Source organism: Ictalurus punctatus, chromosome 19, assembly GCF_001660625.3.
Source record: "Ictalurus punctatus breed USDA103 chromosome 19, Coco_2.0, whole genome shotgun sequence".
Classification (NCBI taxonomy): domain Eukaryota; kingdom Metazoa; phylum Chordata; class Actinopteri; order Siluriformes; family Ictaluridae; genus Ictalurus; species Ictalurus punctatus.
In genome coordinates this window covers 16790016-16933937 of record NC_030434.2, presented here as the reverse complement: position 1 = coordinate 16933937, position 143922 = coordinate 16790016, and the positions used below count along the sequence as shown (strand labels likewise).

Below are 143922 nucleotides of genomic sequence, written 5' to 3'. Positions count from 1 at the left end.
GCGACGGATTGTTACACGTCCTCGTTCGCCTTGTTCGTGTGTTTTTGGAGCAAGGCAGTGACACAGCCAGCTCAAAGAGACTCTCAGCGTTACATCTGAGACCGAGCCTGCTGCAGCACTGTGTAATATTGGACATGCCGGATTATTTCGGGAAATAGCGTGTCTGTATACAGGCTCTTGTGTAACGGCTCGCTGTGAATCGCACTTCACCTTAGTTGAACTTGGGGGGATCTGGTTCACCAGCGACATGAACGCTGTCAGGCCGGTCTGGCGGGTGCGCGAGGAGGAGAAGAAGAAAAACAAGATCTATCTTTATTACGCCAGAGTCCTTAATAGAAAAGAGACCATCTCTATGTCGTAGACGTATTTTTTGTTTGTTTTGTTTTTGCTTTGTTTTGCTCCTAACGCCGAGGGAAGACCCGGATCGCTGTGCTTTTCGCTCGCGCTTCGTCTCCGTCGTTGCCGAGGAGCTCGAGCTCAACAAAAGTAACCGGGACGACGGGAATTCGCCATGGAGAAGAATGACAGCTCTCCACCGCCTGGAGACTGCCAGCTATATACCGTCTCTCCTCTTCAACTTGAACTCCACAACCGACACGTCGTCTCCGTGTAAGGTATGTATGTTTGTATGTATGTATTTATTTATTTATTTATTTATTTTTCGGTTATTTATTTATTTATTTTTACGTAATAACATACGTGACTAAGTTACCTAATCAAGCTTAGAGAGAGAGAGAGAGAGAGAGAGAGAGAGAGACAGACAGACATGGCTGTAGCGATATAACCGATAGTGAGTCCCACACATAGCACTTCGTGATGTTTATTTTTACAGAATTGTATTTTATTTTGCAAAGATTCACTGATTAAAGTTAATTTCCATCCAGCCACAGAGGTGCATAGAGGACTACAGCTTCCAACAGCAACAACTTCTAGTTATTTAGGCAAAGAAACTGTTTACCTCTTATTGCCACAAAGTCTAACTATGAAGACCATTCAGTTAGATGAAATAAAACCTTATAGAAGATTTACATAAGTTTTACTATTTGTATGATTTAAAAATAAGTATGATGGCACGTGTAGGCCCTATGTATGGATATGCATTAAGGGAAAGGTCATAGTCTGGTGGCCTGGTTTTGTGTTTGGTCATAATGACTCATAGCTTGGTTTCCTTAGACTAATCAAACGCTACTAAAGAGGTTAAAGGGTTTATATCTGCTTACCCAAATGATGACTAAATCTGGTATACATCAATGTGCAATTGATTAGTGTACTTCTAACCTTTAAACGAGCTGTTCTCTTTCAAAATAAGCTATTCCATCTGAGACATTCAGTAGTCTAGGCTACAAGCTGCTACAATATTTTATTACTAGCCCAACAAGCCTGTGTATTTATTTGACTAAGAGTACATCCATGGTGGCTTGGTTAGTATTTTTCGTTGACTAATTATCCCACAGTTTTGTGGGAGAAGAGGTTGCTGGAGGAATTGTTTTGTTGTTAAAGTAGACTAGTTTACAGATTATGTTTAGTAGTAGTCATTAACTTAAAAGAAAGTTGCTTGTTCCTCAGCACTCCTAAGGGTTTGCCTTTTACTTACAGGGTGAAATTTGTAGACAATAATTATAATCTTGAAAGCAGACTAGCATTATTGGGATCTTGTGAAGTGGCTGTAGTAGATAAGTTCACTTCTAGTTAGTGAGAACCGATCTGGTATTATTTTTTTTTGGTGTGTGTGTGTGTGTGTGTGTGTGTGTGCGCTTGTCTGACAGTGGTGCTTAAAATGGCGTAACCTTGTACATGCAGCCCTTTCGTTGTTCGCCAGCTTCTTGATCAGGTAAGATTTTCCTCATCGTTTCTCATATTTAACCTTTGTTTGGAGTACATCAACATATAATATTGTGTAGATAATCTATAACGTATGAGGATGAGTATTATCGTAATCACTTTTCGGTGATAACGTTAGTAAGGTGCATTTGGCCACACAGAGATACATACTTAGTTTAGGAATTTATTAAGGTATTAGTGCATTTTCATTATATTGGTGAAAATTTTATGGAGTATTTCTCCGGCTATTTCTTGTGTTCCATGTGACCGAGGATCAAAACAGCTCATTTATGTGTATTATTAAAAATCAATATATTTTTGTTTATGGTTAACATTTGGTAAGTCTTGTTTGATGCATGGGTGTGTTCTTAGATTATTGCTTGAGTCTGGACTAACTAATCATTTTCAGAGAGGTCCTTCGATAATCCAAACACATACGCAGACACGTGCGCGTATGCATGCAGTACAGTTAATGTTCATTATCATTCTCTAGGACATTGTTGGGTGTTGCTTGCAGACTGTCTGCACTATTCCGAGGATGTTACACATTTACTCTTTTCCTCTTTTGCTTTGGCTGACTAAGTAAGCCAACTTATTTATAAGTTCCTTATGAATGTCTGACACCCTGCATGAACAATCTTCATCTGAGCTTTATTGAGCATCAGTAAAATGTAATGTGCATTGTGCATTTGAGATCATCTGATTGTTTGGCTGGTGTTCTAAGTTGTTTGGCCATGGGGGGATTGTTGTGGAGTGGCGCACTAGTGAGGACCTTGACGACTAGTGTGTGTGTGTGTGTGTGTGTTGTGAAACTGTTCAGGAAAATAACACAAAACTGATAAGAAAGAGGGCTATGAAATCGGTTTCCCAGTGTATAATATAAGAAACAGGCATCCTATCTCAATTGTCAACTTTACTGATTGACTGATTTATTTTTAATTTTTAATTTATTTCTTTTAATGGCTTTAGTATTATAAGGTGCTCTCCTGGGGAGGACCTGCTTTGACATATAGGCTATCAAGAATTTTACATTCCAGCCCGCAGAACTCTAAAGTCCTGAACTCTAAATTTATGGCTCAACAAGGGCTACATTTTAAGGTTACTTAACATTTACATTATCAAAATGCAAAGCTATTTAGAAAGTGGATTTTTGAACATCGGCCAATTACAGATAAAACCATATTAGCTCATGTACTGTTTTGTTTTATAATGTTATATCTGGCTGTTTTACATTAAACAAATCGTGACTCTCAGTAAATATCTAATAAAGGGGATGACTCAGCAGAGAAAGACATTTTTAAGACCACATTATTAAGACCATATTAAGATCATACACACTTTAAAATATATATTTTTAAAAAATATATTCCCTAACAGCTGAACTGCACGCTGTTTCAGGGTTAAATTGCTTAGAAACGTTGTGCCTAAACAATATGTTACCTTTAAAATTTAGTTTTAGAAATATTAAAATACAGTAGAACATACAGTGCATGTTTCTGTGCAACAACACACCTCTTATAACAAACTCTTAGAAAGTCTGCTAGCCGACCTTCGGTCTGTTACACTGGAAGGTTCAGTGAATTAAGCATTTTGCATATAATCAACTAATGTTAGAAGCACTTATTTTATTATTTAACTACAGCTAAAGACTTTTTGTTGTTTTTTAAATGTGTTTATTAAACTCAGCAAGCAATGTTAGAACTCCTAGAGCTAAAAGTGTCTTTGTCCTCATGTTCCTAATACTGGGACCTTGAGTCTGCTCTCTTCTGTCGGAGCATTAAAAGAACACAGATATTGATTGGCCACAGCCGCTTGTGTTGCATGTTTATCCTGGGTGATGATTGGTCAACAGATGAAAATGAAGTTTATTTGCGAGTTTGAAGATAGCTCTTTTTATTTTGTCAAACATTACAACAAAAACATTACAAAAAAAAAAAAAACACAGGAAAAATAATATCTCCACATGATTACTTATGCCCTATGTGGTTAACTCATTTTTGACCAGAGTGGAAGAGAAAAGAGAACCTTTTAATACAGAGTCACTATTTGGATCATCATCTGTTCTTTGACTTGTAACTATGTGCATTAATTGTATAAGGAGGAAGAGTACCTTCCAAAAGCACACAGAATAAAATGCTGTGAATACGCATACATATTACAACCTGAATGCTTCTAATGCACCATGTGGAGGCTTACTCTGCCGCGCTGAGGTTACTAATGTAATAATCATGCTTTTAACTCTGCGGTTACCAATGTAGTAGTAATGCTTTTAATTCTGTGGTTACCAATGTAATAATCATGCTTTTAACTCTCTGGTTTATCACTGGAATTCTAGACGTACACTATATAGGCTTTTCCATTAATGAAATATTAAGCAATATGCTTACTGCATAATGGAAGTAATATGGAATGCTACATGGGGAATAGATGTACGAAATTCACAACAGTCCACAAGCAGCCAAAAGGCCTTTCTTTTATGTTGATGTTACACTCAGCACTACTTCCTACTCCTGGCTATGTAAATTTCTTACAGTAACTGTAAGAAGACTTTTACTGAAAGACTATTGGTTAACGTACTTAAGGTAAAGTATACTTCATACAAAGTAACTAAGAACATGTTTAAGAGAATAGCTTTTCTGTCCATTTATCTTTCAAGCCAGTGGTTTGACCACTAAACTGCTGATGATTTCAGCAGTGCAATTTCTGCTCAGCAAGATGTCATGGTCTTTGACATCTCTGCAGTCGTTTTTCACTCGCTGTTTTCACATGTTGCCAGTCAGTGCTCAGCACTATTTGCCAAATAATCGCTTTTGGTTTACATCTTTTGTCAGTGACAATCTCTTTGAAACATTAAATAATCTAGGCTAGAAGCCAACACACATATTTTATTACAGTTTAAACAGTGTGCAGATTTATTTTTTAGTCAGATTGCCTTCATGGGTTCGTTGATACAGGTTTCAGTTATATTGTTGTTAATAAGACTAGCATACAGTTTGAGTTTATTAGTTTTTTACTTGGATATTGTTTAGTATGTTTCGTAAGTTAATATATGCTGTCAGTTCAGAGCTGAGGAACCTGTGTGAGGACTCTGGACAGGCCGATACGCAGTGATCGAGGCCAACGAGCACGCAGTACAGCTGGCTGAATTTGTGCTGTGTGTGCACTGGAAGTGTCTTTCCACGACTAGCTGCTGGAGCTCTGGCCATACCAAACTGTCAATCCCACAGGAATGTCTCCCCAAACTCTCCGCTGTAGCAACGGATGACAGAAAATTGGCGTGCTGTTGCTGTGCTCTTTCTCCGTTTCTCTCTGACCTTCTCTCTATTGCTCCCCTGCTTTTGCTCTTGGTCACACTGCTTCCTGTTCCCTTTAAAAAAAACAACAACATTTGCTCACCAAAGAATAGAGGCCAAGTATGTAATGTGTCAACATGACCTGGCCACAGTGCTGTAATCTGATGATTTCTTTGATATGGCGCAAGGTTGCTGCTTACAGTGTTATCACGAACATGTAGAATAGGGTCCACCAGGATAATAGTGTGACACAGAATTCTACATCTAAAAAAGCCTGCAGAACCTCAGTCGGCCCCTTTATAATCGGGTTTACCTTGGCTGCCCATGTCTAAAATCCAGCTGTGAATAAAAATAAAGCGATGATGACAGCTCACCTGTCACACGTGTGCCCAGTTATGTGTGTGTGTGTGTGTGTGTGTGTGTGTGAGTAGTAGTGTGATATGTGCATGGGGTTACAATAGGCTCAGACTGGCATTGAGGGAGTTGTAGAGATATGAGTGTGAACAGGCCTGCGACTGCAGGAGGAATGTGTCTGCATCGAGCAGGACGGCAGCCGTGAACATTACAGTGCATTACAGGGTAAGGACTCGTAAATAATCTACTCAGATGCAGAGTGTGACACCTATTCCCCTTGTTTCGAATATGCGGTTTACCCATGAGACGTAAAGACAGTGCATTACATACTGTGTTTGTGTACAGGGGATTCGTGTGTGTTTGTTATGTGTACATGTGTATATGCATCTGTTAGAGAGAAAGTGAGAGTGAGGTCGAACTTGTTTCTGAGAAAGGAGTTCTTAAGTGCTTGACCTAATTTTGCAGGCAGTAAAGAATTCGGCAGTGAAGGCCTTCCTCTGTGAGTGTGAGTTTGCTGCGCTGGGTGTTTCCTCCCAGGGTCTAACAGGAAGCTCATGTTCAAGTTCATCTGAGGACAGGGAGAAGGCTTTTCTTTCCACTGTGGATCTTTTTTTGGGGGGGGGGCTGGGACTCTTCTCTGAATCGCCACTCTGCAATCTGGCGTGTGTTTTAGCTCCCTATACTGCTTTATTGTCTATTTTGGCTGAACTTGCAGTTTTTTCATGCTGCCAAGAAAACATCTATTTTTTAGGCTACAGTGAGTAGCCGAAGTCCAGAGTTAAAAGAAAGTTCATGAATCCTGTTAGAAGGTTCTCTCCTTGTCCTTCCATTCTGCATTCCTCACCGCACTGGTCCTGTTTTACGACTTGGAGAGATAAAATGAAGAAAATCACTTATGAATATAAGTGTATTATTTGTGGATTAAATAGTTTGGATCTTTGCCAAAATTATACATAATGTTCATGTCTCAGTTTGTCGTCCACAGACTGAGGAACATTATCAATGGCATCATGACACAGGTAACACAGGTAAGAGCCAATGGTATAAACGCAGAAAATATCCGAAGACTGTACTATTAAACGTGAGAATAGTCTCAGACATTGAAAGATTAGGCGAATTTGTGAGAATTAGGCCAAACTTTACGTCATAATATCCCATTTGTTTGAAGATAAACAGATTGACTGAATAAGATGCAGTTTATTGCAAACAATTAGTTTTTATCATAAACATGTCATCTGTTATGCAGTGGCGATTTCTAAGTAGTCTTACTCTAATCAGTTCATCACTGGTATCTAATTACACAGATTCACTCCCCATAAACATTTTAGAGCTACCATGCTTTTATTGCCCTCATTTCTTTTCTTCTTTTCTTCACGTTCTTTTAAAACTTATTATTATTATTATTTAATTTTTTTAATACAGTATTATTTTGCTTAATGTAACTTAAACAAACACCTCATAATATTGCTTTTAAACTCTGCAGACTATAAATAACTTCCTCTAAACACTCCTGTCTTTTTGGCAAACAAGATTATTGCTTTATCAGACACAGTTCTATAATGTGCTTGTAGCTGAAACCCAAAATGAATTTCAAACTGGAGCACAGCACTTTTCATCTACATTTCTCCTGAGTGCAAGAGGGTGGAAAGAGGAGGAGGGCAAGAATGCCAGACAGGTGGAGCCTCCGTAGTACCCTTCCAGACCACTCTATTATCTCCCCGTCTCTTTCACACCTTCCCACCATCTTTACTCATCTTGCTATCTCAGCTTGTATGCTTCGGATGACTCTCAGGTCCGGTGCCATTTGCAGGTATCTCAGAGTTGTTGTTATACACCGTGTAATTCCTCTCTTGGGGTTCAATCTCGTGTTAGGAAAGAGAGAGAGAGACAGGTAGGAGCTCTGATGATGACAAAACCAGTAGTAATGTAAGGGAAAGGGTGGTGTTTTTTGCATAGGGAGTTTGGGCTGTACAATGTTGTATTTAATTAAAAATGTGCTCTTATTTTTATTGTTGTAGAAATAATTCCAAATTTGCTTACTTCACCATTATGTGGCAAAATATTTATTGCTACAAAATATGGTACTTGATAGAAGGTACTTGCTTTTTGCATTAAAGTAAACCTTCTAATGAACTAATTTTTGCAGATGCCCAATCTGTTACATATAAGCAATATGAAAAACTCAGTAAGAAACAGCTTTTTTTTTTTTTTTACAAAAAAAAATAAGAAAGAAAGAAAAAAAAAAGGTGGGGGATCATAGCTACAAATTTATCACAGGCTGGTCTAATTGTGACTTATATTACTTCTGCGGTGTGCACTCCATCAGCTTAACATTAGCTTGTGGCTGACAGTTCATTCTGTTTGAATGACATCATTTGACCCTTATCGTCCTAGCTGTAAATTCCACTGACCCGAAGCACTGACTCAGTGCCTTGATAAGTTCCAAAGGTTTTCAAGGCCCAATATAAAGAGAGCAGTTTTTCAGCACACTAGTCAGATATAATGCATGTGGTTATTCCTATTGTTATCCAGAGTGGAATGTCTGCCCAACATGACATATAAAGAAAAGTGAATTACTAAGAAATTTAAATAGAAAATGTAGCTTGTTCATTTCGGGCAATCAGGTATGACACTAAGTTACATTGTTCAGATCTTTCATTTGTTGATGTCATGTGTTTAGACCAAAATGTATATAAAATGTACTTAAGTGCATACTAAACAGATACAAAAAAGTATGTATAAACATATATATATATATATATATATATATATATATATATATATATATATATATATATATATATATATATATATATAAGATGTGTTCATTTAAAATGAAATCGAATGAAATTCTTGAATTAGGTACACTGTGTATACTGTGTGTATTTCTCGAGAATGCACAGATATATGAGCTTTTAGAACTAATTTCATGTTCAGGGGTTTCTGAACTTGGGTGCAATATACAGAAAGCCTCCTTTTCTCTTTAATAGGCACACAAGGAAGTGCAAAATATAATTGTATAGAGCTCTCAAAGTTTATATGGTCATTATATTGCATGCACTTGTGTAAACTACTGTGATTGCGTTTGTGCTTGAGGAAATGCATACTTTGTTTAGTTATTTATTTATTATAATTCACCGGTGAAAGAAGTTATCATTAGCTGTTTGTCACTCAACAGTCTTTTGCATAAAGGAAGCACTGGTTCTTATAGAGAGTGTTTGTTTGAGGCTTTAGATATTGGATTAACAGTAATGTGAGTGTGCTGCTCTGGGCCTGGCTGTGTGATGGATCAGGCTGTTCCAGACTGGGCCTCCGAGCCTGCAGACTGCCACTGCTCCCTGGGTCGGCCGCTGCCGCATTGTTGGCAGGGGCTCATTTGAATAGCTCTTTAGTAGTTTGTGTGAGCAAGTCAGCGCCATTTGCATTTGTTCCAGTCACAAAGGTTTACAGGTCAATAGAGATGGGCTCAAGAAGGAGTAACGTGCAAAAGGAACCCACTCCTCTTTCTTTTGAGCACTTCGTCTCCCACCTCATGAAAAAAAAAAAAAAAAACGCTCCACATTGGTGCATGTGTGTGAGCATGTGCGAGTGTTTATGTGTGTTTGTGCTGAAACACCTCAGATGTATAGAGAGTGATTTACTCCCCGTCGGGGATAAGTTGCTGGAAAGGGGCCCCGGGTAACCCACAACGAATGCTGAGAATAATTTGATTATCACACCTCAGCATGCCTATTAGGGGCTGTTCATGTGTGTGCATGTATGCGTGTTTGTATGTCTGCACTGAGAGAACGTGAAAGCGAGAAGGAGGGAGGGAGGGAGGGAGGGAGAGAAAGGAGGGAGCATACCTGATTAAGTGGACCCTATTCAGAAGTGTTTGTGAGCAGTTTGAATGGTTGCAGTGCTGACACACAGCGTTTCAGACACGCAGACGTAGACACAACCTGAAGATTCAGGTCCCCATAATTAATCCCACTGTGAACACTGTGTCCCTTTCCCTAGAGCATTCACTGTGTGCCCTCCATATGTCCTTTATCACAGCTTTGCCTCATTTAACCTACCCATACTTGCTAGTAATCATTTACCTAAAGCAGTACTGTCTATTTAATAATTATTCGATATGCAATTAGATGACCACTGCATTATCAAGTAATGTGGTTTCTCACATCAGTATATGTATATGTATACACAATCAATTTTATACACAAATTTGTTTATAATTTAACTATTTTGATTACGATTGTATCCTGCCTTTACTAAATAGAAAATTAAGGACATTTCCCCTTACAATATGCATGGCATGCAAGCCTGAGTGTGTGTTTAGCATGGCCACATGAAGGCAGTGTGTGTCTCTGTGTTGCTGCAGTACCCCGTGGCTGTCACTGTCCAGCTCGCTCATGGCCAGACGTGTGAAACCTAGGACAAAAGGGGGGGCTCCTTTATCTGCATGCATGCTACATAAAGGCCGCTTTTGTTATGGCCTGCATGCTCATGACTATTGGCATCTATAGCACCCCTCGTCATGGCCACCCCTCCCCAAAGCACACCACAGCATATAGTGTTTTATAGTGCAAGGCTTATATAGTGCTGGGGACAGCAGAACCTGAAGTTCATATTGTGCTCATTGTCACAATATTAGCTTGATTTATTAGCAAAATATTCCTGAGTTAGTATAAGGAACAGTAGGTGTAATCTGACAAACGCGGTTCATAATATAGTGATTAAGTTATTTAATCCTTAGGGTTTATAATCCAGTTCATATTAAAGTTTTTAAAAAATCCCTTAAATTGAATATGCAGTATAATACTGTGCCATGGTACTTTACATATTTCAGAATACTTATTATATGAACCATACATCAACTATACACAATTTGAGGACACTAGAATCTGAAACGTACAGGTCACACTATCATGTTGTAACCCACTAGTCTCAGATTCAGTAAATGCACATTAAAGACAGACACAGGAAACAGATTAGTATTACACCATCCTTACCTCATCCTAATAAAGGTTATAATTCCCATCGGGAGAGTGCTTCCACAAAGACAATTAAAAATAAAAAAAAAAATAATAAAAAAAGACGATACAAGGATAATGTGTTTGCAATTACAAGTCTCCTCTGCTGACCTATATTGTCCCTTTAAAATTATATTTAATGGGGTTAATGCCCTTGAGAAAGAATGACAAGTGCAGCATACTTGCAAAAATGATACTCAGATATACGATTTGCCTAGCATGGTGCAGAGAGTAGACATTTATTAATTGCCCTAACTTCTGATGTATGAACGAACGTTTATTTTAAGAGGATTGTGTGGATGCTCCTCTGCTCTCTCCTCTGAGATTTGCATCAAAATATGGCCATTAGATGTATGTCTCTACAACGCCTTTGCTACACCTGTGTCCGTTTACTCTCCGATACCGAAAAGTTGCCGTATTGGACTTTTCGAATTATCAGATGTGTGGAATGCACTGGATAGCTGTGTGGGTACAAGCCTCTGATCTTCCGGTAAAAGTGGCAGAGTCTGTTTCCTGCATGCTACTCCACGGGGGCAATTATTATATCACGGGCAGTTGGGGATAGGGTGTGGAGGGCTTGACTGGGGCAAATCCTGGACGCTCTGTGCATATTGCTGGATTGTGACGTGGCACACGTGAGGACAAGCTACAAAGGCCTGCCTGGAGCCTTTTAAGGGCCAGTTCTGTTACTGTTCTCCCACACACACCTCTCCAGTCCTGGCCTGTAAGCACAGAGATGAAAAAGGCTCCGTGTAAAATAGTTGCTGCCAGCGGACCAGGATGGACAGGCACATTGTCAGAACAGGTAGATATGAGAATAAACAGTTTTCATCATCACCCTGTTGAATCTTTAATAATTATTGTGCATGTGTTCGTAAGGGTATTATGTCTTTGGGTCGATTACATATTGAAAAAAACAAGTTCCTGATCTATGTTTAAAATTGTTTAGAGTGTTGTTGTTTTTTTGTTTAAAATTTTTTATTTATTTTAGAAATTCATCATAATATGTATGGGACTGATAAATGTTTGTCAGGTTATCAAATTCAACTAATAAGACATTTATTTAACAGGCATCATTAAACAGAAGAATCACACCTTTTCATTTGCTTTAAATATGACCAAATTAATATTAAGTAATGGTTAAGGTAATATAAATTTTAGTAAGCTTGCAAGGTTCATAAACAGTTTTATATATAACAGTGGGGTGGAGTTTTAAGTTCTAAACCAAATATTTGCACAACCTTTTCTTAGAATAATGACTTGTGTGTTTGAAGCTTTAGAGGTTAGTTAGCACTTTCCCTCTCGATGTTGTTTCTATAACATTCTTTGAACATAAAATCAGTAATATATAGACTTTTTTTAATAAGAAGAAGATAACAGTGAGCTGTCGGCATTTTCCATAATTTAAGTGACCTTTCCTCTATTTCTTGTTAAACTGCTCCTGTGCCAGGGCTTTTGGAAGAGCCAGAGTTAATGACTGTGTGGGATAATGGCCCAGAATCAGCTCCACTCCTGAAGCATAGTGCGCCACAGAAGGTTCTAGACACTGAGCCGTGCTGCAGTTAGCCACAGTGCGAGTTAGCTGTAGCATGCACTTTCTTTAACCGTTAGTCCGGGTCTGAGTTTTGCAACCTTTGCCCCATTGTCACCATTTTAAGTTGAGACACATTCTGAAGAAAAAATAAAACAGTAATACATTTTTAAAAGGCAAATAAATCAATAAATAAACAAATAAATTATGGTTCTGAATAATTATAATAATAATAATAATAATAATAATAATAATAATAATAGTTTCTGTGATTTGAACCACATGCAATGTCATGTATGTGCAATTGCCTTTTGTTTAGTTTCATATTATACAGTGTCTAAAAATTGTGTTGTGTATAGTTATTATTTACCTAAAATTATTTAATAATTACACCCAAAAAATTTATAAATGAAAAGTATTGGAAGTATGATTGGAAACTGTGATTGGAATTCAAATAGTTGGCACAAATGTAAATCACTTATTATATAGCAGTTTTATTTAAAACAAATAGCTAAGTATTTACTGTATTAATAAATATAAATCTAACAAATAAGGACACACACAAACTAATGAAGGCTGTTGCTTGAGAGTAAAACTTGGCATCTTATAAATTTATCATTTCAAAAATAATGAGCTTTTCAGAGATTTGCTTTTTGTGCATATTGTGCTATATAAAACTCAAAAACATGTTGAAAGTGTGTTTAATAAATTTGGAATTACACTTATAACACAGGAATTCAGAGAATTGTAGTTACTGTGTACAAATCTGCACAAAGTGGATGTACTGAAGGTGCTGTGTATCATCTGAACATGTTTTGGAAGCAAACACGTACAGTGATTTCATTTCGTCCATTTTAAAGAAATGTACTTGTTTGCCACACGTCCTGTTGTTAAAGGCAAACCGAGTTAAATGTATTAATGTAATATTAAATCAGAACAGCTTGTATATCATGTATGCATGATGAGAAGAGTTTTTCTAAAAATGTAATTGAATCGGTTTTGCATGAAAACTCATTTTGCTAATCATGCTGGAGATATTTGCGGGGAAAAAGAACACACACTCTTTTCCAAAATATATCATAGGAATAAAAGATATTTCATGGAGCATAAAACATTTTTTTGCTCCGTGGGAAAAAAAGTGGAAGATAAATTTGATGGATTTGTTTGGATTTAATAAATAACACATTCAGTCTCTTTTAACCGGGGTTAATCATCAGGAGACGTTATTGCTTTGAAGAGAGACCTTGTACAGGGACAATCATCTCTGAAAACCATTTCAGTTTGTTTATATATTTTTAAATATATGTCTTATATCCTCAATTTGCCCTCTTATTCAGTTGAAATGAGACATTTACCCAAAATAGAAATCAAAAACATGTGACAAATGTCCAACTCCATGACATTATAACTTGTCTTTCCACTTGCTATATTAAGAAGAATTTCTTTAGTTATTTCCATCTGATTATTTTAACATATTAAAGTAGTGTATTTAGTGTATTTAATGGGTTTAATGGGTTTCCTTTATTAGGTGATCACACCTTAAAAATTTATTTTTCCTATGAATAATGAAGCAACATGGATTTATATTTGTAATATCTAAATGTTTTGTGCATGTACAAAATTAACAAGTTAATATTTTTACCTGAAAAATAAAATAGTTTAAGCCCTTAAATAATTAACATAGATGCAACGTCTGTATTTAGAAATATCAGATTTTTATGGCACTTTTACACCTTTTATTTTACATATTCTTTATCAAGTAATTGAATACGTTTTGAATATAGTGAAAAAAGAAATGACAGTGCTGAAGATTCTGTCACAATAAGACCTATTAATAGTTAACAGAAACATTTTCCGTCCCTCTGGAAGCACCAGAGTCAGCTCGTGCATACTCTAGCGATGAGTGCTGAAAATCATGTTGCTTCTTTTGCACAGGACGTTTTATTTTTTTGTTTTACCTTCACCATAGTTGTTTCTTTTTATATTGTAATAATGCATACCATTGTTCATAATTTCTTATCCTGCCTGTTTATACATTGAGATGCACTTTTATAAAAAAAAATAAATAAATAAAAAATAAAAAAGGATCCGCCATGTTGTCTCACTCTGCTCCATTTTGTTTCAGGGTTTCACTGCAGCCCTGCCCCACCCTCTCAAATTTATGTCTCTGAATGCCAATTGATCCTTAATGAACAAAGTAAAACTAATCTATTTTCCTATTAAATACGTTTCTGTAATAAACACATTCAACACTTTTCTTTAATAAGATATCCTAAAGTTGTGTTAGTCCATCACTTTCTTTATTTTAGTTCATTTGACTGTTGTTTCACTTCAGTTTCATGCTGTTTCTTATTTCATTTAATTATTCAATTATTGTTATTAGTATCATTATTATTATTAAAGAAAACTGTATGTATTTTGTAAGAAACAAAAAAGTGTCCTTAGATTTTTTTCTTTGTCTGACTGAAAGTGACAAAATGGAAAGTGGTATGTAAATATTAATGTTACATATTTAAGTTCATTTTAGGACAGGTTAATGAAATCAGCTGAGCATTTGCGATAACAGCTGTTCAGCAGTGTAAAATAAAAACAGCTGTTTTTCAAGATGTACGTTTGAAGTGTGTGTGTGGTTGTTGTTTTTTTTTGAGTGATTGATACAGCAAAAGTAATTGTTTCAGTGATATGAGGTTTTTAATTTATATGTAGGATCTTATAAACGTATATATTATTTAAATGTAATTGCATATATATATATATATATATATATATATATATATATATATATATATATATATGTATGTCTGTGTGTGTGTATTTATTTTAGATATGCATGTGTATTAATTAAAGTAAATTAGTAGAGGTTTTTGGAATTTGGTCTGTATTGAGTGTGGCTCTTGTATAGAGCAAAATAACCTTTCTGCTTTATATGCTGATAATACACAAAAATTTCCCTTGGTGTAATTATTTAAAATGTTTTTAATGTTTAATGTTTTTTTATTTTTTTGTTATAAAAATGACGTTTTTCTAATAAATATGCAAGTGGAATTATTTATTATTATTATTTTTATTATTATATCCTTTTATATTAATTAATTACTTGTGTGAGTGACATGCGTAAACTGCATAGACTTGATCTCGTCAGCTTTGTGAGACAGACGGGTGAGAGCACTTGGCTTTTCGGCTCCTAATGGAAGCCGTCAGGTCATGCGTAGGCTCTGAGTGACAGCCCTAAGGGGATCACTTCCTAATCCCTATTACTCAGTGTTTTAGTGGTCCTTACCTACACAAAGCAAACAGTACACTCCGTTTGAATGGGGGCCGACCTGCTCCTAGTGTAACACTTCTGACCCCAGGGTCATGCCCTTTGTTTCTCTCTCTACAGAAGCTGACCCTAGAGTTCACAGCTGTAATTGAGAAGTCTTGCAGACACGTGCGCGTGAGGCCCCAGGAGAGACCACCACTGCAGCAGAGCCGCGGAGAGAAAGGTGTGTGAATAAGGTGTATTTTTTCCACTTTTAATTTTAATCTAATGACACAAAATATTCTATAGCACAAAGTATTGATAAAACTTTCACATTGATGCTGAACATTGAGTGCTAAATCAAAAGGGAGTTCAGGTTTTATGCATGCCATATTGAATTTTATTGCCCTTAATGGTCCTCGCTATATCCATATTTATTTCCATTGTTTTTATTTTCTGTGATGTGCAATATTTAATCACCGCATTATTTAAACACAGCAAAGCAAGCACTGTTAAGGGCTTAATAATACCATGCTTGAACTCGCCATTGATTGTAAGTCCATGCTTTGCTCTCTCCTCCTTTATACTAGACTTCTGCTCTAGAAATCTAGATGTTTAAGATCCCTTTGAGCCAACAATAAAGGTTCAGGCTCTTTTATCTGTGTGCCAAATTTGTTTAATCGTGTGTTCATTTGTCTGGCAGATCTGGAAGTAAAGGTGCCTTGTACTTAATTTACTGCACTTTTGGTTTCTGCTAATCCTCACAGTTGAAACAGACAATAATGAAACTTGCTCACTCAAATCTTGGTTGTGGATGATATATATATATATATATATATATATAAATATATATAAAATTGGTTGTAATTAACTGAGTACTTGCAGACTTGTAAGTCAAATCAGCTTATTTTTGCATATTGCTGCCTGATAAAAAATAAAAAATAAAAATATGTAAGCAAAAGCAAATCTAGCCATGACCATTAAGGGTTGAGGAGATTAGGTGGAACCTTCAGGGGGAAAAAAAGCTTTTAAATTGAAAGAACATTTCACAAATGAAACAGCCCTGAGGTTGTGCCGTGAAAAGTATCATAAAGAGTTTGTTATGATTGGCACTCCGGGTCCATCGGTCTTATGAACGATAGGCCTTATAGAGCAACATACTGTTTGGGAGTTGGCAGCCAAGCCAAAACCAAAATTGTGTCCTCGTGTGAACTCTGCAGTGTACAACACTACACACATGCCAAGCCCAAGCTCCTTAGACACAGGTTAAATAGTAAACAAGCATCAAATTAGACCACGTCACACAAAATCACCACTGCGAAGACAAAACATTTCGAATGTGTCTCCATTTTCCTTTAGCCACTGTAGTGCTGTTGCATGTGTAAAACATGTCTGGTCCATTTTTTGCTATTTCTCGATTGGTCAAAAGACGTGGCGCGAGGTGACGTCAGAGCATTCGAGGCCTTGCCAAAGTAAGTGCGCTATCTGCTTTTGTTACATGAAAACTAGAAGTGCTTACTTTCCATTTTACCCGTCACAGTCTCACGTGGTACCCTGCGGCCCAGATTTGCTATTGGTTTGAAGGTGTGGTGTGTGTCTGGCACTGACTGATTGTGTGTTTGTCTGTCTCGAATGACCAGTTAGCACCAGCAGCAGACATGAGGCTAGACATGAGGCTAGAAAGCTCCCAGAGAAGCAGGGAGACAGCGAGAGGGAGCCGTGGTGGACCGGACACTTTCTTTCCTACCTCCTTGTCAGAGAGTGTGTTTGTCTGAGATTCTGTGTGTGAGAGGGATTAGGAGCGCTCAAGGAGTAACAGCGGCACCCTTCGTGTATCTGTGCTAGGTGGACACAGCACAGGCTTTTGTCACACTGATAACTGCTCTATGAATAGAGCCACATCGGCTAAACACGGTAAAGCATTAAAAGCAGCAGAATCCCGAGTGTGTACTGTAACACAGACAGCTCCATCTATCCTGTGGCCGCCCTGTTCAGCACTATACATGTGCACTGCTCCTGTTTCTCCAGGGACATGAGCACAGTAAGAAGTTCTTCATCTTACAGTGTAGTAGTAACAGTGTAGTGTGTCTGTAGTGTGTATGTGTGTATGTAATATATATATATATATATATATATATACATGCACACACTCCATATATGTGTGTGGGTGTGTGTGCATGCCATATTTGTGCTTACGTGTGCGATTCATAGTGAATTGATCATGGATTATTAGCACATGGCGCACGGTACACCATTAAGAGCTTCAGAGGTCTGAATTTGTCTCGATTTTTGTGACCAAAATAAGAACAGGAGGAACAATGTCAGTGCGGAGCATGATTTGGTTAATACTGCAACCACATAAACCCCTCCTGTCTTCTTCTGTGAAACACTTCTCAACCTTGGGCAAAGAGTCAGGTAGGCTGTGCTCTAGCTGTGGTGTGGCTTCAGTGTGTGCTCGTGTGTGTGTGTGTGTGTGTGTGTGTGTGTGTGTGTGTATGTGTGTGGGGCGTCACTGCATAAGAAGTTTTCCCTGCAAATGACAGCAGCTGTTTCACCTCTAGCAAAGCAGGCTTTCTTTTAGCTTCTGATTGGTGGAAGTACAGTGTGAGGGGGTGGGGGTTGGGGGGGGGGGGGGGGGGGGGGTCTCTGAGGTACTACAGTCACACACACTGATGAGTAGCTTACCCACAAACTCAGACAGGAGAAGCTGTCAGGAACCATCCTGGATCCATCTCTTATGCTTTGGACTTGTTACATCCAGCATCTTGATATTTACAGCTTTGCATGGTGAAATTTTCCCCCTTTTGCAATGGCAATGGACTCGACCGTCTCTTGACGAAAAAAAACGAGTCAACAGCTCCTTTATATATGTGACCAGTCCTATTCTTTATATATGTATAATTGCATGTAGACAGGAAAAAACATATTTAAAAAAAAAAAAAAATTAAAAGTTTAATTTCATATGTAGAAGTTAAAACTGCGTTTGAATAGTCAACTTCACGTGTGAGTGTGTGATGAGTCCATATGAGAACTACAGGCTGTGTCACCCTTTTCTCCACTCTTTCTCGACCCTCCCTCTCAGCACTGTCACTCTGTCTCTGTGGCTTTTCTCACTGGCTGTGGTGGAGAATAAAAAAGCTGCTTTGCCCGTGTTCTTTGCAACTCCCTCATTTCATCATCCCCTTCTCCTTCACTTCTCTCTCTCTCTCTCTCGCTTCCTCTCTTCCCTCTACCATAGTTGCCCCCCTTCCTTTTCCAGACTTGACCGCATGTGAGTAGTAGAACGGAGAGAGAGTGAGAGAGCATGCAGCTAAAAAAGAGAAAAAAGCATCTGCTGCTATTTCTACAGTAAGATCCTCCCCTTCAGGCAGCCTGTGCCAAGAGAAGGAGGTTTTTTTTTTACAACTCTCTGGATTTTAACCCTATGTCTCCATCCAGTTGTGGAGACTAGTTTCCATTTTTCTGTCAATTATTTTCTGCAATATTTAACCATTTTGTTGCATATCGATAGCTTTTTGTGGCTTTTATAAACTGTAGTGTGGGCTTTCCCTGTTTTTTTTTCCCTATCCAGAGTGACTATTTTCTTCTACTGCTTTGCAAAAGATTCATTTTCTCCTCCCGGCTGGTTTTGTTTGGATCTGGTGTGCAGGTGTTTGTGGTTGTTGCTCAGGTTTCTCGGATGGTCGTTCGTAATGCTGAGGTTTGAAAATGGCTGTGGTCTTCCAGCTTGTTGCATGTCTCAGGGAAGGGAAGTGCCAATAGCTCTATTGCTGAAGCACCGCCCCCCCCCTCTCTCTCTCTCTCTCTCTCTCTCTCTCTCTCTCTCTCTCTCTCTTTCTCTCTCACTCACTCTCTTGCATTCTCTCTCACCCTCCCTTTGCTCACTCTCTCTCTCATGCGCACACATACAGTGCTTCTTTCACACTCCTCTCGGTCTCTCTCTGAAAGGAGAGCAGGAGGGTGGTGCAGTGGTGGAGCTTTTTCTGGGACAGGTGCCAATTCCAAACAAAAGACATAAAAAGGCAATGAGTGAGAGATGCCTCCATCGAAAGCAATAAGTTGCATGTTGAAACGAAAGAGCAGATTTGGAGCTGGGTGTGTACGTACATGTGCTCGTGACATTGCGTGTTTATTCAGCTGGACCTAAAAGTGGACCTTCAGCATGCCATGGCAGAGGAAGTGAGCTAGCGAGCGAGCTGAGATTTGGAATACTTTTCCTCCGTCTCGCCTGCTCTCTTCGTCTCTCTCCCCTCATGCGCTCTCTCCGTCCACTGAAGGCATTTCAGATGCGTGGGGTGTGGAGGGGAGGGGGTTAAAGGGGGAGGGAGCTCGGTTTTCAGCCTGCTGAATTATTCATAGGCCCGGGCCAATGCTGCAAGCGGACTGGCTGGATCATTAGCATGCAGCGGACATTCTATTTGCCTGTTTGCTAACATTCCTCATTCAAAGACTTGTTAACTGGCAGACGGGGCGACCCACGCGCCTCACCGATGAGCCTCATGGCCTCCTATTGTGGCTAGGGCCTGGTTGTCCCAGGCCAGCGGTGGTGGACAGGCATGTGGCCCAATGCTGGGGGCTGCAGCTGGGCTAGAAAGACTGGCTTGGCCCCCTCGGGCCTGCCTCCTCTACGAGCGCTCACTGTTTGCTCTCTCTCTCTCGCTCTCTCTCTCTCTCTGTCTGTCTCTTCCTGAACACAGGCCTTCAGGACCAGTCTGTATCGCCTCATTCTGCCCACATTTTCCTCATTCGTGAGGTAAGTTTTTTTTTTATATAGTTTTGTGTGAGGTTTTGCATATAATTTAATTCTTAACTTGCACAGTTCAGGTCTGTTATTGTTATCGGATGTAGGCTCTTATATTTAATTCAAATATGCGTCTATGTTTGCATGTCTTGGGATGCATTTTTTAATCACGTAAAAACATTGTATTTTTTAGACTTGGTTTTACTAATGGGTTTTGAAAAAAATTTTCCATGAACAAGATTCAAAATCTGCATAGTAGCCGATCGAATAAAATTTGAATTTATTGCTACAAAATATGGTGTAAATCTGCAGGCGGTTTTTAATAATAATAATAGTACGTCAACCTCATAGATATTTGGGTGCTTAGAATAAGAAAACTTGCCTACGTTACTGTAGAACTTTGGACCTGTTGTCTTTCCTGAGCTTATTTGGTTTCCGATCACTAAAAAAATAAGGCTGAGAAAGGAGTCCTTCTCAAGCGACTCCTTATAAAGGCTCATTACGACATTAAGGCCAGGCCAAACCCTACTACCATCTCAACATTTTCTACAGGCATCCATTTCGTTTAAGGAAGCCATGAGTACAGGACACTTCATATGAACACTTCATATGCTGCCTGACTCTGGGTTTGTTTTATATGTGCTCAGCCTAATGATTTTTTTTTCTTTCATTTTTTTGCATAATTTTGAACTGTATTGTGTTGCGCTTCGTTAATATTTTATAAATGTCAAATTTACAAGAAATAAACAAAATAATTCTTATGCTCACAAGTACGTATCAATAACATATGCCTTTTTTATTTCTAATGTTTACAATGTCATTTTAGTATTAATGTTTGCGATATATGTACTGGTTGTATTATTACATAATAACATATATGTTTCAAAATATTTCATTTTTCTGAATTGTGAATATTGCAAAACATAAAGCTATGAAAGCTTTGCTATTGCAATCAATATTTTATAATAAAAAATTTAATTTACGTAACATTACTATCGACATTTTGTAATGTTTAAAAAAAATGGAACGTAACATTACAATCGATATTTATCACTAAAGTCTGCACAGAAATTCAGATGTGTCACTTTATATTTGCAATAAGTATTTGAATATTTTTCTGGAATTTTCCATCATTCGTTTTATGCATATCTATCTATGTCTGCATTTATTTTATTTTGTTTTATTTTTAATAGTCTAATGTTGCTGGTATATTATTTTTTGTAGATTAATATTGGTAGCAGTGATAAGACAAAAATAATCTCAGTAGCACAAAAAGAGATCTCTGAGCACACACACACACACACACACACACACACACACACACACACACACACACACACACAGAAAGTGCCTTTTGTAGATCTAATCATTTGTTCTTTCACATGTGTACTCAACAAAACAATCAGAAATTGTGTTCAAAATGTATAGGTGGTGGTGCAGTTGTGAGGGCAACATTTCTCCCTGTAAATGCAATTAAATTAAAATATATAGGCAAGTAGTTCAGCAGGTCTGCTTCACCTGAGTTGCTTTATTATAGGTAGTTTACTGCTGGACAAATGACAGATTAAACTCTGAGTGGGGGGTTTTGAAGTGTTTTGGCTCATAAGTGCCATATTGAGTTGGCAGTGAACTCCCCCCACCCACCCCACCCATCCATTCCCGATCTACCGATCTACTCTGTTTTTTCTGTAGTGAATGGAGTGTTCCAGAAATGTTGTATGGTAAAGACACATTGCAGGTGGCATCATGTAAACGGAAAGGGCAGTTGGTACATGATTAAAGCTTGAGGTTAAACCCTTAACCCATTGAAATTATGAAATATAATGTGTTTCTTGTATTTTGGCATTATGATTTATGTTGTGTCTTGTGAACCATTAAATTTTTACATTTATCTGGGGTATTTCTGTAGAATATTATGACATGTCACCTGTGTGTGTGTCTGGTTAAAATGTGTGCATATTCCCAAAATTGCAAAACACACTCCATGACTGTCACATAAAGACACACACACACTCACATACACCTAAACACACTTGCCATGTGCCCCACAAGAGGACTCTAGTTCAGCCCTGAATGAAATTCCCACGCCTTTAATGTGTGCATATGAGACTAAAGGGTTTACCCCCCCCCCCCCAACTGCCTGTAAAGACACTCATCCATACCAAGTCTAGACAGAAGACGTGTCTTGTGTTCAGTCCAGAATTAATTTTTTTTTTAAAGGAACAGTGAGACATGAAATTAAAGTAACGATTTAACAGCACAAACTGTATACAAACAATATTTATCTAGTTATTTCTGGAAGTTAAGGATATTTATTAACATAAACATCTAAAACATAATTATTGCTGTAGCACACAAAGTGTACACACACTGGAAAAATTAACTCACGATTTCAAATTAGCTAAATATTTCAAGCATGTGTAGGTTTATAGAGTTGGAGGTTCTGGTGTTTGAAAATTTGATTCATTCATTAATAAATGGTGTTTGAAAATTTCATTAATTAATTAATAAATAAAAAAATAGTTTTGTGTGAGCTGCAGGAGTTTAACGCATGGACATTTTTTCTTGTGCCTGTGTACATGTGTGTGTGTGTGTGTGTGTGTGTGTGTGTGTGTGTGTGTTTTAATGTTTAACTGTATGTTCAGATGAAAGGTAGATTGTAGTGGAACTGAATGTCTTGTTTGTTTTCAAAGCAGTTCGACTGTGTGTGTGTGTGTGTGTGTGTGTGTGTGTGTGGTAAGTTTTTGATTGAGCTCTAAAGCAAATTGCTTCACAGATCTTTCAAACAATTGAATACAGAAACTCTGTGGCAATTTTTCTTCTAAATGAAAAATAGTTTGTGTATATGTGTCAGTAATGATTAAGCAAGCTGTGTGTTAATGTTGTCAACAGTTATTTTGCATTGCAAAAGGTTATGTACATAAATCTTTTTTTTTCTTTATTTTCTTTGTGTGTGTGTGTGTGTGTGTGTGTGTGTGTGTGTGTGTGTGCGTGCGTGTGCATGTGTGTGCGTGTGTGTGTGTGTGCGCGTGTGTGTGCGTGGTGTACCTGCAGCAAAATACTGACTTTTATGACAATACCTGCATTACTTGTGTCTCGTTTCAATTCTCGAACAGATTTAAATGGAAATCTTAAATCGTTTTGAATCAGATTAGCTCCTCTATTTCTGTGACTGCACTGTAGAAAATAGTGAAAGTGTGGTTTTCGAATTATACAGTGCCATTTAGAAGTATTTAATGAAAATGTACGATAATAATGCCCATTTATTTTGCAGGCCGACATCTGTAAAATGATTTTATATTACTGTATGGATAATTGATTTAATCTATGAAAAAAAGACTTACATAAAATAATAACATATAAGATATTGCAAGTACTACAGCAACAGATGGATTTTACAGTTAATTAGTAAAACATTAAGAAGAAAAAAAAGGTACTGCTCATTTTCTCTTGATTTAAAACGTGTCACTGAAATTAATGCAGATTTCTTTCAATTATCTGATTTCTTTTCTGCTATTTGAAAATATATGATTCAATTCATTTAATTGCTTTAGTGACAATATAATGTTTGGTCTCAAACCGCATTCAAACTGACAGTAGTGTTTTATCCTAGTGACTCACAAGGATGAAGAGTACAGTAGTTGCACTGTCACTTAGATGTGGCTGAACCAAACCTATTTGCTTAATGTTTGCCATTTCTGTTTTGGCATTACATCAGTCTATAGTCAAAATCATGTAAACATGTAGACGACGGAATATAGACGTGTGACGTTTTGTAGAACGAAAATTTATCTTTTAATATCGTGTCATGATTTCGGTCAAGTCTATACATTTGTTAAAGTGAGGACAAAGATCAAGCCAAACGTGTCTGGAATGAACAAATCAAACTGATTTTTTTTTTTTGCTGTAAGAACGGTGAAAAGAAAAAGAAAAAAAAACTTTGCGCAAAAAATCTTTTTCTAAACCATCCTGATTAGGACTTTGGCTCTGCTGCTTGGTTCTGTTTAATGTATTTGAATGTCTTAGCGTTTATTACGTCTATACCGTGTTCAGTTTTTTTGCTTAAAAGCCAGGAAACTTGTTGATGCCTCATTTTTATGGTCTGTAAACTCAAGAGTTTTGCTATCAATTATTAAGTCACTGTATTGTGATCATTTAACCACATGGTATTATTTGTTCATTTGGCTAGTGTGCGATTGGCCATCTTAAATGTTCAACAGTTCAAGCGGTGTTTAAAGATTTTTTTGTTCTCAGGCAGCAACTTCATTTTTCATTTTGTTGACTTATGACTTTAGTGCGAAAAGACGTATTCAAATACCTGCAGCAGTGATTGATCACTGGAATATTACACCAGACAGGGTGCATTGCTCTCTGTCAGTGGAGCTCACACACCACAGCAAATCAAATCGTTCTCTGTAAAAAAAAAAGTTGTCACAGTGTCCAGGTTCCTCGCTGCAGCTTTTGGTAACAGAAATCAGGTACATGAAAAACGTGAAAGTGACTCCAGTGCCCAAAGGTCAAATGGGGATTAAAAGAAACAGGACTCTGGAGCAGTGTAGAGAGTGGCCTGTTCTGCATAAAAGCCCTATTGTCACAGAACACAGCTCTCTCAGGGCAAGGAGCAGGCAGGACTCAAGCCTTAGGAGTACAGCGCCACCTACTGGCTGCTAATCGCTCCAACCTGACACCATCTCCACCAGGCTCCATAGGGTCATATGAGCAAAGTGTTCTAACAACAGACAATGATAACCTACATCTAGCACAAATGAATACACAAGGGGTGCATTGTGAATGTATAGGATGTGCGTGTTTTAGACTGAGAAATGCATTAAAGGATATTATAGCTCACTCTTATAGATGTGCCACGTGTATGACATGGCCTCTCTCTTTAACTTATATGCTTAAATGATCGAACCTGGCCCTATGAGGTGTGCCAGTCTTGCATCTAGGTCACAGGTCACGTAATGGCATGGTCACGCCATGCAATGTTACAGTGATGTGATGGAACTGGGAGGAGAGCAGAATGTGTGGGATAAAAGAAGCCTTCACATTTATCTATTAAAAGTCCAGTACAAACAGCTCCTGTTATGCCAAACATTGTTAGACACATGGACAGGGAGTGGAGCTCAGCTCCACATTTAACTCTACTCACTCCAACAGGTCTTTCAAGGACACCAAAGAGGCCTTATAATTACTCCCACCACAGTTTGATGTGGATGGATGATTTGGCTTGAGGGATGTTGTTAATTCACCCGCTTCATTGTAGAGGTGGTTGATTTTTTAAATGCCCTTCACCCAGGAGGTGTACATTTATAGACCATGATTCAGAGCAGGTTACTCCTACTCTATACTGTCCAATAAAAAGCCTCAGAAAGAGAAAGTGTTTGACAAGAAATGTAAATGACACTGTGAATTGTTCATTTTTCAAAACTGGTCAAAGTCAAAAAAGAAAATAAAACAGTGTGCCTATTTTCTGAAAATATATAAATTGAAAAAAGGAAAAGAAATATGTTTAAATACAATTTGTCCCTATATAACTTCTTATGGAGGCCAGAGCAAGCTAAAGAGATTTCATTGTTTTTTCTTTTCCATGGTGTTTGATTTTAATGGTGTGATTTTTGAGTTGATTGATTTAATCCTATTTTACATGATACACTCAGTGTGCTGAATTTCTGTTCATCCTATTTGAAATGTATTTTATAACATTATTCCTGAATAAACATTGCATAAGAATAATCCCCGGACCTAATATTAAGCCATGAAATATATATATATATATATATATATATATATATATATATATATATATATATATATATATATATATATATATATATATATGTGTGGCTCTTAAAAATAGGCCTTTGATGTGTTTTAGTGTTATTCTGTTTTGAAAGTGACTTGAATCAGTGTTTTAGTTAGTGGTAGTAGTGTGTTTGTGCATTGTGTGTGTATGGTGAGTGTGTGTGAGTCAGTGCTGTGCTAACAGCAGGGTCTGTGGTAGTATGAGTAAGCTGCGTGTGTGTGCCTGAGGTAAACCACAATGTAGCCCACACTCTCACTCCCACACATGACTAGATCCTTACTCTCACCACAGACCTCCCGATTACTGGAGATCTGGACACTTACGAACGCATGCCGAATGCAATCGTACCTGCACGCTGGCAGTCCACACATGCAGATGCGCGCCGATGCGCCAGAGCTCACTCAAGCCAGACAGAGGTGCGATCTGATCCTCCTCAGGCTCAGCATGCACAACTGTAAACAAAGATTCCATTAATAATGAAGGGAGCTTGAGAAACATCACACCATGCAGATGCAGCTAAAGACACAGTGAGAGAAAGCAAGTGTCACTGTTGTGTTGACTGTCGTACATGTAAATAAATATGTTGACAATCCAATATCTTTTTGTCTCTTTCTCTCTTTTTCTCTCTTCCACAGATGGCCAAATGATGTCTTTTTACATAGAACTGTGTCCCATGGAACGCCTCATGAAGCAGAGCTGGGTATTAAGGTGGTATTATTAATGCACCCTTCTTGCCTACATGTTTGTTCTTGAGATGTGGTGCCTAATAATCATGTATCATTCCTTACTTTGTACAGAATTGCGGGAATTAATTGTTGGTTAGTTGAGATACAGGAACCATCAGTTCTGCTGAGAGAGACACTGTCCTTTGGGGTGAGGTAGTAGGTTGTATAGTTTTAGGGTTGAGCCCTTGCTGTCAGATAACTATACAACTTACTGTCTTTCCTGAAGTGACCGTAATGTCATCATTCAAGAGCTGCACGACCAGTGAAGGACATCCACATAGATGTTTTTGAGGATTTACTAGACTCCCTGTGATAGTAGCTACAGAAGGATGTAAAAGTTTGCACCCCCAAAGATTCTGGGTGAAAATTAAACAAAGAAATAGATGTTTACAATTTTTAAACACAAAGTGTTGTGTGTATTATGAAACAAGACAAGAATCTACAACATAAATGCAAAGCAAAATGAAACAAAAAAAAAATATTGTGAAAAGACCTTTTGCCCTGACCTTGACGATCTAAAAAGGGAGGAGCTGAAAAATTACATCTGAGCACAAAGAAGTTCTAAAGGAAAAGCATGGACATACAAGATGTTAGAAATAATTTACATGACATTCAGAAAGGGGGATGTAAACATTTGAACTTATATACAGTTTGACCATTTTTATTACATGTGATAACGATGTAATCTTTGTGAAACCTAACAGAAAAAGTCTTCATTAATGTCTTCATTTTGTCTTCTTTTTTTTTCTTCAAGCAAAGGTAAACCTTTGCACTAAACTGCTAAAAAAAACAAAACAAACAGACAAAAAAACATTTTTGGCTTCAATGAAATTGAATAACGAGAAACTGAGTTTATCCAGCAGTGTCTTCATATATAGTCTGATTTCTGGTGCCAGTCTGAGACAGACAAAAGCCGAGCAGCGCTTCTTTGAGTTCCACTGATGTTTGTTCATCTCTGAACTCAAACGAGATGTCTGTGTCCTGGAGAACCCTTTCAGTGATGTTCGTACAGGGTGAGGTAGTAGGTTGTGTGGTTTCAGGGTCGTGATTTTGCCCCATCAGGAGATAACTATACAACCTACTGCCTTCCCTGAAGGGCAGCAATACATCACTGGATACCAACGACAAAATGGCGCCAAGCTAGTGGAGATTTTTTTTCTAATAGGACTGTCAAATTTTGCAATGTGACCTGAAAAACAAAATAAAGATAAATATATAACTACATGTGTTGTGTCTGTTGAATATTTAATACAAAATACTTGTTTAAGTTATGTATTACTGTTGTTCTTTGAGGAAATTGTTATTCTTGCTATAACCTATGGGACCGGGAAATCAGCAAAGCATCCAACACTGTTCCCCAAAAACATCCATTTTGTAGCCCTGGAGCAGCTGGTTCTGTAACCAAAGCCATTATCCAGTGTTAAGAGAGCAGTTACATGGCTGCAGGCTGGCCAGCCTTTGACTCGGTACAGAATTTATAGATGCTGGCGGGCACCTAGACACACAGAGACTGGCACACACAAGAGAACAGACGGAGGGGCAGACAGGAAGTGATGGCGCTGACATGGGACCATGGTAACCTTGTTGCCATGGTATTGCATGATGGGGATGATAGGCTGATATCAGCATTCTTCCCATCTACTACTGTTTTAATGAAATTGAACATTTCATGTTATTCTACTTGTATGGGAATAATCCATGGGAATTTGATTCGTTTGTTCCAGATAAACACAGACACACACACACACACACACACACACACACACACACACACATATATATATATATATATATATATATATATATATATATATATATATATATATATATATATATATATATAATAAATCTGTACTAGTTGGTTGCTGGTATTTTTTTAATTTTGCAATGGAATGTTTATTTATGCCGGTGAGGGTTTAACTAATGTAACATGGATACATTTGCATACTTAATAAAACCCAAAATCAAGTCTTTTGATATTATTAAATATTAATCTTTATTTAACAATGAAGATGCTCTCAAGATAAATAATTTTACAAGTTTGTTGGAAAATATTTTTTTTTAATCATACACATTAATAAGTTAAAATATATTTTTAAGCTGTTTTAAAATCTTTTACAAAGTTATTTTGTGCTATTATCAAATTTAATTAAATAATTTCAATAATCAACATTTTGGGAAATTCCTCTGTAATATTCTTATCAAGCATTATAGAAGAAAAAAACATTTTGAGAAAATGTGAAAAGCACAATGCGATTTAATATTTAACAAGTTAATGATTGATGTGACCAAACTTACTGTTTTAACCTGTAGTGTCTTGCCTTCAGGAAAAATACCTTAGCTTAATTGAAATGCTTAGTTTAACCAATTAGAACTAAGTGACCTTAGATGAAGTAATTAAAAGCATTTAACAATTTTATATTAAATTTAATACATTTAATCTTCCTGACATCTAATGAATGAAGGGTTAGTGAAAGTTGAACAGGGTTTTGAGACTGTTTAGTCCATTATGAATATATCAGCAGGTGGCAGCACTGGCCAGATTTTTCCTTAACACCATTAACAGGTGGCTGTATTATTAGCAGTGTTGGATAAATTACTCAAAAAAAAAAAAAAAGAAAAAGAAAAAGTAATCCACTATAGATTACTAATTACTACTTTAAAATTGTTTTACTGCATGTAATTGTAATGAATGTAATTTATTACTGCATGTAAAAAGTGATCAGGTTACTAATTACTTTCAAGTTACTTTCCAAACATCTCAAACCTACAAAAATACACTACAAAGTGAAACTCATAGTTCTTTCAGTAATGTTAGTGCGCCTCAGTGTATGACAGGATCAGAAAAAGTTGGCTTTATCATCAAACTTGCCTCAGGTGTTGTTACTGTTTGTAGGACTACCAGACTGATAAAATATAAAACTTTTCTAACTAGGTTAGTTTGGTGTCCCTAGCCAAGGTGAAGCACAGCTAAGCTATCATTGTATGGGTTTAGCTGCTACAGTGCCATGCAAAGTACATTATCTTTCCTTATGCGCTGCTCATATCATGTTCACGTAAACTGGAACTCATATAGACATTTACACATCTTGTTTTCCTGCCCAACATCGCAGGATGTTAGTGTTTCACTTTCAACCCCTTTACTGGTTTTAAAATAATAATAATAATAATAATAATAATAATAATAATAATAATAATAAATCTGGGTATATCCATTTTTCCTCACACTGACTGTATGAGCTAGTGTTTGTCAGAATTGAGATCTGTCAGCCAATAAGACACGAGTATTTCCGCGTATTTTCCTACTAGGCTACAGCCCCTAATGCCCAGGCCAGGTTACACCCCTGGCAGCCGTGCTAAATTTGATTTATTTTAAAAATACATTTGACTTAATAATGTTTTCTTAACAATACATTTGTAACACAAGTAACATAATGTTATCGATATCAGTAACTGTAATCAACTGACATCAATTTAAAATGTAACGTGTTACATTGCTGCGTTATAGAAAAAGTAACTGTTGTGATCAGAGTTAGAGTTATACCCAACTCTTGATTATTATTATTCACACTGAGAAGATAGTCAAAGCAACTGTCTTTAGAGTAACTCACACTTTACAGCTTATCTTACATTTTACAAATAATACATTTTACTTAGTGTAGCTTCTTTTATATATATATATATATATATATATATATATATATATATATATATATATATATATATATATATATATATATATATATATATATATAGTTTCTCAGTGATTTGACTTCTTGTGCCATCCTGACCGCCGAAACACTGAATGCCTCCTCAGTAATAACATACTCTAAGGTACGTTGCCGTCGCATAGCAACCACTCCGTTGTCCTTCGCTTATTGGCTGCGCCGATGGGTTTGACCGGAAGTGGAGCGGCGGCGAAGAGGCTGGAAATAGGAGCTCTGGTGGGGCAGTTTGGAGGGAATGGTGGATGGCGACTTTGGACTGAGCGAAATGAACTTCACTGAGGTAGTGGGGCATTTTGGTCAGCAATGAGCTTGTGTGTCACTGTAATAGATTATATGAATCATTGATATCAGTACAGTTCGATTCTAAATGCTCACTGCAACTCAAAAGAGAGCTAGTATCTACAGTTTGTTTTGTTTTTAGTTTTTTAGAAAAGAGTCTGTTCTCTTTTTAATCTAATATAAATGTATACATTTCTTTGCATTTTAAGACAAGTTTGCATATGAATGTCCATTAAGTGCCATAACAGTTCAACTTTGGCCTCAGCTTTCTATACGGTAGCATTGCCTTGTATGGTATTGGTTTGAATCTGCACTGGACGGATAGATGGATGGATAGACAGACAGACAGATAGACAGATAGATGAGTAGTAGTAATGGCATAAAATTATATGACTGAAATTATATAATTATATTGCCTGCTATTATTATTGTTGTTAGTAATAGTAGTAGTAGTAGTAGTATTGTAGGTCAGTTGTATATCTTTATTGATCAATTTTATTCGCAGCATTACAAATACTCCTTTTATCTCCCTGCTATGATTAAAGCCACTTTTAGCCATCACATGATATCTTCTAACTTTATACCCACTCACTGGCCCGAGTATGTCTTTTGAATTTTCTGACAAACTAATGCATTGGACCATATTTTTAATCATCTGTATTTTTAGTGTATTGTCCATTGAGGGCCCTGGGAATCAATCCCCCTAGCTCAGCTCATCCATCCTGTTTACAACGAATCTTTTCTTTTATGTATTTTCACTTGTACTGTTTTTGAATCACTGCAGTTGATTGTACTATTTTTTTAAAATCCTTTTTCTATGTCATACCTTAGTTGATTCTTGCACAATGAATGTTCCAGTGACCTTGAATGTATCTCCAGGTTAATGTGAGACAAAAGCGTAACACTGCCCCTGCTGCACTTCTGTTTGTACACATGTTTTACAGACTGAAGCTGCATGGTCTGTTTTAAGCAGCCCCCAAAGAGTTGTCTGCTCTTTCTCATTTCTCAGATCACTGAAACTGACTTTTCTGAGAACTGTGTGTCAGGTAGAGTCGGGATATTATAATAGATGTCTATGAGGGGCTGTTTAAGGACAAGCCTCTCGTTGTTGACATGAATGCACTTACATGTTTATCGCTTCCTACATATTGAGAAAAAAGTCCATTTTATCAGATGTGAGTGCTTCTGGCTTGCCCTCTTGGATTGGTGAGGTTCCAGGAAATCTGCTCCACAGTGAGAGGCAGGAGAGTTGTGTGTGGGGTTTGGACTTTGGCCCCCGCTGGGGCCAGACGTATTTATTGGCTGTTGCTGCTCGAACAAAGTCGTGTGGAGTGATCTGGTAAGCATTGATTTCCTTCTACTCTCTCTTGGTGCTGAGGGATACCTGTGGGTCTTACATATATCTTTATAACGTAGGGATCTTCAGTAAAAAGTGAGATTCCTGTTTTTTTAGGGCTATAGTTTTATAGTCTAAAAAATAGTCAAAAAATATATAGGAATATATTCCTGCCTTTTTTTTTTTTACCTTTCATACCAATTTCTCTGTTGGTTCCACTTGTCTGTCTCATGTTGCATCCAGCTGTGAGACATTGACCATGAGACAGATTTGACTGGAAAATGTCTTTTTTTGTTCCCTGCAGAAAGCAGCACTGTGTGTTTAGGTGTACTAATGGATGTCTGGTGTGTTTTTGAGTCTGTTAATCTGTTGTCTACATGTACAAGATACTTTTGGTTGTAGTCTCAGTGTTGTATTAATCTGTTTTGCACAAGTTCATTTATTATGCTTTTGAGATAATGTCCAGCGGCTATTCCAACATCAAAGAGCGCCCTGTATCAGGGAGGAGTGTCATCTCAAAGAAGGAGCATGAATGTTTTTATTGTTGTTGTTTTTTACTGCAGAGACATTGATTGTCTTCCTGTTCCTGCGGTCCCAAAAATATTTCTCAGCTATTGTTCAGGAAGAGTAACGTAGACCTGCCGTGAGAGGACAATGAGAAGAGAGGGGCTTAATGGAGCTTTATTACTTTCCCAGTCCTCTCAGCTCTAACCCTCCACAGCCTGCTTCCTCTTCAGCACGTAGCCTGTGCTGGCTGCACATTGGGAATAACACGTGTGTGTGTGTGTGTGTGTGTGTGTGTGTGTTGGTTGTGGGTCAGTTCTCCTCCCTCTTGCTTAAGCGTGAAACAGGAACCCTAAGCAGCTGTCTTATGCACACAGCTGATACTCTGATTGCTAGCTGTGATATGATTACAGTATGTGTTGCAGTTGCAGTAATGTAATTAATCGATGTGCAGAGCCGAAGATTAGGTGCTGGAGGGTGTGAATGTGTGTTTGGGTTATGGAGGATGTAGATATGTGTTACTGGCAGGTTATTTACAGTATGCCGTTGAGTAATGGAGTGTTTGTACTGGCTTCATGGGGCATGCTTCTCCACTGTTGATGACCTTCCTGTACTTGGCTACAATGTCGTGTCATAAGGCTGGTGCCACGTGTGATTTGCTTTGGACACAGAGTATGATCACCTGGCATGTTAGACTCCACTGCAAAGTCAGTCGATTAACTTACAAAATTGGGAGATATGACCAAAGGGAGAAATCCATAGCTTAACCACAAGGCCACCCTAAAGTCTTCTGACCACCAGTGCATGCAAGGGGAGCTTATCTCTATAGCATGAAGTTCTCCCACTCTTTTTTCTGAAGTGATTGTTAGCAAAAAGGCAGAGAAACCTATTTCAGCTTGGCGTCATATATAGACTCGTAAGGAAGGGCCTTAAGAGGCTCCAGCACAAGTGGGAGATACCACAGCAGGGTTTTCTGTGGAGGATGGAGACGCATCACCACTTTCAGAATGTTCTTAATAAATTTGAGTCCCTAGAGAGATGCCATTCATAATACCATGGTGTGCTGCAATTACCACCAGATTTTGTGTGGGATTTTGTCACCTTTAGTCTAGGACTTGCAGTCCCTCTCTAGCAGTCCCTGAAGAAAAGTTTGTATATTGGAAATCATGCAATGTACTGGATCCAGCCAATGAGGTGCATGTCATTCACAGAGCAGTTTCCACCGAAGGGCATATATGGTCCATGTATTCATTCAACTCATTCACAGACACAGGTGATCTGGTTGTGGGACAACAGATCTTCTTTGGGAGGAAGCCATCAAGGTATTCTGACCACTAGCTATCAGGGCCACAAGTAGACCTTGTTGACTTGCATGCAGAATGACACTTTCCTGGGCCTGTGCTGTCTTGACAGTGTGTCTGCTGCACTCAGAACTGGTAAAAACAAGCTAATTCTAGTGTCCCGTGGCCACCACACTGCTCCTCTACCAGTAAACTAAGTACACACAGGGCAGAGTTTGCAGAGTTGATTTGCACACTTCTAGTAGAATGTATTGTGCTAATTGCACTTGGCACTTTCCGTAAACTAGTAGTATACCGCATATCCTGGCCTAGGTGTTCCACTGCTAGGAAAAAGGAGGGACGAGATGAACTTCTGAAGATTACTTTGATTGTTCCAATTCTAAAATAATATGGCAAACATATTGCCAGGGCATGCCACAAGCAGTGCAATATCATAAGCTCTCAGTAGAACATCATCAACTAGCAAGTTGTCTAGCTAAGAAGGCCAGCCATACTATCAAGGGAAAAACAACTTGAAGCTAGTAGATGTCTAGTTTCATTAGAAGAAGCACTTGCCATGTAAAAAAATATTCTCACCAAGGTAGAATAGATGAAGTTCCTACCCCTTACACCAGCTGCTAAGCAGATAGCTCCATATGGTGTACATGTGGTCCAACATGTGTATGAGGCGGGAAGAAGAAAGGGAAGGATGGTTGTATGACAGTGCCAATTATTGAAATACTGTGTCATTGTGACTTTGTTGGAAGGTCTCTACCTAGCAGGGGTTAAATATAATAAAGCTAATGCTTACTTTCGTTCTTACTTTTGTTCTTTCTTTCTTTCTTTCTTTCTTTCTTTCTTTCTTTCTTTCTTTCTTTCCAAAACCATGGCTTTTTGAGAGGCTGCACAAAAACTAGGCACCCAATACTTGCTAGTCACTGACCTACATTCCCAAAACTAATGTCTGCCTGTGTGGCTCCTCAGTGAGAGTGCATGTGGCAACACTTGTCTGTGCATGTTTGACACAGCCGGGCTCAGGGAATATCTGCTAGTATTCCTGTGGAAGCTTCAGAATCGTCTGTTCATAGAACAGACGCTTTAGGTCTCCTTTAGGATTGTTCTAACAGCTGCATTAGGAAAGATGTTAGCAGCTGGGTAAGATTTCTAGCTTGACATGATATGAATCGTACAGAGCAATGAGCAGACAGGAGTTTGGAACCCCTTGCAGTTGGTTTTTCCCAGGCTGGACAGAGCTCTGGAAACACAGGAGCAGTGCCCAAGCCTTTCAGTCAGACCATGCAGCAGAAGAACGCTTTTCCTGTTTGATATTTATTGTCGGTGTTATCATGACACCTTTTCCATCAAGATGTGACCCAGTTACATTGAGCAGTAGTCATGTGATGCTTGCTCTTCTTTTATTGGCTATAAAATATACATGTCACAATAAAATAAACTTCAGCATGATATAACATTATGGTAATATTTTTGCATGGATATTATAGTAGTAATGCCTATAAGAACATTTTACACATTGTCCAGTGTGTTATATAATTAGGAACACCTTGTACTCTTGTGCATGTGTGTAAGAGAAGAGGCATAGTGATAATCAATAGTACAATCAATAAGAGGATCTGTTCACATGCAACTAATGTCACAATTTCTCTAAAATGGAAATTTTCTGCCTTACCCTGGGATAATAAATCTATTTTATTATATCACAATTATTTTACTATGTTGGCGTATCCCCATTACCTTTGGTCAGTGTGTGAGATAAGATGTTGCCACTCCTTTGTTTTTTACACTGAGGACAGTACGCTGTTCGACACAGTGAATATCTCAAAGCAAACATGCCAAAGTCTCCCTACCAACTATCTCACCCATGGATAAGGCCATGTCTTATTGTGAATGCACTGTCTTGGTTGGTTGAATGTGCGGTTGTTGAACCTTTGTGGTATCTGTGCCATTTGGCATGACAAATCAAAATGTGATGTTTATACTGTTTGGTGGACTCTTTATTTATTAACTTTGTAATCTGAACTTGTTCTTCTTCTCTCTCCAGTCTAATGAGTGATCCAGTGCTTGCAGTCCCGTGGCCCAACACCATGGTAGACAAGCCAAATCCATTCAGCCCGTTGCCCTCAGCAGGGGAAATAGTGTTGGACAGCCCTCTATGTGGGGAGCTAATCAAGGAAATGGAGGAGCTAGAGGACATCTCTCGAACCTTCAGCGATGACACCTTCAACTTGCTGTGCCTGCCTGACTTCCAGGAATCCAGCACTAGTTCCAACAGCTCTGCTACTCTCGGTAAATATGTGTATAACACACATCCGAACACAGCACATATAAACATACACACTGTAACTGCATTTTAAGTGTTACTATTGTAGGTTTAAAGTGCTTTTAAGAGTCAGTTCATGGTATACAACTATTTGTAATTTCTTTCTAAATTAAGATCACTACAGTACACTGTTTGACATGCCCATAAACACTGAAACTATTGGGACCCATTGGTAGGTCTTACATAGATGCAAACTCCTCACCTTTCAGAGAAAATTCACCTTTTTCAGATCAAAATATGTCACCTACGAGATTCGCGTGAGATTCGATGAGAAAGTGTTTGGGGTTGGGGGGGAGCGCGGTTCGGCTGATCGTGTTTTTTTTTTTCTATACAGCAGAGCTGAACGTAAATGGTGATCTTACAAGGGTAAATAAAGAAATGGTTGTTTCAATCAGTACAGCGTTTTCTTTACCCTTTACTTTAAAAACTATGTCTATAAAAGGGATTTATGTATTTGAGGTCTGAGATGAGGAAATGGCGAAGAGAGAGAGGGCAAACAGTTTGCAGTTTAGCTTAGCATTGCCGTCTGATCAGCCAATATTGTCATAAATAGCCTGTACATAGCATTTCATCTTTTATAACATGAGATTTTGGCCAAATGTATTCAATCTAGATTTTGGTAAAAGTTGCGACAAAATGTTAAAACAATCTGTTTTTTTTCCGTTTCATAAAAAGTGACAGTTTTGGACATACAAGGTCATAAAAAACAAATAAAATAAAAGAAAACGTGTCTCATGCGTGAACCTTACAACAGCACATGTTCTCCATGGACTTCTCACTGCATCTCAAAGCAAATATCTAAAGCAAATATCTTTTAAAAAGATTTCCGTGCTGAGCATGCCCTGGACCCCCCTACTTGTGGCAGGTGTTCTCACCTTTTTTTTTACCCTTTACCTGCTTGCATCCCTGGTCTTACGCTCTTCACTTTCATAAATAAATAAAAAAATCTGTTCTATTTTTTGTTTCACTGCAGTTGCTGAAAGATTCATAGTGGTTACTGAATAATATGCCTTAAAATGAATTACTGCATGATATTCTGAGAATAGGGAGTTAAACAGACTCTGAAAAGACTGCTGCCTTCATATAAATTTCTGAAACGCTCATTCCAAATGTTATATACAGTGATGGGTTTTCACTGAAAAAGAAACAGAACAGATGCTGTACTTTTCATGAAGTATGTGAATGCATATTGAACATAGAGGAATACTCTTAAAATAAGCATTTAAACTCAGAGTTCTTCTAGTGCGTACAGTAATTCATATTGTCCCAGTCTGTTCTTTATATTCACAGTGATTAAATTTTTAAACTTGTTTTGTGTGTGTGTGTGTGTGTGTGTGTGTGTGTGTGTGTGTGTGTGTGTGTCCTTAGATGTTTTGAGCCCAGCCTCTAGTCCGTCATCAGCAGCCTGTGGAGCAGTCACAGGGCAGGATGAAATCAACCCCAGCCCCCTAAACCTTGAGTGCCGTATATGTTCAGATCGTGCCTCAGGCTTCCACTATGGAGTGCATGCCTGTGAGGGGTGCAAGGTGAGCAGATGCACACACACACACACACACACACACACACACACACCAGTTTCATGTTTCAAGTTATTTTTCCTCGTGGGGACCAACCAGATGTTCCCACAAGGTCAAAATTCCCAACCAGATGTTCCCACGGGGTCAAAAAGGTCACATATTCCCAACCTGGTGGGGACATTTAGTGCACAACAAGAAAATACAGCACACCCTGGTGTGTGAGGGTGTGGAGAAAGACAGGGATCTGGATCATTGCTCCTGCTTCCATGAGGGAATGCTGATCCTGAAAATGGAAGGAACAGTGGGGAGGAAACCAGGTTTGGGGGCCCCTGCACCTCGCTTCTGGGGAGCTGGGTCCAAGGGAGGAGTAAGGAAGAGAGAGAGAGTGAGAGAGCAAGGGAAAAGTGAGACAGGTGGAAATTTAGCTGAGCACACTGCTCGCATTTATTTAGTCTGTGCTTTTCAGCACACTTTTAAAAACTCAAGAAAACCAAAACAACTCATAAACGGGTTCATTCCGGATTCGCAGCTTTCATCAGGCTCCATCAGTGTTCTCTCTCTGTCTCTCTCTCTCTCTCTCCCTGGTTACGGAAGACTGAAAGCACAAAGAGTAATGTAAACTGGCGGTAATAAGACGCAGGTGAGAATCATCACGCATTATCTGCTGGTTTGACCTGCCTTCTCTCCATCCACAGCTGACACTCGACCACACACCCGCTGCCACATACCCCCACTGCCCAACTCAGGCCAGGGTGTCTTAAAAATGCAACCGAACCGACACCGTAAAGAAGAATTTGATTTTATTTTTGCTCGTTGCTGTTTGAAATGGTAAACCATGTGAATGTGTTGCACTCAGAGTGTGTGTGCGGCTCATCAGTGTTTTAGAGCGGCTCGGTTCACAGTAAATGCCGCTCCACATCATCTTCATCTCTGTCTGTGCTTTGGTTTTACATTAGCGTAATCTCAAACATTTTTGTGGGCATAGGTTTACAGCATTTCACCTGATTGGTAATGAGAAGTGAATCTTAAAAAACTGTTGCCAACTAAAAGGAGGTCTTCCTGCGGTTTTTCGCCAAAATAAAAGCACATAAAAGTGAATTAATTCAGAAATATATTACAATTGTTATATTACTATTTGTACCCCAAATAAAAATGTATTATTATTATTATTATTATTATTATTATTATTATTATTATTATTAAGTCTTATTCAGTGCATTAGTAATATTATAAAGTGTATTTTCTTCTTTACAAAAATTTATGTATATTTATACCACTATTTTTAACACTTATAACACTACTATTACATTACCCTGACATTAAATTACAAAAAAACTTGTAAACACTGCTGCGAGGGGGTTTCTAATACAGCTGCTGAGGGAGTGATGGTAAATTTGACATCTTGTTCTCTTCTGACTGCTGTAATCCATCTCCCTGTGTTTTTTTCCCTCTCTTGGAAAATCATGGAAAGGAAATACTGGGTTTTCTTTTCTTTCACTGTTGGAGCAAATATTAATGCAAAAAGAATATTTGCTATAGTCTCCCATATACCCCTTAGAAGTTTACCCTGCTATAGTTTACTTAAACCCAGAAATGGATGTATATGCATGAACACAATCCATTATAGCTGATGTATCGTGTAGCATGATTGAAGTGACATGCAGGTCTTACATTTTTTTGGAAATGTCTTGAATATGGTATTAAAAAGTATTAAATATGAAGTGCTGATACCTGCAGATACTCTGCAGGCCAGGGAGCCATCTGGGCTGCAGCTGAGAGATAATCCTCCACCACCATCTGTGCCCTCGGTCTGTGGACCACCTTGAATTTGAATAGCTGAAGTGCCAGATATCACAGTGTACCGCACATTGGCATCCTTCATGAGGTGGAGCCACTGGAGTAGGGTGTAGGTAGTAGGTAGTACCGGAGGGAAAGGACTGAAGACTTGATGGCCAGACACTCCTTCTTCATCGTGCTATACTTGGTCTCACTTACCGATAGCTTGTGGCTGATGTACAGCACGGAGCCCTCCCCCATCTCTACAACCTGTGACAAAATGGTCTCCAGTCCTCTCTCCGACATGTCAGTCAGTTGAGCAAAAGAGAGAGAAAAGTCAGGAGAATGCAACAGCAGGCCCCCACACAAAATCACTGTTACCTGTCAGAAAGCCACTTGCACAGCTCCGTCTACTGGAGCGGATCCAGCACTCCCTTTTTAGTGAAGTCAGTCAGCGAGCTGGTGACATCCAAAAAATTAGTTAAAAACCTATGATAATAGCCAGCCAGCCTCAGGAACTGTCTCACCCTCTTTTTGGTTTTAGGTCTCGAGCAGCCTGCATTCACTGCTGTTTTATCAATTTGGAGACGCGCCTGCCCATGGCCCAAGTGGAAGCCCAGATAATGTACTTCCACCCGTCCAATTGCACACTTTTTTGGGTTTGCTTTGAGTCCTGTCTCTCTCAAAGATGTCAGCCCTCAGATGTTGTAAATGCTGTTGCCAATCATTACTATAAATGATTATGTCATCTAAATAAGCAGCAGCATATGCATTGTGTGGGTGGCTGATTCTGTCCATGAGATATTGAAATGTTGTTGGGGCTCCAAATTGGTCTCTTGGGATAATGGAGTCAAGGGAATATGCAAATACCCCTTGGTTATGTCCTGTGTCGAATAAAAGCAAGCCGTGCCTAACTGATTGAGTAATTCAAAAATGCAAGGCACCGGAAATGCGTCAAATTTAGACATCATGTTGACTTTTCTAAAGTCCACACAAAAACAGAGTGGCCCGCTGGTCTTGGCCACAAGCCCACCGGCCTGCTCCAATCACTGTGGTACTCCTCAATAACTCCCATGTCAAGTATAGCCTTAGGTTATCCTGAGCATCTCAAGCAACATTTTTTTTGTGTTCAGGTAACCGGTATAAATTTGATTAAACCATTTGACAAGCCCATCCAGCCCAATTCATGCGAATTGATACGTACAGTTTGCGAAGAGTGCATGACATTAAGGATATGCCCTGGTCAGTCAGGATCTTTTTCGGGATCCCGACCTGGGAGATAACATGGAAGAGTGCATCCGCAACTCTGTGTGCTGAGATGTTGCATAGTTCACTAAAACTAACTCAAACCGATGCCCTCGTACAGTCCGTTCTAATGGCCCGATGAGGTCCATACCAATTCTTTCAAAGGGGACATCGAAAGTGGCCACAATGGTGCTTTTTGGGTGGCTAGTGGATTCACCAGCTGACATTCGCAGCATGCTGCACACCACCTGTGAACATTGCCGTGAATGTCCGGCCAATAAAACTGGCCCATGAGACAGCTTAATGTTTTATCTTGCCCCAAATGCCCAGCCAAGGGATTATGATGTGCTGCATGGAACAGAAATTTCCTACGGCTCTTCTGTACTAACAACTGGGTTGTCTTTTCTTAGTTTGATTGTCCTGCATCACTCGATATAACCTTCCTCAATAAGTGAAAAATACAGGTGGGATAGTGTAACATTAGGCTGAATTTGCTCGTCTCATCTGGGCCTCATCACTGCTCCGAGGGGAATCTCCGTGTTCCCCTTACATGGAGCTGACATCAGTGGCCCTGGCACTGCCTCCACAGCCAACACTACTCACATTCCTCACCGTGCAGGACCCATCCACAAATATTTACCTCACTAATGCCTGAAAAATAATTAGTGGATGGGAGGGGCAAGGACTAACCACCACCTCCACTTTATGCTTTTGCCCCCTTAATTTAATAATGAATGGCACCAGCGGGTACTCATGAACATCCCCGTGCACACATCTCACCTTTTCACCAATTGTGCATTTCCCAATGCCCCGCAGTGAATCTTTGGATGGTGGTCGGGCTACACACGAGTCCACCAAGGCCTGAATTGTACTCCCTTGTATACTCACTGATATGTGGTCAGGGATCTGGATTATTGCTCTTGATTCCATGAGGGAATGCTGATCCTGAAAATGGGAGGAAACCAGGTTTGGGGGGTTGGTTTTGGGGCTTCTGCACCTCGGTTAGGGAGCTGGGATCTGGGAGGAGTAAGGAAGAAAGAGAGAGCAAGGGAAAAGGGAGACGCCTGGACTAGTGATTGCCATCAATTGATCCTCTACCAGCTGCACAGCTTAGTCCAGGTGCACTTAGGTGAAGGGGCAGCCGACCTTGTGGAGCTGCAGCGACAGGAAGTGTTGGCAGTGCTCCTGAGGTGTTCGGCCGTCACGCTACAGGACCACCCTCTTCACACTGGGACTGTGTCTGTGGCAGCAGCCTCTTGGTGGCAAGCTGGACTTCCCCTGATATCAAGGGGAGGAGTTGCAGAGCCTCCGGCCAGTTCCATGCACCTGCCACACACTCTAAGAGCTCCAGGAAGGCCTCCGGATTGTCTGTGAGCCTCATGGGTGGCCCAGTGGCATGGGACACAGCTGGAGATGTGGTGGGCTGAAGCAGCCTCTGGAGTGCCTGCTAGCTCGCCGCCTGCTCCTATATGAGAGGTTAGAAGCGAAGCTGCTGCTCATTGTGCAGGCTGAGGAGCACTTGGTATTGGGTTTGGTGGAGGATGGCAAGGGCCTTGACGATCTCATCAAGTGGGGAGGCTTCCATGGCAGTGGTGGAGTCGTCCACAATCCCGGGTGTCAGCACCACTGTAGAATTCTGGTGTGAGGGTGTGGGGAAAGACTCAGGAGACTTGCATTTCAGCACACTTGTAAAAAAAAAAAAAAAACCTGAACAAAACAATTCAGAAACGGGTCCGTTCCGGACTTTCTCTCCGTCCAGCATGTGTGTATATGCATATCTTGCAAGCTCCGCCAGCTATATCACATGCTGTCTCTCTTTCTCAGCAGTTATGGGAGGCTGAAAGCACAAAGAGACACAAATAAGTAAAGTGGCGGTAATAAGACACAGGTGAGACTCATCACGTGTTACCTGTCGGTTCGACCTGCCGCCTGCTTGTACACAGCTGACGCTTGAACATGCTCCCACTGCCACAAAGATATAAAAATAGAAGTAATCAAGATTAGTGGTATGTTAATACCTCTAATATGTCACTTATGGTGTCCTCCATCCCCAATTTTATAATGTAAATGCAGCTTAAGGTAAAATGTTTCCAAACAGCCTGACTCTAATATGTTAATATGAACACAGTTATGTTAAGATTATATTAGTGGAAAACCTGTCTTAAATCATTTTTCAATAGGGCAATGACATCTAGTTTTATAATATGATGAAAAACACTTGTGGATAATTAATCATGCTTTACTCACGATCATGATTTTGTCTTTCTCAATTAATTAAGCAATATTGCACGAGCAAATGTGGTTATACTGAATATTTGTACAGCTATGATTCAGCGTAGGGATTTGACACAGTATGGGTAAATGTTCTGTATATTTTTGCTTCGCTAGTGGAAGTAAATCCCAAACAAGCCATAATCATTTTATAGCCCAAGAGCTGACTAGCTAGCTCACATTGATTTGTACATTCCCGTTAAACATTGCACCCAGTGAAATTGGCATCCCTTCTTCCTTTTCATCTTAATCTGACAAGCTTTACGTTTATGTTTACTTTTATTCAATTAGCAGACGCTTTTATCCAAAGCGACTTACAAATGAGGAAACTTTTATAGTTGAAGTCAAAAGTTATATTCCTGAAAGGTATCATGTTTGCTGATGATATCACTAACTCTACTGTAGCAATAGGACGTGTAATAGGACGTGTTATTTTATGTGGCGAACAAAGATGAGTGGAGTGATACACATAGCACTCTTATACAACTCTAACTGTTGTTTTATTAAACATAAATGACTGTGATATTGGTGAGCCTAGCAATAGTTATATGGTTAATGTTAGGTATTGATTCACAAGCTCACGTTAATTCAAATTCATACACTGTAATAACTCTGTATGGATGCATAGTGTGATGGTGTATTTAGTGTGTTTGAAAGATGAACACTCGTTTACTGTAACTAAGTATCAGTCTTTACGTTTTATGAAACACTGGCTCATGTACAAAAGGAAATTCTATTTTCTGTTGATTTCCTGATGAAAGTATGATTTTGTGATACAAGTATATAACTATTTTGGTATTAAATCATCACAGTTGTTATTGTAGCCTTTTTAATGCAACCCTAGCATCACCCAACTGACCAAAGCAAAAGCATACCATGTACATTTTGGGTCACAGAGACTTGGTCATGGAATAACTTTGCTCTGTAAACACTTGATTAAACTCAGATTGCAATGAGTCATCAAATCCCGGGCTGTTGAGATTTAATAGAAACATCAGTCAGATTCTTGTGCAGTGTTCATACTATGTTCACATGGAAGTGTGATGCAAAGCCGTTTTCAAACTCGCAACTATCTCTAGATGAGATAAAAATGTGTTTTTATAGTTTGACTTGGAATTTTTTATTTTTATTTTTGTGCATCTCAGGTTCATGTTACAACTGAAGTACAACTGAGGAATTGACAAGCACAAAAGGTTCTCCAGACAGTGTGTACTTGGCTGGTCTTTAAGGACAGGCATGTTTGATATGGTCATATTAGCACCCTGGTATCTGGCTTATTTTGGCTACTGGTATGATTGCTGTGTATCAGACAAGCTGTTTATAGCCCAGTGTACTCTCTACATCATGTTCGTTCCCGTGGACATGCATGTGTTTGTGACTCATGCCTATGACGCAAAGACATCTGGTTTTTAACCGTGACGTGGTAGCTAGGCAGCTGACATGAATAATTAAAAAATGTATATCTCATGACTGGACTGGTGTGAGTCTCACTGGATCTTAAACATATGTGCATACACAAGCTGAACATAGAAAGCATAACTTTTATGATCAAATGACTGTTACATAATTGGGTAGAGGCTAAAGTGCAGTTGGTTGTACTGTACATTAATGTTTCTAATTCCTATATGTCTGAATTTTCTCTTGCTGACCTTGCCTCAGACTTTCCCAACTATCTGATCTTAGACACAGTTGGCAAGAGCATTCAGTTAGTGGTCATTACCCGTAACATGATTCCACTGCCATTATTTGATCATTAGTTATTACATAGATACATACTGTACATACATACATACAGTAACATGCAATGCAGCCATGTAAAGAGGCAGTCAGTCAGTCATGTTTTTGATTGATTTCAATTTATTGTCTCATGCAATTTTTCTGACTTCCAGTTATTGTCACATTCAGTTTCCAAGGGATAAAAAGTAAAAGGCGAGTGAAATATTGCATAGGTGAGTGAAACAGCAAAGCAGTCATTTAAATCAAAGTTAGTAGAGGTAAAGGAAAATAAAACACAGGTAAAATACCAAATAAAATACAGAGGTACGAAGTACTGTATTTTGTGTGCACAATAACTAACTAACTAAATTAATTAATAGTAGGACTGTATATTGAACTGTACAGTATGGTACTGTATAAGAATTCTGGTAACAGTAAGTAGTTATATTGACAGCATGATCAGTTACAATTGCTTCAGCTTTGACACTGTTTCAGCTATCATGACTGGACTTTGAATTTAAACACGTTAGTTTGTGGGCGGATTCTTCCGGTTTTCTTCAGATTGTATTTACTGCTAAGAGAGATTGTTTATAAAGACAATTGTGTGGTAATCAGTGAATCACATATGGCACAATATGCCTTATCACAAGGGCAGTCTACCCTGTCATATCATCATTTACTACACATGCTGAATGTTATGATTATAATTTACTACTAGGATATTGAAATTGACCCTATAAATCAAAACAATACATCTTTAACACACTTTAAATGGTAAATGGTCTGCACTAATATAACACTTTTTTAACCTGTAAAGAAAAGCTGTATGAATTCTTTGTAGGGCTTCTTCAGGAGAACCATACGCCTGAAGCTGGAGTACGACAAATGTGAGCGCCACTGTAAGATCCAGAAAAAGAACCGGAACAAGTGCCAGTACTGCCGTTTCCACAAGTGCCTCGCCGTGGGCATGTCCCACAACGGTGAGTGTTTTATGTACATCTTGGCTCTGGCTTTTAACACAGTGCTTCATCACGTTTTTATGGGTTTATGCTATAATTACACAGCCGGGTATGCCCTCTGATTACTTTATTGGTCATAATATGTGGTAGAGTTTCCATCAAATCACTTTGTAGATAAACACAATGTAATCATTCACACTGAATCACTTTTCATTAAAACATTAACATAATACACTTTATATAATCAGTTTTGTTTGGTAAAATAAAATAACATAAAATCAATATAATAAATATTTTAAATAATGAGCCAGTGTATTTTAAATACACCGAATTACACCGTGTCTGGTCCCAATTTTTATATAAAATAAGCATGACATTGACATTTTTCTGAGTTGGACGTTGTATACTGAAGATGTGGTCTGATGCTGTAGCTCTCAAATTTGGGCCAGCAGACAAACACAAAAAGGTTTTTTGTTTTTTTTCAAGCACCTATGACCTGGATGACGTGGAGGTACACTGGCCACTTTTGCCACAGGACTTTGATCTCATCAACTCATCAAGGACAAAGCATTCTGGTTGTGTGGGAAAATATTTCACTACAAAGCCCCTCCCGCATGGATCTTTGCCTATCTGTACTCTAGACTGCCCTTGACCAGTACATGAGCATATAGAGTTTACATACAGACCTGTGCAGCCACTGGAGTGGTTTGTGACCTTCCACAATGTACAGGGCTTCACACTGAGTCCAGGTTTATATCACACCTACTTTAGCCACCTGCCAATTTGTACCCTTCCCAGGAATGGTGACATGGTGCATTTCTCTAGTTTGTTTCCTGTGTACTTGTGTGGCTGCCAATGTGTATGCTGTGTAAATGTGTGTTAGTCAGTGTATATGCATGCACTTACCTTTGTTTATGTGAGACAGTGTATGTTTGACTGAAATCACACCTATAGTGTTTTTCTTTGTCATAGCAATTCGTTTTGGGAGGATGCCACAGTCTGAGAAGCTTAAGCTCAGAGCAGAGCTGCAGATCCCTGAGAAAGAAGAGAGAAAGACGCAGCTGGATGACTGGAAGACTCTGGCCAGCCAAATCCACGAGGCCTATCTTAAACAGTTCCACCTGAACAAGGCTAAAGCACGAGGCTTTCTCACTGGCAAGACCAACATGCCAGTGAGCAATAAAAGTTCATTAATTTGCACATTACTGTTATTTTTCTTCACACATTTACACCATTTCATAGATTTAACACTACATATTAATAGAACATATTCTATTAATAGAACACATTCCTCACTTGCTTAACTACATATATTTCCATTTCTGTTTATATCAGTTTCATTGTATTTACTGAATAGTATTTATAGTAGTTACTAAACAATATGCTTTAAGTTCAAGAGCTGAATAATTAGTGGATGTAGTGTGTTAATACTGTATTACTTTCCAGTGGATGAATAAGAGTAATAATGTATTTTATAAAAATGTCATATATTTAATGTATATATCACCTTAAGCCAAAGTTTGCAGCCTTTGTACCTGGTTTGGCTTTTAAGATAGAGATACAACAAACCGCTAAGCCTACATGCACATTATGAAACAGGTACAGGCATGTGAAAAAAATAAATAACTACACCCCATGGAAATTGTTGACTTTTTTGACATATTTGGAAAGCAAACATTTGATCATCTTTGAAACGGTGCCTATTAATGACGTTGATATACTTTAAGGAAACCACAAGGAACATTAACTTTTTCTATCATTCATTCAACAGAAATATCAATAGATGTTATTTCTTCTGTGGAAAAAGTAAGTACACCCTTGGCCTCAGAAGCTAGTAATGCCCCCTTTAGCAGAAATAACTTCTTGTAGGTGTTTTGCATAATTGTCCACCAGTCTCTGGCATCGGCTTGCGGGAATTTTTGACCACTCTTCCATGCAATATTTTTTCAGTTGTTTGAGGGTTTTCTTGCATCTAATGTCCATTTCAAATCATCCCACAACATTTCAATGGGATTCAAATCCGCGCTTTGACTAAGCCATTCCATAACTCTCCATAGATTTGATAGTGTGCTTCGGATAATTATCCTGTTGAAAGGTCCACTTTCAGTTCAACTTCAACTTTTGGACAGACAGACCCTGGTCTTTGCCTATATATTCATTGGCAAACTGTAGTCTTGCGCTTATGTTCTTTTCAGACAGCACAGGCTTTTTCCTGGCATGCCTCCCATGCAGATCAAATTTGTGCAATCTCTTTCTGATTGTAGAAGCATGTACTTTGACTTACTAGCAGATCCTGTGATTAAATTTTGGGGTTCTTGGAGACTTCTTTTAGCATCAGACAGTCTGCTCTTGGGCTGAATTTGCTGAGATGGCCAGTCCTGGACAAATTGGCAGTCATTTGAAATCTTCACCATTTGTAGATTATTTTCTTTAAAGTAGAATGATGTATTTCAAATAATTTGGATATCTTTTTTTAAATCCCTTGTCAGACTCATAGGCATCCACAACTTTTTTTCTGAAGGCCTTACAGAACTCTTTAGATCTTGGCATGATGACACCACACACCTCAATAACAAAGGGAACACCAGACACTAGATATGAGAGGGATATAAATAAGACAGGTTCCACCTGCACTCCCTAAGCAGGTTCTAATCACTGGAACACAGTCTTGAACACCTGATTCTAATTATATGGTTTTGAAGGTGTGATAAATTTAGGGGTACACTTACTTTTTCCATGTGAATAATCTGGGTATTTTTTGTTGTTGTTGTTGTTGTTCATTTCAATTGTGAACATTACTACAAAATGTCCATTTTGACAGAGTGAATCACCTTTATTAATAGGCACTGTTTCAAAGAGGATCAAATGTTTTCTTTTCCAAATATGTCGGTTTAAAAGAATTTTTTTTTCCAATGGATGTACTTATTTTTCACTTGACTGTATGTATTCATGAAACTAATTAATTCAACTAATTCAAAAAATAACCTAATATACATTTTTAAAATTTGTATTCAAATCTTTATTTATGCTTTATGATAGCAGGCTTTCCATAACTATGTGCCTTAAACTGTCTAAATTTCCAGCTTATTATTCACTTATTTTTAAAACATATTACTTTGTAACTATTATGAATTATTTAATGGCTAAAGTAATACTAAAGAAACATGTCATTACATCAGGGAGTAAGAATGATATGTGCACCCTGAGCGTGTACAGTTGCTGCTTACTACTCCATCTGTTACATTATTGCTAGTAGTAATTATCCTTTCATGTTTTTTTCACCCCTGCAATGCTTTCACCAGCCATTTGTCATTCATGACCTGGACACACTACAGCAGGCACAGCCTGTTCTGGTCACCCAGATGCTGAGTGAGGGAAGGGAGGACTTTCCACTTAATGTTCAGGGGCAGGAGACTGAGGATCGCCTCTTCCACTGCTGTCAATACATCTCGGTTGAAACAGTCACGCAGCTTACCGAGTTTGCCAAGGCTGTGCCCGGCTTCCCCAGCCTCGACCTAAATGACCAGGTGACACTGTTGAAGTATGGTGTGCATGAAGCTTTCTTTGCCCTTCTGGCCTCATGCATGAACAAGGACGGGATGCTGGTGACACGGGGCAGTGGCTTTATTACCCGTGAATTCCTTAAGAGCCTCCGCAAGCCTTTCAGTGATATGATAGAGTCCAAGTTCCAGTTCGCCATGCGCTTCAACGCTCTGGAGCTAGATGACAGTGACCTGGCACTGTTTGTGGCTGCCATAATCTGCTGTGGAGGTAAGTCTCAGAGCGAGTGCTTTATATTTCATGAAATGGAAATTCTGTTCACAGTCATAGGGCATTGTCACGCTTGAGTTCACGCAAACAAATTCCTTCCAAATTGTGTATTGACTGTAGAATTTGATTGTCTCTTCTGCTGTGTTTGCAAAACCGGAGACACTAGGTACAGTTGGCCAGAGCACCCGTGGCTCAATTTAAAAAATGTAGATTTTTGAAGTGAAGAGAAGCAAAAACTTCTATTTGATGAACTTAAAAAAAAAGAAGAAAAAATAGTACCCTTCGAGCTGTAAAGTAACACATCCTAATCAAGTCACTAGGCATTAATTGACTCATTAGAACTTGTTAGGCAGGTCAAAAAGTGTCATTAGGAACAACAATTCTAAACCATAATTAATTCTTTGACTCTTCAAACCTTGTGGTAACCTTGTGTCATGGGTTCCTCTGAGCCAATTGATGCCTACAAAGTAAAGGAAGGCTATAAAAGATATCAAATTGCTTCCATCTCACCATTTCCACTGTCTGAAGGGTCATTAAGAAATTGCAATTAAGGGGAACTGTGGAAATAAAAGCATGATCTGGAAGACCAAGAAATTGTCAAAAAGAACTACCCATATCCTGGACAGAAAGGCAAAGCAAAACCCTCATATGACACTTAGGACCTGCAGGAAGGTTTCGCTGAGTGGCAGTGCACCGTAGTGTGTGAACGTGTGTGTGACTGTGTATGTGGTTCTGCCCTGTGATGGGTTGACGCCCCGTCCAGGGTGTCCCCAGCCTTGTGCCCCAAGTTCCCTGGGATAGGCTTCAAGCTCCCCTGCGCCCCTGTGTAGGATAAGCAATATGGAAAACGGTTACACAGCTTACAGAGTTTGCCAAGGCTGTGCCCGGCGTTAATAAATGTTATATATTTTCCATAGCGCTTATCCTACACTTTTACACTTCGAATTTGTATACACTTAGAAATTTTACTAGTACCCAGACGTATCATTTCTTGTGCTTCATACAGTATGTTACGCTCCCACCAGCAGAGATGGCACTGCGGCGTCGACATGCACGAGACTCTTGTATATGGATACGCGCCTTTGTTTGTTTTGGTTCTCCCCCTGTTTAAGCATTGGTTGATGTTCGAAGGTTTGTCTTGATTTACTCCAGGTGTCTGTGTTTTAGTTTGATTGTGTTTGTTAATTAAACCCCTCGTGTTGCTGTGCACTTCGCGCAGTATTGAATGAGTATTTGAACCTGAATGTAATGGTGAATACGCTACGCATGCTAAGCGGTCTTGTTTGCGTGTCCTGTTCTTGTTCCATGCCTTGACTTCAGTTCTATGTTTAACCCGTTAATCTTGTCCAGTATAGACCGCGTTTCCTGTGTTTTGTCTGCTGTGTAAAAATAAAGACGCTGATCTGCACCTGCTCCCGCCTTACCTCCCTCTATCATAACAGAATACTGCGCCCACCATGCGGAAGCAGCAATTCAAAATGAACGGCGCCGAAGCTGCTGAGTTTGAGAAGTGGCCTCGATCGTTCTGGGAACAGAGTAACTAGATAAACGAAGAACTTGCTCAGATCAAACGCCTTCTGAAGCCGCTGCAGCAAGCTGGGCCACGCGCCACGTTGCCACCCGCGCAAGTTCCCCTGCCCCCGCTGCCGGAGAGCTACGCCGTGCTACGCGGGCAGCCAAGCTACACGGATTACTGGGGCTTCCCGCCGCCAGGGAACAACGCTGCGCTACGCAGGCAGCAGAGCTATCCGAACTCCTGGGGCTTCCCACTGCAGGGGAACAACACCACGATATGCAGGCAGCAGAGCTACCCGAATTACTGGGGCCTACCACTGCCGGGGGACTACACTGCGCAATGCAGGCAGCAGGAGGTCGCAGCCCCAGAGTCCCAGCCTGAGGTTAACGTGCCGACCTCGGAGCCTCCGCCTGAGGTCAACAGGGTGACCTCAGAGCTCCAGCCAGAGACGCGGGGAGGTCTCTGCCACCGAAAAAGCTGCCCTGCTGTCCTGCTCTGCTGAGGAAGCTGTTCCACTGCCCTGTTCTACTGAGGAGGCTGTCCCACTGCTCTGTCCTGCTGAGGAAGCTGTCCTGCTGCCCTGCTCTGCTGAGGAGGCTGTCCTGCTGCCCTGTCCTGCTGCCCTCAGCATTCCAGCCCTGCTGGGGACGTCGCCCAGCGTTCCAGCCCTGCCGGGGGCGTCGCCCCGAGTTTCAATTCCACTGGGGGTGGTGCTCCGCCTGTGTACAGCCCGCCGAAGGCCACCTTGTTTTCAGATGCATTGCGAGGCAGCTCTCACGGGGGCCCCGGACCACCGTTGCAGGGGGGTGCTCGTTGGAGGGGGGTTCTGTTACGCTCCCGCCGGCAGATGGCACTGCGGTGTCGACATGCACAAGCAGCTTTAGAGAGCGCACGTGCACGAGACTCTTGTATATGGACACGCACCTTTGTTTGTTTTGGTTCTCCCCCTGTTTAAGCATTGGTTGATGTTCGAGGGTGTGTCTTGATTTACTCAAGGTGTCTGTGTTTTAGTTTGATTGTGTTTGGTATTTAAACCCCCCCGTGATGCTGTGCACTTCACGCAGTATTGAATGAGTATTTGAACCTGAATGTAATGGTGAATACGCTACACATGCTAAGCGGTCTTGTTTGCGTGTCCTGTTCTCGTTCCATGCCTTGACTTCAGTTCTGTGTTTAACCCGTTAATCTTGTCCAGTATAGACCGCGTTTCCTGTGTTTTGTCTGCTGTGTAAAAATAAAGACGCTGATCTGCACCTGCTCCCGCCTCACCTCCCTGTATCGTAACACAGTATCTCACAAAAGTGAGTACACCCCTCACATTTTTGTAAATATTTGAATATATCTTTTCATGTGAGAACACTGAAGAAATGACACTTTGCTACAATGTAATGCAGTGAGTGTACAGCTTGTGTAACAGTGTAAATTTGCTGTCCCCTCAAAATAACTCAACACACAGCCATTAATGTCTAAACCGCTGGCAACAAAAGTGAGAATTAAGTGAAAATGTCCAAATTGGGCCCAAAGTGTCAATATTTTGTGCGGCCACCATTATTTTCCAGCATTGCCTTAACCCTCTTGGGCATGGAGTTCACCAGAGCTTCACAGGTTGCCACTGGAGTCCTCTTCCACTCCTCCATGATGACATCAGCAAATTTACACTGTTATACAAGCTGTACACTCACTACTTTACATTGTAGCAAAGTGTCATTTCTTCAGTGTTGTCACATGAAAACATATAATCAAATATTTACAAAAATGTTAGGGGTGTACTCACTTTTGTGAGATACTGTATATGTTTGTCCATTAATTAAAATGTCCAAATTATGTATGTTACTATATTAACAGTAAAAAACAAAACAAAATGAAAAACTGTATCTCGCTTCATTAACATGTAGGCCCACCTTTTGTCTTCATAATTCCCTCCTACCTCCTTTATAGCCTCTGAACAGCTTTTGGATCCTGTCAGTTTTAATATTGGCTCCACCTAGCCCAATCTTTGCCCATTATGCTTGACACGTCTGTAGCGACTTTTTTAAATGACATCTTTCTTCAGATCATGTTTGGAGATTGTTCAAATATTTCTGTAAATTTTGCCCGATGGATACACCGCATTTCATGTTTACTTTCTACTATTTTTTGTAGAGTTCAATTAAAGTGACCCCCAGACTAATGGTTTCCAAGTGGGCCAGAAGTGTGTTCAATGGAACTGAATTCAAAAATTCATTTAAAAATGGATCAAATTTACTTTTGGTAGAACAGAACTGATAGATGCACCAGCGTTACTTTTACAAACGTGAGGTTCTGGCAAACATTCTGTCAAAATGTTTAATTTAGCTTTTTAAATTTTGTTGTATTTTGTATTTTATTATTATCAGAGAAATTGATTATTGTACATTTTTATGAGAACTTGATGAGCTGCAAGTATAAGCTGTTTGAGAGGGCTTTCCTTCTCTGTGTTTTTCATCTCCAGTACTGAGTGGGTGTTTGAATAAGGTTACACAATAATAGCCAGGCTCAGAGTGTCTTTTTCTGATTTTTTTGCTCTCCTTTAGCAAAAATATCCACAGCTTCCAATAGTGTTTACTCCAGCTGCAGCCCACAGGGTTCTGTATGACCTGAGAATTTAACTAGAGCCTGCTACATGCTCCCTCTTTCTTTCACAGGATCCCTGTTTAACATGCCATGCAATACACTCTATATGCGGTCATTAATTTACCTGGAGAAATAATGTTCAGCGTTTCTCTTACACTATTTTTATATTTCTCTCTGTCTTTTGTTATGCCTCCACAACCCCCACCCCCACTCCCAACTCTTGCAGACCGACCAGGACTAGGAAACGTGTCACATGTCGAATGCATTCAAGAAAGTATCATTCATGCTCTGAGGCTCCACCTGCAGACCAACCACCCTGATGACACCTTGCTCTTCCCCAAACTCCTTCAGAAACTTGCTGACCTTCGGCAGCTCGTAACGGAGCATGCACAGTTAGTCCAGGACATTAAAGAAACACAGGACGCGTCTCTCCATCCACTACTACAGGAAATTTATAAGGATATGTACTGAACATTGAACTACAGGGTGGAGTTGTTGGTGTAGCAGGATGTGAGGTAGCCTATGCCTAAATAATGTCCTCCATCTTCAGGACTACAACAAGAGGATTAACAGATTAACCTGCTAGTGGATTAACTGATTAAACTGTATGGTTGTACACTAATATGCAGACCCAGTGGACAAACGTGCAAGAGTGTAGTTGTATGCAGTGCCTTTTACTCCACATGTTGTGGATTCACTACAGGGAATGATAAAGCTGAGTGCAAAGTTTGCATACCCTTAGAAATTTTACTAGTAGCCAGACATTTAATTTCTTGCGTTTCATGTATGTTTGTCCGTTAACTAAAATGTCCAAATTATGTATATTACTATATTAACAGTAAAAATAAATAAATAAATGAATGGGGAAAAAAATCATTAACTTGTAGGGCCACCTTTTGTTTTTATAATTGCCTCCAGCCTCCTGTATAGCCTGTGAACAGCTTTTGGATCCTGCCAGTTTTAATATTGGCTCCACCTAGCCCAATCTTTGCCCATTATTCTTGACACATCTGTTGCGACTCTCCTAGATGACTTCTTTCTTCAGATTGTGCTTGGAGTTCGTCATGCTCAAACATTTCTGTACATTTTGCCTGATGTTTCTGATTCCTTGGATACGCTGCATTTCAATGTTTATTTTTTTCTATTTTTTTGTTGTAGATAAATCGTAGAATAGGTACATTACATTTCTTCCATTAAAATGTATCATAGGGGATGCAAACATTTGCACTCAACTGTATGTATACCTTTGTCAAATTCAAACAAACTGTTAGGACTTATTTGCGTGAACAGTTATTTAATGCTTTCTGAGAGCAGCGTGTGCCACATGGAAAATGTATTCATAAGTCTGTTCTGAATATGAAGTGTGATTTTCATGCCATGCTAGAATACAGCCTACCCACACAGCCCTCATGTAGGACCAATACCTCGTTTTAAATGGCATAAAGGAACATGTATAGTAGTTTTGTACTAATATGTACAGAGTGTATAGCACTCCAGCTGTTATTATCAAAGGATGTTATTTATTTTTGGAAATAAGAAACCTGTGTAGTTAAAAAAAAAAAAAAAAAAAAAAAAAAAAAAAAAAAAAACAGTGGATTACTTTGATTGTCTCAAAAGGTAAAAATTGAAACTGCCAGCCTTTTGCGTGGTAATAGTACAATAAGGTAAAAGCTATATTTACAATTCTGCTCAGTAATTACACAGAAGTATTTGAATGTTTGTTTATTATTATATGTATCAGGAAATATATTGTGTAGATACTCAGGGAGAGTCAGAGTCTGATTTACACTAGAATAGATTACTCATCTCACTGTAACAGCGGGTACACTAATATACGCACTTATTTTAAGGAAATTGGTTATAATGCTTTTGAATAAATGCTTTTTGTTGGTTTTAATGCTGTTCTTTATGGGAGGGATTGTTTGTGTTTGTATGTGAAGGAACCGTGGTTAAACTGATTAATGTAATCTAATAGAGTAGTTCTGTATTAAAACCTACTAGAATTTAACAGTCTAGAATCTGCAAACCAAAAATAAATATGTATATACATACTATTATGAATAAAGGTAATTCTTTAAATAAATAAAGGTTGTGTATGGAGTGAATATATGCTCAAGCGTCTGTGTGCTAAATTTTCCTGAACCTTTACGCCATTTTCCAATGATCTGCGCAACATGTAAACTAAGTACTTCCGGGTGGCGATGATGTAAAGCTCAGCGTAAACACTGGTTGTCTGCCTGAACATTGTGTTACGCTAACAAACTAACTAAGTAACATATAGACGTACATAATACAGACTGAATAGATTAATTAATGGAATATATAATCGTTGTACTGTAGTGTTGCTTGTTGAGTTGTTTCTAAAAAATGTTTATTTCTGATCAGGCGCAATAGCTGCCCCTTTCTAAGGGACGTGTTTGTACGGGTCCTTGCGTTTTTAACGTTTTTCGCGCCACCTCTGAACAGAGCAGTACAGCACAGAATAGCATCATCTATATATACATTGTTTCTTATTTAATACTTTCGAGCAATTATTTTAGTGAATATGTACACTAGGACATTCTTGTCGTCGTTCTGTTCACCATAAATGGAAGAAAGATGTCGATATAATCGGTTTTAGCTTAATTTTTTAAATGATGTATTGTACAGTTAGCCTGTTTACTTCGTTTATTGTGAGTTAACCCTTGGCTAAGAGTCTAAGACTAAGAGCTGCCAGCAATATTCCAAGTCATCCACTGATTAAAAAAAGAAAGAAAAAAAAGTCAAGCTGTTCTTACTTGCTTTTAAAGAAGACTGGTGTAATGACTGGTGAGTTGTAGGTTAAACAGGTTTAGATGACCATCGCATTGTGTTGTCAAATCATTAAAATCTGTGATCTGACTGTAATTTAACGCCTTATATCTAATACTACTGCTGTGTCCACTATAATCTCTATTTCTTATTCTTTCCCCCTTCTGCTGTTATTGTTTACAGCTGTCTCCATGTTGTGTAGGAAATATCCAACTCCTGAATTCCTGCTTTCTTTAATACATAGCTGCTATAACATGTGACATGCATACAAGAGCTTTGTGATTTGTGATCCCAACCAGCTGAGGACGAAAACCTGGACGAGCTGCTCTCTTTGTTTGAGGAGAGTCAGGGTCCGGATCCAGAGAACTCCTCTTCCAAGGAAGTGGAAGATAACTTGGATGGTCTTTTCGATGATGATGATGATGATGAAGGCGGCGAAGGTTATGCTGAGCCAGAGGAGGAGGATGCAACGTTGGAGAACTCGGACACAGGAGCAGAAAGTGAGCACTATCAATCCAAAGAGGACCTGGAAGGTGAGATTAGTTCAATTCCTGAACGTGGGACATTCTTCACTACAGATTTGCATCGCACTTGATACTGAATATTGAGATAAATCACTTACAGATAGAAAGCAGTTGGTAAAGAGAGGGAAATGCAGTGTCAAATCTGTGATACCACATTTTGCTGTTATTTCCATTGACAAGTGAATCATATTGTAACTATACACTATCAGCGGTAACATTAAAACCACCTACCTAATCTTCAATTCAATTCAGTTTTATTTGTATAGTGCTTTTAACAATGGACATTCTCATCGCAGTTTTACAGAAATATATAAATTCAGGATATAGATTTGAAATGTATGAATTTCTCTGATGAGCAAGCAAGAGTCGTCAGTAGCAAGGAAAAACTCCCTGAGATGATATGAGGAAGAAACCTTGAGAGGAACCAGACTCAAAAGGGAACCTATCGTCATGTGGGTGACAACGAATAGTGCGATTATAAATAAGTAAATCTCTTCTATAAATGTGCTAATACTATATGTTCAAATAGTTCAGGTGTGTAACCAGGAAAATTCCTTACAGTTTTTACATGAAGTCTGTTTTGTTGAACCTTTCCACTGTTCACTGATGGAGACTTGAATGCAAAATTGTTTGTGGTAATTGCAGTCTTAAAGCTGTAATAGCAATTTGTAGTCCTAGCCATTATAGCACAATTGTTCACATGAATTGAGGTCCAAAGCCATCTTATGGTTTTTAAATGGTACCATCCTCAGCAATCTCAATGATCTTTATTCTGCACCATGTGGAGCCATCCTCTGCAGCAACATGTAACTTCCAGTTGATGAGAACTCCAGTCAGAAGTAGGGCATCAGGATGGATCAGGCAGGTCCTGAGAGCAGAAGGGGTCAGGATCACTGGGGTCTCAGGAGTATCATGTTTAGCCATACAGACGAAGAGAGAGAAAAAGAGATTATTAGGAATGCTTATTGTCTCAGAGATTAGATATTGGCTTATAGCTGGACAGTTGACAGGGGTCAAGGTCAGGTTTTTTAATCAGGGTTTTGATAACTGCTAGTTTAAATGATTTAATTGCATAGCCATTGCTAAGGGAATAATTGATTAATTTTAGAAGGGGTTTGATTACTTCTGGAATAATCTGTTTTTAAGAAACATGTATGTGATCTAGTATACAAGTTGTTGATTTTGATGAAGAAATGAATGAATTTATATCGGTCTCTCAAAGGGGAGTAAAACATTCTGGTCGTTGGTCTGATATGGCTATATTATTATCTACAGGGTTTGTTCTAAAACTGTCTAGTTTTAAATTAATGGTCTGAATTTTTTGTCTAATATTTTCAAATGTTCCAATGAAAAAATTCATGAAATCATCGCTGCTATAATGATTGTGTGCAAGTTTCTGTTGTGGTCTTATTCCTAGTTAATTTTGCTACAGTATTAAATAAGAATCTAGGATTATTTTTTATCTTCAATTAAGGTGGAGAGAAAGACTGATCTAGCAGCACTATGAGATTTTCTATAGTTCAATAGGTTCTCCTTCCATGCTGTTTGAAATTCTAACATTGTTGCAGACCAAGTATGGTAACGGTGTTCCCTGGCCTCATTCAGCAGGATAATGCACCCTGCCACACTGCAAAACTTGTTCAGGAATGGTTTGAGGAACATGACAAAGAGTTCAAGGTGTTGACTTGGCCTCCAAATTCCCCAGATCTCAATCCAATCGAGCATCTGTGGGATGTGCTGGACAAACCAGTCCGATCCATGGAGGCCCCACCTCGCAACTTACAGGACTTAAAGGATCTGCTGGTAATGTCTTGGTGAAAATACCACAGCACTTTTTCAGAGGTCTTGTGGAGTCCATGCCTTGACGCATCAGAGTTGCTTTGGCAGCGCAAGTGGAACCTACACCGTATTAGGCAGGTGGTTTTAATGTTATAGCTGATTGTTGTCTACTTACTATAATGTTCACATGTCTGTGGAAATAACAGCAAAATGTCATCTCACAGATTTGATAACTCATTACATTTGATACTTCTTGCTTAGGAAGCAGTCATACTGAACAGGGCCATGTTGATAAAGCTGGAAATAATGCAAATCATTGATTTTATAAACAAGTCTAATATTATCATCCACATAATGTAGCAGTGGTAGAGGTGACTCTGTGGTTAAGCTGTTAGGCTACAAACAAATGTTTCATTTTTCAACTGTGCAGTTGTATGTTGTCTTCACTGTAAGCTGCTTTGGTAAAAGTATCAGCCAAATGAATAAAATGATCATATCTGTGGCTAAAATTACTTTACTACTGACAATAAAGCCCAGAAATCTTCCGTAAGTAATAAGTTCAGTAGTAGTGTAGTGACTCTTAGTCTTTTCACTTGGCCTTTTTCTGGCTGCTTTAGCAAGTAATACCAGAAATGTGTAGCATAAAGTTTAATATTTTACATTTGATGTTATTTATTTACCTACAGGAGTGTTAACATGTTGAATGTTTAGCTCAGCGTTACATTAAATAAAAGCTACCATTTTCAACTTGGATTGAATCGCAGGTTGCTTCCTGTTCGTTATGTAATTCGTATGTGACACGGCTGTCCCATATTGTTTCATCTATAGTGTACCGGTACAATTCCTCCCAATGATAACAATTTGTCATCCCGTGTTATTGATGATATAGTTGATGACGTGTTTATGCGAGATGCCACAGCGGTGGGCATCTCGCACGTAGAATGAGAACAAGCATGGCAGAAGGCAGAGATCCAAACCTAGACGAGGAAGAAGAATTAAACCCCCCAAAAGGAACTTCCTCTGTAATATGGTAGTGGTTGAGATACATTGTGTTTATATACTGTATTCTTGTTTTGCAGTGTAGTATAAGATTTGTTAAGTTTGCACTATTTGAACATTTATATGTAGTTTTACAGATGAAAAGTATTAAAACATTTCCATTAGTTTTTCCTGGGGTTAGATTATGATTATTATAGTTTAGTGTTTGATTTTCAGGATTAAGTTATTACTGTTGAATGATACTATTTTTATATCATCGTTATATCATCGTTATATATCGTTACTGCAAAAAATACCATCATATATCGTGACATGGTACTAAGTCTATATCGCCCATCCCTACTAGGGTATAAAATAATGTTGTAGAACATATGTAGTATGCTCCGTGCGTGATAGAGTGCCGTCTTGAGATTCAGCCATTGGAAAGACTCCTTATATTCTTTATATTTTGTATTTATTACTACTACTAATTCCCATCACTAGTCGCCACCTTACAGCCGCCAGAGAACAACCCTAAGAGGGTGCTGTATTGTGCTGTATTCTTGATTCAGTGCATTTAGTATGTGCAGTAGCACTGTTTATTCTTTATATTATTTAATACATTTAATTGTAGCAGCAGAAGTATCAAATGCAGATTTCTGCTGATTTGTGCTACTTGTATTATGTCACGCATACATGTGTTTTGTAATGATGGTGCTGTTTTCCACACCAGCTGAGTTGAGGAACATGCAAGAGAAGATGCAGAAGCTACAGCAGCAGCTGGAGGCATCACAAAAGTGTGCGGTTGTCTCCCGGACCAAACATACAGAAGACGATGCTTTCTCCTCACAAAGGCAGACAAGTACCAAGAGTTCACCAACAACCCAGCAGTACAGCAAGCCTCTGACTTCACCTTATCAGAGCAGCAGACAAATCAAAGCAAATCAGAGCAGCAGACAAATCAAAGCAAATCAGAGCACCAAGACACCCCAGAGAGCAGCTACAGTGTCTTCCTCACCCCAGTTCTCAGCGGCAGGACTGACTAGGAAAGTGCAGAACAAGCAGAGGACTGCACAGCAACCCAAAGCAGGTAGACCGATATCATGTATGTATGAAGACTTTAGAGTACTGTAGGGGTTTCATTGATATTACCTTTAGCCAGTTAATAACATTAATAAAATCTGAAGTGTGTGCGTAATAGGTAAAGCGAAGCTGATGCCATAATTAATTTTTTCTTTTAAACAGCCTCCCAGAATTCTTTGAGTCAGGGTGTGAGTGACAAGTTGTCACAGCCAGTGAGGAGTAGCAATGTGGTCAACAACACAATGAAGTCACCACCAGTAAGCAAAAGTGCTGGTGTATCCCCTCCCATTGCAATACAGGCCACACCCCGACCATCTGTCACTCAGGATGTTACCGTGGAGAAATTCTCAGGTCTCAGGCTTAGGTGTGTATTTTGTTTTTTATAATGAAGCCATAGATTCTGTGCCAGTATTCAGCCTTATTGTTTTTCCTTGTTGGAAGGGAAATCATTTTACCTGAAGTGACATTGACTCTCAAAGTGGCATTTGGTTAAAATTTGTTAGACTGTTAAAACTAATCTAAAGTAAATTAGTTAAACTATTATTTAAAAAAACAATATAATATCCTTGAAGTAGGTCTGTCACGATAATTACGTTATCGACTTATTTTACAATATATGGTCATGACCTCGATCATTTTTGCTGACCTCGATATCGCATGTTGTGTATACAAGTGTATTTGTTTACTTAAGAATGAATGTCACCAACATTTTAGCCATTCACACTGTTTCTGTCCCCTCGTCTGCTCTAGGGCTGTCAAATTAAAATTCGAACTTCAATTTATTTGTTGAATTTAAGATAAAAATACACATTCGAGTGCAAAAACTGTGCATTCACATTTAAGATGTGTAGCAAGCACTTGCACTGATTTTAAATAAAACATACTATTGAAAAAATGACGCAAGATATTAACAATGAACTAAAAATGTTTTTGTAAAAAAAAATCTAGAAAGTATAGTTCTGGTGTTTCAAATAATCCAATCATGGTCCATAATGTCTGGGATTGAGCCGCATAAACTGCGTGAGCAGTAAACTGAAGCGCTTTACTAGCGGCTTAATTAACTCACCCAAACGCATCCTGTACACTTATGAGATTAATCAGACATATACACAACTTAAACCTAATATTACAACTTGCTTCTGCACAAAATAATGTGAATGCACAAGAGAACTTGAACTGAAATAACATGGTAGATCGAATGGTATGTCACATTGTGAATATGCTCTTTTCTGAAACAACACACTCATGTAACGCACTCATGCAACTCATGTAGAACAAAGCATATAGTGATTGTATATTGTATTTCAATGTCTGAATATTCTTAAGAATTTAAAGTTTGTTGCTCTTTGAAAGGGTGTACTATGCTGCTATTGTATTATATCAGTGGTATAAAATTGACTTAATGACAATAATATCGTTTATCGCAATTATTTATGGGACAATATATTGTCCAACAAATGTAATTATCGTGACAGAAATAATTGCTAAATGCTAGTAATTGCTACATGATATCATTTTACCTGAACTGGCATTGTGGCATGCATTGCCATTTGATTAAAGTTTGCGACCCTCATTACAGTCGTGCCGTTGTCTTCATCACTTATACTTCCTCTGTAGGAGACCTCGGCTGTCCTCGGTAGAAATCGAACACAAAATGGCTAACCGCAGAATGATCCGGCTTTCACAGCTGCCCGATCGACTGGCTCGGGAAAATCTGGAAGACAGCGACTGGGTCACGTTTGCTGTGCTGATAAATAAGATCACCCCACAAAGCAAGAATAATGTAAGCAGCAAACCATCTGACCAGTTTCAGCATTGTATAGTGACAAATATCACAGTGCCTGAAGCAGATAAATGACCCATTTCTAGATTTATCACGAAACAAATGTTTTAAACCAATTTATTTGCAGGGGAAAACCTTCAGTATCTGGAAGCTGAATGACCTTCATAATTTAGATGTCACCGTATCACTCTTCCTCTTTGGGACTGTTCACGCAGACCTGTGGAAGACCGATACTGGGACAGTGATTGGTATACTCAACCCAAACCAAATGAAGAACAAAGATGGCTCCAGTGAGGTGAGACAGTGTTGTACTTACTACTGAAAACTAAATAGTAAAGACTTGTGTGTAGAAGATAACATGCAACTGATGACCTTCATTTAATATAATAAACGACTGTACTTTTTAGTTGAGTTTATGAGGTACTGAGTGATTATTATAATTATTTGACTTAGGTTTTCCACTGCATGTTCAGCACTAGGTGGAGACAAAAACTGTTAAACTGCGTAGTGAAACATTTCTATTCTGTAGCTTTGCATATGATGTTGATACTATTCATTTACAAATAATCTAGTCTTAATTGGTTCATTTGTTTTAATAAGGATTTTGATTGTGTGTAATATTAGTGTTAATAATGGAAGCGGTATTAGTGTTTGTAATGGAGCAGGCCATTATGGGAAAATAACATGATTCTTGAAAACACGGTCAAAATAGAAAATGTATGTTATGATAATTTAAATTAGCATATAATAATAAGCTATTTAATACAGAAAAGTGGGGAGAATTAAATATTGGGTACAAAAATATATATCTTGATGTCCAATCAGCCACTTATTGTAAACAACAATGGAGTCAGGCAGTGTTAAAGTACTGACAATATGCAAAATATCTCAGGAAAGCGTTTATTCATCTTTAGTATCTGCTTTATTCGGGCCAGGGTTGCAATGGATATTGAGGGACATATATAGTCGGTAATAAGCAATAAATAGTTTAAGTATATGAAATATGCTGTATCCATAAGTAGACTGATGTTTTCCATTACTATGAGATTGATCTTGTTCTTGTCTTTGTACTCTGATATAATGCAGTCTATATGCTTTCTACAGCTTTGCCTCACAGTTGACCATCCACAGAAGGTTCTGATGTTGGGAGAAGCCATGGATTATGGTACCTGCAAGGCCAAAAAGAAAAACGGAGATTCCTGCACACAGCTAGTCAACTTGGTGAGTTTACCTCTTCTAGAAAGCCATGTTGTCATTTCTGTTGGATTTGTATTCATTTTTTCCCCCCACTGTCAATAGTATGAATGCCAGTACTGCCAGTACCACGTTAAAGCACAGTACAAGAAAATCAGCTCAAAAAGGGCCGAGCTTCAGTCCAGTTACACAGGCACTGCCCCTCGTAAAGGAAAAGGCAGTGGAAGTTTACGAGAACGCCTGTGCCAGAGTGACTTCCACTACGGGGGTCTGTCGTCACTTGCATGTGCACCATCAATGTAAGCTAATCCTTTTAAAGGAAAAAAAAAGGTTATTTAACTTGCTTTAGTTTTCTAAAATCACATCTTTTGTCTGAAGGACTGGCCCACAGCCTAAGAAACAGCCCTCAATTCAGGCAGTTTTGGCTTCCATCCCTAACAAGATGATTGGTAAGAGTATGACTGTTACCACTTAGAACTGTCTAGTATAACTGTCTCTGTCTATAGATAGATAGAAATTCAATAGAACAATGTCAATGTTGTGCAGTGCTGTGAATCTTACTTTGAGTGGTATCTGACAAACTGAGCATAGTAACTGATGAGCTACACAGAGTACGGTGGGGAGCTGAGTTCATTTTGCATATCAACAGATGAGCTACACTCAGTACCTGGTTACCTACAAAGTGCAACTTTATGCTTGGTTTACCTGATAAAACAGCCAATGAATGTAGGTACATTGTAGGTGTACTTAATAACGTGACAACTGAGTGTTTGTGTGTATAACTTAAAGGATTAAAGGACACAGTCATAATAAAGTCTGATATATAGGAATGAAATGTGGGACTATGATGATTGAATAACTACATGCTTGTGTATTGTGCTAATTTTCTTTGTCATTTCTAGCCATTAGATCAGGTGAGGTGACGGGATGTTCTGATGACTTCAGAAGCCTAATGACCATGCCTACACCAGGAGCTCTGAACATAAAGAAGCATTTAGGAACGACTAAGACAAGAGGTAATTGTTGGTTGTTAACACAAAACCAGTTCGATAAATAGCCTATTTGCCTGGTCATGTATATGCTACAGTTAGAGGTGTGTTCTCTCACTGAGGCATTTGTGTTGCAACATGTTATATACATCAGGGTTTCCACACATCTTGCAAAACCTGGTATTTTATTGACAGTTACTGAGTCATTGAAAACACCTACATGTTGAGAAAATGAAAATGGATAACATCTAGTCAATTTGAACTTGATAATAATTTGGTAAGAGTGTCGTGTGTAATGTGCTTGCCATGTTTCTTGTTAAGGTCAAGTCCCTCACAACCTGTGACAGCTTCCTGATTCAGCAGTCAGAGTGATTTCAATACGTTCTCCTTTTGTCAAAGGCATCCTTAAAGACAATCTGAAAAAGAAAAGAAAATATAAACTTATTGGGATCTATTAGTGATCTATGGCCGTGTGCCTTTTGCTTTCAAATTAGCGGTAATTTGGGGGCGGCAATTGCTTGAATGGTTGAATTTCATTATTATCCTTAATGAAAAACACAACAACAAAACAGTACAATGACACTCATATTACTCACTTATATTAAACATAGAACTTTTATTAACAAAACGAATAAGACTGCTTTATTAACTCTTCTTGTCAGTCAGCTCGCCTCACTCTCGTCACGTGATGAATGAAATCTGACTCCTGCTGATCTGTGCTGCATCTCTGACTCATTCGGCTCATGCTGAATTTGAGCAAACACGTTCAGTTTTTAATTGTAGCGTTATCCAACTGAACTGAAGGATTTTTATTACTTTAAAAATGCAAAACGACAATGGGGGCAGTGCCAAGGTGGGCAAGTCGAACACTGTAACACCGACTATCCCAGCAAGCATCTAAACCAAGGCCTTTTGCTATAAAGTGTTAATTTCCCATATTTATGGACACTTTTTGGACAAGCTGTATGTATATGTGTGTCTATACAGTGCCTGCCACTAATATTGGCACTCTTGGTAAATATGAGCAAAGAAGGCCGTGAAAAATTGTCTTTGTTTAACATTTTGATCTGAAAAATTCACAAAAATACTCTGCTCTCATGGACATCAAACAATTTTTGTGTGTGCGTGTACATGCACACACACTCACTCAGCAAAAAAAGAAACATCCTCTCATTCAACTGCTTTTATTTCCAGCAAATTTCTTAACATATGTAAATATTTGTATTAACATAAAAAGATTCAACAACTGAGACATAAACTGAAAATGTGTGAGATGTTACTCCACTCTTCCACCAAAGCATTTGCAAGTTCTTGATCACGTCTGGGGTGGACACATGGTTATATGTAATTTTCCATTGCAAGTACGATCAGCTGTCCTTCCTGCCTCCCTGTAGCACTGTCTTAGGCGTTTTACATTACAGACATGGCAGTTTATTGCTCTGGCCACGTCTGTAGTCCTCATGCCTCCCTGCAGCGGGGCTATGGCATGTTCGTGCAGGTGAGCAGGAACCCTAGGCATCTTTCTTCTGGTGTGTTTCAGAGTCAGTAGAAAGATCTCTCTAGTGTCCTAAGTTATTGTAACTGTGACCTTAATTGCCTACCACCTGTAAACTGTTAGTGTAGTAAGGACTGTTCCACAGGTGCATGTAATTGTTTATGGTTCACTGAACAAGCATGAAAAACATTGTTTAAACCCTTTCCAATAAAGATCTGCAAAAATTATTTGGATTTTACAAAATTATCTTTAAAATACAGTCTCCTGAAAACGGGACGAAATATAATCAAATGACCCACAAAACTGACATTTTGTAGTAATCTTCACAATTTAAATTAACCAAAAAAAAACACTTCAGTCACATGGAAAAAAAAGTTCACCCCTACATTTATCACAATTTTATATCCATTTAATTAGAATCAGATGTTCAAGATTTGGTGTCGGTGATTAGACCCGGCTTAGGGAGTGGTGGTGGAACCTGTCTTATTTATACCCCTCTCATATCTAGTGTCTGGTTTTCCCTTTGTTATTGAGGTGTGTGGTGTCATCATGCCAAGATCTAAAGAGTTCTGTAAGGCCTTCAGAAAAAAGGTTGTGGATGATTCAGTATGGCAAGGGATTTAAAAAGATCTCCAAATTATTTGAAACACATCATTCCACTGTAAGGAAAATCATCTACAAGTTGTGAAGATTTCAAACGACTGGCAATTTGTCTAGGACTGGCTTTCCCAGCAAATTCAGCCCAAGAGCAGACTGTCTGATGCAAAAACAACTATCAAAGAACCGCAAAATTTCATCACAGGATCTGCTAGTAAGTTTTGCAACTATTGGCATCTATAGTTTCTGCAATCAGAAAGAGATTCCACAAATTTGACCTGCATGAGAGGCGTGCCAACAAAAAAGACTTTGCTGTCTGAAAAGAACATTAAAGCAAGACTACAGTTTGCCACTGAGCATATAGGCAAAGACCAAGCCTTTTGGAATAATGTGCTTGGGACAGATGAATCAAAGATAGAGTTGTTTGTCCACAGTAACAGCAGACATGTTTGGTGCAGACCAAAGACAGCTTTTCAGGAGAGACTCCTCATACCAACTGTGAAGTATTTTGGTGGAAATTTTATGATTTGGGGTTGCTTTGCTGCCTCAGGGACTGGACAGCATGCATTCATTGATTCAACTATGAATTCTGCATCGTATCAAAGAGTGTTTGAAGATAATGTGAGGCCATCTGTCCAAAAGTTGAAGGTGAACTGAAAGTGGATCTTTCAGCAGGATAATTATCCTAAGCACACTAGCAAATCCACCAAGGAATGGCTCAAAAAGAAGAAATGGAGAGTTATGGAATGGCCTAGTCAAAGCCCAGATTTGATGTTGTGAGGGATTTGAAATGGGCAGTACATGTAAGAAAACCCTCAACTGAAAGAATATTGCATGGAAGAGTGGTCAAAAATTCCAGCAAGCTGGTGTCAGAGACTGGTGGACAATTATGCAAAACACCTCCAAGAACTTATTTCTGCTAAAGGGGGCAACATTAGCTTCTGAGGCCAAGGGTATACTTACTTTTTTCACAGAGGAAGATCACATCTATTGATATTTCTGTTGAATAAATGATTGAAAAAGCTAATGTACCTTGTGGTTTTGTTGAAGTATATCAACCTTATTAATATAGGCACTTCATTAATAGTTTCAAAGATGATCAAATGTTTGCTTCTCCAAATATGTCAAAAAAAGTAAATGATTTCCATGGGGTGTACTTATTTTTATTATATAATTATTCTAAAATATAATTATTAAATATAATTATGTTCTGAAAGGAAACATGGCTCCAGCAAGACTGTTGGCAATTTAAATACTGGAAAGGATTATAAAACTCCTTCAAGTAGGAAATCTGAGAACAAAAGATGTTGGTTGTTCACAGTCAGCTGTGTCTAAAATTTGGTGCAAATATAAATCAAATGGAATGTTCTAGACCTCAACAGTCAATGCACAGGTGTACACTAAAATTTTGGACACTTTTTTCATTCCATTGATAGAAAATAGGTTTGATGTTGAAGTCATTTTTCAGGATGATAATGCATCTTACCACAGAGCAGAGTGTGTTAAAGCTTTTCTTCAGGAAAGGCATATCGATTAAATGACATGGACAGCAAACAGTCTGGATCTCAATCATATTGAAAATTTATGATGGAAATTAAAAAAAAAAAAATTGGTCCATGACAAGCCTCCATCCTGCAAAGCTTATGTCATTTTAATTAATGTGTGCATACCATCGACATTTTAACTCATTGGGTGGAATTGCCAGATGGTCCCCGATACATTCTCGGGTGTAAATATGCAGTAAATATGCAGCTCTAATACGTGCTGGCATTTTGGAGTAAATGTTTGATATTTCTGTTGAATAAATGATTGAAAAAGCTAACGTTCCTTGTGGTTTTGTTGAAGTATATCAACCTTACTAATAGTCACTTCATTAATAGTTTCAAAGATGATCAAATGTTTGTTTCTCCAAATATGTCAAAAAAGTCAACAGCCCCAGCCGCCCATATATATACAGTATCTCACAAAAGTGAGTACACCCCTCACATTTTTGTAATTATTTGATTATATCTTTTCATGTGACAACACTGAAGAAATGACACTTTGCTACAATGTAAAGTAGTGAGTGTACAGCTTGTGTAACAGTGTAAATTTGCTGTCCCCTCAAAATAACTCAACACACAGCCATTAATATCTAAACCTCTGGCAACAAAAGTGAGTACACCCCTAAGTGAAAATGACCAAATTGGGCCCAAAGTGTCAATATTTTGTGTGGTCACCATTATTTTCCAGCACCGCCTTAACCCTCTTGGGCATGGAGTTCACCAGAGCTGCACAGGATGCCACTGGAGTCCTCTTCCACTCCTCCACGACGACATCACGGAGCTGGTGGATGTTAGAGACCTTGTGCTCCTCCACCTTCCGTTTGAGGATGCCCCACAGATGCTCAATAGGGTTTAGGTCTGGAGACATGCTTGGCCAATCCATCACCTTCACCCTCAGCTTTATTAGCAAGGCAGTAGTCATCTTGGAGGTGTGTTTGGGTCATTATCATGCTGGAATACTTCATACTGATCATGCTCTGCTCCAGTATGTCACAGTATAGGTTGGCATTCATGGTTCCCTCAACCATGCTTAAAGGGAGCATCATCTTTAGAAGACGCTTCCTTCTGGGACGACAGCCATGCAGACCAATTTGATGAAGTGTGCGGCGTATGGTCTGAGCACTGACAGGCTGACCCCTCACCCCTTCAACCTCTGCAGCAATGCTGGCAGCACTCATACGGCTATTTCCCAAAGACAACCTCTGGATATAACGCTGAGCACGTGCACTCAACTTCTTTGGCCGACCATGGCGAGGCCTGTTCTGAGTGGAACCTGTCCTGTTAAACCGCTGTATAGTCTTGGCCACCGTGCTGCAGCTCAATGTCAGGGTCTTGGCAATCTTCTTATAACCTAGGCTGTCTTTATGTAGAGCAACAATTCTTTTTTTCAGATCCTCAGAGAGTTCTTTGCCATGAGGTGCCATGTTGAACTTCCAGTGACCAATATGAGGGAGTGTGAGAGCGATGACACCAAATTTAACCCACCTGCTCCCCATTCACACCTGAGAAATGTAACACTAACAAGTCACAGGACACCGGGGAGGGAAAATGGCTAATTGGGCCCAATTTGGACATTTTCACTTAGGGGTGTACTCACTTTTGTTGCCAGCAGTTTAGGCATTAATGGCTGTGTGTTGAGTTATTTTGAGGGGACAGCAAATTTACACTGTTACACAAGCTGTACATTCACTACTTTACATTGTAGCAAAGTGTCATTTCTTCAGTGTCGTCACATGAAAAGATATAATCAAATATTTACAAAAATGTGAGGGGTGTACTCACTTTTGTGAGATACTGTGTGTGTGTGTATATATATATATATAATTATATAAAATATATATATAAAATTCTAAAATATAAATATAAAGTATAAGTATGTTGTTCTGAAAGGGAACATGGCCCCAACAAGAGTGTTGTGAATTGAAATACTGGAAAGGATTATAAAACTCCTTCAAGAAGGAAATCTGACAATAAAAGATGTTGGTTGTTCACAGTCAGCTGTGTCTAAAATTTGGTGCAAATATAAATCAAATGGAATGTTATAAAAAGAAAACATGTGGGTAGACCAAGGAACACTTCAAAACGTCAGGATAGAAAACTCAAAGCAATATGCCTTGAAAATAGAAAATGCACACCAAAACACCTGGGTGGAAACAGGAGTCAATGTTTGTGACAGAACTGTAAGAAATGTGCTGAATGAAATGGGATTTATGTATAGAAAAGCCAAACGAAAACCAGCACTAAAACCTAAACAGAAGAAAAGAAGGTTACAGTGGGCTAAAGAGAAGCAATCATGGAGTGTGGATGACTGGAGGAAAGTGATATACAGTGATGAATCACGAATCTGCATTGGCCAAGGAGAAAGAAACATGTTAAGATGACTGCCTGAAGAAAACAATCAATCATTTATGATATGGGGTTACATGTCAGGTTGCATGACCAGGGGAGACCTCAACAGTCAATGCACAGGTGTACACTAAAATTTTGGACACTTTTTTTCATTCCATCGATAGAAAATAGGTTTGATGCTGTTGAAGTCATTTTTCAGGATGATAATGCATCTTACCACAGAGCAGAGTGTGTTAAAGCTTTTCTTCAGGAAAGGCATATCGATTAAATGACATGGACAGCAAACAGTCTGGATCTCAATCATATTGAAAATTAAATTTATGATGGAAATTAAAAAAAAAAAAATTGGTCTATGACAAGCCTCCATCCTGCAAAGCTTATGTCATTTTAATTAATGTGTGCATACCATCGACATTTTAACTCATTGGGTGGAATTGCCAGATGGTCCCCGATACATTCTCGGGTGTAAATATGCAGTAAATATGCAGCTCTAATACGTGCTGGCATTTTGGAGTAAATGTTTTATGTTTGTATATAATAATAGAATATTATTAAAACTAATGGTGGACGTTATCCTCTCTTACTGTAACCTTATTACTGCCTTTGAAAAGCACGTAATGAACTTCTCGGAGCGAAGCAACACGTTTGACGAAGCCACTGATGGATTCTGCACATTTTTCAGTTAGTTAAATGACACTCGGCTTAAGCGAGCATACCACAAAACGGAATAAATCTAACTCAAAAAATAAGACCACAAGAAAGCATAAATGCATATTTTAAATACGTTTTGAGCAAAAAAACAGTTTTAAACATAGTTAATCAGTAATTTCATTTTCAATATTAAAACGAAAAAAGAAGGAACGCGTCATCATTTGTATTTTGTTTTTCAATTTTGAAACCAATAACAACTGCACGTTGCAACGTACATGGACTGACAACTGGTGTGTAAAAATAATTTCTATTTTTAAACTGATTTGTAAAAAAAAAAAAAAAAAAAAACTGATTTGGCTGATGATATGATACTTTAAGTAGTATAAAATATAAAAGTATAAAATATGTGTCCCTTTTTCAGTGTCTGAATTTTTTGAGCTAGTTTCAAGGGGGGGGGGGGGGGTTGTGTGGTTTTTGAAATGTAGTTGAGCTGAAAATTTTGGTGAAACCTGGTCATCACACTAAAACCACTGAAAACAAGCTGCTAGACTGTACGTTGGATTACTGTATGTTGTCAACTCATACAGTAACTGCCTATTATTGGGTTACTCTTAAAATTCACAAGGAAATAGCTTATAGCATAAGCCAAGTGTGATATCCTCCGCTCCTGTTTTGTTAAGCTCATGTTGTTATTAATGTTGTCCTTCCCCACCAAACTCTATGGTCATGAGCCACTGTTGCTGATGAGTCAAATTGTTCCCAAGAAACTCACTGATAAAGTGAAAAAATGGACAGAAAATAGAAAGGGGATTTCAGTGAAATCCATCTTTCTCTGTGAGTAATATTTGCACAAGCTGTGTTTTTGTACTAATACCTATGTGTGTGTGCGCACTAAAAGAGGTCTGGGGTCACAACTGTTTCCAAACTCATGCAAACTACAAAGCAAAGAAAATACTTGATGGAATTCAAATACAAAAGACGCCATTGTAGACAGCAAGAAAACCAAGCACAAAACACACACATACGTATGCACACACTATAGTTATATAAAGTATGGCTGAATTAATTAAGGGATTTGAAGGATTCATTAATTATATTCAGTGATGAATCACGAATCTGCATTGGCCAAGGAGAAAGAAACATGTTAAGATGACTGCCTGAAGAAAACAATCAATCATTTATGATATGGGGTTACATGTCAGGTTGCATGACCAGGGGAGACCTCAACAGTCAATGCACAGGTGTACACTAAAATTTTGAACACTTTTTTCATTCCCTTGATAGAAAATAGGGTTGGTGATGATGAAGTCATTTTTCAGGATAATGCATCTAACCACAGAGCAGAGTGTGTTAAAGCTTATCGATTAAATGACATGGACAGCAAACATTCTGGATCTCAATCGTATTGAAAATTAATGGTGGAAATCATTTTTTTTTTTTTTTTTTTTTTTTTTTTTTTTTTTTATAAATCGGTCCATGACAAGCCTCCATCCTGCAGTTTTGTGTCATCTGTGATTTATTTATTTGCTTAGAAGTGTTAAAAAAAGGCAGCTGGATGAGCATCCTCTAAGTGTGGTGATTTAATCATTTTTGACAGAGGTTGTGTGTTTTTTTGTTTTTGGTTTTTTTTCCCCTAATTTCTCCTGGTTGAGAGGCTGTGTAGTTGCAGTTCTAACCAGGCATTTAGAGGCTTTGAATTACTTTAGACTTAACCATACTATTAAACATAACCAGCCTCTGGTTTCTTAGTCAGCAAGTTTGTTTACTTCTATTTCGGTAGCAATTAAATTATAATTAAGAGGTCAATATGAAGTGTGTTGTTAAGTATGTCAGTAGATGTGAGTCATTCTGAGATTTCCACGCTGTGATGTATTTAAATCATGGAAAAAGCCCTGGAAAACGATTCTGTTTAAAGAACAGGAACCCTGTGTGTGTGTGTGTGTGTGTGTGTGTGTGTGTGTGTGTGTGTGTGTGTGTGAGTGAGTGAGAGAGAGACTCACTTCTCTTCCTACTCTACCAGAGCAGAATTTGAGCTTTTTGATTTTGTGCACTAACCAAAAACAGTACCTTGTGGTACAGAGCTCTTTCCAGCACAAGTGTTATTACTTAAATACATCAAGTCTTGTGAGTGGGTCCGTGTTAGTGCTCATGGCTACCACTCCTGCTGTGTGTTTAACACAGAACTTTCCGGAGCATCGGTTCAGTCCATCTCTGCAGCTGAGCTCCTCAAGCAACAGAAAGCACTTCACCAGCAAAGGTTTCAGGCCAGGCACAAGAGGGCCGAGGAAATCCAGAAGAGGTGTGTGTTACAAAGACTGAATGATTGAGAGAACTAAATGTGTTGAATTGTTGAACTGATTTTGTACTTTTTCTCAGGGTGCTGCAAAGCACAGGAGGTGCTATGATTCCAGCTAGACCTTCCGTAAACAGGGCAGATCTGTCCTCCCCGAAAGCAGCTTCAGAGGGTCGCAAAGGCTCCTCTCCACCTAGACCTGGCCTCTCCACCCCTCCTGTACCCACCTTGGGACGAGGTTACACAGAAGGAGAGGATATTCTACTGGACATGTCACCTCCTCCATGTTCAAAAAGCATCTCTGCTGCAAAAGTATGTGTTCCCTTTAATCACAGAGAACAAGATTAGGCAGGCAGCATGATGAGAAAACAAAAATACACCATTTTTCTTATTTTACAGGTTCATTTTCAATAAAGTAATAGTGTATAATTTTTAAAGTGTTTCTGTAATGACCATATGATTTAAAATATTTTAGAAACAGTTTACTGTTTTGCCAGTGTTTGCATTTTTTCCAGCGTGAATTTTATAGCAGTGTAAATAGAGGGGTGGAGTTGGTTGTTGGGAAGGGGGAAAAGCTTGTCAGTTTTGTCCTTGCTATTGCAGTTCACCTTGGCAGCAAAAAACAAAAAATTACAAACTGCTCCTTTAAAGCCAGACCTGACTTGTGACAAAGCAAAGCATGAGAGATTGTTATTGACAATGTCTATCTGGAATTCATCAATCACAATATCTTGCATGTTTTTTTTTTTTTTTATTAATTGTTGGCATTTCATTGAAGGGTTGTCTATAATAACAACTGTCTATTTGTGAGTCAGTAGCGTTGACTGTTTCCCTTCTGTATTGTCCCTCAGCTGGCTGCAGTCAAAAAGCTCCAAGCCAAAGGAATGGCACTTATTAAAGATGACCCTAACGCTGTGAAACGCAAGCGGCTGAACAGCAATGACCTCACAGCTCGAGTGGAGCGCAGCCTAGCCTCACCTGAAGGTCTGATCATCAGCTGACATTGTGACAGCTCTGCCATGGTTACAGCCAAACCCTAAGCTCACATTGATCCTAATGTCCTGTCTGATTTCAGGGGAGAATAGAGCAGAGCTGGAGGCAGAGGAGCCAGCTCAGAAGAAGAGGCGTGAGCAGCTAGATTATATCCAGTCTGAGGAGTTTCAGCACATTCTGAATGCCAAGTCTACAAACTCCTGGATAATGGGGGAGGTGGGTGTTTACATGTGTGTGGAGTAGTTATCACTGAGTCTGTTAGTAATGTTCTATTTGATTGGTTAATTGCTGACCTTAAATAAATAAAAACAGGCATGTAGCTAATTTTGTTGCAGTCTGAATGTAGGGTAAGGCTCTGTCACTGTTTCACTAACTACTACATGTTGGTGGTGGTCTGGAGTAACAATATTACAGCAGTATATTAAAATTCATCTGAAAATGCAGCTTATAATGATTTCTCCAGTTTCAAAATGAGATGCATAGCCAGACACCAGCTTCTGGCAGTGTTCCTGAGGAATCCTATCCCATTCGTCATGAGCAATGGCCTCCAGTTCAGTAATATTCTTGGGTTTGCGTACTGCAACCGCCTTCTTCCAGACATACCGCTGATCCATCGTGCCGAAAATTTCCAGATTTGTTTCATCACTACACAGAACAGAATCCCAAAACTTCTGTGGCTTATATAAATATGATTTTGAGCCAACTTTTCTTGTGCCTTTGGGTTAGTAGTGATGTACGTCTTGGAGTTCTGTCAAGGAAATCTTCTGCGTTTAGTACGCATCTTACTGTGCTCTCTGAAACCTCAGTGTCTGTTGCCACCAAGTCTTGCTGCAGGTCTTTTGCGGTCACTTGAGGGTTTTTCCTAACCTACCTTCTCAGAAATCTGGTTGCAGCCGTTGATAGCTTCCCTTTTCTCCACCGTCCAGTTATTTCATATATTTCTGCCCCTAACCAGTTCAGGTATTTCATGTGCTCCAGCTCAAGCACACCTGGTATAACTAATGAAGCCCTTGATTAGTTGTATCAGGTGTGATTGAGACAACACCTGCTTTGTATATTTGTGCTGTTGTGAGGTATTCTATTCAGGGTGTTGAATCATTTTGAAACTGGAGAAATCATTATAAGTTGCATTTTCAGTTGAATTTGAAGAAACCAATTGAAGCATTGGTTGTGTTGAACTATTTCAATTGCTTTTGCTTGATTTGTTCATTGCAAACAACTGAAAGTCTGTAAATTGTGACAATAAACCTGATTTGCAATGGGGGTTGAATAATTGTTTTCAACTGTATATATTTATTTTTATGTATATTTTTCAAACTGTGTTTAGGTGGAAGAGAAGGCCATGCAGGATTACTTTGAGCCACTAGTACAAAAAGAGAAGTTGGAAGAGAAGATGAAGAGTATCAGGGAGCTGAAATGTCGAGCAGTCACCTGTAAAACTGTAAGTTATACATTGTTCATTTCTGTCCCACAGTAGACACAGTGTTTGACTCTATTAGCAGGTAACCGTTAAGGATACATTCTAAATGGTCTGTTGACTTAGGAAAAACTCTGTACAATGATTCAAAGTCTGTGGCTCAGTGCATGTTTATCTGCCTGCCTCTTGCTAATTCTTGTCAAATAACTCTGAATTATTGGTCGTGCCTCATTACACTGCTGTGGTTGCTTGTCTTTAGAGCAACAGGTCTGTGTACACAAGGCCAACATAATGATGATGAACGCCCACTAGGGTGACACATGCTAACCATAATTCTTTCATCAACTCACATGTTGTTAAATATGGAAGCTATCTAGATGAGGGAGCATTATCTGATTAAAGAAATACTCCAGTGTTTTTCAACCTAATCTCTACTCGCAACATCTGTTGTGTATTTGCAGTTTATGTAGTCTTGCATACTGTTCTGTGTTGCACCATGGTCCTAAAGAAAGACATTTTGTTCCAATGTATGCAAAGCTATATAGAGGAAAGACAATAAAAATTCACTTGATCAGTAGGGTTTGGCAGAAAGAATTTCTATTTGATTTTCAACTCCGCATGACTGTACACCATGAATGGAAAAACCACAGCCATTACAGTCTAACAATAAAGATCTCAGGATGAACATAGAGCAAAAGTCTTAAAATATTTTACAGTTTCTTATGCTTCCTTGAAGATACCTACTTTGAGCTATATTTGCAACACTGGTAATGCAGAACTGTGTATTTCTACATGTCTAAAAGGAATCGTTTTGTATATGTTTGGAGCTTGATGCTATAAAGAATTCATAATAAAGCATTCTACACAGGTTTTTCACACTTTTCCATAAACATATTGTTGTTTTTCAACAACTACCTTTGGAAATCCTATATACAGGTGCATCTCAAAAAATGAGAATATCGTACAAAAGTTTTTTTTTTTTTTTTTTTTTTCCCCCCTAAATTTAATTAAAAAAAAGTGGAACTTTCATATATTGTAGATTCATTACACATAAAGTGAAATATTTAAGCCTTTTTAGTTTTAATCTTGATTATGGTTTACAGCTCATGGAAGTCTAAAATGTCGTATCTCAAAATATTAGAATAAAAAATGTATAATACAGAAATGTCACTGTGTCACATTCCTAGTGTCAAGCCACTCCTGAACCAGACATAATGTCAAAAGCATCTTACCTAGGCTAAGGAGAAAAAGAACTGGACCGTTGCTTGGTGGTCCAAAGTCCTCTTTTCAGATGAAAGTAAATGTTGCATTTCATTTGGAAATCAAGGTTCCAGAGTCTTGAGGAAGAGTGGAGAGGCACAGAATCCAAGTTTCTTGAAGTGCAGTGTGAAGTTTCCACAGTCAGTGATGAGTTGGGTTGCCATGTTATCTACTGGTGTTGATCCACTGTGTTTTCTCAAGTCGAGAGTCAATGCAGCATCTACCAGGAAATTTTTGAACACTTCATGCTGAAAAGCTTTATGGAGATGCTGATTTCCTTTTCTAGCTGGACTTGGCACCTGCCCACAGTGCCAAAACTACTAGTAACTAGTTTTCTGAGCATGGTATTACTGTGCTTGATTGGCCAGACAGCTCGCCTGACCTGAGCCCCATGGAGAATCTCTGAGAGACACCAGACCCAGCAATACACACGAGCTGAAGGCCGCTATCAAAGCAACCTGGACTTCCAGAACACTTCAGCAGTACCACAGGCTGATTGCCTCCATGCCACGACACACTGATGCAGTAATTCATGCCAAAATTACCATACTTTTCAGAAGGATGACATTTCTGTATTATAAATTCTTTATTCTCATATTTTGAGATACTGAATTTTTGATTTCCATAAGCTGTAAGCTGTAGTCATCAAGATTAAAACAAAAAAAGGCTTGAAATATTTCACTTTGTGCGATGAATCTACAATATATGAAAGTTCCACTTTTTTGATTAAATTACGGAAAATAAATTTTTCCCTGATATTCAAATTTTTTAGAGGCTCCTGTCAGTTAGGTTTGCATAATCGGTTTTCCATTCTTCTGTACATGTGGTAGATAGAATCTAATTTAAAAACTTGCTTTAGGTTAAAGAATTAACCTTTTTATCGATAATATCGAGTAAAAAATTAAACTTGCTTTAAGCTGTAAAAGCCATGTTTTACATAGATGATTGGTGTCAAATTGCTCACTGATATAAGTAATATAAGGATAATGAGGCATTCTGTTCTGCAGTGTAAGTACACACACTTCAAACCAGCTGAGCGCTGCGTAGAGGAGAAACACGATTACCATTGGCATGATGCCGTCAAGCGTTTCTTCAAATGCCCGTGCGGCCAGAGGAAGATCAGCCTGAGCCGTTTCCCTACCGCAGCTTGCAGGTACGCAGTAGAAGAAGCTGCAAGCTGATGTTTATTCACATATGTCTGTGACAGGAAGGTTACCATGAGTTATAATAACGGTCCTGGTATGCATGTAAGTTTGACTGACATCTGCATTTTCTGTTTCAGCAACTGTGGTGTGTTTAAGTGGGAGAGAGATGGCATGTTAAAGGTACCAAGAAAGTTTTACTGCTTTTGGTGGAACACAATAATGCTGCTCATTTAGGGATTTTTCTTTTGGCTTTGATTGACCAATCCTAAGCTCTGCCCTCGTTTTGTTACTCCTGCTGTATAGATTTCTTTTGAAGAAGAAACAAATATAGAGGCTGGAGTCACTCAGTTAGATGGAATGATCAATTTTGGGGAGCAGGAAAGGTTTCAGGTAGAATCAAGATTCAGGATTCATCAAGATGAATTTATTAGTACACAGGGGATGTGATAAAAGTAGTATTAGAGGTTCGCTGAGAGATGTTTGCATTAATAGCCATTTCAAGTCTAAATAAAGATTTGAACAGTTTAGCTATAGATAAGCTGTAACCTTTTACTGGAGTGTTTTCTCACACACACACACACCACCGTATTATTTGATATAACCAACTAAAAAGAGGACAGAATAGGGGTATTTGCTTAAGGTGCATGTTCATATGATTATTATTAGTTCCAGCCCTTAAGTTTATGTAGTGGTGTAAGCAGTGATGACTTAGTGGTTAAGGTTCAAGCCACAGCACTGCCAAGCTGCTACTGTTCGGCCGTTGAGCAAGGCCCTTAACCCTCTCTGCTCCAGGGGTGCTGTATTATGTCTGACCCCAGCTTCCTGGCATGCTGGGATATGCGAAGAAAAGAATTTCCCTGTGGTGTAATGTATACATGCCCAACAAAGTATCATTATCATTAAGTCTAATTCAAAATCTGAAGCTTTTCTACCAATTCCCATAGCCAAAGAGAATTTTTTTGGGAAAAAAAGCATCCATCTGTGGGCTGTGCACATTTTTTGCCCATATCTAGAGCTTGAATTCAAATGATGTCTATGGGACACACTGACAATTCCAAAGTTCAAGAAAACTTTACTGGAGCAGTGGTGAATAGCAACAGTCGCAGTGCAGTCACTGGAGGGTCGACATAATAAGGCGGGGCCTGAGATCGGCCAATTATGAGCTTAGTCTCTTCAGGTTGGATTGTTGTTTCATTTCTGTTTTTGTTCCTTTAGGAAAAGAATGGACCAAAAATTGGAGGTGAACTGCTGCTGCCACGTGGTGAAGAACACTCCAAATTCCTCAGTGGTCTGAAATAAAGCCAGCAGTCCTCCTGCTATCTGACTCAGTCCTCTTCTCCTCTCACACAGTGCTCAGGGAGTCTTTTTATTACAGTGCACAACGATAAAACTGGAAGCCTCTCGATTTTCCCTGAGCCAGGCCGACACCGAAGTGCTGTTAATTTACAGCTTTTCATATCCGCACATGAGGCTTGAATGCAGTACTAATGTAAATTGTTGCAATTGATTTGCAGAAGCTCTAATCTCAAGGTGGTTAGTGCCAACTATTTGTCTTGGTCTTTTTTTTGTGTGTGTATATGTATTTTATAATGTGATATCTTTTAAAGCATTTTTTCTAGTTTCACTTCTGAATCATGTGTGGCTGTGATATAGTGCTTAAATTAAACTAGCTTGACTTCTCGCATACGTTTCTGTAATTGTTTTTCCATTACTGTTATAACTTTCACAATCAAGAAAGTAGATTTTGAGTAAGTGTGGATGGACCGTGACCGCCAAAGTACCCCCTTTTTGTATCCAAGTGAGCTTTTACTGCCTGTGCGTGTCTCAGCTTAAGGGATCAGAAGTAATCATTTTTTTCCTGTCATCCTGGTGATTGTGCAGCAAATGACAGACCATTTTGCTGACAGATTTACCCTCTCCTGAAGTGCTATTTCATTGTCTAGGCTTTCAACTCTGGAATGCTTAAGGCATGATTTTGCTCCCAGCACTGGTCTGCTGTCTCTTACAGTGCTGCATTAATATAACTGTATGTAAGATGCAGCTCTGCATGTCTTGAATACTTTCTTTCTTTTCACCTTTTCTGTTTATTAATTTACTTTTTGTGGTTTAAGTCATTCTTTTGAAGAGTCAGGCCAGTATTTATTCAGAAACAGTCTAAAAGTGCAGTATTTTTTATTTTTTAATGGAAGTAAATGCACAGTGAAGCTGAGATCTGGCTGAGGTTGGAGAAAACAGCAGGATGGTTCCTATTTAGAAATGGAAAAGTTTAGAAAATGATTCTGACACTTTTCATGTCTGGAGAAGTATGGAATGGTTTTATGGGATAATGTCATTGTTTCCATTTATAGTACTAATCCCCGGTGATTAGGAAATGTTGCTTTTACAGAAATCTGTAAATATGATTGGCCCAACCCAAATAGAAAAGTTGGTTAAAAATGATAGAAAATGAAAAGCAAGACATTATTCAATCGGTTTCATTTTATTTGTTTATTTTATTTATTTAATACTTGTGTAATTCCTATTGTGGTCACAGATTACAGGATTTCGCTGTATTTTTTTACTTCGTTTTTTTTTGTGAAATTGCAGTAAACTGTTTTTCACTTTGTGATGGTTGTTGATGCGTCTTGGCCCAAATCCGCGATGATTATGAAAAATTTCAAGCTCCTCATATTGCAATGTTTGCTTGACTTTGTGTTCATTTCTGCGATTGCTAAATCCTCGAGGAACCGATTTAGAAGTTGATTGACCATACACAATATTCTAGTATTTATTGGCCTTTTCTTGTGTAAACCCACCCACTTTCAAAATGATTCATTGCTTGATCCCAGCCTAATCCATTCCAAAAAAATAGTATTCATATAAAAAACGTTTCTCATCCACCATATACTTTTATTATAACTATATGTAAAGCATACAAAATGATTACGAAATTTTTACAATTAAAAACAGATGATGCAAGTTAAGAAGGAATATAATCAGATTGGATTGCAAGCAGTATATATTCACCATGTTCTGAAATGATTGCACTTAGAAGAGATAGATATATTATTTATATATAAAAAAAAAGTGCAGATTAAATCAATTTCAAGAAAAAATTGCTACAACTGTGCATGACCCTCAGCCATGCAAGGTTTTATGAGACGCTTAGACATAAGGGCGGTGATGTGGGTATTGTGGGTAGAGCCCGTCATAGTGATACTCCCTCCATTGCTCGGCATTCTCACGGTTCCTTTCATACTGCTCTGAAAATGGTAAGAAAGAGTATAGACATGACTTTAGTGACAAATTGTTCTGTTACAGATATTGCTTCTCTCAAGCTGGCTTGTAAATTATATATTATTTAACGCAATCCAATATAAGGCACATGCTAACCCTACATGACCCTGAGAAACCAGTGCGCGCTTCAGCTAGTTCAGAATGTGTCCGTCAGTATTCTTTCCAGGAAAAGAAATTCAGAGCACTGAATTAGCTATACCTAATGACTTCCACATTGACAATAAAGTCCTGCTTGTGACTAAAGGCTTAATGCTTTACCTCCAGCATCTTTCTGATCTCATGAAGCAGTGTAGCTCATCCTGAGCATTTTACTCAGTTGAGGCAAGCATACAGTTATTCTGAATCACTTGCAGCTCAGCTGGTAGAAGCATTTCTTACATCACACAAGCGCTACACCTGTGCTTCAAGATGGACTTATTTAATGTGGGCTATTTGTAGTTCTTGTTCTTTTTTTTCTTTTTTTTATTAAAAAGACTAATGATTTGTATTAATTTTCATGAATGATTGTAGATTTATTCATTTATTGTGCTTTGATCATACATATTTTTGCCTAGTCTTACCAAATAGGAAATCTGATATTATAAATACAGATTGTTTTTTACTATAAATTAAGCTTTGGTATTGCAGCTTGCTTTAGTTTTCAGGTTCTACACTGCCGTGTGTCAAACAGCAGGTTGTGATTGCTTGGATTAGTGTGCTATTTCACTCATCAGATGTTGATTACTCCTCCAGACAGCAGCAGCTTATTAATGGGCCTGCTGGTTTTTTTGTTTGTTTGTTTTTTTAAGCATTGGAGCCAAACTAATATAGCAACAGACACATCTTACCATTTCGGCTCTCCTCCAGATGGTTTTCATACTCATTGCTCTGCTCCTCATAGTACTCCCTCCTGCGCTCGGAGGCAGCTGACTGCAACTTATGCTCCGCTGCAGGGAAAGAAAGCATTATCTTTTGACTTTTTAGGTACACACTGAAGCTGGCTTTAATTTGATTTTGTTCAGCCCCCCTCCCGGCTGTTGAGTTGAAGGTAAACTGAAATGGCACAGTCTAAATTACCCACATAAACTATGGGAAAACTAAGCAATAATGTTCTTTGTAACAAGAACAACAATCTGTCTGGACCATTAATTGCAGAATAGAACAATTTGCCTAATTATTCAGAAATGCTTATTTAACAGTTAAATGGTTTGTCTTTTTCTTCCTTTTCTTCTTTTTTTTTTAAGTAAGGAAATCTTGGGCGAACTTTCACCTATTGTTGGCAAAACAAAGCCAAGCATGACATTCAGTGCAGACATTTTCTAGTCCGTCAGGTTAGACACAGCAACTACTACAACACACATCATATAGCTCACATACAAGCGAAATACTTACTTAGCCACTTAGTTTTACACGCATCACTACTGTCACCGACTATCAACTATTGGCAGCATAACGCAATCAGATCTCAATAAGTGATCTTAATAAATAAAAATAAAGTATATTTGTTCGGGCATGATGATATGCATATGGTGGTAAGCATTCACTACTAGAGTAATTAAAGCACGAAGGTGTAGTCCAGGGTTGTCCAGACTTTTTTTTTTTTCCCCCCCCCCCAAAGGGGGACGATTAGAAAACAACAACATTCCAGAGGACTGGTCACCAAAATATTAATTTAGAACTCAAATCTAGTGAGTTTAAGTGGAATAACTGGAGCAGGGTATCACCCGGCAGCTGTAGTTGTGACACAGGATGATATTCTTGCTCCTTTTTGAGACAAATAACATTGATTAATTTAGTTAAGGACTCTTTCAAGGATTCGTGAAAGCTTTTCCATTCTTAGTGGTTAGATGCATTGCCACGTATTAGCTCTGGTAATGTTCTGTCCCATGTTTGCTCTGGAGAGCGTCCAGCTGCTTCAGGTTCTGTGACTTATCCTCTCAATCCTATCATTTTACAATTCCCATGATTTATTTGATAATGTCTCATGATATTAAATTCCTTAATTACCTCAATGGTCTTTTGACGTATCAGACACATTTTCTTTGGCTTTCAGTGAAACAGTATTGTTATCTCCAGCTTTTTCGAAATTGCTCCTTCTCACTGTTAACGTTGCACTTTTTGTCTGTCGCTATTACTAAATATCATTCAGTAAATTCATTTGTGTATTCTGAGGGGGGGAAAGACCCTTCATTATAAGAGTGAAGCCGAGGTCTGTGTTTGGCTCTGGGGCCAGACATTGGAGACCTCTGGTGTAGTCAGTGATTTCGGAAACAGAAATTAAAATAAATAATCCCACCTGCTTTCAGTGTTACTTCCAAACCTATGCCACCAAAATACATGGCACATGGGTATGTTGATGAACAATTAGAGATTCTCCTCTCTCCTTACTGGTTACTTGTTGGTAGCAGAGTGCAAATTAAACAATGATATCTGAAGAGGGTTAACATGAACTATCTATTATAGTTGTTATCTTTCTGATTTCTTTGTGGCAGTTTTGCCAATTTTGGTTAGGGCAATTCAATCATTTAAAAATAAAATAAAAAGTAATTTTTACTTTTTACTTAGTTCTGATAAATATGAAAGAAAGAACTTGTATTTTACTTACAATATAGTGGCACTAATAGGTGTTTCTGGGGGGTGAGACTGACCCCAATGTAGCAATGTACCTACAAATCAGAGGCTTATTGTTGTAGCTAGCAAATAAACTAGTGCGCCAACAGATGCAGGATGAGTTAAATAATATTAGAAGTTAACTCATTTAAATAACAATGTGGTTAAACAAATAGGTTGTTAGCACTGTTCCATTTAAATTAAGCTTAGTCACAAAATAAGTTTGTCCTAGATACTTATAGTTTTCCTAACAGTGAATAAATTTGTAATGATGGCGATAAGTTTTAGGCAGTGAAGAAATGGTATGGCCTGTTGTAGGGGTGTTTAAATCTGTGTATCTTTTTTTCCTTTTTCTTTTTCTTTTTTTATAACAGTTTTTACTCACACACACATACACACACAAAGATCTTTTATCCTTGCTTTCTTTGACTGAGTGGGAGATGGGACTTCTCTTTCATTCCTTCATTCTGACAGCTGCCAGAATACAAAGTGAACTGAAACTCTCTGGCCCGATCATTAAGGACCGTATTAATCTGTCTTCTATTTTCTCTCTGTCCTGCGTCGGCACATTCCACTCTCAGCTCCAGCTGTTTCTTTTTCTCCAGTCTGTGTTCTGCAGCGTCATCACACACACCCACATGCGAGCTTGAAAATAAAAATCAAAACACTCTGATGTGGCTCACTGAAGTGTGAGTGTGTGCGTGCCATATTTGCTCTACCTTGCTCCTCATGGGTAAGCAGCTCCACACTGTCCTGGTGATCCTCACAGATATCTTTCCTCATCCTTCCCCAACACTCACAACCATTCACACACTTGCACTGCTCCATGAGTGTTTTCTATCCATCAGGGGGGAATTAATAGTCAAGTTGCCTAAAATGCTTCCCTCACTTAAGATCATAGGATTAGCTGCTGTGTCTATTTCATATAAATGATTAAAGGAATACGCTCCTCTGTGTGACTTAACGCTTAATAGTATTTGTTGGACTTCTGAAGTGGCTCAGTTAAGAAGGGCCGGATCGCAGCGCAACTCACCTACATACTCTGTGTATGAATATGGGGACCTGCGGCCACGACGCTTGAAAACGTTTGATGCATCTGATGCTGGAACGAAAACCTTCTTAGATGATCCTACAGGGTAGAGTGATTACAGAAGAAATACAAAGACCACATACAGGTTTTCCTTGAGATCTCTTTCTTTCTCTCTCTTTGTGAATGTTTTTATACACTATATGGCAAACGTATGTGGACCCTGACTAATCACTTACAGTACAGTATGTACTTGTTGAATATCTCATTCCAGATTTATCCCCCCTTTTCATTTATAATAACCTCCACTCTTCTGGGAGGCTTTCCTTTAGATTTTGGAGCGTGGCTGTGAGGATTGGTGATCATTCAGCCACAAGAGCATTAGTGAGCTCAGGCACTGATGTAACTGTAGGTGATGAGGTCTGGGGTGTTCCAGTTTATCTCAGTGGTGTTTAGTGGGTTTGAGGTCAGGACTCTGTGCAGGATGCTCAAGTTCTTCCACTCCAACCTTGGCAAACCATGTCTTCATGGACCTTTCTTTGTGCACAGGGACATTGTCCTTCTTGAACATGGTTGGGCCACTTAGTTCCAGTGAAGAGAAATCTCAATGCTACATCATACAGAGACATCCTATACAAGTGTGTGCTTCCAACTTTGTGGCAACAGTTTGACGTAAGGGTTTGATGGTCAGGTGTCCACATACTTTTGGGTATATAGTGTATCTTGGTGGAGACCAGCCAACTTTCCCCACAAGGATAAGAACACCTGCCAAGTTTGACGTTGTGGGGAAATTTGGCCAGTCTCCACAAGGAAACCTATTATTATTATTATTATTATTATTATTATTATTATTATTATTATTATTACAAGAACTACAGCTTTTATTAAAATATGTGTGTGTGCAAATCTGTGTGTGTGTGTTGAACTCACCATGCCGTTCATTGGCTTTTTCTTTTCCATTCTTCACTGCTGCACTTTCTACCTCAGACAGCACTAGAGAGAGGGAGGAGGGAAGGAAATAGTTTTAATGAGAGGAGGTATTGTATTGGAGGTAAAAGTATTGATCTCAGGTTTCGTTGGGGAGGAAACTGGACATCTTTCATCAGCGTTTGAGACAAATAAATTATGTATTTTAATATGTAAAACCTTTTATAGTTTTATTTTTTTAAACAATTTTCTCTACAAACGCACTTTGTCTAATGTCTAATGCATGTGAGATTTTTAAGAAAATGCTCATAAACAGGATGGGCAAAATATAGCAGCCACCAACACAAATATAAAATATTACGGATATTCCATGTTTACATGTTCCCTCACTAAGGACAATTCACGGTAGATTTTTCATTTTTTATAATTTTTTAAATAATGATGAAATCGACTTAATAGTCAAAGTGAGAGTATGCCCTACATTATCTCTAAATGATCTTTTAAATGGCTTAGGATTAAAACACAAAGGTACCAAGGCTTATGAAAGTTATGAAATTCCTACCACAAGAAATTCAGCAATGACTTTTTTTAAAAAAACAAAACAAAAAAAAGGTTGAAAATGACTTGTTAAATTTCTGACTTTATATTTATTTTTAAATACTTGTTTTTTTTTATACATTATCTAATAAAGGTTTTGTATAAATATTTATCTTTTATCCTTAGCTCATTTTAAATCATAATAAATATTTTCAAACAGATCAGAATATTTTCAGTATTATATATCTTTCAACCATGTCTAAAGCACCTTGATCTACATTTTAGATATGAAAGGCGCTATAATGAGTAAACATTTATTTCGTTGCTTCATCCTTTCTCCTCACTCACACACACATCCTCTCACACACCTTGAATGAGACACTCACCAGTTAGGATGAGGACGATGGGCAGCAGGGCCAGGAGAGCTACGTGCAGCCGGGCCATGGCTCAGGCAGAGTGTGTGAGAGAGTGTGTGTGCTGCAGGTAGCACAACCGCAGCAGTCAGTCCTGGCACAGGGTACGAGAGAGGGAGGAAGAGTAGGAGGGGACGAGATGTAATTCCACAGGCCCAGGGGACACAGGAGGGGCGAGAGAGAGAAAGCGAGAGACTGATGGAGGAAGCAAAAGAAAAGATGAAATGATAAACCACTGATTATATTGACCTGCTAAGACTTGATGTATGGTTGCAGAACCTTTGATCCATCCAACCATCTTCTATACCGCTTAATCCTTTTCAGGGTCACAGGGAACCTGGAGCCTATCCCAGGGAGCATTGGGCACAAGGCGGGGTACACCCTGGACAGGGTGCCAATAGAACCTTTGATATGATACTTTTATTGTTACCTGAGTATGCTTCAGCATGTTTTATTTAAATGATTCATCTTTAGATTAGAGAATAAATATCACCTGTGTGTGATATGACTATTGCATGTAGCTAATTGTCTAGGAGATTAGTTACACTCCATTTATAACCTGAAACATGTTTATATACCTGTAAGCACAACCACAACGCAAACTGAGATTAGAGATTCCTTTAGTGATGTGCAATGACCTGAAGTCACAAAGCTGTTTACAGTGATGTATGGTATTAAATACTATATAAAAATGAGCCTTTGAGCTCACTGTGTCCTCTGCCTTACATCTACACACTCGGGTAAAACTGCCACAATGCACTAAAAGATTTAAAAGTAGTGAAAAGTGACTAAAATGCTTGCAAATTCCAGGTTTAAGGAGCGACCCATTCGATGTGTGTGTCACATGGCAGTATTTAACAATTTGCAGACAGAGACTGATGGATGGAAAGTATTTTCTTGCCCTAAAGCCATCAGGGAGTACTGTGTGGTTTGTGTGTGTGTGTGTGTGTGTGTGTGTGTGTGTGTGTGCGTGTGTGTGTGTGTGCATCTAAATAAATTCACACCCACACTGTATAATTACACATATGCTAATTAGTTTATCATAGAAGTTTAGGTTTTCAACAATGTTTCCATACTTTGCTTTCACAAAACAAACTTCATTCATGGAAAGTGTGAGAGAGAAATATAAAGGCAGAAAACAGATGGGCTGTGTGAGAATATGGATAGAAAAAGAGGGGTGGGGAGAGGGGGAACAGAGTCACAGAGAGTAATTATTCCTGAATCTGAACAAGCACTAAACTAGTGTATTTTTCTGGGGTTGGGGGTTCAAATCCCGCCTCTGCCCTGTGTGCCGTGGAGTTTGAATGTTCTCCCTGTGCGTCGAGGGTTTCTTCTGGGTTCTCTGGTTTCCTCCCCCAGTCCAAAGACATTCATTGTAGGCTGATTGGCATTTCCAAATTGTCCATAGTGTGTGAATGTGTTTGTGAATGTGCACTGCAATGGGTTGGAACCCCGTCCGGTGTGTCCCCTGCTTTGTGCCCAGAGTTCCCTGAGATAGGCTCCAGGCTCCCTGCGACCCTGTGTAGGATAAGCTGTATGGAAAATAGATAGATGTTTATATTTGAATATGTTTTATGGTCTATTCTTTTCTTAATGAATCCTTCAAATCCCTTAATTAATTCAGCCATACTTTATATAACTATAGTGTGTGCATAAGTATGTGTGTGTTTCGTGCTTGGTTTTCTTGCTGTCTACAATGGCATCTTTTGTATTTGAATTCCATCAAGTATTTCCTTTGCTTTGTAGTTTGCATGAGTTTGGAAACAGTTGTGACCCCAAACCTCTTTTAGTGCGCACACACACATAGGTATTAGTACAAAAACACAGCTTGTGGAAATATTACTCCCAGAGAAAGATGGATTTCACTGAAATCCCCTTTCTATTTTCTGTCCATTTTTTCACTTTATCAGTGAGTTTCTTGGGAACAATTTGACTCATCAGCAACAGTGGCTCATGACCATAATAACAACATGAGCTTAACAAAACAGGAGCGGAGGATATCACACTTGGCTTATACTATAAGCTATTTCCTTGTGAATTTTAAGAGTAACCCAATAATAGGCAGTTACTGTATGAGTTGACAACATACAGTAATCCAACGTACAGTCTAGCAGCTTGTTTTCAGTGGTTTTAGTGTGATGACCAGGTTTCACCAAAATTTTCAGCTCAACTACATTTCAAAAACCACAACCCCCCCCCCCCCCCCCCCCCCCCTTTGAAACTAGCTCAAAAAATTCAGACACTGAAAAAGGGACACATATTTTATACTTTTATATTTTATACTACTTAAAGTATCATATCATCAGCCAAATCAGTTTTTTTTTTTTTTTTTTTTTTTTACAAATCAGTTTAAAAATAGAAATTATTTTTACACACCAGTTGTCAGTCCATGTACGTTGCAACGTGCAGTTGTTATTGGTTTCAAAATTGAAAAACAAAATACAAATGATGACGCGTTCCTTCTTTTTTCGTTTTAATATTGAAAATGAAATTACTGATTAACTATGTTTAAAACTGTTTTTTTGCTCAAAACGTATTTAAAATATGCATTTATGCTTTCTTGTGTGTAATAAGGTTACAGTAAGAGAGGATGACGTCCACCATTAGTTTTAATAATATTCTATTATTATATACAAACATAAAACATTTACTCCAAAATGCCAGCACGTATTAGAGCTGCATATTTACTGCATATTTACACCCGAGAATGTATCGGGGACCATCTGGCAATTCCACCCAATGAGTTAAAATGTCGATGGTATGCACACATTAATTAAAATGACATAAGCTTTGCAGGATGGAGGCTTGTCATAGACCAATTTTTTTTTTTTAAATTTCCATCATAAATTTAATTTTCAATATGATTGAGATCCAGACTGTTTGCTGTCCATGTCATTTAATCGATATGCCTTTCCTGAAGAAAAGCTTTAACACACTCTGCTCTGTGGTAAGATGCATTATCATCCTGAAAAATGACTTCAACAGCATCAAACCTATTTTCTATCGATGGAATGAAAAAAGTGTTCAAAATTTTAGTGTACACCTGTGCATTGACTGTTGAGGTCTCCCCTGGTCATGCAACCTGACATGTAACCCCATATCATAAATGATTGATTGTTTTCTTCAGGCAGTCATCTTAACATGTTTCTTTCTCCTTGGCCAATGCAGATTCGTGATTCATCACTGTATATCACTTTCCTCCAGTCATCCACACTCCATGATTGCTTCTCTTTAGCCCACTGTAACCTTCTTTTCTTCTGTTTAGGTTTTAGTGCTGGTTTTCGTTTGGCTTATCTATACATAAATCCCATTTCATTCAGCACATTTCTTACAGTTCTGTCACAAACATTGACTCCTGTTTCCACCCAGGTGTTTTGGTGTGCATTTTCTATTTTCAAGGCATATTGCTTTGAGTTTTCTATCCTGACGTTTTGAAGTGTTCCTTGGTCTACCCACATGTTTTCTTTTTATAACATTCCATTTGATTTATATTTGCACCAAATTTTAGACACAGCTGACTGTGAACAACCAACATCTTTTATTGTCAGATTTCCTTCTTGAAGGAGTTTTATAATCCTTTCCAGTATTTAAATTCACAACACTCTTGTTGGGGCCATGTTCCCTTTCAGAACAACATACTTATACTTTATATTTATATTTTAGAATTTTATATATATATTTTATATAATTATATATATATATATACACACACACACAGTATCTCACAAAAGTGAGTACACCCCTCACATTTTTGTAAATATTTGATTATATCTTTTCATGTGACGACACTGAAGAAATGACACTTTGCTACAATGTAAAGTAGTGAATGTACAGCTTGTGTAACAGTGTAAATTTGCTGTCCCCTCAAAATAACTCAACACACAGCCATTAATATCTAAACCGCTGGCAACAAAAGTGAGTACACCCCTAAGTGAAAATGTCCAAATTGGGCCCAATTAGACATTTTCCCTCCCCGGTGTCCTGTGACTTGTTAGTGTTACATTTCTCAGGTGTGAATGGGGAGCAGGTGGGTTAAATTTGGTGTCATCGCTCTCACACTCCCTCATATTGGTCACTGGAAGTTCAACATGGCACCTCATGGCAAAGAACTCTCTGAGGATCTGAAAAAAAGAATTGTTGCTCTACATAAAGACAGCCTAGGCTATAAGAAGATTGCCAAGACCCTGACATTGAGCTGCAGCACGGTGGCCAAGACTATACAGCGGTTTAACAGGACAGGTTCCACTCAGAACAGGCCTCGCCATGGTCGGCCAAAGAAGTTGAGTGCACGTGCTCAGCGTTATATCCAGAGGTTGTCTTTGGGAAATAGCCGTATGAGTGCTGCCAGCATTGCTGCAGAGGTTGAAGGGGTGAGGGGTCAGCCTGTCAGTGCTCAGACCATACGCCGCACACTTCATCAAATTGGTCTGCATGGCTGTCGTCCCAGAAGGAAGCGTCTTCTAAAGATGATGCTCCCTTTAAGCATGGTTGAGGGAACCATGAATGCCAACCTATACTGTGACATACTGGAGCAGAGCATGATCAGTATGAAGTATTCCAGCATGATAATGACCCAAACACACCTCCAAGATGACTACTGCCTTGCTAATAAAGCTGAGGGTGAAGGTGGTGGATTGGCCAAGCATGTCTCCAGACCTAAACCCTATTGAGCATCTGTGGGGCATCCTCAAACGGAAGGTGGAGGAGCACAAGGTCTCTAACATCCACCAGCTCCGTGATGTCGTCGTGGAGGAGTGGAAGAGGACTCCAGTGGCATCCTGTGCAGCTCTGGTGAACTCCATGCCCAAGAGGGTTAAGGCGGTGCTGGAAAATAATGGTGACCACACAAAATATTGACACTTTGGGCCCAATTTGGACATTTTCACTTAGGGGTGTACTCACTTTTGTTGCCAGAGGTTTAGATATTAATGGCTGTGTGTTGAGTTATTTTGAGGGGACAGCAAATTTACACTGTTACACAAGCTGTACATTCACTACTTTACATTGTAGCAAAGTGTCATTTCTTCAGTGTTGTCACATGAAAAGATATAATCAAATAATTACAAAAATGTGAGGGGTGTACTCACTTTTGTGAGATACTGTATATATATGGGCGGCTGGGGCTGTTGACTTTTTTGACATATTTGGAGAAACAAACATTTGATCATCTTTGAAACTATTAATGAAGTGACTATTAGTAAGGTTGATATACTTCAACAAAACCACAAGGAACGTTAGCTTTTTCAATCATTTATTCAACAGAAATATCAATAGATGTGATCTTCCTCTGTGGAAAAAGTAAGTACACTCTTGGCCTTAGAAGTTAGGCCCTTTAGCAGAAATAACTTCTTATAGGTGTTTTGCATAATTGTCCACCAGTCTCTGACATTGGCTTGCTGCAATTTTTGACCACTCTTCCATGCAATATTCTTTCAGATGTTTGAGGGTTTTCTTGCATGTACTGCCCGTTTCAAATCCCTCACATCATCAAACATAATCTGCGTTTTGACTAGGCCATTCCCTAACTTTCCATTTCTTCTTTTTGAGCCATTCCTTGGTGGATTTGCTAGTGTGCTTAGGATAATTATCCTGCAGAAAGGTCCACTTTCGGTTTAACTTCAACTTTTGGACAGATGGCCTCATGTTATCTTCAAGCACTCTTTGATATAATGCAGAATTCATAGTTGAATCAATGAATGCAAACTGTCCAGTCCCTGAGGCAGCGAAGCAACTCCAAACCATAACATTTCCACCACCGTGCTTCACACTTGGTATGAGGTGCTTCTCCTTAAAAGCTTCTTTGGTCTGCGCCAAACATGTCTGCTTTTTATTTGTCTGTCCTAAGCACATTATTCCAAAAGGCCTGGTCTTTTATGCCTGCCTATATGCTCATTGGCAAACTGTAGTCTTGCAAAGGCTTTTTCCTGGCACGTCTCCCATTGAAGGTTAAATTTGTGCAATCTCTTTCTGATTGTAGAAGCATGCACTACAGTTGCAAGACTTACAGATCCTGTGATTAATATTTGGGGTTCTTGGACTTTTTTCATCAGACTGTCTGCTCTTGCTAGGACAGTCAGTCCTGGTCAAACTGGCAGTCGTGGAATGATGTGTTTCAAATAATTTGGAGATCTTTTTAAATCCCTTGCCAGACTCATAGACATCCCCAACCATTTTTTCAGAAGGCCTTACAGAACTCTTTAGATCTTGGCATGTTGACACCACACACCTCAATAGCAAAGGGAACACCAAACACTAGATATGAGAGGGGTATAAATAAGACAAGTTCCACCTGCACTCCCTAAGCAGGTTCTAATCACTGACACACAGTCTGTGCACCTGATTCTAATCATATGGATTTGAAGGTGTGATAAATGTATAGGTGTACTTACTTTTTCTGTTAATTTAAATTGTGAAAATTACCACAAAATGTTAATTTTATGTGTCATTTGAGAGAGTGTATCACCTTTATTAGTGTTTCATAGAGGATAAAACGTTCATTTGTCCAAATATGTTAATAAATAAAATTTCCATGGGGTGTACTTATTTTTTCACATTACTGTACAATATAACCTTTTTAGACAAATAAGAGTTAGATAACATCCATAAGTACTGCATTCCTTGCATTTGGACTTCTTCAGAACCTGCTGTCTTTCTGTATGTTCTTTTGCAACCTTATGTTCTTATTAGTGTGGCTGATGAATGGTTTCCTCTGCATTTCTCTCCCTCTGTAACCATGCTCCTTGATCATGTTTCGACTAGTTTGTGTTCTAGCTGTATCTGGTCTTTCTTATTGATGTCTTAAGCAATCCTTGCTGCTGTTTCTTGCCGTTTTTTCTTGATTTTACTCAATTACCCTGTCCAGTCTGCTGGTGGTTTTTCTGCCTGTACATGGTCTTTGAATTTTTTACCAGTTTTGCTGATCTAGCCAATAGGGTGTCCTTCTTTGTGCAAATTGATTATGCTGGACCTTTTCTCAAAATGTATCTCCCCCTTCCTAGCCGTTTTTAAAAATTACCTTTAACCAGCTGGTCCCAAGACAAATTATAGTGGGTGTATGTAGTCAGTTACCTTCAATTTCAGACATGTTCCCTTAGCAGGGTAACCGCATGGGGTAGATCATGACATGACAACCAGAAAAGGATTACATGTCCAAATACTTTTTGTCTCCTTATGACTAGTATATCTTTTATTTTTTACATTTCTAAACATAATATTCTATTTTTGGGATGTGTTTTGCTTGAAAAGTGTGCTGTTGGAAACTCTCTATTCCCTCAGATATGTATAAGTATGTTTAGGTTATAGTTTAATTTCTGTCTCATGAACTTTACAAAATCTGTCTGATGTGCACGTGCCAGTTTAACATGTCACCATAGGTACTTCCTCTTTTCTGTAAGCAAACTACACCATATATGTTCAACAACTGCTGTACATTCTTGTATTGCCTAAGATGTTTTTCATGTATGTGGCCAGACAGTTCAACTGCCATATTATTTCCACACAGCAGTACGCCTATGCATGGCTATTTGTACCTATAAAAGCCTCTGTTATTCTATGAATAAATCAGACATCTCTTTGAACTGCTCTGGTTGCCAGTGTGTTCATTTAGACTCTCTGGCGCTGTATACACTCAGTGATAACCCACATGTGCTAGTTTTTCTTTAGAGTAAATGAAGCAGAGGCAAGAAAGGCTGACGGAGGAAAAGTGAAGATAAAGCTGTTATTTGCTTTATCCTTACAGTAACTTTATTTAAAATAAATGCCATTTGGTTTGACATGTTTTCTAATGCAGTGAAATTCATACATTTGTAAGTGTAGCTTAAATGTCCAAATATTTTCGGGGCCATTGTATATAATTAAAATTTTAATAAATTCTTATTCAAATACTTCAGTCAACTTCCAAGCTCCATATTAATGTTTCATTTAAATGAACACAATAATTGTATAATACATTACACTATAAACTTTATAATTTAATTACAAAGCATTTAAAACACTTTAAAAATGTAAATATATATATATATATATATATATATATATATATATATATATACATATATTCATGGTTAAATTTTCTAATTTGCTTACTCCGAGCATAACTATGTGAAGCTAAAATTAGCAGCATTTCTCAACCGGCCCATGCTTTCGGTTTAAACTTGCACAATGTACTTAAACAGAAACCATTTTGTCTATGGCAAACAGATTACATTCAGCTTAGAGTTGACTGTCTGATTAAAGAAGGCACAAAATTCTCTTTACCATTAAAAGCTCTCAGACGTACTTTAAGCTCTCTGTTGAACATCAGGCCTTTTTTCTACATGTTAGAAAATATATTCAAATACAATTACAGATATTTAGTGTACCTTTGAAATTTGAACCCTATGTAGTTTTGTGCCTATTTCCTACACTATTACTCCAGCATTTAAATAACTTTATTGTTTAAATCATTGCTTCCTAGACAGCATCATTACACATTGTTTAATACCATCAGTTATTGTTCTGGGTGCGTGTTTCTGCTGTGATTTACAGACACTGGAGCAGGAAATAAGGATCACAGTGATGTTCTGTCTCCTTGGACCAAGCGTCCCCTAAGTGCCCAGGAGTCCTGCAAGCACAAAATATCACAAGGTGAGATGACACCCATGATACATCAATAAAGCAATAAACACTATACTACACCTGGGTGTGCCACACACTCAGGCTATGCTCAGTGTGGCCCAGGAAACCAACCTGAAAGGAAACAGTGATATCACTCCCAATTCTTTTGCGAGCAAGCTCTTCCACCTCCTTACTGATGTTCTCCTGGGTTGTTCCTTTCACATCAACGTAGTGACAATCAGCACTGGCATAATGACAGGAGATGGCCTAAATCATATACATACACACACACACACACACACACGTTTCATTGATTACATATAAAACGGAGTGAACTGGCTCAGTTTGTAGTGAAGTGTACCAGTGTATAGACCCAGTTTACCACAAACAAAATGAAAATTGATATTCCTCTCAAACATCCATTATATTAAAGAAACAGGCTTGACAACTTTGCCTTACTGAGTGAAATGTTTCTGCTAAAAGTGAAGTAGATAGGACTTTAGTGCCGTCATGTATTCATGAGCATCACTGTACAAATAAATCTGACTGGTCTCATCTCCACAAACAGTATCAGCTGAGGAAACAAATTTCATCACACACTCAAATGTGTCTTCTTTAATGTTTCTAGCAACAACAACAACAAAAAAGACATTTTTCATTTGATTATGAAAGATTACTTAAAATACCTTTTAAAAAAAAACCTTTAAACTGACTGTCCCTCAGCGGTGGAATGAACTCAATAACTCAACAACAACAAAAAAGTACTTACACCTGCTCTTACACTGTACACTTTGCTCTTCTAGCACTCAAATAAAAATACTGTATGGTAGCACTACTTGTATAGTATTGTTCTCTGCTTGATATATTGCTTTGCTCATATTTCCTCATTTGTAAGTCACTTTGGACTTACTTTACCCCTGTTTTAATGAAACTGAAGACAACTGAGCAGCTTATGAGCTCCAATAAGCATTGGACTGCACCACAGATAATAGATATGATAGAAATGTTCCAGTAAGTACATTTGACATTTTGCTGTAGCACACTGGATATGAAATGGGAAATAAACTAAAATAAAAGTGGACAATGCAGAATATCAGATTCAATCCAAGAACCGTCTTTACCTTTCGAAAGCCCTGTGTTCGGTTCATTCCTGAGCCGTGGATAAGCAAAGGATGAAAAAACACGGTGTCTCCTGTTCCCATTTCCAAGTGCACTCTGGGATGGCTGGGGTTGTAGTTTTGAATGCCATGGTACATCTTGTTAACACCTCCCTGAGTAGAGAGCAAAGAAAGGAGCTTTATGTGTTCAGAGGGAACATCATTCACACACACTCCGAGACAAACGAGTGATCAACCACTTAATATTTAAAGCTACACTATGTACACTTTTGGAATTTTGGCTTCTTTGGTACAAAAAAGCTGTTTGAGCTACCTGTGGAAGAACACATAGTAATGTGGGTTGTATTGCCAAGGTGTAACTGTACCCCCAATATTCTCTCTATTTTTACTAAAGCTGGGTGCACTGTGCGATTTTTAATAGTCCTTTGTTGACTTGTTGCTTGTCAGACTGTACGAACACAATCCCGGCTGTAAGCCAGGTCACACTGTAGGATCTCATTTGTCATTAATGTCAAACTGTATGCCAGTAAAGACGTGAAAAACGGACGCACGCAAGCAGACTCATACGGAGGAGGAGCAGCCACACTACAGGACTGTGCCTCAGATCTTCTGACACTGACAGAATTTAATTGGAGGAAAAATTTGATCGCAACGGCCGTTAATTGGCTGTCGCAGAACACGTCAAATTAGCAATCAAATACTACAGATTTTGGCCTAGGATTATATTATCTTTTAGGAGTCTCAAAATTTGTCTCAGACGACCAAATCGTGGCCAAAATCGTACAGTGTGAGCTTGGCTTAAGATTAACGTATTGCAGATCTTGACTTCGTTTGAATGCACTTGTCTCCATTACTGCAGGCCAATAGGAGCCCTATGAGGTAGACATGTGACTGTGTCATGCCATTAATTTACATTGTAATGGAAAGTAAGTGATTAGCCTGTTTTTTTTTTATAGGTTGAAGACAATTAATTTGCAAAAACTAAGCAGCATTTTACTGCTCATGTAGGAAGTTATATAACAAGTACTTAATTATTCAGCTACTCGTGCTTACCACTGCCCTTCCAAAGTTTGTCCCTTTTCCTCACCTCCCACTCTGGGTAGTTGTGCTCCTGCAGGGTGCCCTTGTGAGTGCCAGGCAACACTACCAGGCAGCCATTCTGGCGGCTTACTTTCTCCATTGCTGTCCAAGCACACACAATGCGATCAGCTGGCCGGAATGGGAAGTAGTGCAGGTCCTGGTGCATGGGGTGGCGAGAGGTCTTCTTTCCTGAGACACAGCATGTAAAGCTCTGCACTATTGCTCGGAGATTACATCTTAATCAAAAGATTGATGCACAAGTTAGTATGTGTGTATATGTTACCTGTATCAGGGGGTTTGTTGATGAGCATGGTGTGCATAGCCATGATGTTGGGGCCCGTGAAACACTCAACATATTTTAGAATCTGTTACAAGTACAAGCCAAATTTGTTACAATGCCTAAAGCTTTGTTTGCCTTAACCTACTGGATGTGCAAATGTTATAGTGTTTGTGTGGACCTGAGGCAGAGTGCAATAGCGGAACAGCTCTGGGTCCTCCTGGAAGTCCTGAAGTTTAGTCACAGCCTTCTCCCCCTGCACGAACTCAGACTTCGCGATGGACACGTCTCTCATAACCAGCAAGCCAGGAATGTTCACGTCTCCTTTACAAATACACTCAAACTCTTTCCTGCAGGTGCACACACACACATTGAGTCATGAAATATAGTTGTTTTACAGGTCAGGCATCACATTTATAAACATGGCATTTTGCATAAAATGAGCATTTCCATGCACACATTAGGATTTACAAAGTAAAATCGAGAAAAAAATGTAAAATCTCTACAGGTACTGAAAACGTACATCACTGCATCCATGTAGAAACAAAGGAACCTTGCTTCTGTTAAGTGAAACTATTATCACTTAATCTGTGTGCAAATGGTCTGTGATGCACAATTAGCTGACTCTTGTAGTTTGTGAAATGGTCTGAATCAACATTCCCTAACTTTATCTAATTGTCTAATTATCTAACTTTATCTAACTACAGTGTATACACATTATGAAAACTTTCGCTTTCCCCCTTCCCTTATACATTCCACCAGCTTTCTTATAGATACAATGATAATCAAGACCTTATTTATATACATTCAAGATTATTAATAAACAAAAAACAGGTATGTTAAGAACCTTTTTATGGGTGGGTCAGCTATTTTCACTCTGGAATACAAGCCCAGTTTTGTAAGTGAGAGTTTGTGAGACTCCAGAGTTTGTAATCTGATAAACAACTATTCTTCTGCCACCTTGTGTTCACCATAAAGGTTACAAAATTAAAGGTAATCTTGGTCAGACTTTTCCTGTCATGAAAATTTCCATTACAGTGCTGCTTGAAAGTTTTCTATATTTATGCATAAATATCACCAAAAACATCGTCAGATTTCTAAGTTCTACAGTTAGATAAAGAGAACTCAATTAAACAAATGAGACAAAAATATTATACTTGGTCATTTATTTATTGAAAATTATCCAATATTACATATCTGTGAGTGGCAAAAGTATGTGAACCTTTGCTTTCAGTATCTGGTGTGACCCTCAATAACTGCAATTAAATATTTCCTGTAACTGTTGATCAGTCCTGCACATCGGCTTGGAGGAATTTTAGCCCGTTCCTCAGTACAGAACAGCTTCAACTCTGGGATGTTGGCGAGTTTCCTCACATGAGCTGTTTGCTACAGGTCTTTCCACAACATTTCTATTGGATTAAGGTCAGGACTTTGACTTGGCCATTCCAAAACATTGACTTTATTCTTCTTTAACCATTCCCTGTTAGAATGACTTGTGTGCTTTGGCTCATTTTATTTATCATGGACAGATATCCTGACATTCTCCTTTAGAAATCGCTGGTATAATTCAGAATTCATTGTTCCATCAATGATGGCAAGCGGTCCTGGCTGAGATGCAGCAAAACAGGCCCAAACTATGATACTACCACCACCACCACCACCATGTTTCACAGATAGGATAAGGTTCTTATGCTGGAATGCAGTGTTTTCCTTTCTCCAAACATAACCCTTCTTATTTAAACCAAAAAGGTTTGGTCTCATCCGTCCACAAAACATTTTTCCATTAGCCTTCTGGCTTGTCCACATGATTTAGGGCAGCAATGTTTTTTTGGAGAGCAGTCAGTTTCTCCATGCAACCCTGCCATGGACACACCACTGCTGTTCTGATTACATAGTAACTCTGGATGGCCTTTATGTTTCATCATGTGCAGCAGTAAAAGACCTTGGTGTGATTATTGACTCCAGTCTTTCATTTTACGCCTATGTAGATAATATTACTAGGATAGCCTTCTTTCATCTCAAAAATATAGCTAAGATAAGAAATATAATGTCACTACCCGATGCAGAAAATTTAGTTCATGCTTTCATCACCTCTAGGTTGGATTATTGTAATTCCTTACTGTCTGAATGTTCCAGTAGGAATATAAACAAGCTACAGTTGTCCAGAATGCAGCAACAAGAGTCCTTACTAGAACCAGAAGATATGACCACATCACCCCTATATTATCCACACTGCATTGACTCCCAGTAAAATTTCACATTGATTATAAAATACTACTATTGGCCTATAAAGCACTAAATGGTCGTGCGCCACAGAAACTGAGCGAACTTTTGGTCTTTTATGATCCGCCACACATACTTTGATCAAAAGGTGCAGGCTATTTGTTGGTACCTTGAATAATGAAGGCTACAGCAGGGGGATCAGTTTTCTCTTACAAAGCCCCACATTTACAGAACAGCCTTCCAATTAGTGTTCGGGACTCAGACACAGTCTCAGTGTTTAAGTCCAGGCTGAAGACATACTTGTTTAATCAAGCTTTATGTCAATTTTTGTTCTTAGGTAAAGGAGCAGATCTACAGGACTCATAGGCATAGAGTGTTGTGGTGAACTGGTATGTTTGGATGCTGTGACCTTTGTGACCTTACAGACTATTATACTTGCTCTTGGAGTGATCTTTGTTGTTTGACCACCAATGGTCTTGAATTTCCTCCATTTGTCTGTCTGACTGTGGATTGGTGATGTCCAAACTCTAAAGAGATGATTTTGTAACCTTTTCCAGCTTGATGAGCATCAACAACTCCTTTTCTGAGGGCCTCAAAAATCTCCTTTGGAAGAAGATCGGACTTTGATAGAACCCTGTTCTTTAAATAAAACAGGGTGCTCACTCACACCTGATTGTCATCCCATTAATTGAAAACACCTGACTCTAATTTCACCTTTACATTAACTGCTAATTCTAGAGGTTCACATACTTTTGATTACTTACAGATATGTAATATTGGATCATTTTCCTAAATAAATAAATGACCAAGTACTTTTTTTTTTTTTTTTTGTCTAATTTGTTTCATTTGATTCTCTTTGTCTACTTTTAAATCTGATTATGTTTTAGGTCATATTTATGCAGATATATAGAAAATTCTAAATGGTTCACAAACTTTCATGCACCACTGTGTGTCAGATGATCACAATCCTGACACAATCACCCCACTTAGTAAGGCCTGAGATACTACACTTCAGTTGGCTGACACACAGCCTGTCACAAACACTTCTCTGCAAAACCCAAGCATTTCTAAGTAATGTAAGTTACAATACTGCGAACAATGTGTTTCAGAACTGGTATATCCTGTTCCTGCTGACCCCAGTGGAACACGTTACCAACCTTAATTAAGAAAGAGCTGACACTACAAAGAGTAGCTTGAGTAATCATATGTAGTGTGCTTGTGGAGTGACACTCTTGCCTAAATCTATTGATGTCCTCCTCAGAAACCAGGTTTTTGATCAAAATGAAGCCATTTTCTTCATAAGCAAGTCTTTGTTCTGGAGACAGCACGTCTGTATCAAAGGTGTACCTACAGCCAAAATAACACAGTGGATGTGAATGATCATCACAAAGGAGAAAAAACAGCTTATGTTTTATGACATGATATTCGTCACAACAAGAGAGGTACTTACTGTAGTGCTTCAGGGTGGTGATGTGACAGGTTTTGTGCAGATGTAAAGGATGTGCGCTTTATTACAAGTATTTAAGGAAAATCAATGTCTACTCATAACAGAAGGGAAAATGGAAATATCACTCACAGACAAGACCTCTACCACCATTTCTCCTGCCCATATCTGGTGATCAGCTCAATAGGTCATCTGGGATAGTCATGGATTTGGTTGAGAAAATCCTAAATATGACTTATGTCAATTCTCCATGCCTTGCTCATGTGCTTTCTAAGTTAAATGTTATTCGAAGTTAATGTTATTCACTTAAGTCTATTTAAAGATTTACCAACATCTAGTTTTTGCTTCTGCCAATTCAAACAACAAAACAATACAAAATTAGCCTTTTAATATTAAAAGTTCAATCTAACAGCCTCTGTGAAATAAGTCAGTTTGATTAAAACATTTGGAAGTTTAATTAATCAATAACCTAATATTCAATCATGTAAACAATAAAATAACTCAGAATTTTACTAGTTTTTAATCTAGGCTCAAATAATCAAGTATTCAAGTACACAAGGTCCCCATATCCCTGAACTGTCCCAGAATATTAGTTAGATGTCCCATTTTTTCTGTTTAGATTTTAACATCCTGAAGCGTTAGAAAACATTTAAAACATTATTTTAAGTAATTTAAGTGCGTCACGTTACAATTAGGTGTATTTCTGACAGACTGAGAGTATTAAAATGACCGTTAGCCAAATGCATTCTCTGTTTTATGCCCCTACTCTTGGGGAAACCTGGTTCTGTTCCACTTATTCTGACCAATATGGGAGTTTAAGTAACACGGGTACATTTTTTTTTCTCAAAATACTTGCATAAGAGCAAAAAATAAAGGACGGAATTTATGTTCTAAGAAAAACCCTGTCTATTTAGACGAAATTGCTATAATGCCAAAGGCTACAGTTATACGGTAAAATGCACTTTCTGGACTTTTCTTGCATAACCGGCCTCTCCAAGCCTCGAGCTCTGGTGCGTATCTGTCCCCGGACAACACGCATGGACCCTGTGCGAGTTTTCCGCCCCGTTGCCTGAAGAAGCCCCGCGTAAACACATTAGCCGAAGCATAAAAGGATACTACGGCAACACCAGAACGGTCCAGGTGGTTCAGGACAACTTTCAGTCTGTCCGCCGCACGTAGAGCCATGTTATTCAGAAAAAAATGATAGTTTCCTGCTAACGTTTTCTCTACAACGACTAGCTTGTGGCTAATGTTCGCACCGCTAACTGCTTATGTAACTGGGACAAAGTACACAACAGGGGCATTGACATTGACGAGCAGTATCACACAATCAACCCACTTATTTATTGGTGTTTTTAATAAATATAAATGTGTACATTCATTAGAAGACGCATTTGTAGCATTTCTTATTACAATCATTTTGGCTGCCACTGTTACCTTCAGCAGCACGAATATAAAACCATCTCATTATGAATTCAATACAAAGTTTTGTCACTGTTGTTCCATCACTGGTGTGACTTATATAATGTAATGACAGTGCATCCGGAAAGTATTCACAGCGCTTCACTTTTTCCACATTTTGTTATGTTACAGCCTTACTCCAATATGGATTAAATTAATTATTTTCCTCAAAATTCTACAAACAATACCCCATAGTGACAACGTGAAAGAAGTTTGTTTGAAATCTTTGCAAATTTATTAAAAAATAAAAAACAAAAAAACCACATGTACATAAGTATTCACAGCCGTTGCTCAATACTTTGTTGAAGAACCTTTGGCACCAATTACAGCCTCAAGTCTTTGAGTATGATGCTACAAGCTTGGGCAATCCATGGCCAAGTCATGTTCTGAAATTATCTCAATAGAAATGTTGTAGAAGTACCTGAAACAAGCGTGTGTGTAACATGTGTGGAAACCCACCAACATCCCATAGCTGAAGGTGTTCTGAGGAATGGGCTAAAATCTCCAAGCCAATGCGCAGGACTGATCAAGCATTACCAGAAACAATTAGTTGCATTTATTGCTGCACAAGCGGGTCACACCGTACTGAAAGCAAAGGTTCACATACTTTTGCCACTCACAGATATGTAATATTAGATCATTTTCAATAAATAAGTATAATATTTTTTGTCTCATTTGTTTAAATGGGTTCTCTTTATCTACTTGTAGGTCCTGGGTGAAAATCTAATGATGTTCTAGGTCATATTTATGCAGAAAAATAGAAAATTCTAAAGGGTTCATAAACTTTCAATCACCACTGTAGATGTTAGATAGATAGATAGAATTTATTTCGATACATTAATGGAGTTCATAAACTATACATTATAAATATTATACATTTAAAATCTCATATCAAAAATTGAGTGGTTAGATTTAGAGTGAGTACTAGAGGTCATAATTATTGCTACATTTTCAGTCTTAGGACATACAATGAAATTACATTTGAATTGAGTCAGATTATGGTGGACAACTCCACAATTACTTCAGTACTTTCTTTTTGTTTTGTTTCCTGGCACAGATGAGACATTACAAATACTGGAAATTTATTCCGGGTAATATGCGACATCTGATAAAATGCAATCCAAGCATGCGTCTCTTATCATGTGCTTGAAAGTGTTTGAACCCTGTGTAGTTGTCCAGCCTTTACAGAGACAGGATAGGAGTTCAATTAAGTCATTATTGGATCGTCTACATGAAGTTAAATCATTGATGTCGCTATATTTCTTAAATTTAAATGAAAGCAAAACTGAAATTATCTACTTTGGGGCTCCTGACCCCCAATTTTTTTCTGATTTGGGCAATTTGGCCCACTTTTGTAAACAAGTGGTAAAGACTCATGGTGTACAGTTTGATGACTCTCTAAAATTTGATAAACATTAATTCTGTGGTCAAATCCTGTTTCTTTTATCTGAGACAAATAGCAAAGGTTAAACCATTTTTGTCATCTAGTAATTTTGAGAAGATTATTCATGCTTTCATCTCTGTTAGACTGGATTATTGTAATTCTCTGTATGTGGGTGTGAGCCAATCACTGTTAAACTGTGTTCAATTTCTCTTACTGGAACTTTTTGTCTTGGTAATTTTGTTGGTTAGTTCAGCTTACTCTCCGAGTTGTTGTCACATTGTGGACAACTTTTGGTTATTGTGGGGAACACTGCTGTCTCATTTTTAAAAAAAAAATTTATGGAGACTTTGGGTGTGTGTGTGTTTGGGGAATTGTGAGAGTAAACAAAACATGCCAATGCTTTGAAGGATGTGAACTGGAACGGAGTAATGTTAGTCAATTGTAAATCTGTTTCAATGGATTCAAACCTAACATGGTGAACAAATTATATTATAGAATTCAGGCAATTTTACTGGGGTTATCTCATACAGTGTGGCAAGTAATAATCTGGAAAGACCTTTGTAATATCACAGTCTAAAACTGGATTTAAAGAGAAGCAAATCAGTAAATGAATCACATGTAAATGAATCACATGAATATGAATCACATGTAAATGTATCATATGAAAATGAATAAATAAATTAAAATGAAATTGTCTTCAATTGGTCCAGAACACTGCTGCTGCTAGACTTTTAACAGGTACTCATAAGAAGCAGCATGTAACACCTATTTTAGCCTCACTTCACTGGTTGCCAGCTAGTATATAAAGTAAAAAGCATATATACTTTCTAAAAGTATATTTATAAAGCGTTACACAATTTGGCTGCTCCATATTTAGTGCATCTTGTTCATATACATAAACCACAGAGTACTCTATGGTTATCAAGTCAGATGATTTTAGATGTTCCTAGGACCAGATTAAAATTTAGTGGTGATGGGGCATTTGCAGTGGTGGCTCCTAGACATTGGACTTACCGCTACATTTAAGATTAGCATCTTCTATACTATCAATCAATCTCTGAAAGTGAGAGGGGTGGGGGGAGAGAAATAGAAAATTGGATAAAGAACTGGTCAGAGGTGTGGAGAGGAGTAATAAGTTTGTCTGTGATGCAGTTAGGTGTGAGGATGAGGTCGAGCTGTTTGCCGGCTTTGTGGGTTGCTGGTGAGGCAAACTGCTTGAGGTCAAACGTGGGGAGGAGTGCAAGAAAATCAGCTCAGCTTGTCTAGGTGAATGTTGAAGTCAACGATGACTTCAACATGATCAAATGATCATTCTGTCATCCGGGATTATGGACAGTAGTATGTCAAACTCTTCGTTGAACTTCCCCAGTTGACCTGGCGGACGATAAACAACAAGAAAGTGCATCTTGGCAGGGTCAGTAACTCTAACTGCATGCAATTCAAAGTGTAGGTGCAAGGGGGAGAAAGACGTAAATTTTCATGTTTTGGAGAGAAGCAAACCTGTACCACCCCCTCATCTGTTGGGACACGAGGTATGGGATAATTTGAAGTTGGAGGCTAGGGCAGCGGGTGTGGCAGTGTTCTCAGTATTGATCCAGGTTGTTGGATACACAAGTTACAGGAAATTTCTGGACTTGTTACTTCAGACTGAGAGTATTAAGATGACCGTTAGCCAATGTATTCTCTGTTTTATGCCCTTACTCTTGGGGAAATCCTGGTTCTGTTCCAATTATTCTGACCAATATAGGACTTTAATTAACACGGGTACATTGTTTGTTTTTTTTTTAAAAAAATACTTGCATAAGAGCAAAAATAATGGACGGAATTGATGTTCTTTAAAAAAAATATAAATATACACGTGTACATTCATTAGAAGACATAAGTATTGATAATATCGGTGTGATATGGTCGTATCTTCTAGTTCTAGTTAGGACTCTAGCAGCTGCATTCTGGACTAACTGGAGCTTATTTATATTCCTACTGGAACATCCAGACAGTATGGCATTACAGTAATCTAATCTAGAGGTGACGAATGCATGAACTAGTATTTCCGCATCATGTAGTGACAATATGTTTCTTATTTTAGAAATATTTTTGAGATGAAAGAAGGCGATCCTAGTAATATTATCTACATGAGCATCAAATGATAGGCTGGAGTCAATAATCACTCCAAGGTCTTTAACTGCTGTACATGATGAAACAGAAAGACCATCCAGAGTAACCATGTGATCAGAAAGATTACTTCTAGCTACACGTGGGCCTAATAAAAGTATTAAGTAAGACAACACTGAACAATAGTATGCATGGCAGGATTGCAAGGAGACAACCACTGCTCTCCAAAAAGAACATTGTTGCTCATCAAGATCACGTGGACAAGCCAGAAAACTGATGGAAAAATGTTCTGTGGATAGATGAGACCAAAATAGAACTTTTTGGTTTAAATGAGAAGCGTTATGTTTGGAGAAACATAGAATGGATGGATGGATGGATGGATGGATAGATAGATAGATAGATAGATAGATAGATAGATAGATAGGAAATACAATATATAAGTCACAACAGTGTCAGAACAACAGTGACAAGCTGTTAAAAAAATTCAAAAATACAAGCAAAAGCATTTATTCACCCAGGCGAACAGTAGCTGGTAAGTGTTTCTTTCTTGTTTTTTTTAGTTGAAACTGGTTTTAGCACCGGATGTCAGATAGAAGCTGTAACTGCGCTTGCTTGTTGCTACGAGCTGTTTACACGTCACTACATTAGAGCTAATTCCGATATTCATATTCAGTCGGGAGTTGCTCGTTCACGTGATTACACTTTGTTTTGCTAATTAAAGAGGCGTACCCAGCTGTGAAGCACCCCACCACAGTATTTAAGGTAGTAATATGACTGTTTTTGAAGTAATTCAACTCTCAGTTTTACTACAGTACTGCTATGCAACACTGACTGCTGAGTCACACATGACGCAGGTAATTCATACACGCTTAATCTCTGTCATAGATATTTTTCAATTCATTCAAATAAATGTAATCTTATTACACTACTTTATCTCTGTGTCTGATTTATATCGGGCAAAATTCCAGATCTAACAACCTAACTAATGGAAATTAACGGTCATTTTAAACTTCTAATCAAAGTTTGCGCCTCTACAATCAATGACAGCTTTAACTTCATAACTGTGGAAAGACCATAGTATAAACGATAATCCATGGCTAGCTGTGCATTAATCTATTTGAACAAGTGGTTCTTTGCAGCCACATAATGCATTAAAATCATTTAATGCACACCTATCCTTAGATTACTCCTTACATATAATCTGGGAGAGACAGCTAATTCTGTATGTAAACAGATATACTTACCAGTCACGACCTCTCCGAGTTGGAGAGTTGCCAGTGAAGTCTTTCCATTGACTCTCCTCCAATTGAGGTTCTTTGCCAGGGAGTTGGCAATCACCCGCTTCAATATGCACCAGGTGCAGTTGCACACATCTGCCCCGTCAATAAGCACCAACCAGTTTACCTGAAACCGATTTTTAAAAAACATTAATATAATCCATCCATCCATCTTCTACTGCTTACTCCTTCTTCAGGGTCGCGGGGGAACCTGGAGCCTATCCCAGGGAGCATGGGGCACAAGGCGGGGTACACCCTGGACAGGGCACAATCACAGACACACTCACACATCCATTCATACACTACGGACACTTTAGGCACGCCAATCAGCCTACCATGCATGTCTTTGGACTGAGGGAGGAAATCGGAGTACATTAATATAATATAAAAATAAATAATTAATAAGCATGTATTGCCTCGTCAACTGTCAGTGCTTCTCACTACTCCCTGCAGTTACCCTGCCCTATGTGTTTTCCATGTTTTCCTCCTCTACCAAAGATTAGATCATAACTGTTCCCTCATGTCAAAGTGGTGTTGAATGTTGTGCTTTGAGTATGAGTGTGTCATTTTGAGAAAAAAATTAATGCTTTCAATAGCTGTGCAATTGTGCAAGCAAGTCTTCAACAAAAAAGAAAAAAAATTCTCACCAGTTTTTGCTTGTAATCTGGGCTCTGTTGTATCCTTTGCTCCATACTACGCAGTTGAGGAAAGTCTTGCAGGGGCAGTAAACCTTCCTCAATATTTAAAGACTGCACCTGGACCTCCTGTAGTTGAAGCAATCTCAGTAGTTTGTTGGTCCAGCACCATCACTAATTTAGTCGGCACCTCCCTCAGCATGGCTATGATAAAGAAGTAAACAATATTTAAAAGAAGAATACAGTCACATGGCGTATCATCCATCAGCTGCCAGTTCTGTATCATCTCTGTGAACAAGCCGTGTGCTGCTGGTAAAGTGGTGGTGGGAACAGGGGTGAAAGTGGCATTTGGGGTGACTGTGGGGAAGTTAACAGTGGGGGCAGGTTTAAGAATTTGTTTGGGTGGTGTGGCACACATCCTCTGAGTCGAACAAACAATGCTCCTGACCTCCGGGGGGCCATTCCGGACACTCCTCCTAATAAAAAATGAAATTGATCAAAACTAAATGTACACTTCAAAAATATTGACTATATTGCCAAATTCTACAACGGTTCATGAAAATACAACTTTAAATACGGCCTCAAAGCATCAAGGAATAGTAAGAGTGATGTGCTCAAAAAATATCAGTATGTTTTACACCTTGGTGATCTTTGCACAGACATTTCCACATCTGACTGGAGGTCTGACCAGGTCCTGCCCTCTTTGGCCTTCCTCCTGCCCTCGTTATAGCTGTCTGTAAAATACAGTTGCATTTAAACATTGAGTGATCCTGAAGGGATTGAATAATGAGAGAAATGTTTGTATGTTGCTAGACTAAAGCTAAGAATTGCACAAACACCATAAGAAATCCAGTTTTGAGCTGAACAATGGTGTGCGTCATACCTGACACCTAGTCGAACACTATACAGTTGTTTGTGTGACTGTAAGTCATTCCCTTCAAATGGTATTGAAGTTAGAAACGTGTTTAACAACGTCGTATGTAACTTTAGAGACGGTCACTTAATTTCCGCATATCTGCGAATATCGACCGTCCTGTGTCAAACCAACTTTATGCCAGTTTTCTGCCCGAGGATTAGCGCATAAGCTATCCAAAAAATAAAGACATAAAATGAAAATAAAAAAACCATCAGGATCTACTGCATGAATGAATACACAATTTGGGTACTTTGTCACGTCCTCCTGCATCTTATACACGTCATTAACGTTAGCTAAATTACCTAGCCGGCTAGCTAGCTGCTAGTACACCATCTGATGTTATGTTCTAGTCGTATTTTCTAAAAAAAAAAAAAAAAACAACAACTTCCTGACATTTTAAACATCAAACAATATTGTAGTCTGAAATGACTCAATTAAATTACTTACGTTCTTCAGCTGAAATGATTCCTATTGAAAACGAAGAATGACTGCAGCCTCGAGGATCGTAGCTGATTTAACCGCCAAAACTACACCCCCGGAGGCAGCGGAGCTCCTTAATTCTAGCTGTGGCCTGACTGTGACTTAACGAACTCGGGCCGAAATTAGATACACACAGATACACCGAGTATGGACCTGCCGCAAGTACACCTGCTTTCAGCAGGGATTGGCTCACATAGCAAAAACCATCTGTCGGCCAGAAGTGGTGTGAACAGTCGGCAGGGCTCTGGGCAATTACCTTTTCACCCATTGAGCCTATAGTGGCGCATTTCTACCGGAATCGACCCAAATGTGTTTGCTATCTGGGAAGTGTTTCTTTCTTGATTTTTAGTTGAAACTGGATTTAGCATCGGTTGTCAGATAGAAGCGCTTCCTTGTTGCTACGAGATGTTTACACGTTGCTAGATTAGAGCTAATTCCGATATTCATTGGACTTTGTAACTGCCAATCTGCCGTATACAAGGCAGATTTCATAGCTGCCTTTGCCACCGACTGCAACCTCAGTGTGATGGATCCGACTGAGACCTGGATCAATACTGAGAACACTGCCACACCCGCTGCCCTAGCCTCCAACTTCAACTTCTCTCATACCTCGTGTCCCAACAGACGAGGGGGTGGTACAGGTTTGTTTCTCTCCAAAACATGGAAATTTACGTGTCTTTCTCCCCCTTGCTCCTACACTTCATTTGAATTGCATGCAGTTACAGTTACTGACCCTGCCAAAATGCACTTTCTTGTTTATTGTCCGTGAGGTCGACTGGGGAAGTTCAACGAAGAGTTTGACATGCTACTGTCCGCCATCTCGGATGACGGAACTCCTCTCGTGGTCCTCAGTGACTTCAACATTTACCCAGACCTGCCACATGCAGCTGATTTTCTTGCACTCCTCCCCATGTTTGACCTCAAGCAGTTCGCCTCACCAGCAACCCACAAAGCCGGCAAACAGCTCAACCTCATCCTCACATGTAACTGCATCACACAAAATCTTCTTACTGGTCCTTTCCACACCTCTGACCATTTATTTATCCAGTTTTGTATTTCTCTCCCCCCACCCCCCTCACTTTCTCCACCTTCTATCTCCTTTCGTCGCAATCTTCGCTCCCTTTCCCCCTCACACTCCTCCTCCATTGTCACAACCTCACTTCCCTCTGATAGCCACCTCTCCTCACTGGACTTAATTACCGCAACTGACATGCTATGTTCCACTCTAACATCTTCTCTTGACAGCATCTGCCCCCTAACCTCCAGTCCAGCTCGCACATCACACCCTAGCCCGTACTCTCTTCAAAACCTTTTCTTCTCTTCTCTGCTGCAGTTGACAACTACAGACCTGTTTCCCTCTTCCCTTTTCTTTCCAAAACCCTCGAAGCACACAAGTCATTATACCAAAGAATGGTTAAAGAATAAAATTAGTGTTTTGGAATGGCCAAGTCAAAGTCCTGACATTAATTCAATAAAAAATATTGTGTAAGGAACTGAAGCAAGCAGTTCATGTGAGAAAACCCACCAGCATCCCAGAGTTATTCTGTACAGTTATTTTGTACTTCCAAGCCGATGTACAGGATTGCTCAACAGTTACTGGAAACATTTAGTTGCAGTTATTGCTGCACAAGAGGTCACATGGGTCATATTTATTCAGAAATATAGAAAATTCTAAAGGGCTCACAAACTTTCAATCACTACTCTATATTGCCCAATCATAGCTTTATTAAAGAAAGGGTTGCTGCTAGATAGATATCAAAAGTTGATTTGGTTAGATTTAAAGTGAGTGCTAGAGGTCATAACTTTTGCTACACTTATAGGAAATTACATTGACTCATTACATGACTCCTTACATGTATTGGTTCAGATGTAGGCTGGACAACTCAACAATTACTTCACGACTTTCTTTTATCTTAACATGCAATCATGTGTCATTTATATTGCGAAATCTTTAAGCTTCATATAAGAAAGGGTTGCTGCTGAACGTGGACCACTTCTATTACAGTGTTGCATTATATACAACTCTGTGGAATGAAAACAATGATGTCTGCTGCACTGTCATTCATACTTTTCCTCTCCTCTTTGAGGTAAGAACTGATTTTAAATATTTGTTTCTAATCTTTGCTAATGCTTAGGTATTCATAAATTTGAAGCAGTATAATGAATCCCTTAACATCTCAATTTGATTGATTTAGTTTAAATTATTCAGTAACTGTGGGAGGTTTGAGTTTATTTGGGAGCAAGGAGTCTGAAGTTAATTATAACAACAAAAGTAAGTAAAGTATAATATACTGCATATCACTGGAATATATTGAGATGATATACCTGCATTGTTGTAGCTACAGTTTGGCATCCAAGGATGTCTATGAGGATCTCTGGAATATGAACTTGGACATCGCAAACAAGACTCTCCAGCTCGACTTCTTACAGCAAATGCAAACCAACAACCTGCAAGCTGAGCGCTACGTCAGCTTCACTTTGCAGGACATCAGCTACGTGCAAGGGGTTACCAAAATGCTGAAGATGATGAGAAAGAAGGTCAGAAGACCAACCGACATTAGAGACTTCATGACAAGAAGATACACAAGTTACAAGAAATTTCTGGACTTGTTAAATCAGCAATATTTCTTACAGGTAAGAGCTGAAATATTGCAATACTTGCATTATATACATGATATCTCCATTATTTTAAAATTTCATAACATATTCTTGACTACAGGGTACACCTTTTATCAAACCAACACCAGCCATGAAGAAATATCTAGCAACTTACCGTGAGGTGATGGAGAAAGACCCTATCTACTTTGCTGTGGCTCTCTTGCCCTGTGCCAGACTCTGGGTGTGGCTAGCTAACAATCTGAAGATATCTAAAACCAATGTCTACTTCACATGGAAGGAAGACAATAAGGATGGCCACCCTGAAACGCATTACAAAGCTTTACTGAACAAATATCTAAACACAAAACAAGCAATAAAATATGCCAAAGACCTGTTCCAAAAGCAAATGCAGAATGAGCATGACTTTTTTGCCACTTCTTAAGTTGATCATATTGTAAATTTTGGCAGGCTTATCCTTTTCTTCATTCAACAGGTTGGTTTTTTACTGAAATTATAAATATAAATGTGTTTAACAAACAGTTGAACCCTCACAAAATCAGCCGACATTTTTTTTTTTTTTTAAATTTTTATTAATTGCCCTTGTCATTAATTTTATTGACTTAGATTAGTTCTTGGTTTAAGACATGTATTTCAACACAATCATTTCAAAATGTAATGCTTCTGCAATAAATAAAAAAATGAATATTTTAAAATGCCTCATAGTATGCCTTACTATTGACTAAAACATGTGGAGTTGCGTGGAGTTTCTGTGCTCGCATTGGCTGCATGGGTTTCCTCAGGGTTCTCTGGTTCCTAGGGTTAGAGTGTATGTGTTTACATAGTATGGAATCCAGGTTCCAGCATAAAGTGGCTAATGTCAATGAATGAATGAATGAATGACCCTGCTGAAAAAACCCCCACAGTAGAATCCCTCATAGAATGTGTAATGGTTTTAATGGTTATAATGGGAATTGTATTAGTTTTAATGGTCCCTGTGAGTCTCTATTGGTAATTTGTTGCCTTCTATCGGTGGAATGTTATGTCTTGTGTATACGAGTAAGGACCAATAGAACACATTTGACAATTGGTAATTCTTAACAGCTGATGGTTTGTAATGGTATTTGTAGAGGAAACCATTAGAATTTCTGTGCTGGTTCCTATGATGTTTTTTTTCAGCAGGGGAATGAATGAATGAATGAATGAATGAATGAACAAATGAAGTAACGCAGATGGTGATCTACAAAGTGAATTAATTCAAGCCTTGCAACCCAAGATCATTCGCAGTGTTTACATGTGTCTAGCAGAGGGCGCACTTTTGCGGGGAATTCCGTGGTTAAGGGATGACGTCATTTTGTAATGCCGAAACCCGGAAACGAGTTAGCATTTTAGCCCTTCCATCGTCCGTTGTCAGTGGTTTTTTTTTTATTGGATTTTAGTTAAAAGCCTGAAATAAGGTCTGTGCTGAACAAAAGCGCAAAAATATTTCCACGTTTTATTCTACGACATAAAATACAGCAGTAATACCCGACTCGTGATTTTTTTAGAGGTGAGCAGAGCGAGGCTTCCAAGGAATACTGAAACAGTTCAAGCAAATGTGCCACCTAGTGGTCACTTGCATGTGTTGATCCAAATTAACCGTGACAACGATTCAGACAAGCGTTGACGAATTATAACTTACATGTTGTTTGTGTCAAACAAGGATGAACACATCGTTGTAAGAGCCATTAAAAAATGTGTGTGTGTGTGTTTTTTTTTAATTATTATTGTGGGGCTTTTTTTTCTGTCTGACAACTACATGAGCTTGGTTTTGTAACCTGTAGGCTCCTCACTGTGAATAACTAAAGGTTATTTTGGTCATGAAAAATGAAGATTAATAAATGTTCATATTCTCTCTCGTTCGCATAATAAATAAATAAATAATAAACTGTCTAAATTCTCTCTCGCATATGTAATAACCCACAACATCTGGTCATGTCTTTTTTATTTTTATCAGGAAATTTGGTGGGATTTCACCTCAGATGATTAACAAGGCGTCCTGAGGCGAGAACTGACCATGGATCAGTACAAACACTATTAAATCATTTCAGTTTTGTAAACCTACATAATAAAACTGACCGGAGAACAGTTCAAATTATCTATTAAACACTGATTCATTGTTTTACCTGGAGATCAACACCCCCTAGAGGCGAACCATCAACATTTCGAACCGTATCGAAACACTGGGTATGTTTACATGCACCCATTTTCGTCAATCCGAATGAATTCAATCCGTTTGCAGATCTGTTTATATGTTCCCTAAATATTGCAATTCCGATTTAAATATTCATTTATATATGCATTATATGTATTCGAACAAAGTTTATGCGTAAACGCACAGTGTCTGTCGTCATGCCAACAATATAATAGCGGAGAAAGAAAGCCATGGACATGACACTAAATGACCTAATAGGATTTTTTTTTTTTTGCTTTGTTGACATATATAAACATTTGTCAGTCCCCCCCCCCAAATCTTAATCATTTTAATTTGTTCTACTGACTGACTGAATCCTTCAAACTGCATTTCCTCAAACACTTCTTTGAAGAGATCATTATTACAACCTTTTCTTCCGTCCAGTCTCATGACAATCTTTTTGGTTTTTTTTGTATGTTCAACAAATATTTTGTCTCCTCCATTGACCAGTTCTTTCCACTGGACGCCATATTTTAGACGTAAGACATGAACATACACACCATTGCACTGCGCACGTGCACAAGGTATTTTTGAATCTGATTAAGAAATTAATTGGATTAAAGCGTTTACATGGTCATTTTTTCCCTCTTGATCGGATTAGAAAAGGAATAAACCACCCCTTCTAATCCGGCCGAAATTTCATTAGGATCAATAAAGGTGTTTACATGAAGGTTTTTCAGTCCGATCGAGCCCTAAATCGGATTGCTATCAGATTATATGGTTGCATGTAAATGTAGCCAGTGTGTTGTAATGAAGCCTTGTTTGCTGAAATCACATGACTTGGCCAGTTTGATACATGCTCCAAACCATTGATCCGAAACAAAAGATTCATAAAGAAAGCGCCCATCACTAGATTTTTAAAAGATTTTACATGTATTGAAAAAGGCAGTTGCTAACAAGTTGCTAAATGGGACTACAGACATTGTCAAGGACATTAAACCTAATGCGATGCTGCTAGCATTAGCAGAATACCCAGAGTCAACAAAAACACATTTCTTGTTTACTGTTTATGTTAATGTTACCTTTTATATCCAACAGAGTTAATATGTATTATGGAATTTTTTAAAAACTCAGGTTTGGAAAACTTGCCGGAGCGACTGTGGTGTAGTTCGTTTATAGGTTATAGCTTTTTATTTCTGGCGATTGTATTTAGGCCTCAAACTTCATAAAAGTTGTGTTTATTTGTTAAAATTACCTAGATGGACAAAACGTGTTAGTACTGTAAACTTGTGTTGATCGCAGAGCTTATTTTTTGTGATAAGCCAAAAGCCTATGTGAAAATCTTATTGGGTTTTTGTCAAGGGAACCAGTGTTAGTTAGTTACACACACACACACACACACACACACATATATATATATATATATATATATATATATATATATATATATATATATATATATATATATAGCACTATTCTAGACACTCAAAGCACTTTACATTGTATGGGGTGAAATCTCCTCAACCACCACCAGTGTGTAGCATCCACCTGGATTATACGACTGTAACCATATTGCGCCAGAACACCCAAGACACACCAGCTGCTCGTGGAGAGGAGAGAGTGATGTAGCCAATTCAGAGATGGAGATTATTAGGAGGCCATGATAGAGAAGGGCCAATGGGGGAATTTCGGCAGGACACCGGGTTTAAACCCCTTCTCTTTTACAATAACTATCCTGGGACTTTTAATGACCACAGAGAATCAGGACCTTGGTTTAACGTGTCATCCGAAAGATGGTGCTGATTTTACAGTATAGCTTCCCTGTCACTATACTGGGGCATTAAGCCCCACACAGACCACAGCTTGAATGCCCCCTGCTGGCTTCACTAATACCACTTCCAGCAGCAACCTTAGTTTTCCCCAGAAGGTCTCCCATCCAGGTACGGTCCAGGCTCATCCCTGCTTCAGCTTCAGTGGGAAACCAGGAGTGTGATGCTAACGTCCGGGTTCCGGTACAAAATGACATCATCCCTTCACCGCTCTATATTTCCAGTATTGATTTACTCCGCTCTTCCTGCAGGTGGTGCACTTTATCAATTTAACTAGCGTTAATAATAAAGACGAGCTTTTCCTCTTCCTCCCATGTCGCCCCACTAGGCGGAGGCGTCAGTAGAGACAGGCAGCAACCAGAGCAACCCGACCTGTGTCAGTATCCGCCGGAGTTCAAGCGAAACCCAGAAAGAAAACACACTCGGTCGGAGCGTGTTTATCACAAGCGGAATCGTTTGTGCTTTGAGTGAAATATCCCGAGTGCAGTATTAAGCGTTAAGGCGGTAAAGGTCCTCACAAACCGCGATAATCTACAATACCCGAGGAGTGGTGTGGGGAGAAAAGACGGCATCCGGCCTGCGAGAAAGAAGTAGCCGAGGGCTGGTACTCTGGTCTAAGCGGCTCTTTTAATTTCTGGTAAGTGCGTTTAATAGCATTTTTTGCCTACGAGTGGTTCATGTTTTTTTTTTTTGCTGTCTACAACACAGCGCAACCAGGATACATACATACATACATACATACATATATACATACAGTGTAACGTTAAGGCGACTGTGTCAGCGAGTTACACTGTAGCATAGCGGGAGCTTTCACCGACTTATCTTTATTCTCGTCCATTTAAACACCATTTTACTTGAAAACATTACTCGCGTCCTGTCTGTTTACCATAACAAACACATTTGTCACGTTCCTGTCGGGTATTTTTCGTTTGTTGGATTAATAAACTGCATTATGAAAGCCTTTTGCCTCAAAAACGTGTTTATTCAGCTGTTGAATTCCGTCGCGACAAAATATCGACTCTGGAGGCACTTGATGGGGATATACCAGTGAATTTGTGGCAGTTTTGGACTGTGTGTGTACTTCATGAAACTCCTTTAACTTGTCAAAGCGTTTAGTAAGTAGACATGCGGTTTATAGTTTTGGACAGAAAGTGTTGCGTAGCGAGGTGCATCCTTACGTCACTACCGTTTAACGTCCTTTTAATGAGCACCGCATCACGTTTATTCTTCCTCTTCCGGTCTTTCACCATAACAGGAATTGCTCATTCTCAGGGATAGTCTTTTAATAACAAGTTACAGGCCTGGTTTATGACTGCATCCAGATGTACTGGGGAGTAATTAAGGGAAGAGTAAATGTCACTTTACAGCGCAGTGCATGCTGAGCTGTGTTTATGCAACCTGTGCTGTTCATTTTGTTGACTGACAGCTGGTGTGTACTGCCAGTGATGCATGGAAAAACAGTGATGCACAACGCTCTGGGGTTTGGGTTCAGGATATGATGTGCTGTGTAAATTATAGGAATATTGGATATGGATGAGCGTGTTCAGCAATGGTGTGTGTGTGTGTGTGTGTGTGTGTGTATGTGTGTGTGTGTGAGAGAGAGAGAGAGAGAGAGAGAGAGAGAGAGAGAGAATTACTATTGCTGGTGTCAGAATGGGCTGGTGGCCAGGTTTTTTTTTGTGTGTGAGCCCATCTCTTTCTCTGCAGCCCTTCAGATGGAGATGAGGGTGCTTTCAACAGCCTGGCATGCAGCCGGTGCACAAATGATCCAAATCAAGAGATGTGTGATGTTACTCTGTGGATGTGTGTGTGTTTGTGTGTATACATGCCTCGGAGTCCAGTATTCTCCAGTATTAGCCTCCAGTAGTCTGTAACGTGACCCACAGGGTAAAGGGGCTAGAGTTATTGTGTCTTTTTGGAGAAGTCGACGTGAGAACGTAAGGAAATTGGGATTCGCATGTGGGTCGCATGTGTAGGTGTGCTCCAGTTGTGGGCAGCTGCTGATCAGGTTGAGTGATAAGTGGCTGATAGACTTGTTGCAGAAAAGCAGTAGACATTTTCAGCATCCTTTGTTGCTTCAGAGTCTTTTGTTTTCTGTTTATTGTGTTTGATTATGTACTGCCTGTAACACAAAATCATTTTGCCACTTAGTCATTCAAATATCCCTGCCTGTTTGTCTTAAGAAAACAATCACTTTTACTGTTTACTTATTCTTTTGTTACATCATAACAAACCTATGACTTAATTTCTTGTTCAGACTGTTTGGAAGAGAAGAGGCCAAGTAGGGCTGTTTCCTTACTTACCTTTCCATTTTAGAGGCTGTATTGTGGCAAAATGATATATTGTGATTAATTTGGTTGGTTTCGAAGAGCCTGAGAAGAGCAGCCCAGAATTCTATTGCTGGCAATCCCCAGGGGTTCCAAACCAACTATGAGAGAGAATCTGTCAAGCTGGTCCTGGGTCTTCCCCAGGGTCTCCATCCAGTGAGACATGCCTGATGTTGCTTTAGTGGGAGCCAACTGGTGGGTATCCTTGTAAGGTACCTCAACTACATCAGCTGGCTCCTCTTGATTCAGAGTAGCAGTGGCTCTAGTCAGAGGCTCTCTTGGATTGCAGATCACCCTATCACAGAGAGATGCCTAGCAACCCTGTGGAGGAACTTGTTTCTATTGCCTGCAGTCGCTAATTACCTTATCCATTTGTTGACTTTGCAACTCATCTTTTTCCATAACTCCTGAATAAGATCCCAAATTCTTAAACTCCTCCACCAGGAGTGGTGAAGTTTTTCCAACAGAGAACCATGGCCTATGACTTTGAGGTGCTGAGTGTCAACACTGCCACTTCACGTTAAGCAGTGAAACATTTGATTGCTAGTTGGAAGTCCACTTTGGATTCTGTCGAGAGAACAAAATTATCTGCACATAACAGGGATATTCCTTCTGTCCCCACATACTGGATGTAATGCCAAGAAAGTGAACATGCATCTCCCTGCTTTCAGACACAAGATTGCATGAAGTGGTGACCCAGATACCCCACACTCCTGCAGTACCTCCTGTAACCGATGTCGAGACACACTATGATAGGTCTGTAGGCATGTAGATTGGATTAGCATATGTTCCATGGCTTGGTCAGAACCTGTATTGTTTCCTCTCCAGTCCCCTGACACACTTTTCCTAGGGGTTTGAGGAGTGTAATTCCTTTATAATTGGAGAGCACACTCTGGTCCATCTTTTTTTAGCGACCACTATCTCAGTTTGCTATCCCAAAGGCACTTCCACATATCGCCATGCAGCGGTACTATACAACCCCACCCATGTTCAGTGCCTTGAGATTCAGCATATACAGTTCGATTCTCATCAAACTGTCATAGTAACCTCAGCCACCAGTGATGGACGCCAAAACATTAGAGAATTCTGCCAATGCCTCTCAAAGAGAGGGTAGGATGAAGAGTTCCTCACAGAGCTCCTCTCATCGTTCAACAATATTGGTAGAGGTAAACACACCCCTGCACTTGCTCAGCATAGGCTGGGCATGCTGTTCTGTCCATGTGTTGCAACAATCACAAAATCTGTCATTCACCTTTTGCCCAAGGTGCTTTGGTACCATGTATATTCATGAGCAACCTTGCATTCAAACAAACTGTGGCTTGCACAGAAGTCTAATAACATTTTACTGTTGATATTCAATCTATTTTCCCCAATCATGCCTTTTTGCATTCCCAACACATTCCCAACATAACCATTGAAGTTCCTCAGTAGCACTATGGAGTCAGCATGAAGTACCTTCATGAACACCTGCTCCACTTTCTTGAAGAAGGCTAAATACTCTGCTGAATGCTATTATTTGGTGCATATGCACAGTCAGAGTTTTATTTCACGCTGGCCTGCCTGTGGAAACCATCCCCAATCCTGTTTACATGGGTAGGTCCCAGTAACCCTAATCTAGTATAGGGTACTCTTGGATCACACAATAATTTCTCTTTTTCTGACCTCTCACCTGAGATCTGTTTAATTAAGGGCAGCCTTACAGGGGGAATTAAGCTCCTGGGGGCACAGTTCTGAAGTTCACTGAAGTGCATAAGCTCCCTCACCATGACAAGGTCTTAAATCAAGAAGGTGTGATGCATATCATGTATCGGGAAATTATGCATCCAAGCACCCTGATAACCTTTTTTTTTTCGGGGTTTTTTTTCCACTTGTATTTTTTTTCTTTCAGACAGTGTGCTTATAATGTAACAGGGTTCAGTGATGTTTAACCCAAAAATGCTGTGACAACAGAAGAAAGGAAAGAAAGTGGGGTCAGAAGTGCTTGCCTATCAGTCGCACATTGATTAGCACTGTTTTCTTTTATCTGTGAGGGTTTATATGTGAGAGTGAGTGAGGAAGAGACAAGCAGACACGGCGTAACCTGAGCTGGTAACAGAAGGTCAATGGGCGATAGATACTAAAGCAATACCCAAGCTATCTCTCTCTCTCTCTCTCTCTCTCTCTCTCTCTCTCTCTCTCTCTCTCGGAGTTGACAATATGGACCATTAGCTTGCCACATATGTTGGAAAGCAGGTGGTGTGTTGCGCGCGCACACACACACACACTCACTCACACACTTCATTGCTCCATTTTACTGTTACCATCCTAAGTAATGAAATTTATGAATTTTTTTTTAATGCATTCAGACTCTAGATAAGCACCAAAAATGGATCTTGATGTGAGATTACATCACATGTATTCTTTATTAACCGAAACCATTTCATTAATTCTGAGTGACTGGCCTGACTTTGGAATGTTTCAGAAATAATCCTGTTACTCAAATTTCCAGCTTGTTATGTTAATCAAATTGGATATTTGCTTTTCAACCAGTACATGCTTGTATTGATACAGTTGTACAATTTGATCACGCACAAGTTTTTGATGGAATACGGCACAATTTTTCAGCCTCGGTCTCTATCCACTGCATCTGTGGCAGATGTTTGATTACCACACACACTAGGATGTCCCTGTTTTATAAGAGAAGAAAAGAAAACCATTTTACTCACTTTAATGGATGTTGCCTAATTCTGTCAGTATTTGAAATATGTAGTTGTATAACATGAATTAAAATCTGCAAGTGGTACACTAATACTAAAGGTCTGAAGATGAGACAGACAGACAGACAGACACAGAGAGAGAACTTCTTACCAAAACTGTTTTTTATGGAGTTATAGCTAATTTCCCAATACTGGAGCTATACATTAGATTATACAATAGAGTACACTTTAAATAGTATCCCTGCACAGTCGGGCTAAAACCAAGGCTTTCACTGTTTATTTTGAGCCACTTTAAGCATGTTGGTAACACGACCACAAATACTTCGCTCTGAGGAAGTAGTAGTGTACTTTTGAATTGTACAGATTTGCAGCTAAATTTACAAATTTATTTGATTGAGGAACTATCATCTTTAACTTGTTGTTTGTGGTATTTGTAATCATGCATATGCGTTAGAAATTAGATTGAACAATTTCTCTGTGCATAGTGATCTTTTTCCAGGTTTTGGTATTTGAATTGTAAAATATATCTAGGTGATATATTGTTTTAATAAAGAACTGTTTGTGTAACGCTTTGCACACATTTTATTAGTTCATATCGGTAAGAGGGCTTTTTTTTTTCTTGTTTCTTTTTTTTTGTGTGCACCAGAGCTCCTTTCAGTAGTCTACCATGTAGGAAACTCCCAGTTGCCAATGACAACATTTCCTCTCTCGTACACTGTCTTACAACACCTACACACACACACACACACACACACACACGTCCACATACACGCTCCTACTCATATGAGTATTGTAGTCTGCTGTGCATAATGTCTTGCACTGAATTAGTTGTATTAGTTGAGCTTGTATTACTAGCTCTGGTGCTTAAATAGTATACCCTTAAGATGCTGTTGTTATCCAAGGACCTTAATCATTTATCATATCCTTGCAAACCCTAGCAGTGGGCAGCCAACCAAAAACTAACTGGTTGTATTTAATTACTGAAGACGGGTGGTGCTTGTTGCTCTGGTGTCTTTCAATATCATTTATGAGCAGGATATACGCACCATAAGTTTCCATGTACCATTTCTGATTGAGGGATTCAGCCATCTTGACCTACTTGTGTTTTTAAGTAGATTTAGATCTTGTGTCTCAGTAAGTAGAAATGCACTCACCTCACGGGAAGTCAGCTCATGACTTTCTGAATGAGTTTAGAAAGCACTATTTTCTCACAGATTCACTGAGATAACATGATATGTTTGTGTGTCTTGGTGCACCCGATTAGCCTTTAGTCTGTGTGTTTTTGTTTTGAGTCATTTTTACATTAACTAGCTCAGCAAAGTGTCTCATTCAACCATACTCGCTGATCTGCAGACATGTGAACTTTGGGCAGCTGCTAGGCGTTCGGCTTCCAAATCTAACCCGTAACTTCACATCACGTTCAATGGAGGCAATTTCAACCATGTAGAGAATGCATTAGTGAGTTCTTGTCATAATTTTAGCAAAGCCTTTCTTCCTTTTGAAATTTTTTTTATGGTTGATTCTCATCAAAGAGAATCTCATTTTAAAGCCCCAGGGAACTTAAATCTGTGATTTTGCATTTGTGCTTTCTTAGGCCTTGTGCACACTTACTATGCATGTACAAATTATTGGGGACTTTCTAATGCCTGCGCTTATTTGGTAGAACCCTTTTGATGTAAATCATGCCATCCTAATCCTGGGTATCGCTTGATTCAGCTTTACCACCTTCAGTCATGTACTGTTCAGGTAGGTTTTATTAAAACTGTGTGCTTGTGCTTAAATGTTCTGGAATGAACAGCCTTGCAAGAGAAAGCAAATTGGCGAGTAAAAGCAAGTGCAGCGTACTATAATAACCCCATATTGGATATTTCTGCCTTATTTCATTGAAACTTGGCTGAAGGTCTAGTGTAACACTCATGTTTGATACCAAACATTTTTTATATATATATATATATATATATATATATATATATATATATATATATATATATATATATATATATATATATATATATATATATATATATATATAACAATGTAAATTATTTACAATTTTCCATTATATTTTCTTGAACTTTAAAATTGAATATTAGCCCCACTCATACTGAACGTGTGTGTGTTAGTTAACCCATCCTTGGTCCAACCCCTTTACCCACCCCTATAAGTTATGAATTATTCCTTTGTATACTATCTCTGAGAGTCGGCCTACGTCCACATTTTGCACACACACACTCACAGTCACCACAGTGCCATCCAGTGCCTATTCGTTGGTCACACACGGCCTCTCTGTCCACCTTTTCCTGCTGTATGCAGCTCTCAAGCTCAACACCTCCAGATCCACCTCTTTTCCATGTCATTTCTTAATAAAAAATTATGCATTCATATGTCTGAAGATTCCATTAGCTATGTTTCCATCCATGTATTTTTATACAAACTTGGGGGTATCGCATTAGAAAGCGCTGGATAGAGACACCAGATGCGAATAAGCAACTTGTGTGGTCAATTGAGGCAGATAAACAAACAAACAAGTTATTTATTTATTTGTTTGTTTGTTTGTTTGTTTGTTTATTCTATTCAATAAGAAGACCTGCACATAAACTTCAATGTAAACACATTTACCGAATAAATTCCTCGATGTGTATAAAAGTCATGTGACTTTGCAAAACAAATCATGTGATTGGATAATTGGTGCAGAAAAGCGAACATGGCGGAGAGCTAAATTTGGATATACGACGAGGTCTGAACATTTTTGAACATACTTTTTGAATGAATAGTTTGGTATAATAACCTCCCAGAACTGTCTCACACAATTCGGTTGCCGAATACCAGCTATACATCTCCTGTCGCAAGATAACACGAGGTTTGTGATTAGCGTTTCATCTGCACGCTCTGAAGAGCATGCAATTTATTATATTGGGAAATAAAGATCCGCAGTGGTTTCCCAGTTTCAACGACTGCCGTTTATATTGATACTTTGCGCCAGTTTCCCTGGAAGTGATGATTTTGTTCTCTTGAACACATGGGGATGGAAACTGTACTTTATTTGCTAATTTTTTATGCAATAGTCAAACTTTTCGCACAAGTCAAATTCACAACATGAATGGAAGCATAATTACTAAAAATGTAGATATTCGACACCAAACTATGGCCTGGATTTTGTTTGCACACCTGAATATGACCAAATAGCTACATTACGCTGCTGATTCAAAAATATTTAGGCACAGACACACACATGCACACTGATTATCAACGGACTGTTTTTGTGTGCGAGTTTGGGGGGGAGGGGGGGTAGTTTACACAGTGGAATGAGCTCATTGCCACTCCGTGCACATTGTTTACATTCTTTCTGTCCGTGCTAAGCAACAGGAGCATCACAGATCTTTTTCCTTCGCTGAAATGGACTTTGTGTGTGTCTTCATAAACAGCCATCTGTCTCCCAAACAGTTTTCCAAAGTAACAGTCTCTATAACTAAATTATAATCATGATAGGCTTCATTACTGTGTATCCATAGTTCTTAAAGTGGGGTCCGGGTACCCCCAGTGGTCATTGATGAATTTTCTGTGGGTCTCTGATTGTGTTGTTTTTTACATGATCACCTTACGGTGGTAGAATTGTTATCGACTAGTATCAGTGTTATTATGGGTATTATTTAATTGTAAGCTTAGAGTGGTTGTTTGAAAGGAAAGAGGCTCATCTAAAACTTGATAACTAAAAACCAACGTGACTTAACTTCAGTCTAAATTAAATTAATAAATGTAAAACCCGGAAGTAGTGATAATGATTCACTGAGTTTTAAATCTACATCATGATAGTGAAAAGTTCAGGAATAAAGTCAGTCTGTATGGGATTGCGAAGTTTTTTTTTTTTGTGTGTGTGATTTGTTGCAGCTGAAAATGCTTGATTTTGCTGTGGCATTTAAAAAAAAAAAAAAAAAAATGTGTGATGCAATTTGCAGAGTTTTTTGTGCTTGTTTTTACGAAAAACAACTTTAATTGGTGAAATTGTAATTACACGAAATTGTCTTTCACAGTGATGTTTGTTGGTAAATGAGAGCTTTTAGCTGTACTCGTGTTTGATGCACGTGAATCAAAGAGAGCTTTGACTGAATGTGCGTTATGATGTCACATGACGTGTATTGGCCCAAATCTGTGGAAAATCCACGTCAATTTTGAAAAATTGCGAGCTCCTCTGAATATTGTAGAGTTGGCTTGATTTTTTTGTTATTTTCTGATTAGTAAAATCTTGGAGGGACTGAAAAGTTTTGAATATTATTTCATACAATCCATTATTTGCCCTATTGTTTGTAAAACTAAGTCTGTGGCCATAAGGCTGCTGTCCTTGAGAATTCTGTTACTCTAGAAGAAGTGTCTTACTGCAAGAAGTTTGAGTACTGCTGCTCTACATAGTTTTATAACTATTCAGCTATTATTAAACTGTAACCATTGCAAAGGGATAAATCTCTGAATCCTTTCCCTCCCTCTCTGTCTTTCGGTCTTTACTTCAACTGCCAACCTCAACCATTCACTTCCATTTGTCTTTCCCCCGCTTTTCAGTCTGGTCCTGTATGGAGACACACATACACACTCAAGCCTTGTTCACATGAGGGTGTGAGTTTCCAGGGGAACACGGTTCGCCTGGTTTAAACCTTTCCCTCTCCCTCGGCCCTCCGGCCAGCCTCATCAATAGCAGGAATTCATCCGCCTTTTAAACAGCAGCGTTCTTTCCCTTATCTCCCATCTTAAAGACTGGTTTCTGAAAGTAACCAGTCACCCTTGTGTTTTTTGTGCTCTGCATTGAAGCTGAGTATAGTTTCAATCCCTTGTGGCTTCAGGACTTATTTGAGACTTGTTGTGCTGAGCCAGAAAGCGTCCACATACCTGTCATTGCACTGTATAATGAAGGGCACATAATCAGTGAAGGCACATAATCAGATATATAGTCTATACACCTTGCAGCTTTCAACAGTTTCAGTCTTCTTGCCGTAGGTTTGTACTGATTGTATCTCTCACCTAAAGCTTGGCACTTTGCCTTGTGTTTTGTGAATGCAAATTCATCCAGTTGGCCTTGGGCTGAGGGTCTCAGGGTACAGCCTGTCATTTGAAGACTGCTGAATGTTAACATTTTGAGACTAACTGTCTAAAACTGCATTCTGTTCACAACATTTCCACTATTTTGGAAAACTGCCATTTTGAAGTCCTGTGTAAAATCCCACCGTTATGCACCATACTAAGTAATGTCGAAATCCCCATAATGCACTGCAACATTTGAAGATGATGTAAATTATACCATGATTGGTATGGTATTTGTCTACCTGTCAGTGAGACAGTAACATACCATCTTGGAATGGTGAGCAAATTGTGCAGAATACAATATTGTTTACTGCAATCACAAATCCTGTTCCTTGTATTATCATGCTGTGCCATGTACCCTTTCAAACTGTGCAGATCTTTCATCTAGATTTTGTTGAAAGGTTCACATGAGAGAGAGAGAGAGAGAGAGAGAGAGAGAGAGAGAGAGAGAGAGAGAGAGAGATGTACCACTTCTACTCTAATCCAGTGAACTTTCGAAACTTGTGTATGAAAATGACCATGAAGATGCCAAACAGAAAGTCAGTGCATTTACAAGGACAACAATAATCCACTCTTAACCCGATTAAGACGATACTTTGATTAAGAAACTACCATGTAAACAGCAATTTTTAATTACCTTAAATTGATTGTCATACTCGAAGTAAGCACTAATTGAATTCAGACATGTTGAGTATTCCTGTTTTAGTCACATTATCGTTGTGTATTACAGACATGTAAACACCTTAATCACATTATTAACGTCGTGTGAGTTTTCACCGCACTTTGCGATAGGATATGATCACACACGGCAGTGCTCAACATTTTATGGCGAACAAGAGAGCATGTTTGCGTCCCAAACCGCGTACTTGCCTACTATAGGCCTGTAGTGGGGAAAAATACATGTATTTTTACATACATACATCTTGGCTACTATATAGAAGGTAAGTACGTAGTTTGGGACGCAGCCTACGGCTTCAAGCAGTTGTCTATTTGCACGTACAGCATGAAGAAATTAACTGCACTTAAAGCGTTCATAAATTTTTTTTTTTTTAATAAAAACACGCAAAACTATATACGGTTCCATAACGAAGACTAACTGTATGTCGATATGTGAAATTCTGGAGGGACGTCGAACAGCATGGCGCGGTGACGTAATGACGTGTGCTGTTAATCTAATTATGTTCTATAACATGTAAAACGGGAACATGAAAGGAGTATTCTAAAAGCGACTCATGTAAACACCTTAATCACATTATTATCTTACTCGGCGTAAGGTCAATAATTAGATTACTGCTGTCCATGTAAATGTAGTCAGTGAGGCTATATCATTGCAACACGTTGACCTTTTCACTCCAAATTTCACATACATGCATGGTACATGCATTTTAGAAAACCTTCTCATTTTATGCATTTTTTGTAAGCTACATCCACATGATGTAATCGGTTTGGCATTGATGGCTTGATTATATGAAAAATGTTATAAACTAATCAGGTCTCAGCAAACATTTGACAGAGTTGGTGTTAACTGACCATCAGGAAACTTTGAGTGTTTGTCCATCTAGCTACCTTCTAGTAAATTTTCTTTTTAATTTGTCAGTGAAGGCACCTTTTGCAAAGGAATGCTTGGACCCCAACGATTGTGAATTTTTCTTCTTCCTCTTCTTCCTGCCATGGTTATATGTATGTACATATACATAAAAAAAGGCAACAGTTGGCAAGTAGCAGCAGATAGTGGAGGAATGATTAACAACGGAAGAGAGGGTCAAACTCACTCTGTCCAGGGCTTGCTTACATTACATATCTGCTTCAATATAAATACTGTCTTTGCTTAAGCAGTCACACACGTCATGTGGTAGTGCAGCCCATTAGCCCTAGATTCAGATTGAAGAGTGAATGGCGTGATTGCTTGGCAATAATTTGTAAAATGTTAACTTGATAGAACAGGGGATGTAACGCATTTATAATTTTAGCCTGTGCAGTTTTTGTGAACCTGGGCTTATGTACAGTGGTTATATGATGCTACAGTGAGGGGAAAAAAAGTATTTGATCCCCTGCTGATTTTGTACGTTTGCCCACTGACAAAGAAATTATCAGTCTATATAATTTTAATGGTAGATTTATTTGAACAGTGAGAGACAGAATAACAACAAAAAAATGCAGAAGAATGCATGTCAAAAATGTCATAAATTGATTTGCATTTTAATGAGGGAAATATTTATTTGACCCCTCTGCAAAACTTGACTTAGTACTTGGTGGCAAAACCCTTGTTGGCACTCACAGAGGTCAGACGTTTCTTGTAGTTGGCCACCAGGTTTGCACACATCTCAGGAGGGATTTTGTCCCACTCCTCTTTGCAGATCTTCTCCAAGTCATTAAGGTTTCGAGGCTGACGTTTGGCAACTTGAACCTTCAGCTCCCTCCACAGATTTTCTATGGGATTAAGGTCTGGAGACTGGCTAGGCCACTCCAGGACCTTAATGTGCTTCTTCTCGAGCCACTCCTTTGTTGCCTTGACCGTGTGTTTTGGGTCATTGTCATGCTGGAATACCCATCCACGACCCATTTTCAATGCCCTGGCTGAGGGAAGGAGGTTCTCACCCAAGATTTGACAGTACATGGCCCCGTCCATCGTCCCTTTGATGCGGTGAAGTTGTCCTGTCCCCTTAGCAGAAAAACACCCCCAAAGCATAATGTTTCCACCTCCATGTTTGACGGTGGGGATGGTGTTCTTGGGGTCATAGGCAGCATTCCTCCTCTTCCAAACAAGGCAAGTTGAGTTTATGCCAAAGAGCTCCATTTTGGTCTCCTTTGACCACAACACTTTCACCCAGTTGTCCTCTGAATCATTCAGATGTTCATTGGCAAACTTCAGCAGGCATGTATATGTACTTTCTTGAGCAGGGGGACCTTGCGGGCGCTGCAGGATTTCATTCCTTCACGGCGTAGTGTGTTGCCAATTGTTTTCTTGGTGACTATGGTCCCAGCTGCCTTGAGATCATTGAAAAGATCCTCCCGTGTAGTCCTGGGCTGATTCCTCACTGTTCTCATGATCATTGCAACTCCACGAGGTGAGATCTTGCATGGAGCCCCAGGCCGAGGGAGATTGACAGTTCTTTTGTGTTTCTTCCATTTGTGAATAATCGCACCAACTGTTGTCCCCTTCTCACCAAGCTGCTTGGCAATGGTCTTGTAGCCCATTCCAGACTTGTGTAGGTCTACAATCTTGTCCCTGACATCCTTGGAGAGCTCTTTGGTCTTGGCCATGGTGGAGAGTTTGGAATCTGATTGATTGATTGCTTCTGTGGACAGGTGTCTTTTATACAGGTAACAAACTGAGATTAGGAGCACTCCCTTTAAAAGTGTGCACCTAATCTCAGCTCGTTACCTGTATAAAAGACACCTGGGAGCCAGAAATCTTTCTGATTGAGAGGGGGTCAAATACTTTATTTCCCTCATTAAAATGCAAATCAATTTCTAACATTTTTGACATGCGTTTTTCTGGATTTTCTTGTTATTCTGTCTCTCACTGTTCAAATAAATCTACCATTAAAATTGTAGACTGATCAATTCTTTGTCAGTGGGCAAACGTACAAAATCAGCAGGGGATCAAATACTTTTCTCCCTCACTGTATAGATTTAATATACTTGGAGGCATTGTCATTGATTTAGGAACACTGTCTAAAGTTATATGACCTTGCCTAATGGCCAGAGAAGCACAATGTTAAGATGGTTATATGTAGATGTGGTCAGCGATTAAGTCCAACAGTTTTGTAATATTAGGCTGTGCTCTGATGAGAAACCCCAATATCTGCAGTGTGCTGTAAGAAGGAGCAAAAAATAACACACATGGACCACCACCATGCAGGTAATCATAACAGAAAGGTGTCTCTACTTGCCATGCTGACCACACGTGGAGTATGAGTTTAAAATCTTCCTCAAACATTAAGGAATATATGTTTAAAATAAGGAGGCAAGCTTCCATCCATCCATCTTCTATACCGCTTATCTTTCTTCAGGGTCACGGCGAAACCTGGAGCCTATCCCAGGGAGCATCGGGCACAAGGCGGGGTACACCCTGGATAGGGTGCCAATCCATCACAGGGCACAGTCACATACAAATTCACACACCCAACCGGAAACCGGAGGAAACCCCTGCAGCACAGGGAGAACATGCAAACTCCGCACACACAGGGCCACGGTGGGAATCGAACCCCTGACCTTGGAGGTGTGAGGCAAACGTGCTAACCACTATGCCAGGCAAGCACACAGGCAAGCACCGTGTGGCATAGTGGTTGTATACAGGCAAGCTTATATTATATAAATATTACAGAATAAGAGTACAGATATAGGCTTGTCCGCTTTCTAAATAAACGCACTGTTTAGTACCAGACGTTTCCGAATTACATTATACGTTTTTGCAGTTAAGCATTAAAAGACTAAAAGCAGTTGTGACATGCTTAGACAAAATTGTTTGTGCCTTAATGCTTGATATTCAGCTCAATTCAATTTGTATAGAGCTTTTAACAGTGGACCTTGTCAGAGAACAGCTTTACGTAATTCTGGATGTAGGTCTAGATCCCAAACGAACAAGCCAGAGGCAAAATCAGGAAGAAACCTTGAGAAGAACCAGACTCAAAATGGAACTGGTCCTCTTCTGGGTGACACCAGATAATAGGATCATTAAACTATACATATAGAGATTAATTTTTTTTTATGTAGTCTGTCAGAAAAGTTTCACATTAACCAGATAGGGTTAGCATGCTAGCCTAAATGCACATCAGAGGATAAAAAGGCATGGAATCCTACAAGTAGTGGGGTTGAATTATACACGCTTACCTTTTATGGAAATTTGGAAAAACTCAAATCGGCTTGCTGTCATTTATCATTTACGCATTGCCCACCGAATTGGAGAACAAATTAATTCCTTAACTGTCCAGCAAGAGATAATGTGACTTCATTTATTTATTCACAGTATAGTCAGACTGCTTCTGTGCCTGAAGTTGAAATGTGATGACCAGTCTAGGCAGCTTATTTGAGTGATGAGCTGGTCTTGGCATGCATGGGCTTATTGAGTTGTGCTTAGCTCTGTGTTTTGTCTGCTTGTGTTCTGGAATGACACACCTGCTCTGGGACAATGATAGGAAAGTTTGAGTCATCACAGCCATCAGGGTAATAAAGAGGATCATGGGTTTGGTAGTCTCCTACTGATTTGAATGAAGTAGCACAGCGGCCACTTATCTGTTGCCAATTAGCAGGTCTTAGTCCAAGCCAGGTCTTGGTCATCTGATTATTAAATGGCTAAAGATTTAAAGAAGGGCCAATGAATTTTTTTATTAAAAAAAAAACAAAAATCGCAATACTTACCTTTTGTTGAGAATGAATCTAAGCAAGACATTCTGACCCCAGTGTATTATGACTGTCACCTTCTTCAGATGACCGTATTGCATTGAAAAGTGACTTTTAACAAGTGCAAGACTGACCGATGGGCTGCCTTAGATTGCTGCATGCGACAGTCTAAAAATGGACTCTGCTAACTGGGGAAGTGGAGCATCCCTCAGGTGGGATGTATAAATGCAAGAGAGAGATGAAAAAGGACCGAGCACAAGCAGTAGATAATGTGGGCCAGTGTCCTCCTTCTGAGCCCTGGAGTGTGACGTTGGTGTCCTCTTTCACTGACTGTTAAATCAACTAGGTATTGTTTCCATTGTGTGCAAAAACAAAACCCCATCCTGTTCTCTCTTTTTCTCTTGGTTTCTATCTGCTTCTTTCGCTTTCTCTCACTCTACAAACTGTTGGTTTATTGGGCCCAGTGACAAGAGACCAGTCAAAGGAAAAACCCAAATAACTGAGTGGAGAATCTTAGTGAAAACTGATGCTCCCAAACAGGTGTCCTGCCTGATGGAATTACACAACACATTGGCATGTATACAAATGCTGAGTGGGCCCACATTGACCTTGGTTTTGAATCAATATGGCTCTGACTATGAAAGGGAGTTCATTATTGGGTCAGAAGCTTCAGTCACAAAGACTGGTCAGCTGGCTGTGTTTCAATAGGAGTGATCACTAAAGTGACACGTGCATTTAGATCTATGGGAAAGATAGTAAGTAAAAAGAGATGGTAAGTAAGCATGGAAATTGTGAGGGGGTCTGGTGGCTGTGTTATTCTGTGGGGGACTTTTTGCTGGTATAGTTTGGTTCCACTTGTCCCCTTAAATTGAAGGTCACTGTAAATCAATACCTAAAGGTATTCAGACCGATCATCCTTCATCCTTTTGGAAGTGGTCTCTTCCAGGATGACTCCACCCTGTCCACAGGGCTCGATTGCTTGATGAATGGTTTGATGAGAATGAAAATGTTGTAAATCATATGGTGTGGCCTTCACTGTCACCAGATCATAACCCAGTTAAACATCTTTGGGAGATTTTTAGAGCGACGTGTTAGAAAGCACTCTCAACCACCAATTGAGAGAACATCTTTTGGAAGAATGGTCTTCATCTCTCCTGTACATTTCCAGAGACTTGTAGTTTTTGATCTGTGCCAAGGTGCATGGAAGCAGTTTTGCTGGCTTGTGGTTGCCCAACACCTTTCTAATACACTTTCCTTCAATTTGTAACCTGTGTGTAACAAGACACAGTTTGTGTGTTGAGAAAGCACAGCAGAAATACCATACTGGAGTCAATCATGGAGATTAGATGTGATTGTCCACTTATCTACTGCAAATATGCACACACGCTTTCAGAGAATCTTTCAGCCATTCTTTACCTAGTCTATTTACCATTTCTGTTGTAACAGGCGGAATGGAGTTGTGAGCCTGTGTCTTAAGAACGGACTGACGAGCAGGCTGTGTGCGTACATGTGTGTGTGTTCAGGCCACAAATAGCTAGAGACATGCAAATGACTGTTAACGTTACCTGAGAGACAGTTGCTTTAGTAGCATTGACACAAGAATATGCCATTTGTACGTCAGCCAGTCTCCTTTCTCTCGTTCTTGCCCTTTCTCTTTTGCTGTCTTGTCAGAATTTACTGGTATTTGGACACAAGTCTTAAACTTAAGTCTTAAATCCTAGTTCTGTGTTGTCTTCTCAGTTAATTCCCAGCCGCTTAAATGTCACCGACATTATGTAAGGGCTGATGATGTATGTTCATGTTCTGACTTGCCCACAACATTGACAGTCTGTTGCCACATTCTTGTCCTTATTTTGTGTGTGTGTGTGTGTGTGTGTGTGTGTGTGTGTGTGTGTGTGTGTGTGTGTGTGTGTGTGTGTGCGCGTGCGCTCTAAAGTTTGCATTAGTATATTTGTGAAGGGACAAAGCTGTTTTACATAGGGGTGCTTTTTCCATTCAGTGTTTGTCTCTGAATAAGGAACCTCCATACTGAGTTAGGAAAGGTTGTGTGTGCAGTATGGCTACACAGTATTATAGCTTATTTCAGTGGCAGCTTAGAAAAGGCTTTTGGGGAAAAAAAAAATACATTTAATTTCAGTTTCACTGAAAGATGCCTCACCTACCTCTACATTTATAACATAATCTACTTATGGAAAAACTGATTAAAAATATATATATATAATGGAAAAAGAGTTTGCATTTGAGTGGGATTTATCATAAAACCTGCCTCGGGTATTATCACTCTTTGCAGGACTACCAGGCCGATAAAATCTAAAACCTTTTGGCCATCTAACATGAGACTAGGCTAGTTTATCATTATATTGGTTTAGCTGCTAAAGTGCCATGCAAAGTATATGATCTTTCCTTATGCTCTGCTCATGTCATGTTCACGTAAACTGGAACTCGTATAGACATTTATACACCCCGTTTTCCTGCTCAGCATCAGAGGATGTTTCATATATCCATTTTTTCCCTTACACTGACTGTGTGAGCTAGCATTTGGCAGAATTGTGACCTGTCTCCCAATAAGACGAGTATTTCCACATATTTTCCTGTAAACCCTGTCTAATTGGTCTTGCCTCCATTTATGGAAGATGCAAAACTGCGGTCTTATTTAAAAAAAAAATATATATATATATTTTTAACTGACATTCAGTTACATAGTGACAACACAAGTTTTTCGGGGATAAAGAAAAAAAAATCTTCGTGGCTACAACCCCCAATGCCCAGGCCAAGTTATGCCTGTGATCTGAGGTACAAGTCAACTGAGACATTTAAACATGATTCTCATTGTTATCTCACTTGAGTGATCGCTGTTCACGCTGACATCTTATTAATTCACTCCTGTTCTAATGACTGTTTCTTTTAATGATATTAGATCATCAAAAGTCTGCTCTCGTCTGTGCAAAGTGCGTAAGTGCTCTTATCTGTTTTGACGGTGCAGATGCGACATGGACGTTTCGACAGCCGATATCTGTTTAGAGATGGAATTGATTTGGGCTGTTTGGCATGGCCGTTTGGCATGGTGTGCTATATAACTATCAAAAAACGTGAGAAAATCACACTTGACTAGCAAACAACGTGAAGCAGACACTGCATTTACAGTTGTGTTTATTAGACGAGCTCCTTACTTGAATCCATGCAAGGTTAGAAATTAACCTAAATAAAAACAAGGTTTTTAGTAAAGATATCAACTGTACAGCCATGGTCATCATAGTCATTTAGTGATACTGGTATCTCTAAAGCCTGCATTATATGGGTGAGTGCTCTAACACACCAACCTTTCCTGTATAATAAATCACTGATCCCAATAAGCTTTTGAGAAACTGTGGTCAAATTTATGCAAGCAAATATTTACCCACGATACATCAAGTTTATTATAAGCCATTGTAATGTGTAGCAATATAGTTACAATATGCTATTCTTATCCGTAACACGCAGTACAGGTTCTAGATTCTGAGCCTTGATTATTGGAGACCGGGATGAAAGTGAGCTTGCTTTAGCTCCCAGGCAGGTAATGTTATGTTCTTAGAAGAACCCAGCCACGGATCATGAGTGCTGGACTCAAACCTGATCGCTAGCTCTCGGCACACATTTTTATTGTTATGCAATCCTTTTAACAGATCTATAACTCCTGGGGCTTAAAAGATAAAAGATGTTGAGTTAAAATAAAGTCTGTAATATGTTTAACTTCCTGTTTATCTTCATTCTTTCTTGCACTTTTGCTTTTCTCTTCTCCCATAACTAACCAAGAGCAGACCTTTTGGGCTCTTTCCTTGCAGAGGCGCTGCTATGGTCGCCTGTTCGCTGGACCCATTCATCTTTCTTCATGATGTGTCTGTGGGTGATGAGTCGAGGCACACACAAGGCGCATTGTAATTGTTCATTCAGCCTGGATGGGGTGGCTGACTGAGACGTTTTTAGATTAATATTGGTCTGTGTGCTCTGTTCAGTAATAACTTGCTAACTGTGGGCTTATATAAGGACATGATCAGGATCATGCTGAATCACACTGTGCCATAACAGACGTGTTATGAGCATGTGTGCTTATTTGAATCTTCCTGCCTTTTTGACTTTATAACACACGTACGCTTCATGCAGTAGGAGTGCCTGTGCAGTTGCGATTAATTGCAACCAAATCAATATTTATGTGGGTGGATGGAGTGGGGATGATTTCTCTAGAGAGTTCTTTTGGACCCTTTAGTTGGTCTTGAATATCACTAAGAAGTCAAGCCTCCCCCATAGAGTTCTTGTTACGTGTGTGTGTAAGAGAGAGAGCGAGAGAGACAGTGTGAATTTGTCTCCCGTTGCTTGATTATGGCCATTATTCATGCTGACCAATCTCTGTACAGTTTCTCTGACTCAAACGATATTGCACTTCCTGTAGCTGTGATGTTAAAAGACTGCTGATCTTTGACCTGCTCAGGCTGTGGAGAGGGGTGTATGGTGGGATTCATATCTGCAACGTGCCACTTTCTGAATCAGTGAATCTATGCCCTAGTGATCCGTAGTGGAAGAGTATATAATGGTGAGTGCTTAGAAGCAAAGTAAAGTTTGCAGTTTTATTATTGTTTTATGTGTTGAACAACCACCACAAATGTTCTAGTTCCCTCCATATTACACTGCACTCTATTGCATTGCACACCAAGTTGCATTAATATATTTATGGTAGGACAATGTTATAGTAATCACAATCTAGTGGAGTTAAAACAATGTTTTTGTCTTGGAATGAATACATGTGGAGATGTAGAGCTGTGTGATGAAGATGATCACAAGGTGATCACAACAATATTTTTTGTAATCCTCTGTGCTTCATCATTTTTATTGAAAAACAAAAAAAGTTTTTCATGATGTACTTTTACCATCCTATATTCTTTAGAAATCTATGTCTTTGAGTTGTTGAGTAGTCCAGTAAACAAACAAACAAATAATCCACCACTGTATCCAGTTGTTAAACTACAAATGGGGACCATGTGGATTAATTCACCTGATTGATTGATTAAAAAAAACAACTAAACAATGCAATAATTAGCCACTAAAATCGGTTGTTTAAATAAGGAAGCGTAAAATATGATCATGATGATCAGCAATTATGATCTCATGGTATGATCTGATTGAGCAGGTGAGGTCAGCAGTTTGTCTGCTGTTGGCGTGTTGAGTAATAACACTATCCTTTTACTACAAAGCATTACATGTGGCAGAGGTGATCATTATAGTTGATTGCAGATAAATAGAGCGCTGATTTCATTTAGCTTTGTCCACCAGGGACAGTAGTGAGCATGACACAATCTAATTTTTGAAAAGAGTTCAAAGAATGAAGTGGTTTTAATTTAACATGACTTGAGTGCAGTTGACTGACTGAGTGTCCATGATATATGTTCAGTTTGTCTGGCTGCAAGTTTCTCCCACAGTAATTGTATGTACAGTAGTAAACATCAGGAGGTGTGTTTTCCTCACATCTGCCTTTTTAAATGTATTTACTTTTTTTTTTTTTTTAAACAAAGTCAATTTTTTTCGGTTGTTAAGACCAGAGTGGGTCTTAAGCCCCATGGATAAATGGGCAACATTTCAAAATGGTGATAATGTGGTGATGACCCACTAAATTGGTTCAAACATCATGCAGATTCAAGATTCTGCTAGTCTACATGTCCTCTGTCCCCTTCCCCACCCCTCCTTCCTGTTTCCTTCTTTCCTTCCCTCCCTTTCTTTGTTCCGTCACTCATCACGCTTGTCTGTAATTAAGATAAGGCACACAGAAGACATTGCAGATAAGGATGGACAGAGCGAAAATCAAATGCGTGCTAATGTAAAAACTTTTCTAGAGCTAGCCTGCGTACACTCGCCACACATGGACGCATAGGTGGTTTGGTCTGATGGCCTACAGCTGACCCAGACGTCACCACGGAGACAACGTTTGGTGTGGTTTCCTCCGTCTGAGATTACTGAATGTCTGTGTGTAAGCAGCCTTTGGCATTGGAGGCCACTGAGTAAGGAAAACTTAAGCACTTTTTGTACCCTTTTACAGAAAAATAGAACATAATTAATCAGTAAGAGATAAACATTTGAAGAGTATTGTGACAGAAGGAAAAATAACAGGAGAAATCTCTGCAGTCTCAGGTGATTCTGAAATGAAGGACCTGTTCGCCATTTGTACCACGGTTGCAATGTTTCTGTAAAATGAATGGCGCAGTGGGTTTGGGATGAATCTCTATGATCCTGTCACCAGCATAATCCAGGAATGTGGATTTGCTAGATAGAGAGCATGCAAGTGGTAAACAAGCTCAAAGGTTTAACATGTGACTTCCACCACTATTCATGTGTCCTAGGACACATTCAGTCTAACAGCACATCGTTACAAGTGTGGCACACATGCTGGTAAAATACCATCTAAAAGCAGCATTATTCAGGGTCTGAATGACTGGTTAAGGTAACTTGTTTATGTCTTGGGTTTTAGTGGGAAAACTGTTGTCTGGCTTTTGAGCCATGTAGACGCTAGTCTTGTGCGATTTATAATTAATTATTTATCCCTCCTACACGATCTTGCATAGCCATGATATCCAGTGATGTTTACCCTGATTATATTAATTTATATATTATTATATTATCTTAACTGCCGCTCTGTACACGTATTGTATAGGAGGTCCATATTTTTACATCAGAGCGCACTAGTATGAGCCATCACTCAAAAATACGGCAAAAGAGCAACGATAAACATCAGATGAGAGAATTGACGTATGAATTTGAAAAGATTTGCACAGGTTTTTTGAACTCTCCAGTATTCAGTGACAATACTTCAATGCTATGCCCCCTTCCACCATCTCACATGCTCTTGACTCGACTTTCTACCACAGAGAATAGAGAGTTTTTAAGTTCACTAATAATGTGAAACAAAAATCTGTTAATGTATGTCTGACAACATAGACATATATCTGTACTGTATCTACAATGTTTACAACCTATTGCCCTACCACATCACACTCTGACACTGTATTCTTTATATATATATATATATATATATATATATATATATATATATATATATATATATATATATATATATATATATATATATATATATATATATATATATATAATACACACACACACACTTTAACTATACTGATTAGGTGTGCCACTGACAACTTCCGGCTAAATTTTGTCTAAAATTGCACTTTCTGTTTTTGATGGGGGTGGGGGTCATCTTACAGTGTGAAACAGAGTTACTTTTACAGGTGTACCACCCTAAAGAGAATTACTTTCATAGAACACCACTTCCTGTATTGTTTTATTCCTTTGAAACACAGTGATTCCTCAACAATTTCAATTTTTTATTTATTAATGATGTGATCAGTTTTTTTTTTGTTGTTGTTTTTTTTTAACCATTTATTGATATTTATGTTTAATGTAATGAGACAAGTAAGTTTCTGTTCTCACTTTATGTATTATGTTATAGCAGCTATAAACAGTCATTCCCTTAGCAGCCTCTTTTTTTTTTTCTTCTTCTTTCTTTTCTTCACCCCCCCCCCCCCCCCCCCCCCCCCCTTGTTGGAAGGTTTTGTCTTGAAATAAGGGAAGAAAACACTGCAAACTCATTTGTCTGAAGACTCTCCTGTGGTGGAAAATCTTCCGTCATCTCGCCTCACCTTTGTCATGTGATAAATGAAATCTGACTCCTACTGATCTGTGTTCAGTTTTTAATTGTAGCGTCCGTTTTCACGCTCAAAAAACAATGTTGCAAGCTGCACCTCCGTCAGACTCATGCTTGGGTGTGTGTGGACAGCATTTATCGTGAGTTGTACAAATCAGGATAATTGCGCATGATTTTAATGATAATTAAATCTGACATGGTAATACTAACCGTCTAGGAATTTTATTGTGTTTTATCGTGTAACCGGTAACTGTTTCATCCCTACTATACAGTTTAAGTGACCTCTCCACATTAGCTGCTGTTGCAGGACATTCCTGAGGCTGAGTTCACGCTGCTGTGAACAACCAACATTTTACCATGGTGTGGTCCATGTTTTGTCTGTGTGCCTCCCTCCATCTTTGTTTATTTCTTTTTTTAGTTTTTTGTTTTGCATTGCTTGCCTGCCATTTGGCTCCAAGAACTCGAGTTGCTGTGGTGATTTCATGCCTTTTACTTCAACACAAAGGCATCTCTTCTTTATTCACTTTCTGTCTTTCTCTCTGTCCCACCATGACCACCCCCACCCTCTCCAAAATGTCTTTAGGGTGGGTGGGTAGTGGGAAGGGGGGTATAGATTACAGATTCTAATCTGTGAGAAACAGTGGATGCTGATCAGACTCGGGGAGGAGGGTTGCCATAGTGATGGGAAGAGATTCTTATGTTTCTGGGGAGAGAGAGTAAGAGAACAGCATGTACCTTGATAGTCTAGCCAGAGAGGGCAATTCCAGTGTTTACAAACCTTAAAACACAGTTTCTGCCAGAAATCTTCATATTAAGTGTAACTGTGATCTCAATCATACAGTCTTTGTGCAGAGTTAAGTGTAAGGTGTGTGTGTGTGTGTGTGATGTGCTTATATGCCTGTGTGGCTGAGGGGGGTGTATGTAGCTGCCTAACCCAGTTTTCTCCCTCTGTAGACTGTGATTAATGAGGCTGCTGTGTGATGCCGCAGCCAGCTTTAAGTGTTTGAAGTCAGACATTAATCGAGCTCCATCTGTGGAAACACCAGACTGAAAAACCAAGCCATTGCAGGAGTGTGTGTGTGTGTGTGTGTGTGTGTGTGTGTGTGTGTGTGTCTGTTCGTGTTGGGAACATCCTACTCCTGAAGTTCTGCTACCAAACTACACCTGTAAAAACAAAAAACAAAAACAACAACAACAACAAAAAAAAACATAACCCAGTTCAGATCTAGTTAGGGGAAAGAGATGTCACATACACTCCTGCACTGAATTTGTAATCTTCAGTGTGATGGTTCTGTGTCCTATCTCTACCCCAATAATAATGGTACTAAAGGAACTCCAAAAAAGGTGGGGCTTTATTTAAAACTGACAGCTATGCAGCATGGGCTTTCTCAAAGTAGACTCAGGAAGGAAGAGAAGAGGAGGTCTTTTATTAAGTACTTTATTTGTAGGAGAATTAGGACCTGTGAATGCTCATGGTCATCACCTATAGCCTTGCCTAGTCAAAACAAAGTCGGGGGGGGGCTTTGTTTTGACTGGGCCACTATGAGCTCTCTGAAGGCCAACTCCCCCTATCTTTTCAGATGTTTGTGTTTTGCATAATAAGGGTTTAATAAGTTATGTATGTGTAAAGGCACATGTTGAGGCATCTGTAAGAGCATACACTTAATGTTTTTGATTTTCTCATGAAGGTTTTAATGAGCTACTGATTAGAGGGATTGGGAATTCACACAAATGTGCTGAGACACTGACTGAGCAGTGGAGAGAGGGGAATAACATGCCCAGAAAGTACACAAACTGATTTATAATAAAATAAAGCATATATATTTAATAAGCTTTATCAACATGCTAAGAAAATAATTTCTGCATTTTTATATATATATATATATATATATATATATATATATATATATATATATATATATATATATATATATATATATATATATATATAATATATATATAAAATTCTATGTTATAATCTAATATTATGTAATGCAAAAAAAAAATAAAATTCTTAGCAGGGTCACGGTGGATTAGTTATTAGCATGTTTGCCTCACACCTCGAGGGTTGGTGGTTCGATTCCCGCCTCCGACCTGTGTGCATGGAGTTTGTAGTTTTCCCCCCCGGGTACACCAGTTTCCTCCCCAAGTCCAAAGACATGCGTTGTAGGCTGATTGGCATTTCCAGATTGTCCATAGTGTGTGAAAAGTTTTGTGAATGTGTGTGCAATTCAGGCCCTGTGATGGGTTGGCACTCGAGTCCCCTGAGATAGTCTCCCCCCGTGACCCTGTGTAGGATAAGTGGTCGAGAAAATGGATGGCTGAATGGACTCTTTCTTAGTGATATTTTACCAGTTTTGCTGAATTGTTTCACTGCCATGTGTCCTTTCTTTCACATTCTTTTAAATTTCAGTGAAATTATAAAGTAGTACAGAAAAGACCATGTGAGCAAATCGCTTGCTCAAGCATCCAGGACAAGCAGATTTCATGGCTGGGCTATTACCTCATAGTTGCCCTGCAGACGAATATTGTAGGTTCAACAACCAGAAAATCGCCAAACAATTTTTCGTTTGCTATGCATGTTCAAGCTTTATGCTTTTCACACTGGTGTGAGGTGCCTTGACGCTGTAACTGTAGCACATGCTTTTGAATTCTGAAGCCTGCGATTCTACAAACATCGACCAAGCAGTGATCTAGTAGACATGAACACATTTTTAGTAGCACGTGGATTAATTAGCTTGCTCAGATGACAGATGTTCGTTTCACAATGAATAAAATGCAGGTACATGGAAACACGGATCAAAATAAAGTTTAGCACAAAGCAGTTAAACATTGCAACATAAGATGAAGATGCTAGGGAGACTTGACTAATATCTTTTACATGCAATGTAAGGATAGATCACAACATCTTGTACCCATAACGACTTTATCCTCAAGGTCAAACACTATGTGCTACATTTAAAAGATTTGTTAGAAGCAGATAATTATCTCTTACACGTTTCTCCTAATCTGTATTAGTGTACTTAACTAGCTAACAAGGTTGCCATGCATTATGTTAGATGCTGCTTTTTATCATAGTCTGTTTTTGGGTAACCAAACCATCCAGTGAAGTACATTGAAGCTGTTACTTGCCTAGTGGGCTAGCTAATACATTTGCTGCAATTGTGGGCTCTTCTGTAGCCTGCCGACTTTCCAACAGGCTTCCCCACAGAACTGCTGCTGTCAGGGGCATGAGCGAGTGCCAGCCTGGCATAGCATGGAGGCTTGATAGAGAATAGAGGGCAGAGGAACAATAGCCAACACTGTCCTGTGTACTATGTGCTCATTGGTGAGGAATGTACCAAGAGTGTAGCTGTCGACCGCAGACCTGTTTTCTTTCAGAACTCGTCTCAAAGGTAGGGGAAGAGAAAGAGAGCTGAAGGTGTTGCATGCTTTCATGAGGTGTGTGTACTTGGGCTGTGTTTTAATGAGGTGGCCCCCAGCAGAGTAGAAAGTGCTTAGCTTTAAAGAAGCAGCCCATGTCTGCTCTCTTGTGTACCAACATCAAAGACTGCTTTCTCATGAGTGGGTGGTTACAAGTGTGTACGTGTGCACAAGGTTGAGTGAAATAGCTATAATACAAAGTGTAGAGTCAACGAGCAGGGGGGGCTCGAGCTGTAATTCATGCACCAAGCCCACTGGAATGTCGACTGTTCCTTCTGGTGGGATTTCAAGAAGGGTAGGATGCTTTTAGCAGGGTGTGTACAAAAGGGGTGTTGGTAATTAACAACTGCAGTATGTAACTAGCCACAACCATACACAAGCCAACAGCACAACACACACTCAGTGCGTTTACATGGACAACAATAATCCACTATTAACCCAATTAAGACAATACTCTGATTAAGAAACTAGCATGTAAACAGCAATTTTTAATTACCTTAATCTGATTAAGGTCATACTCCAAAGTAAACACAAATCGAATTAAGACGTGGAGTACTCCTGTTTTAGTCGCATTATCGACGTGTATTACAGACATGTAAACACCTTAATCACACTATTAACATCGTGTGAGTTTTCACCGCATTTTGCGAAAGGACATGATCACAAACGGCAGTGCTCAACCGTTTTATGGCAAACGAGAGAGCACAGTTGCGTTCCAAACTGTGTACTTGCCTACTATAGGCCTATAGCAGGCGAAATACATGTATCTCGGCTACTATACAGTAG

General features: G+C 38.9%; 6 protein-coding genes across 13 annotated transcripts in view; 4 read left to right on the top strand and 2 right to left on the bottom strand.

The window, feature by feature from the left end:
* Positions 1 to 30413: 30413 nt before the first annotated feature.
* On the top strand, positions 30414 to 55271 carry pparaa (peroxisome proliferator-activated receptor alpha a). 5 transcript variants are annotated; one of them, XM_047162109.2, is made up of 9 exons: positions 30470 to 30535; positions 31479 to 31580; positions 31708 to 31873; positions 35714 to 35958; positions 37361 to 37518; positions 45359 to 45497; positions 46449 to 46648; positions 48779 to 49247; positions 50690 to 53575. In XM_047162109.2, the coding sequence occupies exons 2-9, from the start codon at positions 31490 to 31492 to the stop codon at positions 50746 to 50748; spliced, it is 1527 nt and encodes a 508-aa protein (XP_047018065.1). In that variant the 5' UTR covers positions 30470 to 30535; positions 31479 to 31489; the 3' UTR covers positions 50749 to 53575. The 5 variants fall into 5 exon arrangements, with proteins under 5 accessions (XP_017349974.1, XP_047018066.1, XP_047018065.1 ...); XM_017494484.3 differs by lacking the exon at positions 50690 to 53575 and adding an exon at positions 53582 to 55271 and having other exon boundaries at positions 30474 to 30535; XM_047162110.2 differs by lacking the exons at positions 31479 to 31580; positions 50690 to 53575 and adding an exon at positions 53582 to 55271 and having other exon boundaries at positions 30440 to 30535.
* A 271-nt stretch (positions 55272 to 55542) lies between these two features.
* Positions 55543 to 80824, top strand: mcm10 (minichromosome maintenance 10 replication initiation factor). Of its 2 annotated transcripts, none has more exons than XM_017494482.3 (18): positions 55543 to 56163; positions 56445 to 56678; positions 60160 to 60516; positions 60672 to 60873; positions 62127 to 62292; positions 62420 to 62587; positions 63397 to 63513; positions 63592 to 63785; positions 63865 to 63935; positions 64389 to 64502; positions 73293 to 73410; positions 73488 to 73716; positions 74256 to 74388; positions 74480 to 74613; positions 75725 to 75838; positions 78082 to 78227; positions 78357 to 78399; positions 79435 to 80824. In XM_017494482.3, the coding sequence occupies exons 1-18, from the start codon at positions 56157 to 56159 to the stop codon at positions 79516 to 79518; spliced, it is 2631 nt and encodes an 876-aa protein (XP_017349971.1). In that variant the 5' UTR covers positions 55543 to 56156; the 3' UTR covers positions 79519 to 80824. The 2 variants fall into 2 exon arrangements, with proteins under 2 accessions (XP_017349971.1, XP_017349970.1); XM_017494481.3 differs by having other exon boundaries at positions 60160 to 60531.
* Positions 80825 to 81087: 263 nt separating this feature from the next.
* ucmaa (upper zone of growth plate and cartilage matrix associated a) lies at positions 81088 to 87111 on the bottom strand. 3 transcript variants are annotated; one of them, NM_001200887.1, is given in 5 exon segments: positions 81088 to 81461; positions 82323 to 82421; positions 85118 to 85213; positions 86042 to 86104; positions 86962 to 87035. In NM_001200887.1, coding segments are annotated over 5 exon segments (414 nt in total). In that variant the 5' UTR covers positions 87020 to 87035; the 3' UTR covers positions 81088 to 81363.
* A 7566-nt stretch (positions 87112 to 94677) lies between these two features.
* Positions 94678 to 103001, bottom strand: phyh (phytanoyl-CoA 2-hydroxylase). Its single transcript, XM_017494777.3, has 9 exons — positions 102842 to 103001; positions 101732 to 101787; positions 101518 to 101628; positions 98240 to 98408; positions 98065 to 98146; positions 97789 to 97970; positions 96705 to 96854; positions 95716 to 95850; positions 94678 to 95590 (listed from the first exon to the last, which is right to left on the bottom strand). The coding sequence occupies exons 1-9, from the start codon at positions 102908 to 102910 to the stop codon at positions 95537 to 95539; spliced, it is 1008 nt and encodes a 335-aa protein (XP_017350266.1). The 5' UTR covers positions 102911 to 103001; the 3' UTR covers positions 94678 to 95536.
* Positions 103002 to 110777: 7776 nt separating this feature from the next.
* Positions 110778 to 113156, top strand: LOC108279818 (uncharacterized). The gene is made up of 4 exons (XM_017494310.2): positions 110778 to 110973; positions 111996 to 112077; positions 112330 to 112624; positions 112710 to 113156. The coding sequence occupies exons 1-4, from the start codon at positions 110793 to 110795 to the stop codon at positions 113028 to 113030; spliced, it is 879 nt and encodes a 292-aa protein (XP_017349799.2). The 5' UTR covers positions 110778 to 110792; the 3' UTR covers positions 113031 to 113156.
* A 3745-nt stretch (positions 113157 to 116901) lies between these two features.
* The window catches only part of cdk17 (cyclin-dependent kinase 17), a 65827-nt gene continuing 38806 nt past the window's right edge, over positions 116902 to 143922 (top strand). The window contains exon 1 of the mRNA XM_017494306.3: positions 116902 to 117224. The gene's annotated coding sequence lies outside the window, so the exon portion shown is untranslated. The remainder of the gene's footprint in view (positions 117225 to 143922) is intronic.

Bases quoted from the DNA above. Each gene is read 5' to 3' on its own strand.
- phyh (XM_017494777.3), bottom strand. From the start codon at position 102,910: ATGGCTCTACGTGCGGCGGACAGACTGAAAGTTGTCCTGAACCACCTG. The intron at 97,971-98,064 runs GTAACATATACA...GCTGTGTCTCAG, and splicing joins CAACAAACCCCCTGATACAG to GAAAGAAGACCTCTCGCCAC. The intron at 95,591-95,715 runs GTTGGTTTCCTG...TTGTGCTTGCAG, and splicing joins ATATCACTGTTTCCTTTCAG to GACTCCTGGGCACTTAGGGG.
- LOC108279818 (XM_017494310.2), top strand. From the start codon at position 110,793: ATGCTACTGTCCGCCATCTCGGATGACGGAACTCCTCTCGTGGTCCTC. The intron at 110,974-111,995 runs GTAACTGCATCA...CTTCTATTACAG, and splicing joins GCTCAACCTCATCCTCACAT to TGTTGCATTATATACAACTC. The intron at 112,078-112,329 runs GTAAGAACTGAT...GCATTGTTGTAG, and splicing joins CTTTTCCTCTCCTCTTTGAG to CTACAGTTTGGCATCCAAGG.
- mcm10 (XM_017494481.3), top strand. The intron at 60,874-62,126 runs GTGTGTATTTTG...CTTCCTCTGTAG, and splicing joins TTCTCAGGTCTCAGGCTTAG to GAGACCTCGGCTGTCCTCGG. The intron at 78,228-78,356 runs GTACGCAGTAGA...TTTCTGTTTCAG, and splicing joins TTCCCTACCGCAGCTTGCAG to CAACTGTGGTGTGTTTAAGT.
- pparaa (XM_017494484.3), top strand. From the start codon at position 31,490: ATGGTCTGTTTTAAGCAGCCCCCAAAGAGTTGTCTGCTCTTTCTCATT. The intron at 31,581-31,707 runs GTAGAGTCGGGA...CCATTTTATCAG, and splicing joins TTCTGAGAACTGTGTGTCAG to ATGTGAGTGCTTCTGGCTTG. The intron at 46,649-48,778 runs GTGAGCAATAAA...TGCTTTCACCAG, and splicing joins CTGGCAAGACCAACATGCCA to CCATTTGTCATTCATGACCT.
- ucmaa (XM_047162066.1), bottom strand. From the start codon at position 87,019: ATGGCCCGGCTGCACGTAGCTCTCCTGGCCCTGCTGCCCATCGTCCTC. The intron at 82,422-85,117 runs GTGAGTTGCGCT...CTTTCCCTGCAG, and splicing joins TTCATACACAGAGTATGTAG to CGGAGCATAAGTTGCAGTCA. The intron at 81,462-82,322 runs GTAAGATGTGTC...TACCATTTTCAG, and splicing joins TCTGGAGGAGAGCCGAAATG to AGCAGTATGAAAGGAACCGT.